The sequence below is a fragment of the Emydura macquarii genome, unplaced genomic scaffold (assembly GCF_026122565.2).
Source record: "Emydura macquarii macquarii isolate MOO-44397 ecotype Brisbane River unplaced genomic scaffold, CSIRO-AGI_Emac_v2 contig_968, whole genome shotgun sequence".
In the NCBI taxonomy this organism is placed as follows: domain Eukaryota; kingdom Metazoa; phylum Chordata; order Testudines; family Chelidae; genus Emydura; species Emydura macquarii.
The window spans coordinates 6,221,832-6,364,555 of NW_027131105.1; the positions used below are offsets into that span (position 1 = coordinate 6,221,832).

General features: G+C 44.9%; 4 protein-coding genes across 10 annotated transcripts in view; 2 read left to right on the plus strand and 2 right to left on the minus strand.

The window, feature by feature from the left end:
• Positions 1-12,381: 12,381 nt before the first annotated feature.
• On the plus strand, positions 12,382-34,012 carry CDC42EP2 (CDC42 effector protein 2). Of its 2 annotated transcripts, XM_067543980.1 has the most exons (4): positions 12,451-12,501; positions 17,152-17,216; positions 29,411-30,737; positions 30,984-34,012. In XM_067543980.1, exons 3-4 carry the CDS (start codon positions 30,037-30,039, stop codon positions 31,006-31,008), a joined length of 726 nt encoding a protein of 241 aa, XP_067400081.1. In that variant the 5' UTR covers positions 12,451-12,501; positions 17,152-17,216; positions 29,411-30,036; the 3' UTR covers positions 31,009-34,012. The 2 variants fall into 2 exon arrangements, with proteins under 2 accessions (XP_067400080.1, XP_067400081.1); XM_067543979.1 differs by lacking the exon at positions 17,152-17,216 and having other exon boundaries at positions 12,382-12,501.
• Positions 34,013-41,363: 7,351 nt separating this feature from the next.
• DPF2 (double PHD fingers 2) lies at positions 41,364-78,864 on the plus strand. Of its 5 annotated transcripts, none has more exons than XM_067543981.1 (12): positions 41,364-41,538; positions 49,733-49,893; positions 52,094-52,201; positions 53,398-53,561; positions 60,531-60,623; positions 63,040-63,118; positions 64,541-64,582; positions 69,801-69,938; positions 70,826-70,954; positions 71,745-71,857; positions 72,865-72,946; positions 75,196-78,864. In XM_067543981.1, exons 1-12 carry the CDS (start codon positions 41,507-41,509, stop codon positions 75,270-75,272), a joined length of 1,218 nt encoding a protein of 405 aa, XP_067400082.1. In that variant the 5' UTR covers positions 41,364-41,506; the 3' UTR covers positions 75,273-78,864. The 5 variants fall into 5 exon arrangements, with proteins under 5 accessions (XP_067400082.1, XP_067400083.1, XP_067400084.1 ...); XM_067543982.1 differs by having other exon boundaries at positions 72,871-72,946; XM_067543983.1 differs by lacking the exon at positions 64,541-64,582.
• Positions 78,865-85,358: 6,494 nt separating this feature from the next.
• On the minus strand, positions 85,359-89,073 carry CHRM1 (cholinergic receptor muscarinic 1). Its single transcript, XM_067544408.1, has 2 exons — positions 87,416-89,073; positions 85,359-85,751 (listed from the first exon to the last, which is right to left on the minus strand). Exon 1 carries the CDS (start codon positions 89,071-89,073, stop codon positions 87,442-87,444), a length of 1,632 nt encoding a protein of 543 aa, XP_067400509.1. The 3' UTR covers positions 85,359-85,751; positions 87,416-87,441.
• Positions 89,074-127,110: 38,037 nt separating this feature from the next.
• The window catches only part of LOC137150487 (solute carrier family 22 member 6-A-like), a 16,285-nt gene continuing 671 nt past the window's right edge, over positions 127,111-142,724 (minus strand). The window contains exons 2-10 of one of the 2 annotated variants that reach the window (XM_067544445.1): positions 140,136-140,239; positions 139,078-139,232; positions 136,138-136,306; positions 134,564-134,687; positions 132,382-132,497; positions 131,899-132,113; positions 130,884-130,992; positions 127,928-128,131; positions 127,111-127,331 (exon numbers count right to left, since the gene is read on the minus strand). In XM_067544445.1, the coding sequence (XP_067400546.1) occupies positions 127,256-127,331; positions 127,928-128,131; positions 130,884-130,992; positions 131,899-132,113; positions 132,382-132,497; positions 134,564-134,687; positions 136,138-136,306; positions 139,078-139,232; positions 140,136-140,239 (1,272 nt within the window). In that variant the 3' untranslated portion in view covers positions 127,111-127,255. Of the gene's footprint in view, positions 127,338-127,927; positions 128,132-130,883; positions 130,993-131,898; positions 132,114-132,381; positions 132,498-134,563; positions 134,688-136,137; positions 136,307-139,077; positions 139,233-140,135; positions 140,240-142,724 lie in introns of both variants that reach the window. The other variant, XM_067544444.1, reaches the window with a different exon arrangement.

The following is a 142,724-nucleotide window of genomic DNA, read 5'->3' on the forward strand; positions in this document are numbered from 1 at the left end:
GCTATGCTCCCTGACCATATTAATTTTGCTGTCCCAGGCAGTGTTTTCTGCTGATAGCGCTTAGTGATGTGCGGGTATAGAGCCATCTTAATCCTTTCTCAGAGTGTCCCAGCCCTTGGATGACAGTTGAGTCTCGTTGCCTGGAGACAGTTCAAATGCAATTGGTGGAGGAACAAACAGGCACTTGGAGAAAATTTTTCAAATTCAAACTCTGCTGGAGGAGGGAACACGGCCTGCCACAGGATCAGTGAGCAAATGGCCCACAATGGGAAACTTCCACTCCTTCCTGTTTAACTCTGGAACTAATAGATGGCAAATGCTTTATCTTCACAGTGTCTGCTTCATCTGCTTAATAGCCTCAGACTAGCGCCTCAGTGCTTTGTGCTGTCCCTGCAGCTCAGCTATTTGGGGAGATGTTTTTGTCCCTCTGAGCCAAAACTCAGGCATAACAACAACAACAAAATCTGAGGCCGATCCTCAGCTGTTGTAAATAGAGCTCCTTGAACTTCAGGGGGCTACCCTGGTTTACACCAGCTGAGGATCTAGCCCTTAGTTATATTCTGCCCCCTCTTTTTGAAAGTCCATTGTGAAAGAATCAGACTGTGGATTCCAGGACTCATGGAGACTGATTCCAGCTCTGCAGCGTGACCCTGGATGCTAGATGGCTCTACCTCTCAGTTTTCCTCCTGTAAAAAAGGGTATAATAATGATTCATCACAAAGGAGCTATTGGGAAGATAGAAAATGCCGAAAGAGCCAAGTTACTTGGGCCTGATCTTTTCAGATTTTGTACCTGTATAACTATAGTGGTATGACTTTTTTTTTTTTTTTTCTTTTAAGTGCAATAGTTATACTGCTACAACGCCTAGTATGGATACAGTTACATTGGTATAAAGGGGCTTTGTGCTGGTATAACTTATTCCCCTTTCTATATGGGAATAAAGCTATACTGCTGTAAGCACCTTTGTGCTGATATAAGTGTGGCTACACTGGGGGGGAGGGAGGTTGTACCACTTTTAATCTACTTATACAGCTAAAGTGGTCCAACTTTTGGGTGTAGACTGGGACTAAATCACTCAGCTTCAGCCCCCATAAAACAGGAATAATAATCCTTCCTTTATTTAGAATGAAGGATCTTTGGGACAGCAGCCTTCTCTTACTATGAGAATGTGCAGTGCCTTGCACAAATGGAAATAAGGCACATATTTTTAATAGTGAGGATGATTAACCATTGGGGCAGTCTACAAAAGGATGTGGTGGATTCTCCAATCTTTTGATGTCTTCAAACCAAGCCTTGGATACCTTCCTGGAAGATATGCTTTCGTCCAAGTGTTCCCAGACTGTAGTACAGGAGCTTGATGATCCATCCCTTTATTTCACAACAGTTTTTAAGAAGGTGATATGTGAACCAACAAAGTTTGGGAGCCATGGCTTAGTCAAACACAAATTATTGGGCTCAAGGTAGGTGTAACTGGATGAAATCCTCTGGACTGTGTTATTCAGAAGGTGAGACTAGATGATCTAATGGTCCTTTTTGGCTTTGAATCTATGGGTCTCTCACCTCATTTAGGGTCTCTAAGTCCTATTACAATACAAACAAGAAGTATGGAAAGTGCTTTGAATCCCTCCCATTAAACAGGTAAAATATTAATATGATTATAACTAAAACAGACTATCACTGTAGATTCAAGGATGGGTTGATCAAGCCTAGTTTGCAGAGCTGAGGGCTGGTTAGCTGCTTTAGTGATCCTAGAGGAGAAGCGCAATCAAGAAGCTTCTATAAAAATCACCATTCAGAATTCTAGAATGAGAGGGACATCAATTAGAGACGAAGAACGGACCGCCACCTCCGCCTTATCGTCCCTGCCCCCCACCTTCTGGGTCACTCAGTCATTCAAGTGGAGTTTAGATGTGGCACTAAGCAGCCAGGGCTGGTTCCCACACACTTTGAACTGAGAAATGCTTTTGTTCCTGCTGCTGCAGCCCTCACTGTTAGCTGCTACGTGGGGAGAATTCCAATAGCCCCAAATCCAATCAGGGGATGGGATTTCTGTGTGATGGGATTGAACAGCAGAGCTGGAAAAGGGGGCTGAGTTTAGGTGACCGGTTCATATACAGGAAAGGAATTATTTATGTGTATTGTGGTATTGTATTCCTCTGACCCCAGTCAAAACAACATGAGGATTTTGTTGTAAAATTGTTTGTTTGGCAAGTACGGATTTGGGGACTTTGATTCTTCTAGATCGTTGGCATAGGCGCCCTTAATTGGTAGATACCCTGTGTAAACAAAAACCTCTAGCCTGTCATCCCAGCTTGTAACCTTTACTTAGAAAACCATCTAAACCTGCACATTGTCTGTCCCAAGTAACAAGGAACCGTGGTTCTGACGTGCAATTTGTTTGGAATGTCTGGTGGGTTTGCTAAGAGGCAGTGGTGGGAGGACTGGCTGGCTTCCCTGGAGGAATGGTTTCATTATGTTTCTCCTCCTGATTTCAAGTTCTACTCCTAACCCCTTGATGTACGCTGTCCCTTGAGCAGGCTGCCTTCATGTAACTGGAGTTGGTGTTTTTTAAGGGAGGAAATGGATCTGCCACTAGCTACTGGCTTGTTGGCTGTCCTTTGGCAGCCATAGCAGCTCCAAGTGCCTGTCTGTTACTCTTTACTCCATTCACTTATCACAGAGGATTCTAGGAGAAAGTTTGCACCAGCAAGAATGTTATTTAGATGAATGTTCTGAGCATAATATTAGGCTATTATTAATACACTACACTTTTGTGGCACATTCCATCCTACAATCTCAAAGCACTTCATGCTAGCAGAAGGATGATCCCATGGTTAAGGAACTCTGGAGATCTGGCACTGCCATAGACACTATGTGTGGCCTCAGGCAAATCACTTCATCTTCCTGTGCCTCAGTTCCCTCATCTATATGCATGAAGGATTATGCTGCTTCCTTGCCTCAGGGAGCGTTGTGAGGAAGACTACTTTAATGGTGTAGTTCTCAGATGCTATGGTAGTGGGGGAACATGCAAATACCTGAATGACCAATCTGAATATTCATGAGTCAGGCCCTACAAAATTGAGATGCTTACAAAAATGAGATTTTATTTTTTAAATAATTGTTGGTTATTTTTATTTGAGCCAATACTGTGCAGTCATCACATTTCCAAGTTTTTCTCCAGCAATGAAGGCAAGAAACATACTTTTTTTGTAAATGAAAACTGAGCTTCACACACAAGCTATAAGTAATATAATAATACATAGCTCTTATCAGTAGATGGCAAAGCACTTCACAAAGGAAGTCAGTATCCTTATTCCCATTTTTACAGATGGGGAAATTGAGAAAGAGAAAAGTGAAGTAACTTGCTGAAGGTCAGCCAGTTGGCTAATGGCAGGGCTGGGAATAGAGAACAAGTTTCCTGAATTAAAGTCCAGTGCTTTAGCCACTAGGACACACTGCCTCCTCCTGAAATCAAATATCATGAAACATCATGAGTTTGTCAAAACCTGAAATACCTAGGTTAACATCAATAAATTAAGCCCTTCACAGCCTCCTTGTGAGGTTGATATTAGAACAGAAAACTTACTAAGTGCCCTTTTAAATAAATATACAGTTCAATAACACAGAAAAATTCATCAACTAGTTTGCTTTAAAAAGTAACAGGTACCCTGAAAGACACTACAGTTAAGGCAAAATGATATGGGAGGTAGTGTGACTGAGTGGCTAGGGCATTTACTAAGGAAACCTGGGTTCAATTCCTGACTCTGCTCTGTGACCTTAGACAAGTTGCTTCTCTTTGCCTCTGTTTCCTTCCTACACTTTGTCTTGTCTGTTTATACTAGATGGACACTGTCTCTTATGATAGGACCCTGATATCTGTTTGGGCATAGAAATCACAAAGAAGGAAATGTCAGAGCTTTAAAATAGGTCCAGATTAGCATTACCTGCAGCTCATGGAAAGCAAGGGCAAAAAGCAAAGCCAGGTCTATTAGACTGTGAGCTCTTGAAGGCAGGGGCTGTCTAATGCTCTGTGCAGTACCTAGCACAACGGGGCCCCATTCTCAGTTGGCCCTTAGGTACCACCATAATGAACGTGATAAATAATAATAAGGGCACAGGGGAAGGAGAGGACTGAAAATTATCAATGGAGCCAGCAGCAGTTTTGCTGTGGCCATGTCTGATCAGTCTCCTAAGTAAACGGTTTTCTGAGAGCAGCCTCGGAGAGGATTCTAGAGGCTATTTGCTGCCGCGGTTGCTGCCTGCGGTTGCTGCCAGCAGTGATTATAGCTCGTCCCCCTGTGAAGTGGGTTGGGTACTTGCAAAGCTTTTGCTAGCAGGGCTAGAAGTCCATTGCTTGGGCTGGGCTGAAAGTGCTTGGGCCGAAAGGGAGCTGGTGGCTGTTAAACTTGCGAGAAGCAGCCTCCCTTTCCTCATCACAGAGTCAGAACTCCTCTCTCCATATAAATGGGATAAAGAACCAAATGGAGGTGTTCCCTAGCTCATTTCTGTGCCACTGGGGTCATGTCTTGGCAAGAACCGGAAGGAGGCACCTAGCTTCCAGTTAACTTCTGGGAAGAAGGAGGGTCTTGTGGTCAAGGCACTTGGCTGGGCTCCAGGAGATCTGCGTTCATTTTCCTTTCGGCCACAGCCTCTGTGTGACCTCGGCCAAGTCACTGAATTCAGTGGGAGCTATGTGGCTAACTCTCAAACGTGTCTTTTAAAACCCAAGACCTACTTTCTTTCTGGGTCTTACCTCCCCATCTGTGAAATGGGGATAATAATTCTGCCTTGTCTATTTAGATTGTGAGCTCTGTGGCTTAGGGAATGTCTCTCCCTATGTTTCTGTATAGCACCTAGCAGAACAAAGCCCTGATGTCAATTGGGGCTTTTGTGCTGTCATAACATTACTTCTTCTGCACACACCAAGCTTTGTCTGTAATGCAGAGGCTTGTAAGAGTTGTCAGGCTCCATCTGCAGCATACAACAAACTATCCACTACCTAGAAAGTTGAGTCATGTTTTTACTAGAACAGCCCTATCCAACTCATTAGTAAGAAGCAAGCATTTGACTTCTGTCCTACTCCCAGGCGTGCAACCCAACACAGCTTCCTCTTCTGCTGATTCTTCATCTTTCTGCATTTATAATGAGCCCAAGTGCTGTCTCTAATCACCAAGTCTGAGTGGAAATCTAATTCCCCTCCCTTATAGGGATTCTCTTTTCTTCCCCCTTCCCCCCAATTCCCCCGAAAAGGATGGTTCCAGATTCCTTTCAATCCCAGTCATCTTTCCCTGTAAGCTTGGTCAGTGCCTGCTGCAAGGCATTACTTCACTTCCATAGATCTCTAGATGGGATGTGAGGGTGCATGATCGCTTTGGCCAAGTCTGCCGCTGGAAATCTTCCATCAGCTGCAATTTTTGGCGCACTAGTGTAGGCAAGGTAGTGGCATTTTAACCATGATGAGATTTGACCCTGCTCAGAGATAAGAGGGGTTAATCCAGCAGCATATCAGCAGGGAGGAATGACAGCCTTGCAGGCAAGGCACTGGACTTGACCTTGTTTGGAGCTTCTGAGTCTGAGTCCAAGTCTCTCATGGGGCTAGGCATTGTACAGACATAGTAGGATAATTGCTGACATGAAGAGCATGCAATCCAAATAGACAAGGCAGACAAAGAAAAGATGTTATCCCATTTTATAGATGGGGACACTGAGGCTAAATTACTTAATCAAAGTCACCCAGGGAGCTTCTGGCAGAGCTGGGCCTTGAACCCATTTCAGGGCTGTGGCCCCCAACACCCTCGTTGTGTGTTCTGCTGTTTCGTGTACTGTGCTGTATGTTTTAAGGGGCTGTGCCTTACGAATAATAAAGGGATGCAAAAAGCTGCCAGCCAGCCAAGCACACGGGAATCAGAGCCGTGAGACAACACTTGGTAATGTAAGATTTTAATTATAAAACCTCACCCCAGTGCTATGCCTCCCATTGTATTCTTTTATAGCAAACTGCTCCTTCAATGCAGTAATAATCACACACCTGGCCTGGCAGGACACAAGTGAAGTGACCTCATAGGACTCCTACCTGAACACAGTGTCAGTAGATTTTGCTGTTTAAAGCTTCCAGCACCAGATTAAAGCAATGTGGAGTCCTGGGCATTCCACAACATGTGGCCCCCATGAGAGTAGCAGGAGCTGCATTGGGGTCCCTCTCCCTCATGCTCTAGCCAGAGAGGTGTGGGGGGTGGCATGGGCCTGGAGCTCTGTGCCTTGATCCAGCCCAGCCTGAAGGTCAGATCTGATTTAATGTTTCCCATCTGGGCTCTGGAGCCCAAAATAAAAACCTGCCCCACCCACTGCAGTCAGAGGTCAGTGATGGGAGGAAATGTTTGCCTCTGCCAATGGTTTATTTGATTGTTTTCCCCCCAACAATCTGGGGCAGTGTTCTTTGTTATTCGTGTTTGTTTAAATTTCATCTGGAATGCATTTCAGAACTGAAGGAGTCAGAATTTGGCCCCTATCCAGCTGGCAGGGTTAGATAGAAAAATAGATATGTCATGAAAGAGGGTGGGTGTATCTGTGAGATACAGAGCAGGGGTTACTGGAGTTAAGGGGTCTGCATAGTGGGAGGGAGGACTCCTGTATTCCACTGATGGCTTTGAAAGAGGGTCTATTTCTCAATGGTTAGAGTAGGGGACTACACATCAAGGCTCCCGAGTTTCTACTCCTAGCTTTGGATGGGAATGATGTCTAGTGTTGGGGCTGGGTGTCCGGACTCGTGGATTCTATTCATGGTTCCAAAAGGACATGTTGGTTTAGGGCATTGATACTCAGACCTCAGTGGTTTAGGAGCCAAATTAGTGATCAACATTACCCAAAAGAGCCACAGTAATGTGAATTAATTGTTTCATTTACTAATAGTACTGTATAGTCAATCACAATGTTTTAATATCAGGTGCTGCAAAGAATTGCAGAAGACACATTGAAGAGCCACTTGTGGATCAAACGTTTCAGTCTGAGTATCACTAGTCTAGGGGATAGAGTAGCAGGCTGGGATTCAGGATGCCTGTGTTCTATTTTTGGCAATGGAAGGGGAATATGGTCTAGAGGGTAGAGCAGCACGGATGGGAGTCACGTCACCTGGGTTCTGTATCCAGCTCTGTCACTGGCTTGCGTGTATTCTTGGGGATAAGCCACTTCCTTTCTTTGTGACTCAGTTTCCCATTTTGTAACATTAGGATAAGAATATTGAAGCATTTTGATCTACCTAGATTCTCATGCCCCTATCACCATAGTATCTGAGTGATGTTTGAGAACATCAAATAGATACTTGCTAAAGCAGTACCAAGTATTATTATACATAGCCAGGCTGACATGCTATTGAGCCTTTTTCTTCCAGTGCTAATCCAGTCTGTGCCAGTGTAATTAACATCTCCTATTACTTAGCTTGTGATTTTCCTATGCACCTTGTCTGATCGTGCAGCCTTTCTCTAAACCACTTGTTTTTTATGAATCCATAAATCATGGATTTGGATGATATTCAAACAAGGATCCAGTCCCTTTCTACTACTTGGCTTACCCCTACCTTTGTGCATCCTCTTCCCTTCTGTTACTTTCCTCTGTTCAACTGCCCATCCTTCTTGATAACCTGCTACAGCTTTGCATGTTTAGCACCTCTTTACTATAGCTTTGTGTATTATTCCTAGCAGGATTGTAAATTCTTTAGGGGAGGAACTGAGTTTTTAATATGTATATGTGCAGCACCTGGCACAGTGGTGCCCTGATGCCTGACTGCAGTCTGTGGGTGCTACTGTCTTACAAAGAAATAACAACTATAGTAATAATTATGCTTTTAAAAATATTGTTACACATCCTAGAGAATGATGTGGTAGTTATAAGCAGAAACCTCAGGGAATCACAAATGTTTAACATTTGGTGAGCAAGCCCAGGTGCTGCAGGAAGTGATGGGGGTTACTAACAGGGGACGCTTTTCCCGCTGAGCCAGTGTGGACCCCAAAGACAGTGCAGTCCTAGGGTCAATGTGCTTTCATGGAATGGTATGGGTGACTCAATAAGGGGTGTTGTCTCTTCTGAATCATTGCTAAGCTCAGTGACCCCACTGCAGTGGTTGGGGGCACTGTGCTTCAAGGAGTGGCATAGAGGTGCTGTCCCCTCAGAGTCAGTACTGACGCTGGTGCTTCAGTGAGTTGCTAGGGGTTGCTGTGCTGCAGGAAGCAGGGTAGGTGACTCAGCAGGTGCCATTTGGAGTCAGTTACCCATACCTTAGCTGCTACAGTTGCTATAAAACAGATGTTCCGTGACCACATGGTAATTAAAAAACACCCTGATACGTGAAAACTCGGGACCAATCTAAATTTTAACTCAGGTAATTACAGCTCTCTAAAATTCCCCTGAAAGCCTAAATCAGACATGGCATTCTCCTTATGTCCTATCCTAAATTGATGTATGCTGTTGTACCATGTTCCTCCCCAGAGGTGAATGCATTTCCAGAATGGCAGGGTGTGTGTGTGTGTGTGTGTGTGTGTGTGTGTGTGTGTGTGTGTATTCTATTCTATTCTATTCTATTCTATTCCTCCTCCCTGTGCTTTCATTTACTCCTCTGCAGGCCTTGCTGATACACACAGACAAGCTTTCTCACTTCAGTCACAAACACTACTTATACTAAAGAAAGGGATTGTTTGCCAATTGTTCTGTTTCACAGAGCTCAGCTTTCCAGTCTCTGAGCTGATAAAATCAGACACACCCAGCTGCACATCTGTGGCAGATTATGCCTTACTTGTACTGAAGGAAGAATCTTCACCAAATAACTAGACTCTGGAACAGTTTATTTTGCACTTAAATGTGGTGCCGGGTTTAAGAGGCTAATTTTCTCCCAAGACTGAGGAATTTCAAGATGACAGATTATCAAGAAAACTGCTTTCAAAGCCGAGACAGCAGAGGGGATGTGTGCATGGACTTGGTTTAGACTATGGTGTTCTCACTTTCTAGGGTGACCAGATGTCCCAATTTTATAGGGACAATTCTGATATTTGGGGCTTTGTCTTATATAGGTGCCTATTACCCCCATCCCAATTTTTCACACTTGCTATCTGGTCACCCTATCACTTTCTAATTCCGATTACTTTGAAATTCATTATGTGTGTGTTTGTTCTCAAATTTATCACTGATCATGTGAAGTGCTGGCAAAATAAATAAGACTCTTTGACAACGTGGCTCCCGGAGCAAGCAAACTACATGGCCAGCAGTGGTGCTTAGAGACTGGTAAGAGCAGGGGACTAGGAGCCAGGACTCCTGAGTTTTATTCCCAACTCTGTTAGTGAAGTTGTGTCTACAGTGCAATTAAACACCTGTATCTGGCCTATGGAAGCTGATTTGGCTCACAGGGCTCAGATTATTATGGGGCTGTTTAATTACAGTGTAGACATTCAGGCTCAGGCTGTAGTCTGGGCTCTGGGACCCTCCGAGGGGGGAGGGTCCCGAGCTTGGTCTCCGCCTGAGCTGGAATGTCTACCTTGCATTTAAACAGTCCTGTAGCCTGAGCCCAAGGTGCCAGAGTCTGCTGACACGGGCCAGCTGTAGTTGTTTAACTGCAGAGTAGACATAGCCTGAGAGACTTGGTGAGTTATGTCAAAGCGCCTTATTTTCCCATTGGGGACAATACTTAAATACCAAGTGAAAAGCTTTAAGATCCTTGCATGACGATGCTACAGGCTGACAAAGGATCATTATTTGTCTCCAGGTTTTGCTGCAACAGACACCTTGGTCCGTGTCCCAGCAGCTATACTAAGCATGGTCTTTCCTGCAGCAGTTGGCACCTACAGTACAAGCTTTGCATTGGCATAGATACTCCTGTGGCTTTCTTGGCAGCGCTGTAAAAGTTCCTAGTTTGGATAGAGACACAGACTCATTCACAAATAAGCTCTTGGTTTACAGGCTTTTTTTAAAATGACTTGACTGGCTTGATGGGCAGTATGGGAAACGGGCAACATTTGTAACAAACGTTTAATTGAATGGAGTGGCTGATAAAAACATGGCAGAAACCTCCAAAGTGTTTTTTGCCCTGTGTGAATCTGCAGAGAGCTGTAAGAAATCCAGCAAGACATGGTACATTGGGACTGTGTGCAGTGTCTGTTTGCCAACTTTCTGATGCCTTTGTCTCTCCTGAAAAGTGTCACGTTTGCTATGGGGAAAACAAACAGCACCTTCTCCCTGGAGTGATTTGTGGTCCTGTGTAAATAAATGTGGTTTTCCGTTTTTTAGGGGTCATGTTTTCAAGGAGGGAACTAGAGGGTTAGAAACTTTTTTTTTTTTTTTTTAATGAAATGTGAGATTCTTGTGTAATCTCCTGACTTGAGAAGCTGGGCTTTAAGGAAAACATCTAATTTTGCAAGTTTTGCAATATAATTATGAGTTGGCAACTAGTGCCCACATTTTAAAAAGGAAGTTAGAAAATTGGAGAAGGTCCAGAAAAGAGACGAAAATGATTTGAGGGATTTAGAAAATTCCTGATAGTGAAAGACTTAAAGAGCTCAATCTGTTTAACTTCTATTTAAAAAAAAATAAAAAATAAAACTTGAGAGGTGGTTTGATTACAGTGTATAAGTCCCAAGAAGAGAACACCAGGTACTAACGGGCTCCTTAGTCTAGTGGAGAAAGGCAGAACAAGAACCAATAGCTGGAAGCTGAAGCCAAAAAAATCAAATGAGAAATTAGGCACAAATTTTTGACAAGGAGAGTGATTAAAGATTGGAGCAAACTCCCAAGGGAAGTGGTTGATTCCCCTCTCTTGGTGTCTGCAAATCAAGACTGGATGCCTTTGTGGAAGATGCTGTAGCCTAACACAAATTATGCTTTAACCAAAAGCAAATTATTGGGCTCAACACAGAGGTAAGTGAGTAAAATGTAATGGCCTGTGATATACAGGAGGTCAGACTTAAACTCTATGAATCTATGAAAATTTCAGTGTAGACGATACGTTACATTTTTCTTCTGTTCAAGTTATGCTCCATTTCATTAATGTCTGCTTTTCTGTAATAACCTAAAGTGTTTTTAGCAACATAGAAAGAACATTCTGCTTAAAATATGTGGAGTCAGATCCTCAGCTAGTGTATAGATCAGCCACCATTGGCTTGATTTATAATTTATATCAACTAAGGATCTGGTCCAGAGAGTTTTAATCTCACAGAGTCCCTCTTAGGCCTAGTTTTTTAATTAAATCAGTGCATCTTCTTTATGTAGATTAATCTTTTAATTTTGATGAAGATGGAGATACAATAAGAGTTTTTAATAGAAAGAAACACCTTGGCTATTTCCATATGGGGTTGGCAATGGCTCAACTGAAACACAATCTTGTGAGCAGCTTGTCCAGTGAAAACTGGCTGAGAAATTACAGAGATGTCATGCTTCAGGCACACTGATTTATATTTTTGTTTTAGATGGATGACTAATTTGCTTAGCTCTGTGCACTGGATCCCTAGAGAATCCATGCATTTTGGGACTGATCCAAAGCCCATTTAAGTAAATGGAAAGCCTCAGCAGGCACGTTGAGTCAGGTGCTTTATGTATAAACCATGCACTTTGTTCTCTGAGAATCCAAGCCCTTTACGCTGAGGCAATCTATGTATTTTGTTCACTGAGAATGCATGCATTTTGCAGTGTTGGAAAAACCAGGAGATTTGATCATGAGTCTTGTGATTTTGGTGTTTCCCCTAAAGCCACAGCTACTGGAAAGAAATCAAGAGAATGCATGAGAATCATAGAATTGTAGCACTGGAAGGGACCTAGAGAATCTCCGCTTCAATTTAGAAAGAAAAAAAGGTAAGATTCCTGCCCTCATGGCTGCAGAGAGAAGTTGGAAAACGTGAATTGAGAGTATCCTAAAGATTCAGAGCCCAGAAGGTAAATTAAAAGAAACAACAATTCATTTAAAAAATAATCTCATAATTTTTAAGACAATCTGATGATTTGAGGGTCCTGAGTCATAAATTCTGAACACCTAAGTGATTTAGGAGTGGAAATTCTATTGAATGGCAATGGGAGTGTGCTCCTAAGTCACTTAGGGGCTTTTGAAAATTCCATCTTTTATGCACAATCCATGCATTTTATACACAGGGAATCCATACTTTTATGCACATTTTAGGCACAGAGAAAATCTTTTCCCTTCATTCCCAGAGACTCCGCATTTTATGCACGATCAGTGCCCTTTTGCCCCTGGTGGAATCTAAGAGCAGAGCAGGCTGGCTGGCTGGCTGGCTTGTGCACTTGGCCTGGGGAGGAGCTTGCATGCTTTTTCTCTGGCTGGCTACATCGTAGCTTTAGCATTGGCTGCTGGGGAGCAGAGAGCAGCCCTAGCTGAATGCATTGCAGGCAGCCCATATTGGCTCAAGAAGCAGGGTGGGGAAGGAAGAACCAGCTGCTGCCTGCTGCTCACCAGACGCGGCACTAGCATTACACCCCCCCTAAGCACCCCGGATTGGATACCCCGGATTAAAGGTGAGTAGTGGGGCGGTGAAGTGGGTGGGCTGTCAGGGGTTTTTGTTGGTAGTTCCCAAAACTTTGAAGGATGTGTGTGTGACGGCAGCTGGCAGTGCCCGCTGAGGCACTGCAGCACTTTCACTCGCCACAGGGCTTGAGACTGGAGTTCTCGTCGGAACAGCCCAAGAAGCTGCGCTGCCTCAGGTTCGGTTCCCACCTCTGAGAGGAGATGGGGTCTAGTGAGTTAGAGAGGGCAGGCAGGGAGTCGGGACATTTGGGTTCTCCACTTAGCTGTGGCGGGGGAAGTGCTATGGAGAGGTTGGGAGCAGAGTAGGGCTGGGAATCAGGACTCCTGAGTTCTTTTCCCGGCTGTGGGAGGAGAGCTGGCTCTGGAGGTGAGAGCAGTGGAGGTTGGGAGTCAGGACTTCTGGGTTTTATTCATGGGTTTGCAACGATTCCCTGTATTGCGGGAGGAGGGGTGGAATATTTCTCTTTGCCTCAGTTTCCCTGGATGTAAAATTGGGATAATTTCTGCTGCCAGGGTGTGTGCATGAGGCCAAGAATGCTTGAGAGTTGCTTTGAGGTCCCAAAAAGAGGGCAAAGTATTAGCTTTCCGAGCCAGGAGGGAGGTGTTTTCCTGCAGTGCGAGTTGGTAGCTACTGCCACTTTTCTTCCTTCTCCAGGGCAGTGGGCATGGCACTGAAATGGGATCCCTCTCCTTCTGTTTCCATGGGCTCCCTCTCCTCTTTCATTCCGTCTGTTAACAACCAGGTCTGAGACTTTCCATGGTATTTGTTTTTAAGGGAGTGAAATCGGTAATCAGTAAAGCTTGTTGAGCTGGCTCCTACGTTTTACTGTTTGCAACAAGAGGGGTGGGGGAAGAAATTACTTCTCTCACATTTTAAATCAAGCTGTGGTTCTTAGTAATTGCCTTTTAACTTTAGAGCTGGACTTCAGGGTATCATTTACCCATCGTCTTCTATATAAAGCTCTGGTTGTCTCCCATGAGGATTTTTTTACACCTATGTTACATATCTACATTCAGCAACCTGCCTCTTATAATTTTAGAAACCAGCTGTGAAATGTATAACTATCTTTAGATTAACTTTGGCAAATTGAGATGCTTGAAATAGATATCATAGGGGTTCTCAAACTTTTTTTTTGCTGGGACCCCATTTGAAAATATTTCAGGCTGTGATGACCCCCCACAGAAGTGATGACTCCACTCATGCCATGCCACCCTTACCGGCATGCATGGGGGATGACCGCTTATGACCGCCCCCATAATAACCCTGCGACCCCTTGAGGGGTCACAACCCCCAGTTTGAGAACCCCTGGATGATGGGATAAAGGACTGATTCTCACTTTTAGACCTCTTGACACTGGCAGAGCAGTATAAAGGGCCTTGCTGTAAATGAGAAGCTGGCCTTATGGATCTTAAATAAGTGACGTATGGGGATGACTGGGGAACCATGCAGATATTCCATTTAGTTTCCTCCGTGTAAAGTTGTAGCAATTCCCTAGGGTCCCATCTACACTTATGTTACTGAGTGGACCCTCCCCATAAAAGAATATTGAAATTACCACCCAATCCAGGATCCTGTCTCTATCATTGCCCAGTACCAGCTGCTTCAGAGGAAGATGCAAGAAATCCTGTAGTAGGCAGTTATGGGATTATTTGACCCAAGGGGAACTTCGTTCTCACCCAGTGGTCAGAGGTTGGCTTATATTTTATTAATGATTATCACTAGTAGGTGCCCCATAAGACAGGATGTTGCTGGTTTTATGAGGACCCCTCTTCTACAGAAGTATTTATTTGTTATATTATTATTTTTGTTATTATTTGTATACCCATAGCAATTTGAGACCCTAACAGAGATTGGGGCCCTGTTGTGCATGGCTCTGTATAAACAGATATTGAGAAATGGTCCCTGCCTCAAAGTGCATCCCATGTAAACAGGACAGACAAAAGGTGGAGGTGGAAACAGGCATAGAGAAGGGAAGAGACTAACCCCTCTTTCTGCATACTCAGCCCAGCACCCTCGCCACTAGAGTGCATTAGTTTCTTCAGTGTACCTTACAGTTATAGACATGTTTTATGGGTTTCCCTCACCCAATCTGAAGTTTGGGCCTAAACTTTCTACACTCTCTTCATAGTTCCCCCCCATACCCTTGGATGATTCTCCCTCTCTAAGGAAGATGACCACTACAGTTGCCTTCATCCTCCAATTGGCCAAGGCAAGAAAGCAGGTTCAAATGCCATACGTCATTGGCATTCTGTAACGTGGCCAGCAGGAGGCGCTTGCAATAGGAATAGCTGTTACTCCCCAGGGTCATCATGAGCTTGCATTCTCTGGGCTGGCAGCTAGATAGCTGAGGTGGCTGGCACACTACATTACTGGCTACCAACTCAGTGAATGTCTTAGGAGTCCTTATTGTATATCAGTCTTTCCTCTTGCACTGTGTTAATTCTGTGCTACGTTTTGCTCTGGAGATCCTGGTGTCTGGAAGCTGTTCTCTGTCCCCATGTTTCAGCCCAGGGGGTGTTTCCTCCCTAGATCATGGTGGGTTTGGCTTTCTAAGTAGAACTAAAATATTTTCATATTTCCGACTTGCACCAAATTCCCTTCTGCCTTCTGGTCTGGGCCTTGCAAGTCCCACAGACAGGGCCCTGGAATCTTAAGTAACTTCTTAGGGATTGGCTTTGCCCCGACAGCCTGTCTGCTTTACTGTATCAATCCCTCCCCAATTCCCTGGTGGGCTAATATGGTGTCTCCTGGCATCTTTCTAATTAGTGATCTGCCACGGGAAGGGTACTTCCGGGTATTCACCTCCCTTGTGTGACTTGCACATACATTTCACTACCCAACTCTTTTGTGGGCTAGAGTTGACTAGCTTAGTGTTAAGTTCAGAACAAGCCAATGAAGTGAGGACAGACCGAACAAGAGGAGAGGGACTCCAGGGTGCAGGCTGTTAAGTTGGCAACTTGGAGGCTAAAGAGAAGCTTCTCCAATCTCCTTTTAAAAACTGTTCTGCCACAGAGCCTTGCTTTACTTTACATTGACAGGAAGAATGCTTTTGGGAGGGTGGTCTCAAAGGATTGGTTTTAGTTTTTGCGGGACGGGGGTTGTTACTGGATGATTCAGAGGATGGGGTTGTGGGGCTGTATCCACTCTACGGATAAATCTATCTTAGGTATTTTTAAAACATTCCTCTTTAAGGCAAAATTTTCCCCTCAAGCACTAAACAAATAGTTTCCTGGGTGTGGTGGGGTGAGGGAAATGGCCGTCCATGTATTCAGAGCCCTGTGTGAGGCTGGAAAGGTGAAACTTCTTTTAAGAAGGTGATCTCTGACTGATACAGCCATCTAGTGGATGTATGGGAGAACCAGATGGATTCTGTGCTAAGGAATGTCTCTTAGCATGCTTCCAAATACTCTGTGCTTATGTGCATAAGAAAACCAGCAGCACAAGACTTTTTATTCCTTAAGGGGGCAAAATGGAATGTTTTTAATCTAAGGCCTTCTTTACACTGGGATTTTAACCATTGGTGCAAGACCCTGTGTAGATCTGTATAGTGTTTTATGTGATTGTAACATGATTTCCACCAGTGCAGTTTACCCTGAGGATAAAGTGCACTGGTGTAAATAGTGTCTATGCAAGGAGTCAGTTTCCTTGTTTCCTTTCACCTTGTGTCATCATTTATAGTGGTGCAAATAATTTACTGCTCTGACTTTAGTAGCATTTTACACATACCTTGCTGCCTTCACTTTGCACTGATGTAAATGACTCCCCAAGGCGTGGGTCAGTGGAGAATCTGGCCCTAGGAGTTTGCACTGGGCTAAGATTCCAGATCCTGGTTCTGATCTTGATTATGCTAGTGCAGATCAGGAGTAGCTCCATTGAATTGGTATAACACTGGCTTTTCACCCGTGTATGTAAATTCAGAATCTGGCCCCCAAGGCCTTAGTCTCAGAAGTTAAAGGATGGAGGAGTTGATTCTCCACTGTCTGCATATCATGGAGTCATTTAACACCTGTACAGAGTGGGAGGCAAACTCTACTGCTAGCTGCCATGCTTCACCACTGTGTTACTCCAGTTCTATGTCAGTGTGATTTAACTGAAAATGGAGTCACGCTGGGATAAACCTGGAGCAATGCTGTGGCTAATCAGTCCTAGTGTGAATGAGTGGAAAGCTCTGATTTGGGTAGTGGCTTATATCCACTCTGCACAGGTATAAATGACTATTCAAAGCACAAGGTGGGAACTCGGGAGGGGGTCTGAGGTAAAATAGGTTCAGGCCTAGTGGGCAGTGCCAGGAACTGGGAGAACTGGGTTCTATTCCTGGCTTTGCCACTGGCCTGCTGCGTGACCTTGGGCGAGTCCCTTCCCCCTCTCTGTGCCTCAGTTTCCCCATCTGTAAGATGAGGATAATGATGCTGACCTCCTTTATAAAGTGTTTTTTAATCTACAGGTGAAAAATGCTATATAAGAGTTAGGGATTATTATTATAATATTATTACAGATCTGGCAAAATCTAGCTACTTGAATTACCACAAATGACTTTTTTTGTTTAATTCTCATGCTAATGAATAAGCATTCCTTCGCAGTGTTTACAATGCCAACCCTAGGGAATGTACCAAGGAATCAATCTCTCTCTATTACTCAGATTGCTCGACTGCTGAAGGCCCTAATCCTGCAATGGGATGGATGAAGAATATTGCAGATAATATTGTAAGCTTTTTGGGGCTGGACTGTCTTTGTTCTGTTTGTACAGCACCTAGCAAAATGGAGTTCTGCTCCATGACTAGGGCTCCAAAGTGCTGCCACAATATAAATAATAATCCCTAGCTCCTATATAGCACTTTTTATCAGTAGATTTCAAAGAGTTTTACAAAGGATGTCAGAATCATTATCACCACTTTACAGATGGGGAAACTAAGGCACAGAGAGAAGTGACTTGTCCAATGTCATCCACAAAACAGTGGCAGAGCCAGGAGTTGAATCCAGAATTCCTGGGTCCCAGCCCAATGCTCTGTCCACTAGGCCACATTGCCTCCCCCTTACTAAATGTTAATGAATTTTAGCCTGGCAAGACTCCTGGGAGATTGATCAAGGGAGTGTTCATCCAAGGTCATCTGTTGAATTGGTGGCTGAGCTGGGAGTAAAATCCAGGTGCCCTGACTCCCAGCTCACAGCAGTTTTGCACATTGACTTCAGTGGTGTTAACTCTTGATTTATCCTGATGTGAGATCACAACTTGACTCCCAGTGCCTTAACTGCAGGAGCATCCTTCTTACCCCGTAGGCCACAAAAGTCTTGTATTAAGACCCCTCTCTCTCCTTTATTTCTATGTCCAGTAGAATCAAGTGTCTGGATAGCTGGAATTGCACCAGAACCTGGTCCCCACCCAGTTCCAGATGGTCCATCTCATCCTCTTACTGACCTGTGATGCACATTTTCCAAGTTGAACTTTTCTCTTTATTTTTCCATCTCTCTCCTGGCATATACATGTGAATCTCATTTCATAGGTTTGGGGAGGGAACTCCTGGAGTGTGATCAAGAAGATGTGTGTTCCTGACTTGCTTTGGCATGTTCCCCTCGCTATGCCTTGGTTTCCCATCCCACCCTTCATCTGTCTTGTCTGTTTAGTTTATAAACTTTTTGGAATAGGGACTGTCTTTTACTATGGCCAGGTCTACACTAGGAAATTTTGCTAGTATAGTAACATTGGTTAGGGGTGTGATTTTTTTTTTCTTCCCCTTTCACCTCCAGCTTATTTCATTCAGGGAACTAGTGTAAACTATACCAGCAAAAGCATGCTTGCCAATATAAGCTGCAACTACATTAGGAAGGTTTGCTGGCATAACTGTAATTTGTATTGCTATCCTGGCAAATCTTTTCAAGGGTAGACTAGACCTTCATATCTGTGCAGTGCTTAGCACAATTATTTTTTATTATTTGTATTAGCGGAGTGCCTAAGAATCCCAATCCTGGTCCAGAACCCCATTGTGCTAGGTGCTGTACAAAGCCTGAGCAAAAAGATGTCCCTGCCGCAAAGAGCTTAGATTTAAGATAGAAGACAACAGATGGATACAAGCAGGTGGGGGAATACAAGGAAACGATGACACAATATTGGTGAGCACAACAGACTGACAGTGGGCTCAGCATGCCTGACTGATGTCAAGTTGTTTGTAGCCTCCCAGAAAAGGAGAGATTTGCAGAGGGATTTGAAATTGAACAGTGAGGTGGCTTTATGGATGCGTATGGGGAACTCCTCCCAAACATGAGGGGCCGCATGGGAGAAAGCACAAAGGTGCTTGTTTGAAAAAGTACCAAATTGGCAATGGAGACTGGCACCATGGATCAGTCAGAGGTGAGCATCGACAGCTCAATAGCAAATAAATGAGACACGATAAATAGGGTGGGTTGGAGATTGACTGGGAAGGGCCATGAAAGTGAACAGAAGCAGCTTATGCTTTATGCAGTGGAGGGATTCAAAGAGGGGTGAAGTGGTCAAAGGGGCAGATTAGGAAAATGAACTTTGCAACAGCATTCTTTGCAGCCATGGGGTCCTGATTCCAGCTGGGGCCTCTTGGTGCTACAGTCATAAAAATAATTAATAGTCATTTGGATGTAACCTCTGGTTTGTCTAGACTAGTAGGGTCTGATTTTCACTTACACTAAGGTCCCTTCACACCACTGATAATGTAAAGAAGCCCTAAAATGAATGCAAAAGACCCCTTTACACTGCCAGAGCCTTATTAGCGTAAATGAGAATCTGCTTGATATTGCATCATTACGTCATTGGGAGCTTTACCAACTATTTCAATAGACACAGCATCACAATACTAACCGCTCTGCCCCTTGAATAGCTGAAGTGCCATGTGCGTCAGCTCTCCCAGGGGAGGGCCTCAATCACAGAATGCCTTTGTTTTGGAGTCTGGCTGGAGGGGCATTTAGGCCATTGAATCCCAAATGGGAGGGGTTTCTATGAGCCTGTCAGAGCTGAGAGCAGGTGCTGCAAGGAACCGTTAAACTGAATCTCTAAGGCTGTGCCAGGAAGGAATCAGATACAAAAGGGAAACCGTCCCCATCAGTAACAAGCACAAACAGGGCTAGGCTGCTATTTTTACACAGAAAAGGGTGTGGTGCACATTATAGAAAGGAATATGTCATTTGCTGTGTGGGGCGGGTGGGGGTCACAGAGACACTCTGTTTTTGTTACAATAGCCACTGAAATACAGAGTTCTAATCTGATCAGATTAATGTTACTTGCAGGGTGGAATCTTCAAAGGAGTTTAAGGAAGTTAGGTGCCTAAGGATTAGTCTATGCTTAAAATTTATAGCAGCACAGCTGTACTGATGCACAGCTGTGCCACTGTAAGAGCACTTGTGTAGCCGCTTTTTGTCAACCGGACAGGGCTCTCCCGCCGACATAATAAAACCACCTAAAGGAGTGGCAGTAGCTATGTTGGTGGGAGAGTCTCTCTCGCCAACATAGCGCTGTCCACACAAGCACTTATGCCAGAAAAATTTGTTGCTCAGGAATGGTTTTTTTTTCTCACACCCAAGTGACAAAAGATTTGCCGGCATAAGTGCTAGTGTACAGAAGGCCTCAGTGTCCTTTTAAAAAAATGACTGCTAAACATTTATATGGATTTCCTGTCTGCAGCCATGTTGGGCTGCAAGTTTCCTTTCTGATGTCTGGTATAATTTATCCAGAAATATAGCTGTGACAACCACAATAGCAGTAGGAGGTGATAATATTGTGTTGCATGTTCTGTTCCCTCTCCTGCTTTTTTTGGGAGTCAGATCTCCGCAAGAAAGCAGCACTTTTGCTTAGCAAATCAAGTTCCCCAAAGTTTGTTTGTTTCTGTGGTTGCTGTTCCTTTCTCAACTAGTGTTGCTAATCTGGGCAGCATGCTGCTACATGGACTGTACTGTGCAGCGTATGGGGCAGAAAGTAAATTAGATCATTATTTGGTGACGGCAGGTTAATTTGTTGTGGGCTTATTGCGGTCACTGGACTGAGTGAGTTTTTTTGGTTACTTTTTTAGGAAGGCGATTCTCAAAAGCAGTTCTCCTCCCTCCATTCCCACTCTGCTAGAGTTTCGAAGGATCTTCGTATGTCAATCATTCCAGAGATTAGTCTTATCTAATACTAAAACTTAGCACTCAGTAGGCCTGACTCTGATTTCACTTGTGGTGCTATAAATTAGGAGTAACACCACTGAAGTCAATGAAGTTGCCCTGGTATAAAACTAATGTGAGATCAGAATCAGACCCAGTATGTAACTCCATTGACTTCAATGGAGCCACTCCTTGTTTATACCAATATAAATTAGGTCAAAATCAGGCCCCTAATGGGCCTTATTATCCAGAAGGGGAAAATGAGGCATGCTGAAATGATTTGTTCCACAGCCTGAGGCTGTGAGAAGAACTCCCGCTATCAGGGCTGGGCTTGGACAGTGCTTCCTCCAGTCCACTAGTCCAGAAAAAGAACTATGCCTAATGTGTGGACAAGAGCTGCAGCTGGTACGCATTGGCATAGCTCCATTAAAGTTAATGCAGCTATATTGATTGAGAATCTGCCCCTGTGCTTTTAAGGTATGTAAGTAAAGTCTTGGGGCAAAAACTGCACACAGATCCAACACATGTATAGCCATGCACACTGCTCCAATAGTGCTATTGCCCCTTTTGGACCAATCAACTTGTCAAAGTTTTAGGGCCCTGGGGGCGTTCCAGTTGGAAGCAGAGATTGAAGGAGTCTGAGATTTTTTTAGATGCAGTTTTGTTTATTTACAAAAGTGGACAAAGTCTCAGCTGAGTCTTTGAACACAAAAGGAATCAAAGAGCAGGAAACAGCTTCCGTTGCTCACAGCACCAAGAGCACGCTTTTCAGCCTGCATCCCAACCCAAATCCCCCAGGCTTTTTCCAGGATCAGCCACACACACTTTCAGTTCTCCTTTAGGCTCTCTCTCTCTGGGTATGTCTACACTGCAAGCACTAGGGTAGCACAACTGCAGAACTCCGGCTACACTGCTGAGGCATTTTAATGTAGATACTTGGTAGAGCCATGGAAGGAGTTTTTCCATGGCTGCAGTAAATCCATCTCCTGGAGAAGTGGTAGCGAGGTTGACAGAATTCTTCTGTGGATTTAGGGGTGTCTATGCTGGGGCTTAGATCATCTGAATAAGGTCTCTCAGGGGTGTGTGAATTTTTCATACCCCTGAGTTACATAGGTAGATTGACCTAAATTTTAGGTGTAGACCAGGCCTCTGTCTTTTCCAGTTTTTCTGTTCTGCTTCTCCCACAACCTTCCACACTCCTACCTAAAATAATACTGAGCCAAAAGCTTCTGGGTGGTTTCACACACTCCTTTTGTTTTAGGTGGAGGTTTTAATTCCACACCCAACAAGGTTCCACCCAGCCCATAACAATAACCCCACCGCCCAGCTTTGCTCCTTGTCCCACTGAGGCCTTCAATGGTGGCATCTAATAGCCCATCCCAAACAGAAAGAAAAGAAAATGTAATAAATTTAAAATGATACAAGGTTAACTATTTACACACATACAGTGTCTTTCTGTTGAGATGGTTTCACATCGCCAGCCCAAAACAATTTTATTCTCAACCAAATCCCTTGGGGGCTTTTTTCTCCCTGGATTACCTTTCAGTGTTCTCCTGAGGTTGTTTCTGTGGAATTTGCTGGCTGAGGCAGAGCTTGGCCATTTTCTTCTAATGGGGAGTTTACCTCGGTAACAACTTTTCCAGCCTCAGTTTCCACAGCTACGTTCTCAGATGCAGGGGGTAGCCAAGCTGAAGTTTTGTCCCCCTGATATCTTCTCAGATGGTCCTGATGGATAACTTTGGGCTTAATCCTGGGACCCAACTGTAACATGGACACCACTTCATTTATCTGTGTCAATACTATATAGGACCCCTCCCACAATGTATCCAGTTTAGGGCTTCTGTCCTTTCTTTGTGGATTGTGGAACCAGACCAGATCCTCTCTTCTAAAAGTTTCTCCATATGCCTTTATATCATGGAGCATTTTCATTTTGTCAGAGGCTAGCCTCAAATTTTCCCTTGCAAAGGTGTGAACTTCTTCAATTTTGAGTTGTAGGGTTTCTACTCAGTCCAAATGCTTCAAATCCCTTTGTTTCACTTCAGAAACTCCATATAAGAGGTGGTCTATAGCTCCTGGCTACACATGAGGAATGTACTCTCATTGACTGCTGTTCTATAAGGGCTTGTCTACATTTGAAATGCTACAGTGTTGCAGCTGCAGTGGGTAGCATTTCAAGTGTAGACACTACTTATACTGATGGAAGGGTTTCTTCTACTGGCATAGGCGGTAGTTAAGTTGATGGAAGAATTCTTCTGTTGACCTACTGCTGCCTATGCTGAAGGTTAGGTTGGCTTAATTACATTGCTCAGGGGATTTTTCATACCCCTGAGCAATGTATCTGGGTCAATCTAACTTTTTAGTGTAGACCAGACCTTAGCCATCAAAAGGAATGGGATATGCTGGTTCCAGTCCCTTTGGGGCTGTTTTACAAAGTTAGCCAACGGAACCCCCAAAGACCTACTGAAGCTTCCCACCATCCTATTAGATTGTAGGTGTGCTGGGTTGGTATGAGTTTTGTGGATGTCTAGAATCTCACAAACCTGCTGAAACACTTTGGATTCAGAGTTTCTCCATTGATCTGTGTGTAACTCACCCAGGACTGCAGATTTGGTGAAGAATTCATTCACTAGGACCCCTGCTACTGTCACAGCCTCTTGATTTTTTTTAAATGATTATGTAAGCCTTAGGGTATTTTGTTAAGTATCCATTAGCTAATAACTACCAGTAGGTATTGATTGTCAGCCTCTATCTGTCTTAAGCAAGGGCTCCAAGAACATCAATGGCAATGCACCCCGTTGATGTCCCCTCAAGATACTGCTGCAAAGGGGCTCTCCCAGCTTTAGGGAGGCCTTCTTCATAATGCGAATATCACATTTCTTACACTTCCTGCCTGCTTTTTACCAAACAGAACTTGTCCCTTAGTTTGTCTAAGTTTTTTGCAATCCCCAAATGTCCCGCTGTAGTAAGACAAGGAAATACACTGAAAAAGGAAGTCCTAAGGTTATCAGTACCCATCATCTTCTGGTTTTTCCCATCTCCCCTACAATATTTCATCTTTAAATTGCAAGCTTTCCCACTGTGACCAGAAAGCTTTTACTGTCAGGAGACACTACATTCTTGAGTGGATACACCTGCCAGTTGATTTTCCAATATGCACTATCCTGCTATCAGGATACTCTTGTTGGGAAGTTTTTAGGTGCATTGGGCTCCATTTCTGCTACCCTTTCCCCCAGTCTTTGTGGTAGATGAACCAACCAGGCACACAGGCACTTATGCAAGAGGAATGGAGGCACTCTCATTCCCTTGGGGCAGTGTTTGCAATTAACTTCCCAAGAAGCCTGTCTGGACAAGGCATAAGCATTACCATGCTTATGGCCAGGCCTGCCTGTGATTGCAAAATTCTAGCAATGCAGTTTCTCCTGGCAAGCTGTCCCTCAGGATTCCTGAATCTAAAAGCCATTGCAGGGAAATATGGTTTGTCCTGACCATAATCTTCCTCCCATACAAATAGTGATGAAAATGTTCTATAGATTTAACTACTGCTAGGGAGTTCCTTATAGGTGGTAAAATAGTTTTTATCAGGAGAATTTATACTTTTATTATACTGAGCTACCACCCTCTCAAGTCTTTTAGTTCTAATGTATCAGAACTGCCTCCAATCTGTAAGCACTAGCACCTCATGTCCGGTATGAAAGGGGTTTTGAATCATGGATGGGCCAAGACAGGAATGATCATAAGAGTCTTTGTCAACTCTGAAAATGCTACATCAGACTCTGCTGATCACTGAAATGGCTTCCCTTTCTCACCCAGCCTATGCAGTCGTTTTGCAGTACTGGTCCTATAAAACTCTGCACATTTGAGAGTGTCTGGGGAGTTGGCCAGCTCTGTACAGTCTCAGTGGAAATTCCCGCCTTGCTAATTATGTGCCCACAGTAGATTACCCTCTTTTTGGAACAACTCACACTTCTTGGGTTCAGTTTCAAATTGGCCACCTTCAGCTTATCAGAGCATTTGTAAATGTTTTAGTTTGGGCTCAAATGTTTAAACATGCATCAGAATATCATCTAGCTTTAACAGACAGGCTCAGAGGGCACCCCATATAATACCCTCTCCATTAGCCTCCAATATATGGCTGGTGCATTGCACAAACTGAAAGCCACCACATTAAATTGCCACAAGCCTTGTCCTGCTCTGAAAGCAGGTTTTTCCCCTCTTTTGGACCTACTTGCCAGTACCCACTTTTGACAGCATCCAGGGTGTCATCTATTCATGATCATGGATAAGAATCCTTTGAAGTGATTTCATTTAATTTTCTACAGTCCACAAAGAATCTGGTGTTGCCATCTGTTTTCTTAACCTGAACTATGTGCAAGCCCCAATGACTGGTTGAAGGCTTGATAATGCCTTCCATTCCTGTCACATTTTCTCGATGGCCTGTATTGCCTCATCTTTTAGCTACTGGTAACCAGTGAGGTGTCTGTTTAATGGATTGGTTTCCCCCAGTATCAATCTGGTATTGGACCAGTGCAGTAGAAACTAGATCTTTGTTGGATAAGGAGAACAATTCTTAATTCCTAACCAGAAAATCTCTGAGGCCTTGTCTACACTACCAAGATAAGTTGACCTATGGTAGGTCAACTTACAGCCACCACATTAATTATTAACACTATCCTCCTTGGTTTGGTGGTGTGTATCTTCACCAGGAGTGCTTCCACTGACCTAAGAGGGCAGTGTGGAAGCCTGGCTGCCCCACAGACTCCGGGGCTCCCAGCAGGTTCCCCCCTCTCCAATTCCCCATTGGGAACCGGGGGAAGCTGCCCAGGGCTTCTCCCCTCCCCATTCCCTGCCAGGAGCCAGAGGAAGCTGTCTGGAGCTTCTCGCTGGAAGCGGGATCAAGGCACCCAGACTTCTCACCCCGGTTCCCAGCTAGGAGCAGAGGGAGCCATCTAGGGCTTCTCCTGTTTAAGTGTACAGCACTATGCTGGAACAGATTCAACTCTGGGAGCTCACCTTCCCCCTTGTAGTTTTCTTGTGTAACAATATTTACCAGATATCCAGCTCACATTTTGCAACTGCAGTGCCTTTTCTCACTATTTGCTCTTTGTCAGAGACATTCAGCAAAGGAGATGGGATCAGTTCTTGCTTCAGAGCTACCAGAACTTTAGGAGCTAAGGTTCCCCTGAGAATACATATCATAGATCCTATACACTCTCAATAGCCAAACTCCCGTTATTGTTATTTAGCTGTCCAGATCTAAACAAAAACCTGGGCTGATCCTTGCATCCCCAAGCTTTTCCCCTTCAGCTCTGTCTCCTCCATTTCTCAAACTAGGAGAGAGGCTTTCACTAGACACTGTTCTGTCTTGGCCTTCCTTAAATTTATTCAAATCCTTCTTTTTGTGGCTAGTTTTGTCACAGTTCCAGCATTTAATTGAACTTTACTTTACCTTTATTTTTTTTCATTATTACCAATTTCCCTTGTACAAACAATACTTATAATTTGTTCCAACCATTCAATATCATCGTGATCTAGATTAGAATACCCTTTTTCATCATCCATATTAGACTCAGAACTGTACTTACAGGGCTCATGGTCATCTGCTTCCATCTTTCTCACTAACAGCTGCTTCCTCTTCAAGATTCAAGTTCTGTATCAAATTCCAAAGCCTCTCAGAATGACTTTGATCTCCTTTCGCTGAACTTGATCCGCAGGTCAGAGTCCAGCTGAGTATCTATAAATTGATCTATTGCCCATCTATTCTAGAAGGCCTTTGTAGTATCCAGATATGCCAGGAACACAAGTCTTTGCAGGTCCTCTGCCAGTTCAGTGGGCTTTCTTCTTTCCCTTTTCTTCTACATCTTAGCTGTGCCCTGGCTAGCTCAGGTTGATGGCTAACTCCAAACTGCATGTCAAGGACTTGTACCAGGTCTGGATAACACCATCTCTTTTCTGGAGGTAAGTTTTGCAGCACAATCAGTGCTGGGCCACCCAAGTTGGCCACTAATAACCCTCCTTTCTGTCCATCTCCCAGCCATTGATTTGAGCTAGAATGTTGAATTGAGCCAAATTTTCCTCCCAGGGAATTTCCCCCTCAAAGATAATGGGGTTCTGCATCACTGGAGCTGGCAGCTGGGCCTTCGTGGGTCACAAACAAGGTAGAAAACTGTTGTAAATGTCTGGTCTTACCAAAGTCCTCTGGCTGGCTCAATTCCTCATCCAGGCGGCTGTTTTCCATTGTGATATGTGACCTTTTGATTTCCTTTTGGAACTGAATTTTCAGCTCCTAGTCCTTGCTGCAGCTTCTCTCTCTTAGAAAGTTTCAAGCTGGTTAAAACTTGCCCGGCCTCCATCACATAATGGACGAAAACTCTGATTTGTGGCACTCAGGTTGTTGTGACCTTTATGACCGGTCTTGTCATTCTAGCCTGGGAGCTTTGTAACTGGGCTTCCCAGCCTGCCTGGACATTAGACATTATTGCTTCCACACAAATTTGACTTTTGCCTGAAAATCAACTCTCTGCCCTTTCTGGGAATCTTCCAGATGCTGCTTTAATTCCAGTTGTGAAGCCTCCAGGTCCTTTTTCAATTCTTTTTGGCCATCTTTGATTTCTGCAAGCATCGCAATCATTTGCTCCTTCTTGGTTCAACAAGAATACCAGCACACAATTTTTCTCCTTGGAGACTGGCTCCTGACCTCAATGTTACCTCTTTTTGACCTGAGCAGCTAGCAAAAGTTTCAGGGCCGTGGGGGTGTTCCACTTGGAAATAGAAATTGATGGAGTCTGGTATTTTCTTTATTGCAGTTTTGTTTATGTACAATGAAGGTACAAAGTCCTGAAAACAGAAGGAATCAAATAGTAGGAAACAGCTTCCTTTGCTCACAGCACCAAGAGCACTCTTTTCAGCCTGCTCCCCAACCCAAAAATCTCTCCCCAGGTTTCTTCCAGGGTCAACCACACACACTTCAGCTGTTCCTCTAGAGTCTAGACTCTCTCTGATTTTCTTAGGGTTTGTGTTCTGCCTTCCTCCCTACACCCCCCCCAAAAAAGAATATTCAGCCAAAAATTCTGGGATGGGTTCATACACTCCTTTTGTCTTAGGTGGAGGTTTTACCTCAATCCATAACAAAGTTCCACCCAACTCATAACAACACTAATGCTTGAAATGTTACTATGGGAAGAGCTGTCCCAAAGCTGCTTAACTCATTTGGCACAGACTGACATTTAAAACCCATCCCAACTTCCAAAAGATTCTTGAATTTTTGACAATTGAGATGTTCTGATGATCCCGCCCCCCATTACAGCAGAGTTTGCACATAACATGGCTTCCCCTCTACCTTTGGCACAAAAAAAGTGTGTGTGTGTGGGGGGGTTTAAATGTGGTTTTGTGGAGATGGACTTTTGGCCTTTAAAATAGAAGGTAAAACAAAATCCCAGAGTCCAAACAGAGCTTTCGGCTGGTTGCCTTGCATTTGTTTTTAAGTGGGTGCGAATGGAACATTGCGAACATGGTTCACTTTGGAATGTCGAGTGACTCTCTTGCAAAATTCATCATGACTTTGGATTGTCTCTAGGAGGAAGAATTGGCCTGCAGTATCTCAGCTGCTTGGCAGAGGCTCTCTCCCTACTCCCCCCCCAAGTGCTGAGTATACTGAGAAAAAAGGTCTGCTTGCTCTGAATAGCTGTGTATTTGACTGGAGTGTAAACAGACTTGTGGTCAATAGTATTTTATGTTTCTTTAGTTGTTTGCATTACAGTAGTGCCTTGAGGCCTCAAATGAGAATGGAGGCTCATTACGCAATGTGCTATACACATGTAGCAATAGGCAGTCCCTTCCTTGAAGAGCTCACCATCTTTGTCTTCAAAAAAATGTATATACATTAACTATTTAATCTGCCCAACACCAGTGTGATTTAGGGCAGTGTTATCATTCTTATTTTATAGTTTAGGGAAGCACAGAGAGGTGAAGAGATTTGTCCCAGGTCATGTAGAGAGTCAGTAGCAGAGCCAAGAATCCAGGAATTCGTGTTTCCCACTCCTGTAGCTGTATTGTATCTTTCTTTCTTTCAAGTGGTATCAGTAATTGGGTACTTGTTGTTCATCCATCTGAAAGATGGATGAAAAGACAGGAAACTTTTTAAAATGAATCCATCCAACTAAGTATTTGCACACTTCATGCTGTCTCAGATCAGTCGGTCTACGTAGTCCAATATCCTGGCCTTCCTCCATCAGATTAACAATCCATCTAGCCTGGTACTCCCACCACTTTGCTATGTCACCTCAGACCAATGACCAACCAGCGTCCAGTACCAGTTGCATCAGAGAAAAGTATAAATGCCACATGATGGGCAATTCTGCAGGAGCATACTGATCGGGGAAGGGTGGGTTTTCAGAAGCACCTATGTGGATGCTCCTAAATCACTTAGGCACTTTGGAAACTCTTACTTGACATTTCTTCCCAGCCCCACGCAGTTAGTGTTTGGTCTAAGGCATGAAGATTGGTCTGGTCTAATTTATAATTATTGATCCTTACTAGCATAACTATGGATTATATTCTTGTTCACATAAATGTCTATTTTTTCCTGATCTCTGTGACTCATTCATATACATTGACCTGTGACATCACTGTCAGTCATGGAAAAAACAGAATTAATTTGAAAAGTTATGATAATTTTAAAGGTTACTAGTGCTCCTGAAAATACACACTGAACTTCTCCAGCGTAACTAAAAATGACTGATTTTGACTAAGATTAAAAACAAACTGCTAACTTTCTTTTGTATTGATCTGTTTCATAGAGTGTTTGACTGGAAGTGTTGTAAAACCTGGATTATGAATGGCAGAGAGGGGGAATGGACGTTCATATTCCTCTGCTGTGTTGACAAGTTTCATCTTCAAGAAAATTTAGAACACAACAAACTGACTTGTGAAGCTGTGTGTTCCTAATCTCAACCTCCACTGGGAACATGTCACTTGTCCAACTTCTTAACACTTCTCCATTCAGCCTCATCAAATACGAATCAACTTGGATTTAATATGTTTTGTTGATTCCAACTTACCTGAAGATCTTAAGGTGATTTTTCTCAGGCAACAAACAGATTTGCTGATGAACTCTTAAGATACATCACAAGTGTTTGGAATGAATTACTGGGGTCATTTTGTTATTGGTGATATATCCAACAAACGTTAGAAAGAGAAACTGAGAGTGGCTGGAATTAATTTCGTGGAGCATTTTGACAGTGAGAACTTTTAGCCTATATGTTACTACTCCATTTCCAAACATCACTTTATAAAAAAGGGAGAAAACATTTAGATTATTTTAACCTGTTTTTTAGGATCCAAAAAGATACCCTCATCTGAGGGATTATTTTGATGGACTTTCCCAAGCCAGCTCTGAATAGGAAAGGCTTTAGTAATCAGCGAGATGTCCACTAAGGTGCCGATTTACCTGAAAAGAGGCAGCAGGAAGGGCAAGAAGGAAAAGCTCCGAGACATTCTTTCTTCTGATATGATCAGCCCCCCCTTGGGGGACTTCAGACACACTATTCACATAGGGAGTGGTGGGGAGAATGATATGTTTGGGGATATTTCTTTCTTGCAAGGGAAATTCCACCTTCTACCAAGGACTGAAGGTAACCTAGACTCTGACAGGGGCAGCCACTGTGCAGTGCCATTTGAGTTCTCAAGGACTGCTACTATCTCTGGTCATGAACAACCATTGTCTGAATCCCCCTCTCCCCTCTTAAAGAATGCCATCTCGCTGCCCGTCATTGGGGGTCCACAGGCTCTAATGTTGCCCTCTACCCAGGCTCCACCAAAGCCACCAAGGCTGCACCTTGATGACAAAGTTCAACCAGCTCTCCAAGGCAAAGAAGCTGTGGCAGAACTGACTTCATCCAAAGACAGCAGGACTTCTGAACCGATCCCTCACCTCTGCAGCCCCAGTGAGCTGTTTGCCATCCCTCAGAATGGGTTTGTCGAAGAGGAAAATAAAGATGAGCCCTTTATGTCCCATGCTGGTTCCCTGCTCTCCCTCCATGTGGATCTGGGGCCTTCTATCTTGGAAGATGTACTTCAGGTCATGGATAAACACCAAGCTGGGAAAGTGATACAAGATTCTGGAAGGCAAGAAATCCTGACGTGAAAACTAAAGGGACTTCTGTGGGGAAGGACTTTAAAATGTAGAGTTTTGTAGATAAGTTTTTTCCCCAATGGAATGTGGTTAACTGGGCCAGCTTGAATTAGTTAATTTTATCCTATGTGGAATCCCAATTGTGCATCTTCTAGTAATAGGGAATTAAGTTTTTAGGAATGTGTTGCTTACATTCCCCAATGCCCATCATTACCAACATTTTTTATGTTTTTCTGCAGGCCTTCAAATGCTGCTCAGTACTGAAAAATGTATGAAGCCAAGATAAGTTCAGCAGCAGCAATAAATTGCCACTTAGCAATAAGAACTCTAACTTTACTGATATGACTAGATCTGAATAAATTTTAAGGGATATGACTTTTTTTTTAAAAGGACTGTGTCATTTAAACTATTTGTAGTGAATGTGGTGTGACTGATGCTGTGGAATATCAAGAGTTTAATTCAAAAGGATCCTGGTTCAGATTGTAGGAGAGAGACTTTTACCCAGAACATTGTTAAAGCAGAGCTTGGGAGACATGCCATATTGCTGAGGTCCTTGTTAAAGGAAAAAAACTGTATACTGGAATATAATCACATATAGTAAAGGGATTTCTTATTAGCTTTGTAATCAAGATTCATGGTCCACATTAGTCATGTAACTCGCCCACAGATGTAGTACAATACAGTCAAGTTGATCCAGGCTGTTTTAAATCAGAGTGTCTTCCTACCTATATTTACTGTTTGAAAATCTGACCACTTGCTGTTTGCCAGATAACTTAAATTGTCAAATGGACTGTAAGAAATTTTTTTGGACTTTTAATTGGATTTTTTTAAAGAATCTGCCACTTTACTAGTAAAGCAACTGGGGAAAAAAATCAGTTGGGTTTGATGATGATCTTTCTTTACAAAGAAGGGAGGAGTATAAACTAGCAGGCTGTATATTTTTAGCAGACATAGGCATAACGAGATTCAATGGTTGGAAGTTGAAATCATCAAACTTGAAACTGGAAATAAGAAGAAACTTTTCAACAGCAACGATAATTGACCACTGGAACAGATTACCAAGGGATGTGGTAAATTCTCCGTGACTTGGAGTCTTCAAATTCAGATACATTGTAATTCAACCACAAATTGTTGAGCTTGATGCAGGAATTTGTGGGTGACATTTTTTGGCCTGTGTTATGCAGGATGACGATGGTCCCATCTGGCCTTAAAATTGATGGAAATCTAAATTCTGTTGGCATTAGAACTGCAGAAATAACTAAGACAGCAGATGGTTCCATTTGCTCAAATTGGCTCATATATTCAAAGCTGCCTAAAAGATTTGGACACCCAATTCCAATTAAAATTCCTTGGGTGGTTTTTAAAATCTCAGCTCTTGCTCTTATATTGTTTATTTTTTATACTTTTAGCATCTAGGTAGGAACTCCAGTCTATCTCATATGTGTGTGTCTCAGCATTAGTAGATTTTATCCTAGTAGTACCCTTGTGATGTAGGGAAGTATTATTCCCTTTTTATATCTGGAGGAACGGAGTCAAAGGATAGATCAGGGGCCAGATTTTTAAAGGTATTTTGGTTTCTTAGGCAAGGTCATACAGGATATCTAGGGATAAGCCAGAAATTGAACCTAACTCACTGGAGTCCCACTCCAGTAACCATTCTTCCACCCAGTCAAAGATCAAGGCCTCATGGTGCTAGGCACTATACAGACTTTCTAATAAAGAAGACCACTTCTGCCCTCACAATCTTACAATGTAAGTACTGGACAGGACCCACAAGTGAATGGAAGAGAGGATGAGGGAATAATAAAAGAAACAGCATGTAGCAGAGAAATAGCCTCCACTTGTCATTGACCTAACCAGTGTCAGACAAGAATGATTTGTAGGTGTCAGGCCCGAGGTAGGATATAAGGGAGACTTAAAAGACTGTTCAACTAATTGATGGCAGAATGCCTTGTTGGAACAATATGGAATAATTCAGACTTGTATAGTTTTTTGGGCTGAGATTTTAAAAACAGCCTACTTGCATTGGACACCCAAATCCCTCTGAAATTAAATAGGTAGTGGCTGCCTGACTCCCTTAAAATCCTTTCAAACTCCCACACTTGGGGTGTGAGAGAGGACATATTATAAACACCTGTTAGATCCCTTTGACTCCAGGTGTCTATTCCCATCTCTGGGAGAGGCATGTAGTTTAATGCTTAGGGCAGGAGAACTGGGAGTCAGGACTCTTCGGTTCTATTGCCAGCTCTGGGAGGAGAGTGTTGTCTTGTGCTTAGAAGCAGTGGGGACCAGGACTGTTCCCAGCTCTCCCACTGATTTACTGTGTGATCTTGGGCAAGCCACACCTCTTCCTCAGTTTCCCCATCTATCAAATAGGGATAAAAATGCCTTCCCTGCATCACACTGGTATCAAGGCTTGATGTATGTAAAGCATATAAGACCTGTCCCCCCCCTCTGCCCCCGACCTCCAGCTTAAAGGCAGTAATTAAGTACAAAACAGTATTGTTTATGAACGTTTCTGGCAGCCATCATTCACAGTTAAGATGTGTACCCTCAAGGAATTAAGGTGCACCGACCTTCTGTTCCTCCTCCCTCCCTCCCCCATCTAAATATTGTTTTTCCTACAACATATCAACGTCAGTGATTTGCTGTTTTGTACAGAGTGTATCATTTTGTTTAATCTTTTCTAGAGGGGAATAAATAATGACTCATTAAACTAACAAGCTCTCATCTTGTCACTGCACAACTGTCTCTTAGTTTTTGTTTATGCTGCCCATCTGTTTCTGTTGGGAGGCTTTACAAAGGAGACAAATGTGTATGTGATTAAGGTGCCTTATAAGGCAATGCTTTCTGAGAGAAGCAGCAATTTTGGTTTAAATAAGTGTTTTGCCAACTTTTCTTGCCTTCAGGCTGCAAAACAGATAAACTGGACCAAATTCAGCCTGGAGTATATGGGAACACTCCCATGGCAGACTCTGGATTTCATTCTGGTCTTACTCTACACCAGTTTTAATTCCAGGGGACCAGATTCTGAACTGCTGAAGTCAATGAAACTACACTGCTTTACCAGTAGAAAATCTGGCCATCTGTCTGCAGTGGAGTTATACCGTAGACAGTGGTGTAATGGAGACCAGAAGCAGGTCTTCTGTGACCAATTAAGGGGGGATAAAAGTGTCGTTTCCCCCTCTCCCCCCCAATGGCACTTAAGGGTCACCAATGAAAGATCTTGGCCCCAGGTGCTGTACAACCACCTAACAAGAAGACTGTCCCTGCCCAAAAGAGCTTGTGATCTCAGTGGATGTAAATAAGTACACAAAGTGCAGGCCATTGGGGTGTAAATTTGTCAGAAGTCTTAAGAGTTGGAATTCCATGGTACAGAAAACAAGTATAACTTACACATCCAGGGATCAGAAAGGGGTATAATTGCATTGCTTTTAGCACTGGTTTTCAGGATAGTTTATATGCCATGTCAAATCCACAGCTGGTGTAAATTGGCATGGATCCATTAAAGACAATAGAACTACACTGGCTTACACGTGTCAGGGAAGTGGTCCTATGTGTGATTTATACCACTGCTGAATTTGGCTTCCTGTTCTGCATGCAGCATACTGTTCATCCTAGCTGTATTGGTATACATATGGTGTACATCTCCCGGGTAGCTGAGCACCTCACAATCATTAATGAATGTTTATCCTCATATCCTTTGAGATAAAGAAGTATTATCCCTATTTTATAAAGGGGGAAACTGAGGTACAGAGTACATTAAGCAATTTGGCCAAGGCACATCTGTGACTGAGCCAAGAATTGAACTCAGGTTTCCTGCATCACAGTCTATGGCCCTAGCTAAGTGATTAGACCATCCTTCCTACCCTACAGCCAGAGGCAATGCATGGAGGGGGCATGTGGGGGCAGGTGCTTCCCTCCAGATTTGCTGCTTGGCTTGTACTGAGTATACTCTGTAATACAGCTGAAGCCAGCTGTCCTCATTCTGTCTCCACACTATCGGCAGGCCAGGGTTGTCTCTGCCTACATCCATCCTTCTGTTCATCTTCAGATGGCAAAACATCTCAGCAAACTGCCTACTATATCCTTACCTCTTTTGGCTACCACCAATTTCCGAGGTTACTTTGTGGCTTTAGGGTAGGCACTCACCAAAAATGCTACAGCCAGAAGAGGAAACACAAGTCTCCTATCACATGTGCAGAGTCCATCCTTCACATGTTAACCCACACCCTGGGTGTATTAGGGTATGGTCTGTGTGTCTCAGTATGGGGCCACCCCAATTGTTCGGATATCATCCTGAATACAAGTGAGTGCAAATTGTTAGTGCTTTGTGGAAGTATTTTATACCTGCTTTGCATTGGTGCAAATGACTACACAAGTTGCAGGCAATGTAACATCCTGTTTGGTATGCCTAATGTGCCTACCACCATGGTATCCAGAATCCACCTCTCCTGTTTGGATTATCCTTCTTATACAGAATATTCAATCAGGCATCACTGCAGTAATTTCTAGGCATTAGAGTATAAGTGCCAGTTAACGCTGTTGAGATTCTGAAGGAGGCAGGGGGTATGAATGCAGGCCTCTACAATTTTATCTTTGCAGTACCTTGCTTTATCCAATATCAGTCTCTGTCCATCAGTCTCTCTCTCCTCCCTCTCTCATGAGGTTAACTTTATTTTTCTAACATCCTAAATCTGTTATTCAGCTAAACAATTCCAAGAAAAATTCTGGAATGGACCATGTTTTTGAGTGCAGAGCGGATCTGCTAATGGGCAGTTCTGCTTTTCTATTGCTGCCCATAATCCTCCTGGGGGCTTTGTGTCCATGGTGACAGCACAGTGGCATTTGTTTCCATGGATTTCACCTTAGCTGGCACATCAGAGTGAATGCACAAATAGATTTCAGCCTGAAACTGAAGTGTTTGGAATCCACCTCCCCCACCACACCCCCCCAATTGCACCCTGTCCTTATCAGCTTGGAAGCATCAGCAATGTGCCCTGAGTGGTACAAAATAACCCTTACCAAGAAGGACCTACTAGCACACAAGACCAGACTCGGCATCAATCTTCCCAGCTGTCAGAATTGTCTGTCCTGTTTTAAAACTTCTTGCACAGATAATATTTAAAATTCCAAATAGCATATGACTTTTTGCAATCAGTCTTAAAAGACTATTTCCCACTGTTAATGATGAGTTAGGAATATAGGATTCATAGAATTAACGTATTAAGTCTAGTATCCAACCTCTTGTTATACTGCATCAAATCAATGATCCATCTAGTTTTAATATCTCCAACACTCCCTGCTGCATTTTATCAGACCAAGGGGCCAAATTATCCTGGTATCCCCATCTCAGGTCAGACCAGTGAGTCCATCTAGTCTGGTCTCCTTGCCTCCTTGTTACCCTGGACCAGATCACTGGTCCATCAAGTTTTGTATCCTGTTGCTAAAAGAGCCCATTAACTGATGCTTGTGAAGAAGAGAAACCTAGCCTGCCCTTTATGTAATGTAGTAGGTGTGGACTGGAAGGCATGGAATCCCTTTGAACTCTTGCTGTGATTATTTCATAAAAAAATGTTTAACCACTTTAAGATTATCCATCTGTAAAAATAATGACCAGTTTAAAGGGATCCTGCTAATAACCTAGGTAAAAAACCTGGCTTGTAATAAACAGGTATAATTGGTACTCCTCACTGTAAATGTTAATTCTTTTTAAAACCACACAGCCAGGCTCTGATCACAATTAAAAACAAGAAATGTTAGCCATGATTTGCATAAGGCCTACATTAAAACAGGACAAGTTAGAACCTGGTTTCAGTTGATTTACACCAGGAATTGTGATTAAGACACTTGCCTGGGATTCAGTAGTCTGGTTTTGATTTCTGGCTCTGGCACAAACATTCTGAGTGACCTCGGACAAGTCACATAAGGTAAACTTTTCAAAAGCCCCTATGCGATTAATTCCCATTTTAAAAAGTGGCTTCGGTGTTTTCAAAATGTTATCCAAAATTTCTCTCTTCCTCAGTTCCTCATCTATAGAATGGGGACAATGGGCCAGACCCTCCACTAGTGTAAACAGAGCTCCAACAATTCTTCTCTTCTCCCAATCTTTGTCTGTCTTATCTATTTAAATTATAAACCCATTGGAGCAGGGACAGTCTCTTACTATGTGTATGTGCAGCACCCAGCACAAAGGACCCCCGTCTCAGTTGGCGCCTCTCTATGCTATACAATACAAACAATAAAAAATAGCCACACAAGCTACCACAATTTAAAACAAGAAATGCCAGTTAGGATTCACGTGTGGCCGACATAAAAATCACTGAGCCAAATTAATTATTGGTGTAACTCTGCTGAAATCAATGGGTGAATTTATCCCAGTCTTGTGCACCTGAGGGCTCAATGGTGTTACTGAACAGCTGTTAGTCAGGTCACTTTAATGCACTACTGGAAAGTGCTCAGATACTAGTGTTGAGGGCAGTGTAAGAACTTATAGCAGTCCCTCTGGTCCAAGCTGTTAGCCAGTATTTGTGGCCTTGCAGGATTGTTTCTGTTAGGAGAAGAAATTGATGATATCAGTCAGTCAGGTATATTCTTTGGTGCAATCTAGTTTACAAAGAATATCCACAAAGATCTGTTTGCTTGAATATGGGTGAAAAATCAATGGCAGGCCCTTTCCTGGCTCATTATTTGCAATGTAATTCTGTGCACAAGGAGCTCTGTCCCTCTGCTTTCTCAGGGCCATGCTCATAACTGTTTCTCTTGCTATCTGCTATTTTTCTGCCCTAGTACACACTTAATCTGTCAAACCATCCCTTAGTCCCTGCATTTGAAATCAGGGAACCTCTCAGTCCACTTGGCTCAGCTTCAGATCAGGCCTTGCCACATGTGGCCCACTGTTCTGGGCAGTGGCTTCTACTGTTTCCATCTCTCTCACTACATAAAGAGGTTTAACTGTGCTTTCCATTTAGCCTGGAAGAAAGGTGCAGTGTTCATTCATCTACTTTAACGAGGTCTGTGATTGTCTACAGTTAAAAGACCCACTTAATGGCAGCCATTGACACCTTCCAACATAATACTATACAGAACAGAATAGTTTAGATCATGGGGACAACTTGCTTCTCACCCTTTCATAGCGGAGTTGGCCTGCTCACTCATCTTCTCATTGTCTTTAAATTCCTCCTCTTGTCAAGCTGACAGTGTTTTTAAGGGAAGCTGTATTCAGAGTAAATTTAGCCAAGCTATGACATTTTTTCTTAAGTGCTCAGTCTCAACTTGATTTTTCTCTCTGGCTTCCTGCCCATTTAAAATTTTGCAATAAGTATTGCCTTATTCCTCTCTTACAAAGCCAGTGAAAACCACTGAATAAATTTGGCCCACCTCAGAGATTTCCCACACTGCCTTCCTGACTCTTACATTTTTAAACTGTTTAGTTCAGTTTGGTTTAATTTTTAACTTGATTTATCACTTCTCAAATCAGAGAATAACCTAAATGATCGTTCCAAAGCTGCACACATACAACTTGTAATCTTAGTTTTAAGAAGTGTGGGCCATTCAGCCAGGAAACTTACTAGTTCCAAGCCGTCCAATATTATGTTTGAACATGATGGCAGAATGAAATCAAGTCCTCTTTGACTTTCTATCTTTCTGGGAGGGAGAGCAAACTGGAGGTTTGACACAGGCAAACTGAGTGAAGACTCCTGGGTTCTATTCCCAGCTCTAGAAGTGAGGGGTACAGGTTACAGCAAGAAACAGAGTTTGGACTCCTGTATTCTGTTCCTAGATCTAGAATGGAGGTTGGGCTAGTGGTTAGAGCAGAGGGACTGGGTTCTATTCCAGCTCTAGGATTGTGGCTTAAAGGTTAGAGCAAACAACAAAGTGGAGAGTTCTGAATTCTGTTTCTAATGAAGAATGAAGTGTGGTCTTCTGGTAGACCACTGAGGGATCTCCAGGATTCTAATCCTGGCTGTGCCTCTGACTCTTATGTGATCTTGAAGATAGGATACAAGCTACTTATAAGACAAATTACTAGCAATAGGACGTTAAGAGAGCTGGGAAGAGGCCAGGTGGAAGAGGGAGGTAAAAATAATATAGGGATTGTGCAGATGTAGGAAGGAAAGAAATGGGGGAATGCACTTTGTTGATTGGGCAATCCAAGTTTGCCTAGAGTTGGTACTAAAACGAAGTCTTATTCTTCTTAATATCATCCCATTCAGGCTGGACAGTGGGGAGATCTGACATCAGTACACAGGTTCCTGCAATGTTGATTTCCTTACAGATCACAGTGAAAATTAAAAAAAAAAAAAAAAAAAGGCCTTGTCTACATGGAGTACTTGCCCAGGTTACCAATGCAAAACACTGGTGTTGACAGGCAAAGCTGCTATTTTCACCATTGATGTTTACTTCGGTTTCAAGCAAACAGCAAGGGAAGAACAAAACTGGATAGGTGCACATCATGCTTAGAGTGGTTTGGCCTGGGATTTGCATAGGAACAGCTACACCCATCATTTGCCACCAAAGTTTACAGTGGGAATTTCAGTAAACATTCTTTTTTGTATCACTTGGAAGTCTGCTGGGCATGCAGTAAAACATCCTAGGGCCTAGAAAATACTTGCAAGGAATTTATATGTGGCAGGGGAAAGGGAATTATTCAAACAATTTATTTGAAAGGGCCAAATGGCTTATACAACTCCTGAATAAGAGTTTGGTGCTTTCAGATTCCTGATTAACCCTATTGTACAAAAATAATGAGCAGCCAACGTATTTCAGGAAAACAAAGAGAGTTCAATGGAAACATTTTAGCCCTCCTGGCCAGCACTGGGAAAGCTGAGAAACTCTACCTTGCCAATCTGGCACTTCAGCTAGGGGAATTATTCTAGGATTGGCAAGGGCACCCCCTTCTGAACAAAAGCTGAAATGTGCAGCGCAGACCCTTCCATTAGACTCCAACTGCTTATAATTACTGGGGACCTGGAAAGGAGAAGCATTAAACAAAGACCTAAATTGTGTTTTGGACAGGCTGCAGTGGGAAGGAACCTATGATCTGTAACGAAAGAGGGAACAAGGAAGAGCAAAAATGTTGCTGCTCTCATCTTTCTAGTGAACAAGCCAAGAAAGTGTCAGGAAGATGCTGGGTGTAGCTGAGCTGCAGAAAACACACTGCATGAACAGACTCAGAATAAAGCTATACACTTTCACCCATAGATTTTTTTTTAACCCCATACACACAGAAGGACAATTTAGATCCAGCTCTATCCACGGAGGTACTTATTCTGTTCCCACAGTACCTGAGCAGCTCACAGATCATATATTCACAACATTCCTGTGAGGTAGGAGCATTACCCCCAATTTTTTTTTTAAACAAATGCATGCAGAACAGAACCAGAGGGCAGATTAATTGACTCACCCAGGTAATCTGTGGTTGAGGTAGGAACTAAACCAGGTTTAGATTCCTAGTCTAATGCCCTAATGCATTATATGATTTGTCTTACCCTAAAAAACACACATTTGAGTACTCTCTACCGTTCCCCCACTTCTGTTTGTGTTTCCTTTAGTGTTGGGAGTACTTACCTTCCAAACACTGGCAATAAATGTTTCATAAGGTAAAATCTGAGGGTGAAAGCCTCTCGAAATGCAGGCAATCTGGCAACCCCAAATAAATTATTCTGTTTCAGTACAGCATAGCTTCATGAGAAGTCCCCCAGGCCATTAACATCCCAGGAAGAAGCAGTCCCGCTGTCTTACTCCAGCACAACAGAGGCAACTGGAGGCCGGGCACTAGCCAACAGACATCGTTGAGCAAAATAAGAGTCTTGTCCGTTGAGGGGACAATCCATCTCGTGCCTGTTCTACTGAGATTCCCCATAATGTTGATCCATGATCTAAAGCTCAACATGCTGGTTCCCACCAGACTTATGCTGTACGGATGGGGCCTGCGTGCACACGGCATTGGCAGTGCCCATGGGACACGGCAGGAAATTTGTAATATTTGGTTTTTATAATGCAAAATTTAACAACCTACCTTGCAATATCTGCCCCAGCTGCTGACCCCCCCGTGTTTACTCAGAGCAGCTGCGGGGACTTTCTTCCCCCCACACACCCCAGGCCAGGGTGCCCTACAGAGGTCTTAGTCCTGGTCCTCTCTGCCCAGGAGCGAATGCCCAATGACAGTGCCACTCACTGCCACTTACAGCAGCTGGTGCGGTGAAGGTGCCTGGCCTCTTGGGAACTGCACAGCGACAGCGACACCTTCCTGTCACTCCTCCAACCCCCCCTCCCTCCTTCCTTCGTCTTGCCTACTTTCTGGTCTTCCCCACGCACATCTTTCCCGCTATTGAACTCCTACCACGCATGCGCCCCAGCTCAGCTCTCCTAGGCGTCTGCTCCAATCCTGCCTCAGGAAGGAGGGAGTCTAGGGAGAGCAGGTGGGAGCGCGTTCTCTTTTACGCATGCGTAAAAGCGGCTCCGGCAAGGTCGGGCTGTTCTCTCTCTCTGCCGTATGCGTCTTGCGGCGTGCAAGCCTCTGCGGTAGCGCATGCGCATTGGTGACCCAGCGCAGTGGAAGGAGCGTATTTTTCTCCTGCGCGTGCGTAATTGTCGAACGGCGGAGAGGTGGGCAAGCGGTTCTTGACGCTTGCGCAACATGGGGTAGGCGGGGCGAGCCCGTCGCAGCCTCCGTGCGCTCGGCGCATGCGCATTGGACGGCCAGCAGCGGCCCGCAGCCACGGGCCTGTCGCGGCCTGGCCCAGGCGGCGGAGAGAAGATGGCGGCTGTGGTACAGAATGTGGTGAAGCTGTGAGTGGTTGTTCTCTTGCCCCTTTTTCCCGCCCAGCCCCCCGCGCGCTCAGGGGAGCAGCTCGGGAGTCGGGCCCGGCTCATGCAGGGCTCCCCCGGGAGAATCCAGGTGACCCGGACGGGGGGCGGCGCGAAGGGCTCCTACTCCAGGGCTTTTATTGTTAGGCGCAAAGTTTCTCAGCCCGGCTCCTCAGGCGGAGTGGGGACCCCGGCGCACGGCGGGCCCAAGAGTGGGCTCCCTCGGGGCCCCTGAAGGTGGGAATGGGGGGAGGAGAGCATCCTCATAGGGCCCTGTGGGGGCGGGGATCCCCCTGGCGGTCCCTGGGGGTGAGGGAGCAAAGCCCAATCCCGGGGAGGAGCAGAGACTGCCTCCCTTTTAACATCTCTGGGGGATGGAGGGAGGAGGATGGTTGTCCTCCTCAGGGCACTAGCAAAAGGAGCAGGAAGACACCCTCCCCTTAGTTCCACGGGGGAGAAAACAGCGCCATTCGTAGAGCTGGGGTGGGGAACAGGGTCCTCCACAAAGTTCAGGCTAGGATAGGGGTTGCAGCGACTCTTTCCAGGGGGATCTATATGGGAGCACACTAAGCTGCTGCTGCCCTACCCAGGTGCTGAGAGTTGGAAGGACTACCGTTCCTTTGACCTTCTAGATCAGTAGCCCGGCCCCCTCGTTTCCTAAGCCCTAGGAATAAGAGAAGGTATAAAGAAAGGGTGGCTGCCAGGCTGCACCAAGGGTGCGGGCTACAGCTTCCTAACATCACCAGGGTGTGAAAAGGACCAGCTCCCTCATATTCTTGATCAACAAGGTGTGAAGAAGCAAAAGTGCTGGTTTTTGGGTTTTTTTAAAAAAACGAGATTTGAAAAATCCTGGTGATTCAGTCCTCCAGAATGCAGGGTTTGCAATGAAAATGGGCTGGGTTCAGATGGAGGCAGAGTTTAAATTGATGAAGGTTTTGTGGTAGGTAGGATAAGGATATTCGGACTTCACAGAGGTGGTGGTTGTGTGTAATTGTGATATCATTGCTTATAACCTCTTGAGGTTAAACAACTTGCATTGGTTCTCCAGTATGTCATAATAATGGCTGTCGTGTGAGACTGTGGTCGGGAAGCATTATTTGAACTAATTGGGGTTAATTCCATGTGTATGGTATGATTTCTATGCACCTGGTTGAGTTTCTTTCCTTTGCTGTCTCTAAAGATACTTGAGAAGAGCAAACAAAAGTTCTCTGGAATTCACTAAACAGCAGGTATTCTTAAAAAATCCTTGCGAAAGAACAGTCTTAACAACAAGGGTATCATCTTCTCTTTCTGCAAATCATGTTATATGAGCCTTGGGCAGAGGGAAAGGAGGATGGTCTAGGAGTCAAGGCACTGCACTGGACCTCAGGTAACCTGGGGTGAATTCCTGGCTCAGCCATGTGTTTCTTATGTGCCCCTGGGTAGGTTACTTAATCTATTCTGTGCCTCAGTTCCCTATCTCCTACAGGAGTTGTAAGGATAGAATCCATTAATGATTGTGAGGTGCACCGGTACTACAGTGATTAGGGGCCATATAAATTTCTAGATATCTATAAAGGTACATTATAGTATTGTAGGGTAATAGCCCAAAATATCTCTCTTTTATATAGTGCTTTTCATCACTAGATCTGAAAGGACTTTACAAAGGAGGTCAGCATCATTATCCAGCATCAAACGCTACACTGTGCCACAATGTTACTACAGTGTAACTGGGTTATTACTGTAGAGCATTGTAGTAACATGCTTTTAAATAAGAGCCAAACATCCTTCTAACCCTCCCCATTCTTCTGATCTGTGAGTGACTTTTTGTACATCATTTGGTCTTAGTTTAGTCTAAAAGCAAGTGAAATATAAGTATCAAGTTATCCATTTGTCACATGAGCATGGGACTTAATTATTTTTAATAAAAAGGGCATTTGTTGGGTTTTTGCTGGAGCATAAAATGTAAATGTCTCTTAGTGGCCGGGATAATTAAAACAAGAAAATAAATAGCTACTGTTCTTAAAAGCTAATAATGGATGTCTAATTACCACTTTGTGTGTTAGCTAAAGCTGTTTTTAAAATGGATTTAATCATGGTTGGTATAGATTAGGTAAAATGAGAGACCAAGGACCTAGTGTGCTAGGCACTGTATGTAATTCCTGCCTGAATACTTTAGGATCCAAATAGATGAGACAAAGGGCGGGATAGGAAAAGAAGGGGGGAACTAGCTTGTTCAAAGTCACAGAGTTGGTCAGGTAACAAAGCCAGGAACAGAAATCAGGTCTCCTGGGTCCCAGTCCAGTTCCTTATTCAATGGACCCATACTGCTTCTCCAATAGCATTTTAATACCATTTTAGAAAACAGGTTTATAGACTTGAGGCCAGATTCCATTGTCAGTCATGCCAGAGTGAAACTTGAGTAACTCTGTCAAACTCTGCAGTGTTGTATTTACTTGTGTATAACTGAAAGCAGAATCTATTCCTGTGTCTTTTAGAAAAATGGTTTCTCTCAGTGGTTCCTGAACTCTTTCATGCCGTGACCTCCTTTTGGGCTCACCTCTGTTAGTATGACCCCCAGGGCCGATGATGCCAGTTCAGATACTTCTTTTTGGGGCTGGTGCAGATTTTTTTCATTCATGCTCCACCTCCACCCCAATGTTGGGCAGGGGGAAAGAGGAGTTGCCATTGCAGCCAAGAATGTGTGGATTGGGCATGCGTGCCCCAGCAGAGGTGGCAACTCAGGCTCCTTCCCCATCCCTCCTCTGCACCACAGCACCCTGCCAGGCTGGGGTGGTGGTTCATTTCAGCACTGCCAGTCCTTGAATTCTGCTGCCAGTGGCAGGGACCAAGCCTCTCCATAGCCAGCTCTGTGTGCCTCTGCTCCCTGCCCTGGAATGGGACCATGAACCGCCTCCCTCTGCCCTACTTAAAAGGCGACCCTGCGCCCCTGTTCCCTTGAGGCTTCCTGTGGCACTAGGAGGCACCCAGGACTAGCCAGGCTTCCTTCAGAGCCCATGCTTTCCCTCACCCTGCTACTTACCCCTCCTTGCTGGCTTGATGTTTTGTGACTGTCTCCTGCAATTACCATTTGACAAAATATCAGTATTACTTCAATAAAAAGCTAGGTTATGTATTTCAAAAGAGAAAATCCAGCCATCTGTTTGTGGAAAAGTTTTCACTCTTCCATTAAGCTGTGTGTATCTTGCCTGCAGTTTTTCCTGCTTTTGATTCCTCCTGGGCCTGATCTTTGGGCCCTCTACAGTCCAAATCATGTTAGCAGGTAAATGAGTTCCTATACTGTTTCCCACCTTTAGGAAAATTTTCCATCCTGAAAACTGCTATAATAATATTTAATGCTTATGTAGTAGTACCTTTCACCCAAGAGATTAAAAGCGTTTTACAAGGGAGGATAATTGGTGGAATTATCCCTATTTCACAGATGGGGAAAATAAGGTACAGAGCTTTTAAGTGATTGGCCTTCAAGGTCACTCTGAGTGAGTAACAGAACTGGAAATAGAGTCCAGGTGGACTGGTTTGCTTCTATAGACTACTGTAGTGGGGAAGAGACTTGTTTTGTCAATAACATCATTTACTGATCAGTTATCGAGGCAAAAAGATTCCTGCGTGCACTGATGGGGGAACTGTGCTAGCAAGCAATACAGGGTTTCATCTGTAGTATGAATATAGCTTAAGCTCCTGTCTACACTGCAAGTTCAGCTGTATAGGTGGATCTATCCAAATCTATAGCGAAGCTGGGAACATGGCTAAAGCAAATGTTCAGTTTTTTGCAACACTGTGTTGGGTGACAATGGTAATGTAACCAGGACCTCCCCCTCTCCCCCACTCAACTAAATTTTTAACACAAGTGTGACTTGTGCCACTTGCTAAGATTAGTGCTAACCTGACAGTCAGAAACTCACAGGGACAGTGACTCTCACAGTTGATTCTGTGGACCATTTTATCCTTCACATAATCTTGTTTGGCTGTCAAATCTTTCTGTGCTGTGGATAAGCAGAAAGGACCGTGAATGAACCAGAATCTTCGTTGAGCAGGTGTGGAGCCAGAGAGGTTTCATTTGCATCTGAAATGGATATGAATATGTTCTTATTTTTGGAAAGTTCTTTTTTTACAGTTAATGGGCTTGTTTCTCCTTTAGCTTACATCAGTTTTCCGCCATATAACTCCACTGACTTCAAGAGTTAATCCTGATCTTTACTGGTGTTAGATCAAAACCAGGATCAAAATGTTTAAATCTCTGATCCCCCCATTTCCAGGGCCTGCTTTTGTTCTACATTATGTCCAGCAAGATACTTTGCATGGAATGTTATGTGCAAATTCTCACGCGTTGCCTGAAAGACAAATGCTCCTATGTGTCTTAACTTGTTGTTCATCCAGTTGAACTAGCAGCTCCCTTGCCATGTGTGTAATTACTGAGTTGGGTTATGGAGCCAGCCTGAGCGCCTTTCCTTTCTGACTCACGTTCTCTGGTTTGAAGCGGTCATTTCGGCTGCTATTGGTGTGTGTGTGTGTGTGTGTGTGTGTGTGTGAGTGAGTGTAAGTGTAAGTGTAAGTGTAAAAACAAAGGGGTGTTGTGCTTAGGTATGTATTCAGTTTTTCTCTCTCTCCTTTCCTGGCGTCAGAGAAATTACTATAATTATGTCTCATTCAGTTAAGTGAGTCTTTAGTGCTGCTGTAGCAAAAAACCGAAAATTTGAAGGGGGAGAAATTTAATCCAAGGCTGGTATTCTTCCTGTCAGTTCCTGACTTCCCTCTGATGTTTTTGCTAAGCTGATTACCAAGCAGAATTGGATTTTTTTTTCTCTCTCTAGGATCTATATATTGAAACTGAGCTTCAATATAGCATAAAAATATAAAAAGACTCTAAGTAGAGGGACCATCAAATTAATGCTTTACTCAGAGGATGGGTAAGGACATGAGCATAAAATGTAGGTAGGTCACCTGAATTTTGAGTGTGAGGATGGAAATATAGCTCTTGGCATCACCCCAAAATGCTACTCCATAATTTTGTGACAAATGATACTTTTTGTTGTCTCTGTGCAACAAACTTGACCATTCAATCTTCACAGTAGCAGGAGGGGTAGAACTCAAAGCCTCTCATGCCTCAACACTTAATCTAAACGAGAATCTCTCTTAGCTCTGCAGGTCTGTGACATATTTAAGCATATCTGAATCTGTTCAGTGGTCCACATGCATTACAAATTTCTTTGTCTTTTATGACATGCCTTTCAGAGTATTCTAAAAATGCAAGGATCACTCCACTCATTAATTCAAATCTAGTACTTCTTGGTTGGATCATGGCAGCCCCACTACACAACATAGGACAGAAAGTGAAGAAGAATCCTACATCCAATTTAAACTGTACAATGTATCAGAGTTAAGATTTGCTCAAGGCCCTGGGGCATGAAAAGCATCATGGGACCTTTAATGACTGCAAGTGATTTACATTTCACCTGCTAACGGAAGGCAAGAGTTTAATTACCTTATTGATGTTTCCAGATGGTAGACAATGTTTGAAGAAAAGGAGAGATGTGAGAATATCTTCAGGGTAATGCCCCTCAAGAAATACATGCTATGTTTTTGTTTGTATAGGATACGTCAGGTTGAGACTGTCATTTTTCACGTGCTGGATGGAATCATAGAGATTCTTATTCTGTGCAGCTGTTAACACATTCTCTTCACTCAAGCATTTTATAGTAATTTTACTACCATTAGCATTACTGTCAGGACATGATACAGGACCCTTCAATAACAAGCAATGTCTTCTGATTTCTTCCTGGCTACAAAAGAATATTTTAAACTGGGGGTATACCCATTGGGGTGATATAGAGGCAAGAGGAACAAGTCCTAGAAATGAGAGATGGATAAGAATTACTAAGTGCTGACTGGTCCCTTTACTCAGTTCTAATTAGGATACCCACCTTTTTAACACTTAGAAGCCAGAAATTTGGTACAAAATTTAATTGAAACCCCAAATATAAATCAAGGTAATGATCTAGTATGAAAGAATGAATTATTTATGGAGAATTGTAGCTTAGAAACCATCTGTTTTTAGACCTCCGTGCATCCTGTGATATTTCATGAAATATTTAGGGTGAAAGACTGGCTAGTTCAGGGGGTTGGCAATTGGGTGATAGAACCTTTCAACTCTGCCATTTGACTCCAGCCTGGGTTAGCAAAACCTTACAAAAAAAAAAAAAAAAACCCCATATGATGGCTGTCTGATAGATCCCCTAGCCAATTCTCAGGGGGACAGGTATGTACATCACATTATTGGCACTGATTTGCTCCCTTGCTAGTACTCTTGGCAGAAACGCCAAGGATTGAAACAGCCATGGAGACTTGAGCAGTTGTGCTGGGCTCTGAGTTACTTCCATTGCTCATACTCTTGGTGAACAGTGCTTCAGATTCAAGAGGTGTCAACTTGGTCTTGGGTTCTCTGCTCCATGTCCCCATCTGGTTTCATCATTATGTACCTTTGACCTTTATCTCCATTCCTGTGTTTCATTTGTCCCCTGTATTCAGTCTTTCTAGGTCCCATGGCATCTCGTCTAGGGGATGGGCCTTTTATTTTGATGGGCTCTGTCCACCATTCCCGAGGATTTAAATAGGATGGTCTGGGGTTCTCTACTCAGCATCCCCCTCTAGATCCCTTGTTTTGATCCTGTGGCCTGCCTACCTGCTCATGTTCTTTCATTCTTTATACCTTGTAATCAAGCTAAGTGCTGGGCTCTGCAGCATGTCCCTCATCCGAATGGAGCCTTTTAATTAATCATGTTTATTATGGTAGTGCCTAAGGACCAATGGGCTCTGTTGTGCTAGGCACTGCAGAAACCCAGAGTGCTATTTGTGGGTACTGGGGCAAGTGGGTCTAGACCTGCCCAAAACTAAAGGCTCGCCCTCTCAACTAAGGGAGAGGAACCATTTGTGGCCTGGGCCTAGTAAGTACATGGGGCTGTGAAGGAAACAACAGGAACGGGAGTGAAGTCAAAGGTTAAAAATCTGTGAACCAGAGGGGGACATTGATCAGAGAATCCTGAACAGGCTTGCTGCTCCTCAAAGGCGTATAAGGAGATAGTGGAGCCCTCCTTTCCCTCCCCCCGGGGGGGATCTCCACCCAGAGACAACACAGAGTAGCAGACAGTTCCTGACCCGAAGAGTTTACGATCTAAATAGATCAGAGAGACGCAGGATGGGAAAAAGGGTATCTCACACAGGCAGAGGAATTGGTGCCATGTCAGCAAATAGCATGTTCCACAATTTTTGTTAGGTGAGTGATTGGTGGTGAGATCATCTAAATGAAAAGTGAAGGGATTGAGGGGAACGGGACAGGTGTGGAGTGAAGCTGAGACAAAGGGAATGGGCAGGGAAGGAGAGGGTTGGCACAAACAGCTAATCAGCACAATGTTGCTTTGGGCTCTGCCCACCCTCCTGGGATTTAAATAAACTGGTAACTTTCACCAGCATTAAAGCCACACTAGTGAGATTTAGAATGCTATGCAACTTGACAAACTAACAATACTAATATTAAATAAAATGAAAAGTAATTAAAATTGCTTTGTGATACAAATTAATGGGAAGCCTCTGTGGTTTCTGCAGAACATTGTTCAGTGTTAGCAGCTTTTTGAAAAATATGCCAAAAGCTGTAGGGGGATTGTCTGAAATCCTTTCTTTGGATGGGGTCGGGGTGTACCACACTTGGAATAATTCCAGATACCTTTCAGGAATCTGAGTTCTTGTCGGGATCTGATCTGAATGGGTCATTGGTTCGTTCCCTAATGTTAATTCTAACTAAATGTCTGATTGGGCATGTCCAGATGCTGCTGCTGATGGACTGTCAGAGGGTGCAAAATCCTGAGGTAAGGGTTTCTAAACAGTTTCCTGGGAAGTTCTGCAGTAGGGATATAAATCCCCAGGGAATAAACAATTGTGATATATTTTGCTATGTCAGTGATCCCTAGTGCTTGGCTCCAGCCATTCTGTTGTCTTCATAGTTGGCTCCAGATCTTTTCAAAGGTCTAGCTCCAACATTATATTGGTACTGCCAGTCCTTCCAGAGGGTCAGGATAGTGTTAAATGCAGGTGTTTAGATAGCGACAGGAAAGGCAAGCAGCAATAGCAGCTAGTCAGGGAATCCTAAAAATGAATGCATGCTGTCTGTTTCTTCCCCTCTCAGCCTCGGAGAGCAATACTACAAAGATGCAATGGAGCAGTGTCACAACTACAATGCCAGGCTGTGTGCTGAGAGGAGTGTCCGGCTGCCTTTCCTAGACTCTCAGACTGGAGTGGCGCAGAGCAACTGCTACATATGGATGGAGAAGCGGCACAGAGGACCAGGTGGGGCCTTTTCTGCTGTTCAACAGCATATCCTCAAACCCAGCACCAGACCTCCATTCTGCCTCATCTTACCCACTGTTGTGTAAATTGGTAGGCCAGCTCACCAGCCACTGTGTCAGTGAAGCTCCTCCCAGTGTCTCAATATTTAATTTCCTTTCCCCAGGGATGAATTAATTTTTCAAACACAGTTCAACATCAGTCAAGGCAGGCCTGGTGCCAGCACAGCAGGTATCTCTAGCCAGGTCTTTCCCTTAGCTGCTGTGGCAAGCACCCCTTCCAGGTCCTTTCCCTGACCCATGGTCTCCTTCAGTTCTTTGCCTTAAGAGAACTGTTTGTTTCTTGGCCTTTTATCTCACCAGTTGAGAGGCAGCTGACAGGTTACAGGTGAGAGTAAGCGTTTAGGTGAGGAAGGAGAAAGGAGGCTCTTTGGTTTTGGTTACTGATGAAGGAGAAGCTGTTTGCCTCAAAGCAACAGGAGTACATTTGTTTTACAGTTCTTATCGTTCCGATGTCTTGCCTTTGCGCTCATCTTCCATGATGCACAGCGCTGAAGACACATCTGTTTGTCTTGCATAAATATATGCAGCAGGCTTTCATATTCAATGTAGTCTTGTGGTTAGAGCAGGGAAATTGGTAGTCAGGACTCCTCGATTCTAGTCACAACTCTGGGAGGCAGTTGTGTCTAGTAATTATAGCAAGGTGAATGAGAATCAGGATCTCTGGGTTCCCTTGCTGGCTCTGACTAGGGAGTGTGACTTAATAAACCTTGACAACTGAAAATTGGGCCTCCTGGTTTCTGTGCCTGTCTCTGGTACTAACCTGCTATGAACTTGAGCAAACTATGCTGTGAACTGTTAATTACAGCTTCTTCAGTGTGGGCCTAGAGACTAGAACACTGGATTGGAACTTGGGAGACCTGGATTCTATTCCTGGCTCAGCCACTGGCTTGCCGGGTGACCTTAGGCAAGTCACGTCCATTTTCTGTGCCCATCTGTAAAATGGGAATAACGATACTGACCTTTTTTGTAAATGTGTGTTTGTTACTATTTTGTGCAACTCTTTGGCAATGCAAATGTTGTTTAAATCTTGAGGAATATTATGTTGGAACATTTTGTCTTAAAACCTAACTCTGTATTAGGACATCCCCTAACTTGCAAAAGGAAATGTATATGATGGCATTCATATGATGGTACTATCTGTGGACTCCAATCAAGAATCAGGGCCCCACTGTGCTATTCCCTGTATGGACAAGCTGCAAAGACAGCTCCTGCTCCAGAGAGCATGCAATCTAGGTATCACAGGACAAAACAGATGAAATGGGGTTGAGATTGATTTGGAAGGATGGGGTAAAAAATAATATGTAGATTGGAAGCTTTTTTTTGTTCTGTGTGTACAGCACCTAGCATCATGGGGTCCTAGTCCATGACCGGAGTTCCTAAATGCTACTGCAATTCCAATAATAATATGAACAAAGGTAGCAGAAATCTTAGCTTGTGTGAGCAATGCTAGACTGGTATTTTGTAGGCATCTCACAGCCTTTTTCGTTGTGCGTGGGAGGAATGTGTGGGATTATGGCTTAGAAGGTTCCCCTGACCATGGCTCTGAGAAACAGAAATTTGGCTGCAAACTTGCAGCTGCTGGTAGAAGCTTCCCCTCAGCTCTTTCATTCAGGGGTTCATCTTATCACACTGTGTCTCGTTATGCATTGGTGTAGAGTGAACCTCTCATACAATGGGGAATGGAATGCTGGCTCTTGGCAGCTAACTTTTGATTCCAGCATTTATCCCATTTTACAGAGAGGTAGTGGGATCTAGGGGACAGGGCACTAGACTGGAGTCAGGAGACCTGGGGTCTGTTCCTGTTTCTTCCACTGACCTGCTGGGTGACCATGAACAAGTTTCTTTGCCTCCCTGTGCCTCAGTTTCCCCTTTCCACTCTTCCTGTTTAGATTATAAACTGCATGATGGTAGGGACTATCTCTTGCTATTTGATTATGCCAAACACCATGGGGCCTTGATCTTGGTTGGGGCCTCTTGGTGCCACCGTAATACTAATAATTACATGGGGTCTGATCACTAGCGGGGCTGGGGCTACCCACAATCCCCATTGATTTCAGAAGGCAGTGGCTGTACTTACGGCTTTGCTGGATCAATTTGTCAGCCTGAAACCTGATATTCTCTTTTCCTTTTGTGTTTTAAAGGTTTAGCCTCTGGCCAGCTCTACTCCTACCCGGCTCGCCGTTGGCGGAAAAAACGCCGTGCTCACCCTCCTGAGGATCCGAGGCTTTCCTTCCCTTCCATCAAACCAGGTGACACTTTCCCTCCCTCTAATCTCTGCTTGCAATGCAGTTATTAGGCTCCTTCACTGAGCCATATCTCCTGAGGCTATTGCCTGCAATGTTAGGGAAGTGGTCTCGATGACCCAGGAGTTCCCTCTCAGTTCTGTGTTCATATGTTCCTCCCGCATTGATGATGTAGCATCACCCACATCACATCCACACTACGCGTAGAGCATGGTCAGAAATAACCTCTTGGCCCTGCTGAGCTCCACAAATGCCATAATTACACCAGCGGGGTAGAAATCATCCATTGTTGGCTCTGTATGGGTTGTAGCAATTGTGGCTGAGCTCTGTGTAACAAGAGCTTGAGTCGTCAACTGCTATCTTTACTCACCTGAGCTGCTGCTGTGGGCAGCTGATTGGGACCATTGCAGGAACAGAGAGGGAATGTAGGTTTGAAGAAGCTGCCTGTTGTTTTACCCCACATGAGCATATTTTCAGTGGGGATTTGGAGTAGATCAGGCTTCTGCAGCTTTACCCAGTTTTTCACCCCATGAATCTCTAGAGCAGCATGGCCTTCTCCAGATTTGGGAAGCACCAAGGTAAGATAAACATAGGAGAGATTCACTATCCTTCAGGATGTAAATTAACCACTAAACATCTGGGCTCCGGGAGGAGCAAAATGTTGTTGCAGAATTGCCTATTTTGGAGGATGTACACCTTCCTTGGGAACACCTGTTGATGGCCAATATTGCAGCGATACTAACCTAGATGGGGTCATTGGTCTGGTCCAGCGTTGTGGGATAGAGGGTGGGATACTGGGCTAGATGGATCCTTTGGTTTGATTCAGTGCAGTTAGATGGTGGAGGTACCAAAGTAAATGGTTCTGGACATGGCAGGCAGATGATGATGATACTGGACTAGAAAGACTGTAATGATATTTTCAGAGTGCCAGCGCAGTTCAAGGTCCCATCTGTGCTACAGAATCAATCATATTGCAGGACCCAGTTGCCACATTCCTGTTACCTGACATGTCTACTCTGTCCCACAGTGTAGACAGGTCCTAACTACATCTCCAAATTGTGCTCATGCCTTGGATGTGTTTTCCCACTTGCACACAATTAGCTGATTTGTTGATACAGATGCGACCTAATAGCACAGAGAACCCACTTGGCTTCTGCCTTTTTCAGCTCTTGGCTGTATAGTTTTCTTTCCCCTCTCTACAGACACTGATCAGACCTTAAAGAAAGAGGGGCTGATCTCCCAGGATGGCAGCAGCCTGGAGGCCCTCCTAAGGACTGACCCCCTGGAGAAACGTAGCCTGCCAGACCCGCGCAATGATGATGACAGCCTCAGCGAGTTCCCTGTGACTAACAGCCGTGCGCGGAAGGTACGGAAGAGAAAGGGCGTTCTCCCCTATGTTGCAAGAGGGAGCTTCATGGTAAAACACAAACGTCTTGCTGTTAAAGACAAACAAAACACCTATTTTTTCCCCTTGTTTCTCTCTTGTTGCACTCCTCTCCGGCTGCTGCTTTTAAGTTTAGGGTGTTGTGGGGTGTCCTTTGGCACAGGATGAAGGCCTGGATCTAGGGAGGGAGCCACTGAGCACACAGTTTGAGCCCATGGGGGAAACCTGTCATTGGGTGTGGGGAGCAGGCGGTAGCAGTGGGAGAGCAGGAAGCCAGGAGTGCTATGAACTGTTGGATTTGCTTTCTGGTGGTAGAAAAAGATTTAATTTTATTCAGGCCCCATTTTGGCTTGATAGAGAGGGTGCATGGGTAGGGAACTGGACTGGGACTTGGGAGACTCACTTCTATTCTTGGCTCTGCCACTAGCCTGTACTATATTAGAGCTAGCTGGTACTATTATTACTATGTATTTATTGCTGCTGTTTCCCTGACTTCACAGAGGGTGTTATAAGAGCCATGTTAACTAGTGGAAAGGTCGCTGATCTGGGACTCGGGAGGACTGACTCTGCCACTGGCTTGCTGGGCAACCATGGGCAAAGCACTCCAGTGATCTGTGCCTCAGTCTCCCCATCTGTAAAATGGGGATAGTGATACTGACCTCCTTTGTAAAGTGCTTTGAGATCTGCTGATGAAAAGCACTATAGAAGCAATAGATACTATTAATAATAATTCAGCTGTGTTATTTTGCATTGGTCCAAGGTTTTAGCTTGCAAGTCCTCAGCACTCCGTTTAAAAGAAAAATGAGGTAAGGAAGGAGCTGCAAAGGACACTGTCATGGACCATACTATGCTCTGAGTGGCCCCCACCGTCTTTTGCCTCCTAAACAACAAAGATTCAATACAGGGAAACCTGCATTGATTTTTCCTATGCTTCGGGGTGACTGCAGAGAAATACATTTCCTGGGAACATTTATGCTAATCAAGCAGATTACAAAGCACCCTCTAAAAATACCCGTTTCAGAAATTTCCATTGACACCAATTAGGGCATTTGTGTAATCTGCAGCAAGACTGAAACTGTAATTTTAAGGGATCTGCAAAAAGGGAATAAAAACTGGGCTCATGTGGTTTTTTGTGTGCCTGTATTATAATGGGGGAAAAAAGCTCTGAAAGGGCATTATTTTTTACATTAGAAATTTGGGTGCTGTGTTTGTACTTACAGGATCCTCATCATTATAGAATCAGATTTTTCCCAGTGAGCTTATTACTTAAGTAAACAGCAGTTCTGCTCCTCTTAGTTGGGTACAAATAATCCAGTTGACAGCATGGCTGCTGCCTGCTTCATTATGTTACCGGCTAATATTTTTTATAACTGATAAAGGGTATGTTAAAAAGTAATTAGGGATTTTAGTCATGTGTTGCACAGAATGAAGTAATTGGAAACCACTTTCCATTCCACTGCTGTTCTCCCTTTAATTTCTTTTGGAGCCCAGGTTGTTTTGTGTTTGTTTGCCTCAAGCAGAAGCCCTGTACTTTAGTTACCACTTTATTTCCTATCTATGGGCACATGTTCAATCTGCAACCGATTGACGCAGTCCTGAATAATGTGGCTGTGCTGCAACAGCAATTAATCCCATCCTTGTGGTAGCATGAGGATGTTCACCCAGTGCTTAAGTTGTTTCATCCTAGCAGCCTTATTTTATGGGGAGCCGTGTGTACTTGGTTTTATATTTGCAGAAAGTTGTGCAGCCAGACTTGTTAGTTTCTTTTGAAGTGAGTTTTTTGGCTTGGAGTTGGTGCACTTTGTATAAATTCTTCACCGGAAAATACTTTGTCTTGATCCAAGTTTGTGGAAACCCTTTACAAGAACAAGCCCTCACTATACCCATGTAAGGCTAGGTAAGAGGTGGCTATATTGTAGTAATAATAATACCTAGCTCTTACATAGCACTGTTTTCATGCCTGGGCTCACAACAACTCACTGCTGTGTCCTCGGTTGAGTGCAGAAGACAAAAGGCTTTTATTTGAGAATTGCCCCCTTCCGGTGGGGCATTACTTGAACTAGTCTTACTCAGCACCCCAGCCAGACTTCTCTTACAGAGTAAGAGCTTGGAGGTCTGCTCTCCCTCCCATCCAGCTCCCAACAGAACTGGGCTTCTCTCTTTTAACCCCTCCATCCAAGCCTGACACCTATTGCAGATGTAGCAGGGAGTAAGATGAGGGAGGCCTGACTGAGCCCATAGCAGCGCATTAACCGTTTCTTGGCAACATGGGGTTTGTGTGCCCCATTGGAAGCACTTGTCATCAGTAGATCACAAAACAGGGTACTTACATCCTATCCCTCACATGTAGCCATCTGAAGCGTGGAATGCAGTGGCTGTTTAGCAGCTGCACAGAAGTTTAGGGCAGGAAGCAAAGAACATTGTAACCAAATGAAACTGCAGGGGGATCAAGGGAGGCAGAATGAAATTACCCAAGTTGGGATTTAACCAGGATATCACACTTATTGTTATACAAAGTGCCATGGGATCTATAATGTCCTATAAGCAATGGGAGTTTTATTTTCCTTCTCATCTGAAAGATGGTAACTTTGTGCCTCTTTCCATTATTCTGGGGGGTTGGAGTCAGTAGCACTGACTTGGAGGAAACCTGCTGAATCACCCACACCATTCCTTGCACGCAGCACCCCCCTAGTATCTTACTGGGGCACTGAGGTCAGCACTGACTTGGAGGAGGGCCCTCTACTGAGTTGCCGACACTGCTCACTGTAGCACTTGGTTATCTGTATATCTGATCTGTCCCTCAGTGTTGTATCTATACTTTAGAGCTCGACTATTCAGATATTGGCCCTGATGATGTGATCTGATGTGCATTTGTTCACAGTGCAAGATGGCCAGCCTAAAAGAACCTTGTGGGGTCTGTCTTTCTGTTTGCCTCTGCAAAAAAGGAGGTATTGGGTTCAAACCTTCCTTCAAAGCCTGGATTGATTGATTCCACAGCTGTGGCGTGATGCTGGATTGTATATGCTGGTGCCATGCTTTGAATTACATTACATCCAAATTCCTTTTTTCCTAATCTCTGCATCATCCCTCACCTCTTCAAGAGATGAGGGTAGTAATCTGTCCCCTTGCCCAGGCTCCCACTTGCTGCATAACGTGTTGTTAACAACAACAATTGGTTTGTGTGCCCCATTGCAAGCACTTTTCATCAGTAGTACTTTACAGATGAGGTATGTACCATTATCCCCATTTTACAGGTAGGGAAACTGAGGCATAGAGCTGAAGGGACTTGCCCAAGATCACCCAGCAGATCAGAGGCAGAGCTGGGAATAGAACCCAGGTCTCCTGAGTCCTAGCCCAGTCTCTATCCACTAGGTGGCTCTGCACAGAGTCCATAGCTGCTTATTAGCAGTGGCAGCATGTGTAAGACTCCTCTGTTTATCTTGTGCAATCACTGCAATGCCATATTTAATCCTGTTGTTGTGTGAAGTTAAGATCCTGGGACTCCTAGAGCCTCCCTTTGTAAAACGTCAAATTTTATTCGCTTTTGTTAAAGATTCCCCCTCTCCCACTCCAACTGCAAACTAACTTTGGCTTCTAGGAACTTTTTCCCATAAGGAGGGTGGAACTTGCTGTGAAATATAAACGAGGCCCTTGAAGCCACAGGGGCCTCTGCTCTTCGTCATCTCCTTTTGAACTGCTGAATCTATATTAAATGCATTGGCCAACCTCCAGGAACGCCTCACATACCAGGGCCATACAAGCCTAGTAAGGATTGGAGCTGAATGGAGAAAATGTCTTCAGCATGCACTTTGTTCTTATCCTTTACCCCTTGTCAGACTAATTTTTGGGGTGGGAACTTTCCAGCTGAAAATTTTCCAGATTTACATGTGTAAAATTGCTTCAATCTCTGCCTCTGTATTTTCTTTTGCTTAATTGTCTTGAGCATTCCTTTGTGATCCAGTGAGAGGGGGTGGCTTAGTGGATTGAATATTAGGTTGGCAGTAACTGCCTTGGTTCAATACCCAATGCATTGCCATAAATGTTCCAGTCCTATAGGTCTCAGCTACTGCTGCAAATTGTGGTTATTACTATTTGATATTTTGGTTGCTGTAGGCCAACTAAAAACTTGGCCCCATTTTGCTAGGCACTGAACAAACATACAGAAAGAGACAATTCCTGCACTGAAGAGCGTACAATCTAAATAGACAAAGGGTGGAAGGGGAAACAGGTACCTAGAGGGGATCAGGCTTGTCCAAAGTCACACAGCAGGTTAGTGGAATAAGAGCTCAGGTCTCCTGATTCCAGTGCTCTATCTACTAGACCACACTGCAAAGCAACTCTGTTAAACCGATTTGCTGGAAGCCCATGTTAAAATTCCAGGTGGGTTGGCTCCATCATTCTCTGGCAGAGTTGTATACAGTTTGTGGTGTGTAGGACCTTAACTTCCAAAATCCTTTCTGGTCACAAAATATCTCATTGCTCTTTTCATAAGAGTTGAGGTTTGCCCCACCGTCTTTCGCCAAATTCCAATTCTCCCTCCTGAATACCTGATGCCCTTTCAGACAGATGCATTCTTTTTCTGTCCTAAACTGTTGAATGGTCAGTGTAAATTAGGAATAATGCCGGATGAAATTGGTGGGCTGGTGTGAAATCAGAGTCACAGAAGCCAAGGTAACTGCACTTCTGACTCATTTGTGGCCTGCCCTAAGGTACCCCCACTCAGGTCTCAACCCATTACCTATCTTGGGGCAGGAACCTGCATTCCTCTCCTTTCTTTCTGGGGATTTAGGCTACAATTTCCTCCTGAAACTCACCGTGATCACCTTAGCAAGTCAGAGTTTAGTTCAGCATTTGCTGTCCTGCTCTCTCCCAGGGACAATGACAGCGTTTACCAGTGACCAGCCATCCTTCATAAAGGAAGGATTTATTCAGAACCAAAAGCACTACAGAGAAAACACATCTTGAAAACAATAAATAGATTGTATGCATGCCTTTTACCAGGTGTTACCCATCTTCTACATGGAGACCCTGGTAGGTTTCAAGCTCCCTCAAACCTTTTGTCAGGGTTTGTTCCTCTTGGATCCATGAACTGACATGAAACTATAATCAGTGAGAACGCCCCCTCTCTATAGCAATCTGTCCATTCTGTATATGTCTCAGTTCTTGGTCTGCTGGTCCTCAGGAACCTGTCAAAACCAGTCTCTGCAGTTTCTCCCCTTGCTATGGTACTTCTGCCAACTTATTTACCTCTTCAGAACTTTGCTGTAATTATCCCTTAATGTTGTCAGTTTCTGATAGGTCATTCATGCTTAGTGATTTCCCCCTCACTCATTGCACTGCTTGTCTTGTTTCAAGAGAAAAGTTTAACCCCTTCAAAACTGGCAGGTAACAATAGAACGTGAGAGGGAAAATTGAGTCACACGTTCTTTGATAAAAAATAAATCAGAAGTTTCAAAGTTCTCCACAATCAAAATCTGTGTTCTATCACAGAGACAGCTGCAACTTAGTGTTGTGTGAAGCAGTTCCCCTCTGTGCACCATATAGGGATGAAAGATGCTAGATAAATGTATTATCATGGGAACTTCAGTGTAAACAATGTTTTGCTTTCTAGGCTTTTATAGAGTGCTCTTTATTATGGTGTCTGTATTATATATCCTTTGCATGGGACTGCTTTTTTTCTTGTATCACAGCAGCATCTGGAGGCCTCATTGGGGCCCCATCCTCCCAGGTGTTGTGCACATACTGTGTGTAGGATAATGGGAAAGATCTATATAGACAAGACAGGCAAAGCATTGGGGTGAAAGTGAAAATTATCCCCATTTTACTGGAAGGGAACTGAAGCACTATGAGATTATGGCCCCAATCCAAAAAGTGCCTAATTGAGTAATCTCATTTAATTTGTCATGTAAATAGCCTAGGAGTCCATTATGTTGGGCCCTGTACAAACGCAGAGCAAAGAAATGTCCCCTGCCCCAAAGAACTAACATCAGAATGTAAGACCAGAGAAAACAAGTGGATACCACAAATGGACCAGGGGAGCACAAGCAAATGATGCCATTATGATCAGTGATCATAGCAATCTATAGTTAGCTGCCATTACTTATACTCTGTTTGATAGCATAAAGCCAGTGGTTCTCAGCCCACGAGCTGCTTGCAGCCCAGTCAGCACACAGCTGTGGCCCATGTGACATCCTTGGGGCCATACAGATAGTATGTATGTTGTGTTGATGCAACACACATCATATGTCACTGCATATGCGGCCCACAATGGTAAATAGGTTGAGAACCACTACTTTGTGGATAGCAAAATCTGCTACACATTGCATCATCCTTACTTCATCTATCCAAGCATGCTTTAAAGGAGAGAGCACCCCTTCTCTGTCTCGTCCTCTGTTGGTGAGAATGGAGAATCTGCTCCATAGTAATTATTTCTCTTCCCTAGCAGGACCTTGTGTAGGACCTTTCCCAGCATTTGCCAGTCTGGGGTGAGCAGCATTCCCTGGCACTGCAGTTCTCCCATCACTGAGTCTGTTCTGCAATAAGCTTCTTAGCTATGATGTCTTATGTTTCCCTGTAGTAAATTCCTTCACCTTTTAAAAAAATAAATAACTACTCATCAAAGTTAGCCACAATTCCATGCTGAATTAGGGACTGAGTGACTCACCCAAGGTCTGTAGTGGATCCAGGAGCTGAAGCTAGATCTCCTGAATCCCAGCCTAGTTCTGTAACCACAAGACCACCCTTCTCTTTGGTGTGGTTGGGAGTAAAATGTACTTAAAAACCCTCCCCCTCCCATATACGTCACTTCTTCCTCTGTATGTGTGTGTGTTTGAAACAGATGTAACTTCTGGTGGACATACCTCAGCCAAGTTCTAACATCACTGTCCATTTCTTTCTTTCCCCAAACCATGCCAAGTTTTTTTTCTACAATAAACCCTGTTCCCTCTACAGCGGATCCTTGAACCTGATGACTTTCTGGATGATCTGGATGATGAAGACTATGAAGAAGATACACCAAAGCGACGAGGCAAGGGCAAAGCCAAGGTAATGCCAGCTGGAGTGAGTTATGGTACTGTGGGTTGTCCTGGTTCTGTCTCGCTATGAATTTCTATGTGCTATGTTCTATGTGCTATTGTGCTATGAATTTCTCCACAAGACTGATATACCAATGGTTGCTGTAAAGGCCTGTCACCATTAATGCTTGTGACCATGTGGTAAATCCTAGTCAATACTACCTATATCCACACCCAACACGGTTACAGAACATGTTGCTACAGTGTTAAGAAATAGGGCTGGGATTTCCAAAGGAGCCTAGGGGAACTCAGAAGAAATTCAGTGGGATTTGGGTACCTGATTCCCTTCTTTAAAAAACCCAGCCTAGTTGCCCTACGCTTCCCAAACCTCCCTTCCACTGTCACTGGTGCTAGCAATATCAGAAGCCTTGGAATAGATGGGGCCATGTGCACGTTTGCTATCATGTCTTCAGATTAGGTCTAGGTGGTACAGCAGCTAAAAAACACCTAGCGGAGTTGCACTGATGCAGGCAGGACACATTTACTACAATCGCACTGCAAACAAGTCCAGAGAGGCCTGAAGCAATTGCTCAAATGCTGCTGCAATGTTGCCTGGAAAGAATTTAATAATTCTTTTAATAATTAATTTAATAATATAACCCATAGGTTATATCTTTTGGGTGATTGCCACTGCAGGTTCACTTCTTTTTCAGTTCCATAGATTTTTAAGGCCAGAAGGAACCATCTGATCATCTAGTCTGACCGCCTGTATAGCACAAGATACTAAATTTCACCCCAGCACCCCTGCATTGGCCTCAGTGATTTCAGTTAAATAAAAGCATTTTAGTCCTCAGGGAACTAAACTGTTGTGTGCTCCAGGGGAGATGCAGGTGCCACCAATGATTGAGGTCCCTATGATGGTAGGGAATTAAGTGAGACCTGTTCAGATGATCCTGGTAGATGATGAAAACCTCATGAAGTCCCATCTGTTGTGGGGGAAGATGCCTTCCCAATGCCAGATCTGGTGATCAGTAAACACTGAACATGTGAGCAAGACACACCAGCCAGGCATCAAAGACACAGGATCCTCTGAACCACCTCAGATTGCCAGTCCATTCCAAAGGATGTCCACCAATAGCTGCTCTTAGAGGAAGATGGAGGAAAACCAAAATAGATGATTGTGCATCAGGGGAAAAAAGTTTCCTTCTTGACCCATGCAGGTGACTGGCTGAAGCCCTGAAGCACTAGAGAATAGTCATTATCATACTATCACCGTCTGTCTCGTGTGTGCAGAAAATGGGAGAAATCTCTCAAGGGATAGTTAGTCTCTGGTAGCTGGGCTAGGCCAACTAGGTAAATAACCACATCTTGGTTCACTTTCATGTGGTTTTTTGAATTTTCTGAAAAAAACTCTTATTGTTTTAATCTGAGACTCACTTTGTCTTGGTCTCCAAGGCCAGTTCTTGCCTGGAATGTGTCTTGGATGTATAAATAGGGGAGTAGTGAGTAGGAGCATGGAGGTGATTTTAACTCTGTGGATGGCATTGGTGAGATGAATACTGGGTCCGGTTCTAGTGTCTACCCTTTAAAAAGGATGTTGAAAAATGGGAGAAGGTGCAGAAAAGAGCCACAAAAATGACTTGAGAGCTGGAGAAAATGCATGGAGAGACTTAAGGCATGTCTACGCTGCAATTAAACACCTGTGGCTGGCCCATGCCAGCTGACTCAGACTTGTGGGGCTCAGGAGTTGGGCCTGTAAAATTGCAGTGTAGTTGTTCAGACTTGGGCTGGAGCCCTGGCTCTGGGACATACTCTAAAGAGGGAGGCATACCCAATATAGACATGCCCTAAAGGATCTGTTTATCTTTTCAGAAAGAAGATTTGAGAATTGACTTGATTAGGGTGTAGAAGTCCTATACAGGGAGAAAATCCCAGGTTACTAAAGGGGTCTTTAACGTAGTAGAGAAAGGCAGAACAAGAACCAATGGCTGGATGTAAAAAGCCAGACAAATTCATATTAGAAATAAGGTAAACATTTTTCACAGTGAGAGTGGTTAACCATTGAACAAACTCCCAGGGGAAGTGGTGGAATCTCCATCTCTTCTTGTCTGCAAATCCAGACCGGATACCTTTCTGGCGTTCGCCAAACCCCTGTATTGAGCCCAATAACTTGCATAACTGGTCAAAATGGTCAGACTAGATCTAATGGTTCATTTTGGCCTTAAAATCTATTAATTATTTCAGGCAAAGACCACTAAGGGGCGCCATTTGATTGACTTATTCAAGCGGATTGGTTATTTTGATAGCTGAACTACACACATTTAGGAGCCCCTTTGGCTAGGCCATTATGGACTGTTGGCTAGTTTGGTGACATAAGAATTACCAGATTCCAGAAGTAAATATCTTTGTTACAGCACTTCACTGATAGGATGTTTTCTGGTTCCCAGGGTAAAGGTGTCAGTGGTGCTCGGAAGAAGCTGGATGCGGCCATATTAGAAGATAGAGATAAACCTTATGCCTGTGATAGTGAGTATGAAAAGCGCTTGTTGTCTCCCTGTAGTCTGAGACCAAGCTGTCTCAAATGTACTTGCTTTTGGAGTAGGGGTGAAGGGAGAAGTGTTCCGGGATCCATTGGGGGTAAAATGGGATTTTTGCAGGGGTGTGATAGTCATTCAAAATGAAGGTGGATCTGAGAATATTCAGAGGACTTGTAAGTTTCCCCCTTTCTTTGTTATTCCTGGAGCTGCAGTCCCATCCAGATCTGTCATTTCTGCTGAGTGTGGAGAATTCACAGTTTGTTTTTTTCCTGGGAGAACACACTGATATTTGGCATTGGGGGCAGGTTCTCCCACTCAAGCAGAATCTTCGCTAGGCAAGGAGACCATTGCAGATGCCTGGACTGCATGAAACGGCCAGTGTCTCTGCTTGTGTTCTTGTAACACTTTAGCCTGCACCACAGGTGTGAGCGGCATTTCTGACAGCAGTGCCAACATACTGCTTTTCTGTTTGGCTGCAAGGAGCTGTCAGGGCTCCTTATTAATGTCCGGCTAGGGTCTCTGAATCTAATGGGTGAGAACTGCCTCTTGACTGTATGGGTAGTGGGGAGAATGAACACCGAGGTCTCATTCCCACTAACCGAGGGTTCCTGTCTTTGATTTCTAGGTTCAGTCTGTTTTATGGGCCTGGAAAAGCCCAACCCACTCTTCCCTATGCTATTCAATACATGACTCAGCTATCTGTTTGCTGCAGGGTTTGTGGAATCCAATTACTTTGTCCTCTCCTTCTTCTCAGACCTCATAGTTCAGCTGGAGGACAGGGATCAATTCTGTCCTACTGGAGATATAGTTGCTGCTTTGCTGATCGTTGTCCTAAAGACCTTTTGGTCCATGCTCTGGCCACGAAACATGGGTTTCATGCCACACTTGTAATATGGGAGAACTAATTTAGGTCTAACGGGATTCAATTCCAGTGATTTTAATGGCAACAGAAAGGCATGCTAGTCCTGCCAGGAATGAATACATCAAGCGCGTTTCTGGGCAAGCAAATGGGTTTTTCTGTGAGGTCCCTATTGTGCGTTACTATTCCTTTCTGATATGGTAGTAGCTGCCATGTCCCCCAAGACCATATCCATGCTGCCCCTTGCAGAGTTCTATATTGCTGTTAGTGGGAATCCCACTGGAGAAGCTCAAGCATCCCAAGGGAGCGGCTATTCCTGTGGCTCTGAACTTTAAATTGGCAAAAGAATGTAAAAAGTCCTGAATTTTTGCAGTTACTTCTCTCTCTTCTTCCTGCTCTCCTGGTAGAATTGTCACTAGTTTTTTTAAGAAAACTAAACAGAATTTTTTTCTGTTTTCTCCTTTTAAATTCACTCTGCTCTCTGTTGCTTGCCATGTGTGTGACCTATGGTGTGTTCACCTTTTTTCTCATTATTCTCTTTCTGTATTTCAGATAGTTACAAACAAAAGCATACCTTGAAACCTCCCGACCGAGGTAGTCCATTCTCTCTGTCTGCTTTTTTTATTTCCTCCTGACTTTGTTCTCCTGAAATGTTAGTTTTAAAAACTCTTTGGAGTGTGATCTCAATCCAGAGCACCAAGAAAAATTGAACCAAATCACCACCAAAATTGGCACTCCTTGGCTCTCCTGTTGTCAGAGAAGCCATGGATTGAACAGGCCATGGCAACTAAGCTTCCCCTTTCACTTTGGCCATGGTTTTCAAATGTGACTGGTAGTATTAGGTTGCCCAACCTGAGAGCCCTTATTAAAGGGGCCTAATTTGCAGAACATTACATTAAGAAGGACCTCCTGGTTCATTGAGTCTGTCCCTGTTATCTCAGGCAGCCCTATTATGTCAGCCTGGTCATAAACTTATAAAGCTCTATCATCAGACTAGTTGTTTTTTAAAGGGCAGGCCCACACACTTGCTGAAAATCAGGCCCCTTGGTGATGTCTCAAACAGGGCACCCAAAATTGCTAGTCAGTTTTGAAAATCTTCTCTCTTGCCCACAGTGTAGGGAGAAGCTTGCCCACCTGTTCCTGGTGCTATGGATGCAAAGAGGCCTTCACAGTCTTGGGATGTCAATCTGGTACTTTTTGCCAGCAGTAAATTCATATAACAAATTCAGACCCACTCTGGAATGGCCGAGGCATGACTCTTTTCCTTTTACAAATGCCAAAGTATATTGCTACTGGAATAGGCACTGTGCTTTTACTCTGTCAGAACCCGGCCATGTCAGACTCTGGATGAGAGTCAAAGGTTATCAGCTACTGTTTAGATTTTGGCTCAAATATATACTTTAAAAAAAAAAAAAAAAAGCATGATTTCTCTCCCTCTCTGATGTTGCTGACTAGGCCTCTGAAGCTTAAAGACCGACTTTATTCTAGGGGTTCTGGTTACCATGGCGGGATGCCTTTTGGGAAATGGGAATGTTATGGGACCATTAAAACTGCAGGATGTTTGAATGAATGACAGACATCATGGGGGGTGGGTGGGGTTGACCATTGTCCTGCTCAGAATTCTGAAGGGGGTGGAATGGCTTGAACCGGCCCTGTTGGCTGCTGTAGCAACACCCCCTGGCTTGGCAAGGACACCAGTGACACGTGCCCAGCTGGTAAATGATGGTGTAATAACAGTCAAATTGATTTTCCCTTATGCTGCCGTTCCGCCTCTTAGCTCGGACTTGTGGTGGCTTTTTCGACTCACTGGGCTCCTGTGCCTCCTAGCTAACATGCTACCCCCATCTTGCTTAAGCTGCACCTGCACGGCTCTGCCAAATGCTTCCCTTTTCTTTCACAGCCGGGATTAGATATTAATGCAACACCAGGTCCAAAAGGCTCCTGGACAAGCCAGTGCGTTGGCTAGGGCTCTGGAATTTGCAGGCTCTGTTAAATATTTGATGGGCAAAGTTATGGATCTGCAGTTTTCTGCAACAGTGCATACTTCAGTGACCTCATTAAACTCTTCATGTAGAGCCTGATAACCCATCATTCGTTACACAGCATCTGTAGTGAAGAGAAATCCAGTGTGTTGGTTCTCCCACCCACCCCCAATCACTTCGTCACTAATCCTCTGCTGCCTCTGTTCTCTGTGGATCAACAATGTTGTCTGGCTACAGCCAGGGCCTGAGAGTCAGGACCCCCTGGGTTCTAGTCCTACATCCAGGAGGGGTGAGTGGTGGTCTAGTGGGTTGGAATAGGAGCGGGGAGTGGGAGTCAGGCTTCCTGGGTTCTATTCCTAGCTCCAGGAGGGGAATGGGATATAGTGGTTAGAACAGAGGGGGAGTGGAAGTAAAGACTCCTGGGTTCTGCTTTAGGCTCTGCCTCTGAGTCTGCGTGATGTTGGCAAGAGTCTTAATTTCTGTTTTCTTATCTATAAAGTAGTGGATAAATATCCCCTTTAAGTGCTTTGAGGTCTTTGAATGAAATATGCTGCATAAGAACAGAAGTGTTAATTCTTATTGTAATGACTGTTGTTTAATACCTATAATATGGTATTGCCTAGACTAGAGGCCAGTCATCGAGACACTAACCATAACACTGGCTTTCCCAATGGCTGCTCAGAGTCCAACTCTGTTCCATCCAAACTAGTGTGTGCAAGATCCCTGCCGCAGCAGAAGTATCCAGAGAACAGTACTGCTGGAGGAGCTAGCCAGGCCTGGCTTGTACTTATGTTTACACAGCGCTAAGAGAGCAATAATTCCCTTTGGCAAATGGGCTCTCCAATTGCTATGTAAATTGACTGTAACTTAAAGTGGTTTTAGAGGGATTTGTCTTTTTTCCTCTCTTTGCTAGATCTGAATCTTCCGGTTAAATAACCAAGAGGCTTGGGATGTCTCTTGTCTCCATCTTTGCTTTTCCAGACAAATCTTGGCAAACCCTAATTAATCAACCCCTTTCCAAGACCCAGGTTAAGCTTCATCACTTTCCCTGTGTTCTCCCTGCCTCTCTCTTCCTCGTTATCCAGCCAGGACTCCATTCCCACCCAGTAGCAAGCTTGGATGATAGGGATTTTGAGAAAAGTTAAGTGATTTGGCTAAGTGATTTAGGAGCCTAAGACATGGCCTACACTGAAAAGTATTTCCAGCATAGCTCTGTCAGTTAGAAGTGTGACCTCTAACCAACAAGCTGTGCTTACAAAAGCCTGAGGGGAAGGTCTACACTGTTGGCAAAATTTGGCAGCAGTCGACGGGATTTACATAAGTAGCTTCCATAACTCCCGATGACTTTGTAACTTGCCTTTAGCATGCTGTCTCCACTGTGCTGCGCTGATGGAAACGTGTTCCTGTCGCTGCAGCGCTACGCATTTTGGGGAGGTGGTTTTATTAGATCGACTTCCGGATTGATTGAGCGTGTCTTCACTGTTGCTCAATTGAACCGGAAAAATCGATCTGATTTGCCGCTGTGTACATAGCCTTAGTGTAGAATAATTTATACCAGCAAAAAAACCCTAGCTTATTTCATTCGAGGACTTAGTATAAATTATACTGTCAAAGAACGCTCTCTTTTTTTGATGGTATAAGCTGCTTCTCCACTAAAGCCCATGTCTATGCTATAAGTGCTTTGCTGGTATTCTCCCCTCCCCCAGTTCTGTTTCAAGCAGGATGTAATAGAAATAATGCAGACCTGGCTCACAGTGGAGGTAGGATACTGTTCCCCTTACTGCCTGTTCGAATCCAGTCTGTCATAGTGACTGAAAACAATCCTCATCTGACTGTGGTTTGGAGGCCAGCATATGAAATTAGTTGGGTGGGTTTCAGTCCCATACACTATACTGCCAAATCGCTGCTTGGGTGGACAGTGCTACCCTAGCATGGTAAAACCAGCACGCACGCTCACACGTAGATTCCCCCTGAACAAAACAAGCTGTATTGGTAAAAGTGCAGCTTTGTCGGTTTAATTACACTAGGGACTTCTGCCAGCACAGCTCTGTTGGTCAGCTGTCTCTCCTCTTTCTGTGGCTGACTGATACAGCTATTATGCAGGAAGAAGTCCCGCATGTAGACCTGGCCTAGTGAGGGGTTGCTGGTATAGTTCTATTGATAGAGCTGCTCTGGCAAACCTTTTATAGTGGGGACGGTGCTTAAGCCCCAGTTCAAAAGTGCCTTAGGGAAGCAGAGTCTCATTGAAGCTCAATGGGATTTAGACTTCTAAGTTGTTTAGATGCTTCTGAAAATTTCACTCTCTGCCTTCCTATCTCACCTGCTTGGTGGCATCCATAAGTGGGATTTGAGGGTTCTGTCTCACTGGGTTGAGAGGGATAAAGCAAGAAGACGAAGTCAGGGATCTTTGCATGCAAGGGCAGATCCTTTACTGTGGCCCAGCTTCCAACTCCAAGGCAAATGAGAGCAGCCAAGGGGGGATGCTTTAATTTGCACTAGCTTGGAATGATCCCTGAAGAACTGTGTGCCAACGGGACATGGAAGGAACGCATCATGCTCCAGCCACGCCTGACACAAACTCATCCTAGCAAAGAGGGAAGCATAAGAGCCAGCACTGCCTACTGGGTGTTTCCCCAGCTGTGGACTTGTATGAGTTTCCCACTCTAGTGGCAGAAAGGGAGTGGATTGGAGCAGAGAACCTGTTGTGATTCTCCCCCCACCCATCAAGATGTAATTGATACAATGGGCATTGGGTGGCACAGGATGGGGGTAGACTTCTGAGCCCCCTCACTGCTAGCTCACCAGTTTGAATACAGCCTAGATTGTTGGTGACCAAAAGCCGCTACCATCTGACTGTTGAGTAATGGCCAATGCATGAACCCAGTCGGATTGGTTTCAGTCCAGTATCCAGTGGCTCCCACTTCTTAGAAGCCTTCTGTTGACACTGAGAGGCCAGTGGATATGCCATGAAGACTAACCTCTCAGTCTGCCACCACATGGAGGTGGGGAAGTCCCTCCACGGTAGGACTTGTCCTTGCTGGCTTGTGGCCAGCGAGTATGGGAAAAACTCATGCTGATGCTGCCTGCGTGGTGCCTATTCTGTGGGTTTTGGTCTCTGAGGCTGCCATTCTGGCACCGAACAGCGTCAGGGGTAAATGGTAAGAAAGGAACGTGGACTGGGGAGGTGGCTACCGACTCCAGAGGCCTCATGATGTCTATTTCCAGCCCTACAAGGGAGGTTGGTTTATCACATGGAAAACTGGCCTTTGCTCTGACCCCTGCACCCTCACCATGGCTGTGAAGCACAGCTGCCTTTTGGGGACAGCAAAGCAGGCAGGGGCAACAGAAGTACGGGGAGGGGATGAGGGAGATAGTGATTTTTGCTTTCTGGTGTCTGGGGTGCCTTCAACTGGATTCAGTGCCTCTTGATGCCAGAAACCATGCTTCCCTGGGGACACCGCCCTTAGAGGGCTCAGGCCTAAATTTCAGAGGGAGGCAGGTTTAAACCTAAGAGAAGATGAGAATTTCCTTCTGTTTCATGGCTTGGATTATTCTGGGCAAAGCTTCTCTCCCCCCCCCCCCTACTCTTCCTCCCCCCCCCCCCCCCCAATAAAGATCTGCTGGGCAAACAGGAGAGCGGCCTCCTGAAGTCATGTTGGCTGGTGTACACTGTTAACTGTTGTGTCTCAGGGAGGAGGAAGGGTTGGGAAGCGCTATATCAGGAATCTGGGGGGTGCAGGTGAAGGAAGCTAGGGGATGGAGGTGAACAGTGGTGTGTGTTGCTCAGGCACCTGCCAGGTGCTCAGACCTGTCCCCATTTTCTTTCGCAGTCTGCGGGAAGCGTTACAAGAACCGCCCTGGGCTCAGTTACCACTATGCTCACTCCCACCTGGCCGAGGAGGAGGGGGAGGATAAAGAAGATTCGCAGCCCCCAACGCCTGTCTCTCAGAGATCCGAGGAGCAGAAATGTAAGACCTTTAGCCACTGCCTTGCCCCCTGCACTTCCTGGCTCTTCTGTAGCCTTCATTAGAAATGTAGACATAAGGCTGGAGGATAGTGGTTAGGAAGCTAAGACTACGACTGGGACTTCTATGGTCTATCCCCACCTCTAGGAAAGAAGCAGGGGAGCCTAGTGAGCTAGAACAGTAGGGGCTCATAGTCAGGATTCCTGAGTTTTGTCTCTAGCTCTAGGAGCATAGTGTGACTAGTGAGTTAGAGCAGGGAACTGAGACACCTGGGATCCATTGGAACCAATGTGATCTGCTGGGGCCGGATAGTCAATAGGTGGACTGTGGGCCAAATCTTGACTAACAGACACTTTTGAACGGACCTCAACATATTTTTATTTACTTATTATCATTATTGTTGGTGGGTTTTTTTAAATTACTTTCTCTGGAGTCTGTACCTTGACTATACTTTGACCAAAAAATTTGGACCTTGACAAAAATTGACTACTTCTGAGCTAGGGGGATCTAGCAGAGTAGCTAGATTAGCCAGACCAGCTGTTGGGACTCCTGGACTCTTTTTCCACCTCTGCCCCAACTAGCTGTGTGTTAGGTGAATCACGTCCCCCCTCTGTTTCTGTTTACCTTTGCATAACATGCGTAAAAGAACAGTTACCTTTGTCACATGTAGAGTTATGAGGCTTTGTGTTTCTAAATGCTTTGAGATCCTCAAAAGGAAGGTACTGCACAAGTGGGTACATCTGCTGCAGCCTGACCTCCTCTCTACTGCATCTGGAAGCTTATGTGGGCCAAACTCCCTTCAGGAATCTCGTGGAACGTTCTCCTAGGTGCCATTGTTCACTCCAAATAACTTTTTCTCTGTTTGGTGGGGTGGGCTTTTCTCCAAACAGCCAAGAAAGGTCCGGATGGCTTGGCTTTGCCCAACAATTACTGTGACTTCTGCCTGGGAGACTCAAAAATCAATAAGAAGACTGGGCACCCGGAGGAGTTGGTGTCGTGTTCAGACTGTGGGCGATCAGGTACTTTGATTTGTAACACCCGCCGTTAAGAGGCTGGATGCAGGTGATCCAGCATAAGGTGCTGCTGCTGCTGCTTCATTTCACTGAGTTGGGGTGGCTCTCTATGCTGGCTGCCCCCTTATTTGACCCATGGGGTGGCTGCAGTGATGCATGATGGGAAGCTGCCGTGTCTCTTGCCAAGAGCAAGGAGCATGTCTGTTCTTTTATTTAAGGCCAGTGTAATTTTTTGGCTATCTGGTTTCTTTTGTCCCATCTAAGCCTGATGAAGGAGGAGCCAGGGAACTATGAGTCAGGGCTCCTAGATTCTGTTCCCAGCCCTGCAAGGGGAGAGGGAGGGATCTAATGGGTTAGAGGAGGGGGGAGGGCGGGGATTTGGGACCTCCAGGTTCTGTATTCAGCTGTAGGATGAGAATGGCTTCGATGAGAAGGAGATTAGAAGTCAGGACTCCTGGGTTCCAACTCTTGGCTCTGCCACTGACTGGCTATGTGACCGTGAGCATGTCACTTCTTCTCAGTGCCTCAGCATCCCCGTCTTTCTGTCTCTCTACCCTGCCCCCCTGTTAGCTGGAGAGCCTTCTCCTCTTCTGCTGTCTGCTCCTTCTCCATTTCCCCCTCTGGGGGCAAGAGCCATCATCACTGCAGCTGTTTCTATTTGGAAACAACCTCCATATATCTTCCTGCCTCCCTGTTTCCATTTCATGTTCCATTTCTCTTCTCTGAAATCCTGCCACTCATCCAGGCCTAACATGTCTAACATCCATGTGTGGCTTTGTTTCATCCCCCTTGGCAGGACATCCTTCTTGCCTCCAGTTCACCCCGGTTATGATGGCAGCAGTGAAGACATACCGTTGGCAGTGCATTGAGTGTAAATGCTGCAACATCTGTGGTACCTCAGAGAACGATGTGAGTACCCTTCACTGCTGGTGGGATCAACCAGGGCAGAACAGGCTTGATGCCTTGGGCATCCACAGCTGTAAATGAGGGCCTAAAGAGGACCAGCAAACCCACTGCCCCGAGCGGTACATATCTGTGCTCAGAAACGATCTCCCCAAGCATTATCTGCCTACATTTTGCCATGCTGCACAGTGAGAGCAGCCGCTCAAATGGTTTTATCAGTGACAGGATGATAATCTTTGGAATGGAGATTATTGTGGGAGTTTAAATTCTGAATGGAGACTAGCTGGGAGGTGGGACTGTGGATAATGTCCAAGGTAGACTCTCAGGGAGTGTGTGTTCTGGACTGGAGTAATGCAGCCTGTAGACTAGGCATGCCATCTAGGCATTGCCCTCTCCTCCCAGGTCAGGGGGCCTGTCCTACTCCACTTGGGCAGTATGCCTTTCTCACTGGTTCTGGTGGTTGCTTCTCCTGTTACGTAAGTATCTCTGCAGATGCAAGCAGGCTGTGTTGGTTACACATGTGGCAGCTCCCCTCTCAGAGCAATTAATCTCAGGCTCTCTGCAGACTCAAGCATACATCACTGCATCAGTTATACTCAGGTCACACTACCAGAATTTGTTTTGCAATCCCGAAGGGCAGAAACTTGAAACCTGAAATCCTGACCTTTTAACATGAATCAAAGAGCCAGGGCTCTAGTCATGTGACTACACCTTGATCCAGCCCTGCAGGAGTTACTTGGGCCTTTTTAGTTCCTGTTGCACATAGGAATCTACTACTGCTATCAGCTAATGGAGTTACTCTTGTGCTCAGGTGGTAGAGGCTTATAGTTTTAGAGTCAAACCTGGCAGGTCCAATCCTTGGTAAAGACCCTGAAGGGTCTTGCATGTCACTAAAGCACTCTCTGTTCTTTGTGGGGTGGCAGACTCATGCAGTGACTTGTAAATAGAGCCCCTTTGTGAAGCTGTGTTGAATCATCCGAATTTTCCTTTATTTTCCTCCCCCCTCTGCTTAGGACCAGCTGCTCTTCTGTGACGATTGTGATCGTGGGTATCACATGTACTGTCTAACTCCACCCATGTCAGAGCCACCCGAAGGTAAATGTAGCACTCTTTGGCCCATTCTTCATCTGTACGTTTGTCTGTCTCTTTAGAATTCTGATAACTTGTATGATTTTGGTGCTGAGTACTAGGGATTGATAGCACTGGGCTTTCTCCCAAACAGCTCTGAATCCCATATAACATCACCTACTATTCTGGGCCTGGCTTCCCTCCCTACCCAGAGCTCTTCCAAGGTCCCTCAATCCTGACCCACAGAGTCTCTGCCATTCCACCCCTGGGTTCCCCAATGTGCACAGCTTTGCCAATGCCCCTCAAACTTGACCCACAGCCTCCCTTGCTATTTCAGCTTTGAGCTCCCAAACACATGTATTCTGTTGATCCCCTATGGTCCTAACCCACTGAATCCTGTGCTGCCCCAGGACTATGTGGGAGGCGGGAGGGAAGGACTAACTTGCAGCAGTAGCCCCTCTTACTTATTTCAGTCCTGGGTGCTTCTTAAACTGACAAATGTGCTAAGTGGTGTGTGTAGGATCTTGTGGTGAAGGGAACACCTGTGCCATGTGTAGGTTTACAATGGGAGTCTACTTATTTATATTACGGGTAGGTCCTAGGACACCTAGTCATGGGAGAGAACCCATTATGCTATGTACTGTACCAATACTCCCAAGATTCCCTGAACTTTCCTTGGTTTTCTTGCAGTCAGATTCTAAGGTCAGAAGGGACCACTGTGATCATTTAGCCTGACCTCCTGTATATCACAGGCCATAGACTGAATTAGTTGATATTTGAATTAGAGCAGATCTGTTAGAAAAACATTCAATCTTGTTTTTTAAAAATATTCAGCCTGCGAGGAAGCAGGTGCAATTCCCATTGAAATTGATCAGAGATGTTTCTGCTTACATCAGAACCTGTGAAATTTTTTAGCCTGTGTCATACAGGAGGTAAGATTAGATGAGGTCTATGGACCTCCCTCCCTTAGCCTGCAATCAAAATATTCATGTACACCTTCTCCAGGGAGTGCCCTTTCCAGTAGATCCTCCTGGTACTAAATCATAACTCTCTCTGCAAACTGGGGAATGGTGGGAATGTCTTTAGGCATCCTGAGGAAGGAAGCATGGGGACAGCATCCTGCCAAGCATGGAAACATTTCTGCATTGGTAGCAAAATCAAGAGTACAGTGGCAGAGTCCATAGTTTCTACCAGCCCCACCTTTCCTTGCACAATGTGCTGATACATGGTTTCAAAGCAATCTTGTAGCAGTAGAGCAGCCAGAGTGTCTAAAGTTATCTCCGAACTAGATTCACCCATATTAATCTTAAATCACCTTTTAATTCTCTCACTTAACGTTATCTAGATGAAGGAATATCTGAAGATCTTGAGGGCTTTGATTTCTAGCATACTGGGAGCATGCAGTCCTGGATTAGTTCTGGGATATGTTCCAGGGGTAAGGGCATGAGCCTTGTGGATATAAGTGGGAACTGGGCAAGGACTATAACAGAAGAGCAATAATACACAACCTTTTCCCCCTTTGCTTCTAAAGGGGCCACTGGAGAGTAGGATGGCTTAAAGGATTTCTCCTTCATATTTATTGCCAGTTGGAAAGGGACTGAATCTCTGATCTCTGGATTGCCAGTTCACTTTCTCCTAAGTCATTTATTTGTATGACAGTAGTCCCTAGGATTCCCCAACCAAGATCTGAGTCCTGTTACGATGTGTGCACTATTGGTAATGTTATGTTAGTGTCCTGGGGGCTTATCCAAGATTGGGGTCCCTTTTACTGCATATGCATTATTAGTAATAGTATGTTAATACCTAGGGCTCTAACCAATATCCTGGAATAAGCTCTACCGGTGTAAGGCACTTTTCATAACCGTATAATTGTGTCCACACTAGGGGGTTGCATCTCTTTAGCTATACTATTTTCAAACTGATATAGTGAAGTAGTACAAACACTGTGTGGACAAACTTGTAGTGAGGCAGTCCTTGATTCAAAGTGCTTAAATTCTAAATAGACAAAGGCTGGGAGGGGAGAGAGGGGAAGAGATTTGCCCAGGGTCACATAGTAAGTCAGTGGCAGTGCCAAAAATAGACCCCACTTTGGCACCCTACATAGCATGTGCCTGTTAATCTGTTGTTCTAACATTCTCTACTGTCTAACAGCTGCTGCATTCCACCCTAGAGCTGGCCACACATTTCAGCAGCAGGCAAATCGCCCACTCACACGTATGCAGTTCATCAAGCACTCTGGGAAAGCCTAGTTACTGAGTCTTCACCTCTTCTTGCAGGGAGCTGGAGCTGTCACTTGTGTCTGGATTTGCTGAAGGAGAAAGCCTCGATATATCAGAACCAGAATTCTTCTTGATCCAGTTTTGGGTTGGAGGGCAACCAGTTGCATAACCTCCAGTCATTCATTACATACAGAGCTCTTTTACTTTTTCTTTTTTTTTTTCTTTTTTATTATGGTTTAACCTTTCCTGTGTTTCTTTGGGTTCCTTTTTGTTCAATTTCTCTCCTTCACAAAGCAGATTGGACTCTGCCTGTTGCCAGAAGATCCATCCTGGCATGGAGTTGGATCTGCTTCCCCTACTGCATCAGGTGAAGCCTTGTACGCAAAGCTCTCCCTTGGCTGTTGCTGCATTTCTGCCTCTTTCTAGGCACTGCTCCAAACATATATAGCGTGAACCAACGCTTGACCCTCACTGAAGGCAAAACCAATCACAGCGTGCAGATGAGACGCAACAAACCGGAATCTCCTCTCTGTATAGGAGGGAGAATTGCCTTATTTATCCTGGTGAAAGGTGTCTCTTGGACTCTTCAGCGCAGGAACTGCAGAAAAAAGCCCCTTAGGAGAAAAGGGGTCTTACATTCTCGCTTAAATGGCTCCTATTCCTTAATCTGCTTTGCCATTCAGCATTACTGAGTTAGCAGCCGCCTCCCATCAGCCATGTTCTTAAACAACAATCCTGTTTAAGCAAAATCAACCTGTTGGGTAAAGTGAAATGGCTCCAGACATTCTTCATGTCCCAAATCCTCCCCCTCTGCTTACCCTAATTACTGGATTTTAAGTCAACACACTTCTCCTAGTATAGACAGGAAACAGTGGTTTTCCCTGGTTGATAGTAGGGCATCAATCACTGATCACCCTCCCCTTTCACAAATTGAAAACGGTTTGACTGGTATAGGTGACAGGACCACACTGTTTTCAACACTGCCTGCTAGAGAATTGGTTCCAGCGCTGGTTGAATGGGATCCAGTTTGTGGGAGGTGATGGGAGTGGTATCCCTTGCTTGTCAATCATGGATCAATATCCCGTTGTAGAGAAGGCCTTTGATTTCCACCTGAGTCAAATCAGTGTAAATATGAAGTGACTCCATTGCCTCTTGGTTTATGCTGGCCTGACTGAAATCAGAGTCGAACCCATAGGCTCTGCAGTACCTCAGTTTGATGGTGTGTTTACACCTGCCCTATAAACTACACTCAGCATCCCATAGTTCCAGGTTCTAATGGTCACACAGGGTTTAAAATTTCACCCCAGGATATTTTGGAAAAGTTCTGCGCCTGCCTCCATCAGACTCCATTCTTGAGAGGGGAGATGGATGGTCCTTAGGATTCTTCACAGCTGCCTTAACATAGTTCAGATGTGTAAGTTGACCCTTCCCATGTACATCCCCTGAACTCAAGCATCTTAATGGAGTTTTGCCTATTATTTTTTAACCTACAAAGCCTGTGGTCCTGGCTTTTGGTGGTGGTGATAGATTTTCATATCATTAGGATAATGAAACTATGGTTGGGGCTTTCTTCCCAGACTCTTGGGTCCCATACAGGAGCTGGTTGATCGCCATCTCTGCAAGAGGCTTGAGTCCTCCAGCATGGTAGCAATGGCAGTGCCATGCCTCCTGATCGTAGGATGTTGCTTTGGGGCTAAGGATTCGGAACAAACAGAGGCCACTGATGTTTCCATGGAACAAGGTGCGGATGGATAGTCTTTTGATTCACAGATTTCTTTGCCGCTCCAGTTAATGTGCCTGTGCAAGGAAGCTGCCTGTTCCAGCTAGTCAATGGGTATTAATGCATGCCAGCAGGGACCCATCTCCCCATGCCATGGTGTGTTGTTAAAGGCTGAGCTGGCTCGTTTCGGGATCTTGCTCTGCTCGACGATGGAGGAAGAAGCCAGTTAAAGCCAGTCATTTCTTCTCCCAGCTTGCTGCTGGGTGTTCTCTCTTGGAATATAAGGATCTCCCTCTCTTCGTCCTCGCTATTTTTGTTTCCACTCTGCAGGAATCTCTTCTAATCATGTGACTCGAACCCACTGGTGACCTTTTGAAGCCCTCCTTGCATCGCTGTTTTCAATAGCATGAAAGGTGCATGGGACTATTTTTGTAGTGCAGCCCTAGTATAGAATGAAACGTCTTTGGAAGGGTGACACAAAAGGGTTCTGTTGAATAATGTGCCTGTTTTTTCTAAATCTACTTCAAACCTACCTCCAAATCCCTTTTTATGTTCTTCCTCACTCACTAGAAATGCATTAAAAAACAAAAACTTACTTCACCTGTAGAAAAGAGGCTGGATGGCTCAGGGGATGGTGAAGGGGGACTCCCTCATTCACGGTAGGTCACTGGTTGAAATCCAGCCCATGCTGATAGCAATCAGAAGCTGTTACCAACCACTGTTGATTTGGTGGCCTGTATAAAATGGGTTTGGTGGGTCTCAGTCCAGTGTTACACAAAAAATGCCAAGATCAAGGAGGCCATGGAGAATGGACATGGTGGCACAATGAGGATGCTTACCATGCTGTTCCTTATGTGGCTAAACTCAGACTGTCAGTCCAGGCCTATTCTGAGCACTAGCTTCAGATGGAAATAATTAAATAAAAGACCCCCCTCCCTACACACTTACACAACAGTGACGTCTGCATTTGGAATCCTGTATCCGCTCAGCAGGGCTGTGGTTGGAAGCCACCTGAAAAGGGAAGCATGTTGCCCATTTCATTACCATATCCACTGTTGTGAATGACTATCCAAGCTGAAGTGGCTGCGGATTCAATGCAGGGAGAGGCAGAAACCTGCTTTGCCTCTGATTCCATCCAGAGCCTCCTAATAAATGGGGCTCAGTCACTGAGCAAATCTTTCTTACTTGGGTAACGGGAGCTGCTGCCCAAATTGAAATTGGCTGTTCCCCAGCAGCTCTTGCCAGCACTGCAGGGCCCTGAGTGTCTTGTCTTGGACAAACCACAATCCCCTGCAAAGCATCACATGTGTGTCTTATCCTGCCTACCCCCCAAAAAACCCATCAAAATGGCTTGTTAAATCTCTTTATGTTGTCACTTTGGGGTCAGTTATTTTTCTTAAATTTGTTTGTCGCTCTCCTTGCAATGGAAATTCAACACTCAGGTCAGATGTGTCCCCAGATACATTGCTTTCCATAAGGAGGCTCTTTAGGGTTGGAATGGGGAATATTATATAGCTTATTTCTGTGCTTTCACTTTATAATGTTTTTCAGGGTGTGTGGCGGCAGCGGGGGTGGCGTTAGCTTGATTTCCTCTACTCTTTCCCATGCTGCTGCTTCTCCCACCTCCTTTGGTGGAGAAATGTCAAATAGTTCTGAGCAGGAAAAGCCACCTGCTGTTGGTTTAGTTTTCTTTGACCTACTTTCCCAGCTTTTCACTCTGTTCAGCAAGCTGCCTCAACCACTCCCACACACATGCACGCACGCACACACATGTTGAGAATAGTGGACTTGTGTTTTTCCATTTCAATAATTTAGTTAAATCACAGTTTCAGAAGCATAATTTGGGTTTGAGTTTTTTAATTTACAGAGTAAAAAACATGGGAATTTTTTGCCGCTGCTAAGATTCCTTTTCCCCCTTTCTCCTCACTTTAATTGGAGCCAAGGTGTGTAATTTTTTTAAGGTACTGTATTAAAAAAACATTAGTAAATAAACATTTTTACACAGATCTCTCATTTTAAATTGCCTTTTTGTTACCGATCCAGATGCTGTGAGATTAGATGCTGGGGTGCTTCTGAGTTTACTATGCAGTTCTCCGGGGAAAGTTGTTCAGGTAAAAGCGTTGTGTATTTCATCCATTTCTGTTTTCCACATCCCTCTGTTAGGCACTGATTCAGCAAGGTTCTTAAACTTGTGTCTAACTTCTAGACACGAGAGCAGTCAAAGGAAATCCCTTGCATAAATTTATAGATTTTCAAGGCCAGAAGGTACTATGAGATCATCTAGTCTGACCTGCATAGCACAAGCCAGAGAACTTTACCCAGTTACTCTTGTAGTGATCCCAGTGAATTGTGCTTGGCTAATGCATCTTCAGGAAAGGCCTCCAGTCTTGGTTTAAAGATGTTGAGATGGAGAATCCACCACTTCCTTTGGGAGTTTGTTCCAATGGATAATCACCCATGAAGGTGCTTTATTTCTAATTTCAATTTAACATAAGGCCGGAAGGAAGCATTGTGATAATCTAATCTGATCTGTATAACACAGGCCATAGAACTGCTCTGTATTAACTCCTATTTTAAATAGAGCCTGGTTTTAACTTCCAGTGTTTGATTCTCGCTATGCCTTCTTCTGCTAGATTAAAGAGCCCATTAGTACCTAGTATTTTCTCCACATAAAGGGCACTTAGACACCATAACCAGGTCACCTCTGTTCACTTTTTGATAAGCTAAACAGAATGAGCACTTTTAAGTCTCCCAGAGTAAGACATTTTTTCCATCCTTTGAATAATTTTTATGGCTGTTCTCTGCACCCTCTCCAATTTCCCGTCATACTTAGATACCTACCTTGCTGAATCTGGGCCATCGGGAGTATTAGAAAAAGTTTTCTTCGCCTTTAAAAATAACAAATAGTACTAGATTGGAGTCTGAAGCTCTAATTTGTATTGCAGTATCACATAGGAACCCTAGTTAAAGGGGCATCTTGTGCTAGGTGCTGTACAAATGCAAACAAAGAAATGGCACTTGCCCCCAAAGAGTTTACAGCCTAAATAAGGCGAAGGATTATTATTTTACACATGGGGGACCGAGGCCCAAAGAGAAGTATTTTCTGAAGGTCACACGAGTCAATGGCAGAGCTGGGACTTGAATCCATATGTCCTGATGCCAGTGCAGTATCTAAGTTCAGGTCCAGTGCTGGAGCCAGAATTGATGCAGAAGCAAGAGGCCTGGACAAGCTGTGCAAGCTTCCTGCTTTCAGTTATGCAGTGCTATTTTATAATCCATTGGTCCCAGGTCACACATGATATGGGGACATCAAAGCATCCATCTAACACCTTGAAGATTTGATAGCACTAAATCTGATACATCAATGGGATGAATTGTCATTAGGCTGGCAGATCTCTAAACATGCTTATTGTACTTCATGAAGTTCTGGTTACAGCACAATGTTATATGGATCCCAAGGAATAGTGAAAGGCTTTAAAGTGGTTCCGAACCACTCAGTACAATATGCTGTAGTTCTGCCTGTGTTGTGCCTCATACCCAGGAGAGTGTTACCAGGGAAGAGGAGTTTTTATCATGGGTGCTTCTGCAAGATGCTGATTTGTCAACCTAATTGATGGAAGTCTTCTGGGTATCTGCTGCTGTCTCTAACCACTCCAATCCTCTCCCAGAGTTAGTCATAAAATGCTGGAGTCCTGACTCCCAGTCCCCCTACTCTAACCACTAGATCCCAGAACCAGGAATAGAACCCAGGTGTACTGCCTTCCCGAGTGAGTTATGCCTCTAAGAATATTTAAATTTTTCTGGCACTGATTTCTCTCTATCCTACTCTCATTGGTAAATGTTCAACTTCATAGTACTATTAGAGGATGCTTGTGTACGTATATAATTCTTTTTTCCAGTTGTTAAAAATAGGATCATGTCACTCTTGAGGAGAGAGTGAGTGAGTGAGTGAGTGAGTGAGTGAGTGAGAGCGCAGCATGACCTTTCCCTCCAATGCTAGTTGTTTCCAGAGCTTTACATTCTTGTATCTTAATAGCTAAAACCAGCAGCTGCAGGTAAGACAGTGTCAAGTAGTCAGCCTAACGGAGATCGAAGAAGCTGTGATTTCAGTGTGATTCATATCAGGGTGGGGGGGAAGTGGATTTTATTAACTCCTTCTCTTGCCCTCCCTTGTCCCCTTTTGTTCTTTCCATCTGCTGTAATGCTTTTAGGACCAGATTTATTTCAAACCAAATCATGCATTGCAGCACTCCATCATCCCAATACTTCCCACTAAAAATATTTTGTCTGGCTTTTATGATCTGGATAGCAAGAAAGCTGTACTGGGACTCAGGATGCATGGGTTCTATACTTGGCCTTGCTGTGTGGCCTTGGGCAACTCCCTTCCCCTCTATGTTGCCGTTTAGAATAAACTCTTGGGGGCTGGTGCTGTGTCTTACTGTCTATACAGTGTCCAGCACAATGGGTGCCAATCTAGTTGGGGGACCTGTAGGCTCTATTTTATTATTATTAACCTTCCATCACCTTGAGGGCCCAACTTAGCTTGGGGGCACCATTAAGCAGTGTACTGCACAGACACATGGTGAAAGACAGTCCCTGTCCTAAAAAGCTTATAAGCGAGGGTCTGATCCAGCCAAGACTGTTGCAGATGCTTAACTTTATGCATGGTCTGCATTCTGAGCCCATGGGATTTACTCACAGTGTGTAAAGTTCACATATATCCGTCTTTGCAGGGTTGGGGCCTAAATCGGAAAGACAGACACCAAGTGGGAGAAGGAGAGGATTATTCTCCCCATTTTACATGTGCAGAGAGATTAGTCACACTGGGAGACTAGCAGAGCTAGGAACTGAACCCAGGTTTCTTGAGCTGAACAACTTTTTGTTAAAAAATGCTGTACACTCAAGAGAGAAGCTTTTTGTGAGAATGTGTCGTCTTCAATTCAACTTTCATTGGAAGAGGTTTCTTTGGTCCACGATAGACGTGTGAGACAGACCCCAGAATAATCAATAGCCCTGTCTAAATGAGGCAGAGCAGAGACCTGAAGCTTGGGTCTCCCTTATCCCAGCTCACCACCGGACTATTGACTGTTCTGGAATGGCTGGGTCCGTCTTGTGCTCTTGCTCTTTCTGAGGCTGTTTCTTCACAAAAATGCCTTTGTTTTGTCCTAGTGCAGAATGGGAAACAATTTTTAAATGTCTGAGAACCAGGAAAACAGTTTCCTTCCCTCACTTTACTTCATACCTAATGTAGTGCCACAAGCCCATTCTTCCTCAACAGGGAAACTTGCTGCCTCTTTTTTTTTTTTAATGAAATTTTCCCCCATAATATAATTAGACACAATAGGCTAGAGTCTGATGGTCAGATTCTTATCCTAGTTACACAGGAGTAAATCTGGAGTGAAGTTCCATTTAACTCAAGGGAGTTAGCCTGTTTTTACCCAGCTCCATGTGAAATCAGAATACAGCCCTCTGGTTTTTAAATGACCATTCACTATTTTAAATTAGGGCACAAATCAAATGATGGCAGTGTTCTGTTTGAGATGACTGGAACTCATCCCATACTGGAGCCATGGAGATAAGTTAGCGGGAACTCAGAGAAAAGCAATGAAAGATGATTATAGGGCTAAATATTTTCTCAGTGTCTTAACAGTGTAGAGCAGGGGAGGATTGCGGGAAAAGATTTTGTTCAAATTTGCTTGAAATGCCATCCATGTGAATCATGGGATTTTTATTATCCTTGATATATAAGCAATTGTGAATATTACTGCCGATAAAATCATTATGGAGATTCATAAAGTTCTTGGCCAAACCTTTTTTTTTTTTTTTTTTTTTTTGGATTTAAGGTGGCCATGCCATCAGTTTTGCATCTGATACCATTCTGTCTCCAGTGAGAATATATCCTGTTTTGGCTTATAGGAGTAGGCAGACTGCATTAGTTGTCCAGCATCCTGTTTGAGAGGGGCTCGTAATTTGACTCAGTGCTCTAAGTTATTTTTACAGTCATGCTCAGGGGCATCCAATAAAGATCTGTGCCCCATTGTGCTAGGTGCTATACAAACAAAATAAAACACAGTCCCTGTCCAAAAGGGTCTTTTCCAGCTCTGTGTCTTGGCCATTTTTTGCCTCAGTGCTGTTTGAAATGAGGTTAATGCCTGGGCTTTGAATCAGTCCATCTAGGTTCAATTTGCAACTCTGCCACAGACTTGAACAAATCACTAAATTTCTCCATGCCTCACTCCCCTTAGCTGCAAAATGGAGATGATAATTCTTCCTTTATTTGTTCAGGTTGTAAACTCTTCACAGCAGAGATTTTTTTATTGTGTGTATTTGCGGCTCCCAGCATGACAGGGGTGGGTCCCAATCTTAGAGGAGGTCTGGACAGTCCCTGGCCTTGCTCTAGCACAGTGGGGCCTTGATTTCAGTCAGGGCTTCTTGATGCAACTATATCTTAAACAAGCAAAAAAAAAAAAACTATTGTAAAGCAATTTTGTTTTCCTTTTTATTTTTTCAACCAAATAAATATGAAGAACATTGCCATAAAGACCAATTTAACTGAACTCTGCATAAAGAAATGTCAATATGTACAGTGCTATTATCAGGGTTTTGCAGCTTTGCCAATTCTGATGCTAAAGGGAGTTTTCCTTAAGCTCCCAGCCTCTGAAGTCATGATTATGTGAAAGAGAGAGTTTACATATATATATATATATATCTAATGAAAAGCTTGAAAGTATGACTCCGAAAGGTTCAGAAACCAGAAGGAAAATATGAATCCTTCCCTACTCCCACCCCCTGCTCCAATCTACTAGTTGGCTTAAAATCATGAGTGTTTTCTTTTAATCTTGTGATTTGGAGCCTGACTTGTGTGTTTTGTATGCTTGGGGTTGGTAGTGCTGGGTGTGTAACTCTCATAAATATGTTTGAGTCAATGCTTTATTCATATTAAACAATCAAGAGTCACCAGAATAAAGGAAGATTGAACTCATAGCACAAAGAGGAAGAGGAATGGAGGACAGCCACGCAGGAAGTCAGAGGCAATCTTCCAGAAGCATCCCTTAGATTGATATGTCTTGTCTCTGCTGCCCGCATGCATGTAGCTCCCAGGAGCAATGGTGGGAGTTAGGAATGTGGAAAACGTTTATGGTTATAGTACAGAATAATTCATTCTCCCAAGCCTGAGAGCAGCTGAGTCCTCAGGGCTCGTTGCTTTCCAAGGGGAGAATGGATCCAGAGGATCTTTTTGGGAGGGACAGGCCTGGGTAGCTCAAATATATCCATCCATGTGAAGTATAAAACTGTTGGAACTATAATGCTGCTTGAAGTCACTGAGTGGCAAAAACCATGTGTGTACAGGATGGAGCAAGGAGTAATGAGCTCCACAGCGACCGCCTGGGCCAGGAGTTTGCATGTTAGGCTGGAACTTGGGAGACCCAAGTTCAATTCCCCACTTTGTTGTGTGACTGGGAGCTCAGGCCCAGATCTTCAGAGGTATTTAGGTGCCTAATTTGCATTGATTTCAGTGCCTACATATCATTGAGGGCCTGATCTTTAGTCTCTCTCTGCCTTAGTTCCCCCTTTGTAAAATGGAATAATGTTTTCCTACCACACAGGCATCGTGGGAAGAGAAATACCTTAAAACATTGTGAGGCACCTAGCTCTTATGATAATGGTGCCTATCTAACCACCTTAGAGAGATGCTTATCCATGTCTCTCTATACTACTCCCGTAGCCTCTGGGGAAGAATTTTTCTATACCAATCCTCTTGTGCAGGAAAGGGACAGAATGGGTTATTAGTAGTGTCCTGTGTCTACGTGGTTGAATGGAGCACTTTAAGACCCTGACGGGAAAGATGGAGGTGCAACTGTGTTTATTGTCTTCCCCCTCTCCAGATGTCATCTTTCCCCATGTCACTTTCAGTTTTCATCTCTCAGTGCAATGCAATGATACTCTGCACATCCCAAGCAATGGGTCACAACATGTTTTCCAAAACTCAACCAGTGAAGCCTCACAACCCACGTTTGCCCAAGGTCACAAACTCTGAGAATGGAACCCCAAAACCCAGACACCCCTGCCTTTAACCACTAGACCCCACTCCTCTCTGAGACTGGAAATTGAATCCAGGTGTCCTTGCTCCCAGTGCCACCGTACTCTAACCAATTAGACATCCCCCAGAGCAGAATACAGGTGATCTGATTCCCAGTCTCTGTGTCTCAGAGCTGGGAAGTGGAAGAACTCAGGAGTCCTTTGCTTACCATTCTCCTCTGCTCTAACCACTAGACACCATTACCCTCCCAGAATTGGGGCTAGAATGTGGGAGTCTTCCCCCTGTACTTGCTCTAACCACTAGATGCCCTCTCTCCTCCCAGCCCAGTCTCTGACTCTAACCACTAAACACACTCCCCATGATGAGCCAGGTGCAGAACTCAGGAGTCCTGAGCATTAGGGGTGACTAGACTGCACTTGTCTCTGTAGCTCAATGAGTAGAAGGTCCAATGTCCTCTTAATCAAAGCATCAAGACTGGAAAGAACTGAAAATTCCAAGAGGTCATGTTACAACCATGAATCGCTGGTTTCTATGGCCCTGTGGCATGGATTTTAAACCAGTTTCTCAAGCACAGAGGACTAAATGCGACAGCTTTGTTCATTTTTCCCCCCTTTTGATACATCCACATTCATCAAGGTTTTAAAGAAGGTCACTAACTGACAATGAGTTCAAGATTACAATAATAAATCGTGGCATGGTGTTCTGGAACCTGCCAGCTGTATCCTCACCCAGCCCCCAAAGGCTGGGTTCATGAACATCTCGGAGTGATTCCCTTTCTGGCATCACAGCCAAGTCCTATTCTGCTGCAATGCAGTTTGCCTGAGATTCTTCATCCCAGCCCAGGGATTTAATCTAGGGGAAATGGGAAAGGAACAACATATTGAGACATTCCTGTAATACATCTGCTTGACAACCTCGACTTCCAGCGGCAACACAGTCCTCCCAGAATAGAATTCAAGAGTCCTGGCCCCTAGTACCCACTGTGGTAACCACTGTGGTAACCACTACATCCCCCCCTCTCTACCCAGAGCTGGGAATAGAACCCACAAGTCCTGACTCCCAATTTCCTTCTGCTCTCATCCACCAGATCCCAGTTGTCATAGAGCCCTTTTAGAAAAATTTTAGTCTAGTGCAATGGTTCTCACATTTTCCAGACTACTGTATCCCTTTCAGGAGTCTGATTTGTCTTGTGTACCCCAGGTTTCACCTCACTTAAAACTACTTGCTTACAAAATCAGACAAAAATGCAAAAAGTGTCACAGCACCCTACTACTGAAAAATTGCTTACTTTCTCATTTTTACTATATAATTATAAAAATATAAATTGGAATATAAATATTGTACTTACATTTCAGTGTATGCTATATGCAGCTGTATAAACAAGTCGTTGTCTGAATGAAATTTTAGTTTGCACTGACTTTGTTAATGTTTTTTATGTATCCTGTTGTAAAACTAGGCAAATATCTACCTGGGTTGATGTATCCCCTGGGTTGCACATACCTCTGGTACACATACCACTAGTCTAGTGTATTAATTGTTTTCACATGATGAGTTCCCAAGGCCAAATGCCACTCAATGGTGCCCAGGATCTACACTCTCCCACCCACCATCCTTGCTACCTCCACCAAGAATCAGTGGAGCCTCCACCTAAGTCCATGCATCACACAACAGGAGGTAGTGGAATCCTTACTCATATATTCATAGATTAGGAGGCCAGAAGGGACCATTGTGATCATCTTATCTGACTCTCTGTATAACACAGGCCATAGGATTTCCCTGAATCAATTCCTGTTTGAACTAAAACAGACTTTTTAGAAAAATATCCACTCTTGATTTAAAAATTGCATGATGGAGAATCCACTGCAGCCTTTGGTAAATTGTTCCAATATTAATTCCCCTCACTGTTAAAATATGCAGCTTATTTCTTCTCTAAATTGTCTAGCTTCACCTTTCAGTCATTGGTTCTTGTTAGATCTTTGCTGGTTTGATGCGTGCTCCATTATCAAATTTATTTTCCCCATGTAGAGAGAGAAGGTGGATGGGGTAATATCTTTTATTGCACCAACTTCTGTTGGTGAGAGAGACAAGCTTTTGAGCTTACACAGAGCTCTTCTTCCCCATGTAGATACTTATAGACTATGATCAAGTTATCCTTTAACCTTCTCTTAGATAAGCTAAATAGACTGAGCTCCTTGAATCTTCCACTATAAGGCATGTTTTTTACTAGGATCCTAATTACCTTTGTCTGCTAGACTGAAGAGGCCTCTATTATCAAATTTCTGTTTCCCATACAGGCACTTTCAGACTGATCAAGTCTACTGCAAAGTGCGTGCATGTCTGCAAAATCAGAATTTCCCCCTTCATGCTCTTTAAATGTGCTGGCCTTAACCGCAAGCAGTGACACCATACCAACACTACAGTCTCAACAATTCATGGTCTGATCCATTTTCCCCTTCCCACTTTAAAAGGTAATTTCCCCCCAGTTTGGCTCCCAACACTGGCCGTGCCTGGCTTACCATTCTGGAATTCACCCCATTCCTGCTCAGTGTGCTGGTGCCCTGTGGAAAGCCACTAAGTGCTTGGGCATCTTCTTCCACCTCTTCTTGTCCCAGCGGCACAGCAGCAGCATCTTAAATGTATTGCGAAAAGACTTATTGCACAGGGCATAGCACATGGGATTGACGGTGCTGTTGACATAGCAAAGCCAATAGCCCAGTTTCCAGAGGCTCTGGGGAACACAGTCCTGGCAGAAGGTGGACACCAGCACCATGATGTTGTAGGGTGTCCAGGTGAGGATGAAGGCCAGCAGGATAGCACTCAGTGTTCGAGCTGCTTTCTTCTCCTTGATCAGGGAGAGGGTCTTCTGCTTGGAGAGCTGTTTGTTCCTCTTCAGCAGATGGATTTTGGCAGTCAACACCCCCTTCTCCTTCAATGGCAATATCTTTTTCTTTGGCAGTTTTTTTATCATGTTGGGAGACTCTGTGACAGCAGAAGACTGAGCTAGGATCCTGCACAGTCCATTCCCTCCCGCCCATGGCCCTCCAGCGAGCTTCTCCTGGTCCCTGTTCGGCTTCTCTATTGGCAGTGGTGGCTGCGTTACAGTGCCAATCATAGGAAGCCGAATCACCACCGAGCAGACACTCTGAACCTCTAAGGGCTGCTCCTCACCCTCAGATGATGTCAAGGAGTCAGGAGAGCCGTCCTCCTCTTCCTCCTCTGTGTTGTTCCAGCTCCCGTTGCTGCTCTGTTCCACATATGGCCTCGCCTTCCTCCAACCAGGGAAGCAGCAGGCCTGTGTGGGGGCTGTTGCCCCAGCAGAAGAAACCTTGATGGGTTGCAACCGCTCAGAGCTGCTGCTGCTGCCTCCACCACCTCCTTTAGGCCCATTGTTGGGTATAGGCCTAATAACGCTCTTGCTCTCTGAGCCCTGCAGGCAAGCCAGTTCCCTGGTCCTGTTCTCGGTCTCCCGGTAGATCCTCCAGTAGAGAATGATCATGATGGTGACTGGCAGGTAGAAGGCTGCAATAGCCGTGCCAAAAGTAATGATGGGCTGGGAGAGGAACTGGAGATAACAGACTCCTGAGGGGACTGTCCGCTCCCCAACAAAGTACTGCCAGAGCAAGATGACAGGTGCCCAAAGGATGAAGGAAATGGCCCAAGCTAGGCCAATCATGATGGCCGCCCTCTTGGGTGTCCTCTTGGCTCGGTAGGTCAAGGGCCGCGTGACGGAAAAGTAGCGGTCAAAGCTGATGATTAGGAGGTTCATAACTGAAGCATTGCTGGCTACGTAGTCAAGGGCCAGCCAGAGGTCGCAGGCCACATTGCCGAGGGCCCAGTGGCCCATGACGATGTAGGTGGTGTAGAGGTTCATGGACACTGCCCCAATGATGAGGTCAGCACAGGCCAAGCTGAGTAGGAAGTAGTTGTTGACTGTCTTCAGTTCACTGTTGACTTTGAAGGAGACCATCACAAGCAGGTTGCCCACCAGCGTGACCAATGAGAGAATCCCAGTCATCAGTACAATCAACACCACCTGCCACAGAGAATGGCCCCCATATAGGGCAGGCGCAGGGCTTCCCTGGGAGCCATTAAAGGCTGGGACATCAGAATGGTTCATGGTGCTGAGGTGGGGTCTCACCTCTCCCAGAATAGTGTACTGGGATGACAGGCACATTGGGTTCCCACCACCACCCTGATCCAAAGCCCCTTCTGGCCAGGAGAGGAAAGGTGAGCCAGGGGTCTTCAATCTGAGGATGACTCCTGGAATAAAGAGACACTTGGTTGAACTGGGAGAAATTTTTTCAGACAGTTTTTTTCCTTGAAAAAAGCAGATTTGATAACGCTGAGACTTTTGACATTTTCTAAATGAAACATTTCATTTTTTCAGTTTGAAACAACTTTATATTTGGAAATTTCCTTCAATTGTTTTTTTTTTAAATTAAAAACTGATAAATGATAAATGACCCAAAACAATTTTTTTTTTTAAGTTTTTGATTTGCCGAAAATTTTTTAAAACTGTGAATTTTGGTTCAACTTGAAATGAAATTTTCCCCCATGAGCTGGGCGGTGAGGGCACTGAGCTAGAAGATCCGGGTTCAGTTCCTGGCTTGGTTGCTGTGTGACCTTGGGTAAGTCACATCCCATGCAGAAAAGTAGTTTATTTAATGGTTAGGGCACTGAGCTGGTGCTTTGGACACCTGGGTTCAGTTCCTGACTCTGCCACTGATCTTAGTCAAGTCATTTCCCCTTCCGGTGCCTGTTTCACTTCTCACCTTTGTCTATTTAGGTAGTGAGCTCTTTTGAGCAGATACCATCTCTTACTTTGTGTTTGTGCAGTGCTCAGCATGGTGGGGGCCCTGATCTTGGTCGGGGCTCCATGCAGCGCCTGGCATGACAGTGGCCCTGATCTTGGTTGGAGCCCCGATCACAGGTAGGGCTCCATGCAGCACCTGGCACGATGCGGGTCCCGATCTCGGTTGGGGTCTGGGCAGTGCCCTACACACTATCATCATACAAATAATAAAAGGGAGCCAATGGGAAGGTTGGATCTCAGGGACCCTGTATCCCCTTGCCTGGAATGGCAAAGGAGACCCACAGGATACTAACCTTGCTATCAAAATTGTTTCTTTGAAACTTCATGTCCATTCTTCAGTCCCATGATGCCGCCTTGGCAGTGGGGCACTGACACATCTAAGATGTCACATTTTGGAGATCACCTGTATCAATGAAAAGTGAAAAGTCTTCATGGCTCTGCAAGGTAACCCTCAAATAGCTACATTTAGACCATGACCCTGTTTTCATTCAAGTCAATGTCACAACTCTCATTTATTTCAATGATGCAGGTTTAGGTCCTTAACCCTATAGGGCCCCTACTATACAGCTGTTCTATGTCTAGTTAAAGGGACAAGTTCAATTTGTGCTCTAAGCAAACTTTTACGGGGGCTTGGTGTTATGGAGCTCCACAGGGGGGAGGAATCTACCCTAATCTATTAGTGCTGCAGCCTCATGCAACAACTCTGCCCTTGTTGCATCCACCCGTGTCCATGGCCCAGTCCATGTGGTTGCAGCTCTACATCCTCTGAGCTAGGTGATTTGTTGGATGTAATTCCACGCTGCCACCACCTAACTGCAATCAAAAAGCCTATTGCTAGGTACTTTTGCCTCATTTCAGTTGATAAGGGTGTGACTAGATGCTTTCACAGCAGCACAAAAGGATCCCCAACAAAGCTGGGCAGCAGTAGAATTTGAATGATAGCAAATCAAGCTGTCCTGTGCTGGCAGGAGAAAATGCCTATTGCCCTGATTACTGGCATCTAGAATTGTCACGGGCCCAGGGCAAACACAGCCCAAAATTTTCAAAAGTGACTAAAATGATTTTGAATACCTGGTTTTTTCAGTGTGTGTAGCAGGGTGGTCTACCCCTTTATGGGCCAGGGGGTTGGGGCCAGCCACTTCAATTCTAAGGCAGAGCCCCCTTAAGAACAGGTATTGGGGCTGATCAGACCCAGCTGGGAAGGAGTCAGATGAGTAGAAAAGCCAGCAAATGATTCATCTGTGAAGAGAGCTAGCAGGAGCAGGGAGGATCTGGCAAGAAGCAAGTCCCTAGTTCAAGAGCAATAAGGAGTAGGGTTACTCTCAGCTAAGTGGCTGGTAGAGTAGGAACCTGTGAAGTATATAGGCGTTTGCAGAAAACCCTAGCTGAGGGGAAAAGAGGGCTTTCTATGTTGAACTGCTTTATTCTGGGGTTTGCTAAAGGTTAGTGCAACTAATATATGGGGGCTTGAAGAAAGGCCCTGGACAGATTCTGGGTATGGTATTAATTCTGTGCTGGGGAGACAGGCCAGCTGCCTACAAATTCCAGTTTGAAAGACCATCAGCCACCTGCCCTTTGAAAAGCAGGCCCATGTGAGGTATCTGAAATTGGACCACCTCAAAAACAAACAAACAAACAAACTGGCACCTGAAATCAACTGTCACTTTGTAAAACCATCTTGGCCAAAACACCAAAAGGAAGAGAGTAAAATGAACTGTTAATGGCTGGCCACCTGAGATTCCTAGATGGAATAAAACAAAAGTCCTTGGAAAGAATCTGCTTTAACAGGATCCAGCTTTTGAAGGACACAAGTGAAATATACTTAGACCCCACTACCATGGCTTCTCTTTGTTATATGTACTCTGGTAGCACCTGGAAGCTGCAGGCAAAATCGGGGTCCTATGCAGCCACATAGCAAGAGTGCTTACATTCTGGTCAGACAGAGGAAGGGTTGTTAACCCTGTTATATAGAGGGGGAAACTGAAGCACACAGCGATGACCTGTCCAAGGTCACACCACTGAGTCTGAAGCACAGCTGGCAATTGAACCCGGACCTGAATCACAGTCCAGGCCTTAACACCACAAATCCCTTCACCCAGTGCCCATTATTTCTCTAAGAACTGCCAGTGGCTCAGGGTTTGTAGCAGCAGCGGCAGGAACAAACTACTCACCGTAGCTGATCTGTGAAGTTGTTAACTTTTATGTGAGTAATGCCCAATTCATGCTAGGAAATCGGACCAGAGCACACGCACACAGAGGTGCAGTTATGCAAGCAGTGTGAAATGCAAATGATGTAATGGAGAGACATGCCCCTCCATGCCATTGAACACCAGTGCCTCAAAATGACTACTGAATTCTTGGCACATTTAGCAACCAGGATTCCTAGGAAAGAGAGAAACCTGTTTTTTATTTTGTTTCTGGTCCTCAGTGGGTGGTGACTGAAGACGCAGCTGCGAAATAAGGAAGGAGATACAATAGCGAAAAGGTTCTCAGCTTAGCCAAGGAAACCACAGCCCAATCCTAGAGAGTAATTAAAGCAAACAGCATGTAACCCTTGAAAGGTCGGTTTGGCCAGGGGGCAATCGCAGGCATATAAATCGCTATATGTGGCATGGACCACTTGGGAGAGACAAAGAGCCACACCAGTAGGGCACTGTGCTGGGCTTTGGGAGACGGAGATTCACTTGCTAGCTTGGCTGCTGGGTGACCATGAGCGAGTCACTGCCACACTCTGTGCCTCAGTTTCCCCATCTGTGACATGGGGATAATGATATTGACCTCCTTTGTAAAATGCTTTGAGATCTAGGGATGGAAAGTGCCATGGAAGAGCTCAATATCATTTTTTATTAGCATGCATTGTGCAGTAGGGCTGGTTGAAAAGTACTAATAATTTTTCATAGGAAATTTTAAAAAATTACTTTTCCCTGTCAAAATTTTGAGGAAAAGTTGTTTGTTTGTTTCTCCCCCTACCCCTCAACTAAATATTGGAAACCAAATATTTTTGGTCTTCCTTACAAAAAGTTCATTTTTAGAAAACTAACGTTGTAATGAAAACTTTTCTGTTATCGTTTTATTGTTTGGGGGTGGGAGTGAGGCTAATTTTAATCAAACCAAAAATGTTATGAGAAAATTTGTTTTTATTCAAAAAGCAATTTTTGGTTGGGGAAAAGAAGTTGTGGACCCCCTCTATTTCACACACTTCCAGAAATAGAATTAAAGAGAAACAGACTTCCTAATACAAAAAATATTAAATATTTTCTGTTTTATTTGCAGAGTTGTAGCCATGTTGATCCCAGGATATGAAAGACAAGGTGGGTCTTGAGTGAGATAATGTCTTTTATTGAATCAAATTCCATTGGTGGAAGAGACAAGCTTTTGCGGTTTCAGGTGAAGAATTGTTCTGTGGAGCTCAAAGCTTGTCTCTTTTACAAACAAAAGTTGGTCCAGTAATAGATATTACTCACCCACCTTGTTTATGTAACATTTTTCTAGTCTTATTTAGTGTATCTAAGTTTAATAATGAATCTAGCTAATTCTCATGGTTATCCAATCTAGTTTTATCTGTTTTATCTAATTTTATAATCCTCATTTAAAAAAAATCCCTAATTTTATTTTAACCTAATCTTATTTTTGAAAATTGGACCCTCTCCACATAGTATTTTCTGTATCACAGCAGCTCCTAGTAGTGGCAACTGAGATCAGGTCCATATTGTGCTAGTTGCTGCACAGACACACAGTGAGAGACAGTCTCTGCCCTAAAGGGCTTACAATTAAGCAGATAAAGATTGGGAGGGGAAACAGAGATGTAAGGAGGGGAAGGGACTTGCCCAAGGTCGCACAGCTGGTCAGTGAAAGAGCTGGGCATAGAACTAGGGATGTAAAAATTAGTTTAATTAAAAATCTGTTTAAAGGGTCTAAAAATAGAATGTTTAAACGGTTAAACTCTGAGGGGTGGGGGAAGCTATGCTGGGCTCGGCTCCTCACTGCCAAGTGAGAGCTGCCTAACTGCGGCACTCTGCCGCGGTAGCTGGGGCAGCTCTTACTAGCAGGGAGCTGAGTCAAGCCCAGCTGCGGCTCGCCCCACTCCGTGCTTCCCTGCCAGCAAAAACTGCCCAGCTGCTCTCGCTGGCAGGGAGCCAGCCCAGCTGAGGCTGCCCCCTCCCGTGCTGGGTTCCATGCCTCCCCCTGCTTGTGGGGAGCTGAGCCTAGCTGTGACTGCGCCCCTACACTGGGCTCTGTGCTTCCCCACCAGCAAGAGGCACAGAGTCCAGCTGCAGCTGCCTCCTCCCCTCGCTGGGCTCCACGCTTCCCTGCCAGCAAGAGCTGCCCAGTTGCTCTCGCTGGTGGGGAGCCAGCCCAGCTGCGGCTAACTCACCCACCCCAGCACTGCACTCCACTTCTCCCCCACGCAACGCTTATGGGGAGCTGAGCCCAGCCCAGGTGCGACTCCCAGTTTAAATGGTAATCAGCTGTTTAAAACGTTTAAACAGCTGATTATTGTTTAAACGTTTAACCTTTTACATCCTACATAGAACCCAGGTCTACTGAATTCTAGCCCAGCCTAGCTCCAGCTGCCAGGCAGGCTGTTTCTCACTCCTATAGCTTTAGGGGCTATACAAATGCAGAACAATGAGATGGATGCTCCCTTTCTCAAAGAGCTTCCAAACCAAGTAAATCTACTATGCTGATTAACATTGTCATACGCTCTACACTGCTTCCTGTTTATGGAGCATCTTAGCTAAAGGGCTGTGGTTTTGGAAAAGATGGAGAAGGCCGTGCTGTTTCTCAAACCAAGCTTAAACAAGCAACCTATTTACTCCGGGCTGTTTCCTGAATCTCGGCAGATGCTGTTGTCTATTTTTTCTCTCTCAGTGGAATGGGATAAATAATTGAAGGGTTTGTACAAGGTATTGAGGAATCAGATGTTTCTTTTCTTCTGTGAGTCCCATTCTACCCCTGTTGCACATTCAAAACAATATGGCTTTACGGACCTGAGTCAGTTGGACTTGTTTGACTTGTGAGCTTTCTGGGTATAGTGTGCCACGCAGGCCTCATCCCTGATTGGGGCCTCTAGGCCATGCCTCAGTGCAAATAATAATGATAATTGGTATAGGTAAGGGCAAAACTGGGCTCAGTGGCAGCTGGTGCCCAAAATAAGGGCTGGGATGGCTGAAGTGGGGGCAGCAAGGGACACAAAGTTCACAAAGCCCTGCACTCAACTGGAATAACCCCACTGGAGCCTACATCCCCTGTACTATGCCTTCTCCCCATGCTATTCGCAGTGCCCCTGGCAAGTTGGCATCAACTGGTAGAGCACCTGACAGGTTTTCCGCATTTTTAGCTCCCCTAGTGGCAGCAGATGGTACTGCATCCTGCCATTGTTCTGGCACCCCCAGTGACAGCAGGCGGTACTGCACTCTGCGGTACATTAGCCACTTGACTGAGGTTACTTGAGTGTTGCCGACTCTTTGGATTTATTTTTCAAGAGATGTATGTGACTTTGGCTGGGGCTGGAACCAGTCATACCATGAAGTGAGAAGTGCCAGCCTTCTAGCGAATTTGAGTCCTCTGATTAGCTGTCTGTCTCTCTTGTCCACCTGTTGGGGCAGACTAACCAATCCGAGCTGCTGCAGGCAGAACTCTCTTCCCCTTTCCATCTGCTTCTTCCTCCTTCTCCTCATAGCAACCCATACCTTTGAGAGCTAAAGAGTCCAGCGACTCAGGACAGCTCTGCTTTTCCCTTCTCCTGTGAGCAATGGGGACAGGATGGTGATTCTGCTCCTCCCCTCTCTGCCTGCAGCACCCAGCCTGGAAAGAGGGTGGGGGAAGAGCCCCTGGAGCTGCCATCCAGCTGGGAAGGGGTAGGGAGGACCCCACTCACCCCTCGAGGCCTGTGAGGGGGAGGTGAAGAGCCTAAGGAGGAGCAGAGGTGAGGCTAATGGTGTGTGGAACTGATGGGGGGACTAAATAGGGGCTGGGGGCTCAACTGATGGATTGGGAGCAGAATTAATTGCTGGACAGGGGATGGGAAAATGATGAGGTGAAAGCTCCTGCAGTGGGGGTCAAAATGACCTTACCCCATACATTCTGGGGAGTGGGCAACACCAATTGTCCCACACACACACTGGGCATGGGCAGGGGTGTTCAAACATCAAAAAACACCAAAACCCACAGTAGAGTCTTAATAAAAATAAAAATCTATTTGCTACACTGATCTGGATTTTTCTGGGTCTGACTCATTATTTTTGATCTCTTGAGGTTGGTGATGCTGCTAGTAGCAAGGCTCTTGGTGAAGTTGAGCCCCATTAACTCTTAAGGACCAGCCAACCCTGGGTGATATTTACTCTTGTGTAGAGGGGCCAGCACAAAGCCTTTGCACCATTTAAGGTCAGAGAATCTTTGCGGGACTTTGTACAGTGGTGCGTTTCACATATTAATACGCTATGTACATTTTCTGTGCACCAAGTGGGAATAAAACAAGTTTTTAGGGTCAGATCCTCAGCTGTTTCAATTAGCATCACGCTATGAAAGCCAATGTAGTGATTTACACCAGCTGAGGCTTTACACTGATTTACACTAGCTGGGGATCTGGCCCAAATTGTACCTATGTAGGTAAAAGTTAAAATGTTTGTTTTCCCCTGAGGAGTAGACAGCTGTCTAGTGCTGTTGCTGTCAGCCCCTCCAATCAGTCCTACTGATCTAGACTGCAGTTTCCAGCCACTGGGGGGACGGGAGGGAAAGACACAACCCCCAGATGACAGATTAATCATTCATTTCCTAACCTTGTGGAGGTTTTTGTATTAGATGAGGTTTTAGCTAAATGAAATCTGGAAATGGTGACCGGGAATCCATAACTGTCTCATGCTATTTTAGTTTCTGCTTCATGCACAGCCTGGCTCCATGAAAGGATGGGGGTAGCAATAACACAGCGATCAGTGTGTTTTTCTGGGCAAGGCCTGAGTGTAGGAATCACTGGATGGAATTCTCAGGGCAGCGTTATACAGGAGGTCAGACTAGATGATCACAGTGGTCCTTTCTGACCTGAACTCTTGGGTCATCCTTATTGCATAAATGATGCAGCAGAAATAGTCCCCTCTGCCCTTAAGTTCTATGTCTCTATGGCCACCCAAAAGATTTAGCAGAAATAGGAGGAAGGGTTTGGGATCGAGTAATGAGAATGTTAGAGACCTAGAGAAATTGGTTTCAGTGTGGGAGGGGAGAAACCTATTTTCTCCAACTATTCCCCTCCTCTTTTTTCCAGGGAGAATTATTTTTAAAGTTAGTCATTCTCCTCCCACTGAAACAAAACAAAACAAAAAATTGAAAACTTTTGCTTTATGCAATGTTTTCATTTTTTAAAAATGGAAAAATTCCACCAAAATGAAAATTTATATTTTGTTTAAAAAGCCAGTTTTGTCCAAAACAAATGTTTTGATGAAAAAATTTTGACCGGCTCTATTCAGCTCATTAGTTACTGCTGTTAATTTTTATTATTTGTATTAGGAACATAGGACTGTAGGGGATCTCCTGGATCACTGAGTCCAGTCCCTGCTAGTGCAGGCAGCCCTGTCATAGAATCCCAGTCATAAGGTTGTGGGGCTCCCACTCATCTTAGTGGGAGGCCGTTCCAAAACCTCCGTCATCTATGGCATTGTGGTAGCACGTAGGAGCCTCAGTCATGGGCCATTGTGTTAGGCGCTGTATAAACACAGAACAAAAAAGATGGTCCCTGCCTCAGAGTTTACAACAGTGGTTCTCAACTTTTTTGGCTCGAGAGCCACAAATATGACTTTTACAACCCTGAAGGGCCACCAGTCTCTGCCAGCAGCCTCCATCCCCCCACTGCATCAGGGAAACTGCAGGGGAGGAGTTCAGCGAGGAGGATCTCCCATCCCCCTGGCTGCATCAGGGAAACTGTGCGCTCCACTTGGGTCCCTAGGGAATGGCTCCCTTCTGCAGCTAGGAGGACGGGAAATCAGTGCTCCTCTGGCTCCAGCACCTAGGGACCCAGGCAGAGCACTTTGCTGTACTACTTTAATCCCCAGCTGGCTATCTCAGAAATGGAAACCAGCTCCACATTGCCGGTCTTTTGGGGGTCTTGGGGAGAGAGCTGACCCCTATATTGCCCCCTCTGACTTATGGGCCTTGCTTCTGCCCTTCCCCCCAGCTCAGATTGGTCTAGACGAGGCGTACGGACTCATCTTTCATTGGGGGGGGGAGCAGTCTGGATTTTGGGGCCCCTGTGGATCATTCAGGATACTAGAGACAGCTTTAGATAACCAAAAATCAGTGGGGTGGGGGCAGCCGCCAGTCTGACCTGCCCTGGGATGGGATAGGGGGTATCTTAAGTGTTTGTTGAAGTACTGTGTCTGTGGGAAATGGGGTGGGTGGTGCATGAAACCCCATGTCCCCCCCAAATAGGGTGGGCCTGAACTGACATTATTTCCCCTGCTACAGCCAGGGGGAGGGGAGCGCTGATCTTCCATCCTCTTGGCTGCAGCAAGGAGCCTGCACCAGCAAGGCGCTCCGCATGGGAACTTAGGCAGCAGCTCCCTTATGTAGCCAGCGGGAGAGGAGCTGCAGGCCATTCTGAAAGACCGCGCAGGCCACGGGTTGGGAACCACTGGTTTACAATCTAAGTGGGTGCAGTTTGGCTGAGCAGCGGCTCCGGGTATGAATCTTGCTACACGCTAATGTCTCACTGATTCTGTCTTGTCCCGGCACCATCACTTCTCTCCCTGTCCCCACCTAAGACTGCCTACTTCTGGTTGGTATGAAAGAGAAGAATGGGGGGTTTTTCATTTTCATGTCTTTTCTCTTTTTGGTTGTTGTTGTTGTACCTGTTACAGCTCACAAGTGACTGCTGGGTCCTGACAACCCAAGCAGCAGTGATGGGAAGTGAATGGCACATGAATAATTGAAGAAGAAGGTTGGGTCTGTGTGATGCTGTGGAAGTGAAAAGCAAGATGCAAAGCCCAGAGACATCTCCTTTCCTGAGCACCAGCAACTGCCTTTCCCCTTCCCGGTTCCTATCTTGGCATCCTGTAAAGGGATCCGTATGCTTTTTCTACACACTCATGTACACATGCTCCTTTAGTTATACTGGGGTAGTTAAAGTGGCACAGGAACCCCCCAGTTAAAGTGCTAAAAGTGTAGGCAAGATCTGGGCTAATGATGCTGACATACCTGCCTTGAGATCTTCAGATTAGCGGGGGCCAGATCCTCAGCTGGCTGCCTTGAAAGTCTAAGGAGATCTTGGGCAAGTCATTTAGCCTCTCTGTGCCTCAGTTTCCTCATCTGTAAACTGGGAATAATAGCACTGCCCTGTCTCTGAGGGGTTTTGTCACAATAAAGATAGTGAGGGGCTCGGATATTGTGGTGGTGGGAGCCATATAAGTACCTCAGATCCAATTAGTATGTGCTTTTATGTGAGTGATTTAGTCCCTTTGGGTTTTGTGGGTGAAGATCCCAATTCCTCTCTTGCACAGGTCCCTGCTAGTGCCAGTTCATTGGCATATGATTTTCCTTGTGAACGTAATCCTCAGCCCCTTTTTTCACTGGCTCCCTTACTGCCCCATAATTCAAGGGATGGGGTGGATCGGGTGTGTATTTTCACAGCTAAACTGGCTCAGGGCAGCTTCTGATTGGAAGGATGCAGAGGAAACTTGGAGAAGTGTCAGAACTTTTCTCCTTTCTTCCTGGCGGGTGCCCTGCAAATCTTGTCCCTTTAAAGTGGGATGGCGTGGTGGCATGGTCGGAGAATTGAATATTGGCAGTACACATGACCTCCACTTGTTAAATCTGCCTGTGTTCAGGAGCACTTTGCTTTTAAGCCTCCCAGTAAAAATCTTGCAAAGCCTGTTGTTATTATTGCTGCCCAACAGGTTGAAATTTGGTGTGATTTTCTTTGGAAGAAAAGGAGTCCTTAGTGTAATTAATCCTGTTTATTTTCAGAAATATATACAAAGCTCCATTTCCTTGGCAGCATGTGGAACATATGCCCCACATGCAATTTCCTTCCTCAGAAATTCCCACGTGAACCCCCCTAGCCAGCACTGTGCCCAAGGAGAGGTGACCTCTATCCCCTGGCTTTCTTTAAGGCTATGGCTACACTGTAAACTATGGTTGTGATTTCCCCTGCTCGTGTATATGTACTTGTGCTAGCTCTCATCAAGGAAACAGGAGTATAAATAGCACTGTAGCGGCAAGGCTTAGCTGTGCTGAATACAGACCCGCCTGGAACTGGTGGGTTTTTGTACTTGGCACAGCTAAGTGATGCCTTCATTGCTGTTACCCATGCTGTTTTCTCTACACTCTTACTTATACTAGTGTTAACCTGCATACGTGAGTAGGGGAAATCACTCCCCTAGCTTATAGCCTAAGAGTCATATGCAACTGCTTGTCTGGGCTTAGTCAGCTAGAACTCACAAACTGGAACCAACCCTGCAACCCCTGTGCTTGAAACCTTTAGGGATTAGAGCCCATGAGCCCTGACTCCCAAGCCCTGTGTTCCAACCCTTAAGCCCCACACTCCTCTTAGGGCTGGGACTAGAACCCTGGAGTCCTGTTTTCCATCCCCCAACTCTAACCTCTGGCTCTTTCAGAACCTCTTACTGAGGTTCTGGCTGCACTTTCCCCCCTCACTTGTTGACCTTGCACATCCTATCTGTGGCCCCACGGAGTCATGAAACCTCCTTCTCAACCTCTTCCTGTTGGCCATTCACCAAACCAGGAGGAGGAAGCATGACAGGAGAGGTGGGTGGGTGCACTCTACCAATGAGGGGCCTATTTCCTGTCCCTCCTCTGATGCTGTGGGCAGAGTTCCTCAGGGTGGTGTCCATTAACTCTTTAGACACCTTTGAGGAGTGGTGGGTGTTGGCAGGGGTTCTCTGCTCAGTGCCCCCTTCTGGATCCCTGATTTTCAACCTTTGGCCTTTCACTCCCACCCTGTTTTTTCATTTGTTGTCCCTCATATTTGCTTGCTAGCTGGCTTCAGTAGCTTCTCCACCTCAGTTGAGGGGTGATATTTTAGATTTGGATGGGCCTAGACCTGCTTTTCCCAATATCTGCAATAGGTACACTCCATTCCTCTCCCAGAACTAAGGTAGAGCCCAGCAGTCCTGACTCCCAGCCCTCCCTTGGCATGGCTCCTAATCTGTTTCTCATTGTCTAGTTTGTCATGTTGCTTACCTCCCATTGTCTCTGAAAGCAGAGCCCCCACTTCATGACCAGGGCAAATTATGGCAGGGAGCAGACTGCTCCCATCGTTACCTCGAGGCCAGCAAGTGTCAATCTAATTACAGACTGGCAAGCCAGCTAGCTGGGATGCAGGAATACAAGGACGATGTGAACAAGAGTGACCCACAGTCAGGCCTCGTAGCATTGTCATCTGGAGAGCATCAGCCATATGAACAAACTCCTTTGCTACTACAGCGCTTCTCACAGCCTCATTGCTTCTAATTGACTCAAATATGCCTTTGATTGACAGTGATTATTTACTTAGCTATGTAGTTAGGTTTCGGTTTTTAATGCTGTGCTTGCTGGTGGTGTGTGCTATAGGCTGGATTTTTAGCTGCTGTAAATCAGCGTAGCTCCACCAAGGTTATGTTTACGACATTAACCCAGATCAAGGCCATGACAAGCTGGGAACTACATAGAAGGTGACTGTGAACAGGACCTGTATCTCACTGGGTGCTTCACAGACCCTGAGACCCTGCTGGGCTGGGTACTGCACAGAGCACAGTCTCAGTGAAGACCCTCTTCTGCCAGATGCTGCACAGACTCCAATCAACTCTGAGACACTGTTGTGCCGGGTGCTGCAGACAGTTTGTGCCCCAAAGAGCTCACAAACTAAACAGACAAAACATGGGAGAGGAAACAGGCACAGAGCAGAACAGGGACTTGCCCAAGTTCACATAGCAGGTCAGTGGCAGAGCTGGGAATAGAACCCAGGTGTTCTGAGTTGTATATTAGTGCCTGAGCCATTTGACCATGCTTTCTAAATATTTATTTAGAAAATACAAATTAGTTGCAAATTCTTCAGGATACAGGCTGTATCCTTAACAGTGAATGGACCTGTACAGAAAAATGACTTATTCTCTTTTAAATAGCATCATGTTTTAAATGCTACAAGCTGCATTTGATGACGTTTAGCACAGGGAGGATGTCTGGAGAGGAAATCAACCCAGAACAGCTAGGTTTTCCTTCCAGTAAAAACACCGCCACCCCCTTCATACACACAGTTTGGGAGAGAGCCTCTGCCCTGAGGTGATTACAAGCTACATGGACAATGCAGGACCCTACACGTGGGGAAACTGAGATGGTAATACATAGCTCTCATACATGGCTTTTCATCTACACATTTCAAAGCACTTCACAGTTTTACATTTTACAGACAGGGAAACTGAGGCACAGGGTGGGGACATGACTTGCCCAAAGACACCATCAGGCCAGTGGCTGAGTTGGGAATAGAATCCCCACTTCCAGCAGTTACAGAACTATACATTGAGCACCAGCCTTCCAGATGAACGTAGGTTACAAGATAACGTAGAGACAGCCCAGTGCCCCAAGGTTACAGAAGGAGTTTGTGACAGAGCTGGGACGCGAGTACAGCTCTCCAGTGGCCCAGCTTAGTCTAGCACCTGACCCACAAGCCCACCCTTCTTTCCAAAGTGCTGCATTAATAACACCCAACCAGTGCCTAACGCATGCCTAGAAAGTGGGCAACAGCTACGGTACCTGAGTGAGTTCCATATGGAGAATAATCTGCATTGTCCTCCAAAGACTAGCATAGCTTTACAGCCCTTCTCCGCTCTGTCCGCATGTCTCTTGTTTTTAATCCAATATTTGCCCGGAGGGTGGACAGGAGGGAAGCAGGTATAAATGCAGAAGCAGTTTTATAGCAGCTTATGTTATTGTCGTCGTATTTCTCGTTTGTCTGTTCGACCTTGTGTAAATATCACGTCACACGTCAAACAAACCCTCTCGCTAACCTGATGGTATGTGAGCCCTTATTTGAAAAAGGGGCTGCAGGAGCCGCTCTTACAGCTGCAGCTTGCAACAGTGATGATGTGGGGTTTGGGCTGTTGCTATAGGATGTCAGAATTGCCAAACCAGATCAGACCAGGGTGCCCGTCTGGTACCCTATCCCCCCTCTGACACTGACCAGTGCCCCAATGACAGTTTCCTTCTGACCCCCAGTTGTATTATTGCCTGAAGCTGGAAGGTGTATAGCCCTACTCATCTCTACTGCTGTAGCTCAAGGGAGATCCATTTGTATTGGCAGTCTTGAAAATCTAGGGTTCAGCTGTATGGAGCCTTATTGCTGCGTGTAAGTTGTTGTGATGGAGGGACTCGTGTTTAGGGTGCTAGTTCTGGGCTTTGGTGATCAGGGTTCAATTCCCTTCTCAGACATACACAGCTTGTGCAAGTTGCTCTTTAAAATCAATGGGAGTTAAGTGCCTAAATACCTCTGCGGGTCTGGGCCTGACTTTCCCTGTGCCTCAGTTTCCCCATTGGTAAAAAGAGGGGTGTTGTGATGCTAAATGTCTTCCAGATTGTGAGATGCTTGTGTATTAATGTAATGGAGGCTGTATAAATACCCTTCAGACATAGGACCCCACAGTGGAATTTGACCCATTTTTTCTGCACCCACTGACTGACTCTCAAACAAGCTTGAATATGGAAACCCAAATCCCAGGCTGTTTTCAGACCTGCTGGTCCAATTACATAGACTGGAAGGGACCATTCTGATCATCTAGACTGACTCTCTGCATAACCCAAGCCAGTGCTGACTGCAGGAAGCTTGTGCAGACAGCCCTACAATCTGAGTTGCAATAGACCTATTGTAGCCTATATCTGCTGCTCTATGCCTCTGCCCTTTGCTACCTGCTGCAATTCATATGCTGCAGGACCATAATTCCCTGGTGCCAGCCAGGCATACTACAGCCCTAAGAGCAGCTCCCCTTGTGGGAGCAGGTGGTACTGCATCCTGCTGTATGTAGATCACATGACATTAGAGAGGGTTGGGAATTTCTCAACAAATCATTTTTTCATCAAAAAATGCCTATTAGTTGCAACTAAAGAGGGTCCTTTTTAACAAATTTATGGACTAAAAATTGTCAAATGTTTCATTCCAACATTTTTCTAAATGAGAAATTTAGCTGGTTCAGTTGGAAACAACATTTTGTTTAGAAATTTCAGCTAGTTAGACTTAAAAACAAAACGCTTTAAAAAAGAGAAAAGGTTGAAATCCAGAGAAAACATTTCCATAAACCCAAACCCAGAAATGGTTTGGTGCTTTGGTTTGTGAATGTTTTTGAAATTTTGATCTGTGTGTCCTCCTGATTTGAGATTGGGAAAAATATTTTGAACTCTCAAATATATTAGCAGGACCAGAAAACCATTTGCCACCAACCTCTCCAGGACATAGCAGTGACATTACTGGTGTGGTTGATCTCCATTAGTCCCCTAAAACTCAGCTGCCCCTTGTCCTAATGTTTCCTACAATGGGAGGAATTCTATGGAATCTGTGCTCATCTGCCCTTCCCTACCCCCAGTCTCATGGCTAATAGCCAACACAATCTCCTCACTCCCTGAAGGTGATTTAAAGAAGAATCTCTCTAGGGATTAAAGGGAGTGAGTGCGAATGAGTGTAAGAGATGCTGGACAAAAGCTGCTTCTCATGGGTTACATGGTTAGCTTTGAACAGACTGGAAAAGTATGGAACTGTCTCATTCAGACTCTCTCATGTGTTCTGTCTGTGTGTCAATGCCTGCCGTGGGTGCTGTATGACAACACCATTGTTAGAACAGAAGGGGGTTGGGAGCCAGGATGCCTGGGATCTATCCCCCTCTCTGGGAGGGGTGTGTTGTCTAGGGGTTAGAGCCAGGTGATCCGGAGCTTAAATTACTGGGTTGCTCTACCACTGATCTGCTGTGTCACTTTGGACAAGCTACTTTGCTTCTGTGTTCCCTTACCACCCTTTGTCTGTCCTGCCTATTTAGACTTCAAGTGCTTGGGGGGCAGAGGTTGTGTTTTAAAATGTGTCTGTTCAGTTCCTAGCAGAATGATGTCCAGACAGGGTTGGTGCAGCGCCCAGCGGCAGGACGAGGGGGCCTGCTTGTGGTCGGGTTTGGTGCAGCGGTGGGACCGGAGGAGGGGCCTGATCATGGTCCGTGGTGGTGCAGTGCCCAGCAGCGGGACGGGAGGGGCCATGATCTTAGTAAGGCCCTCTAGATGCTACTGAAATACAATTTACAATCATAATGTAAATTGCTCTCAGCTAATCAGATGAAAGCTGCTAGAGGAAATTCAAAGGAATGATTAAAATCGTATTCTATCTTCTCTGCAACAAGCACCTTTATTTGAGCTGTGCTGGGACAGGAGGGTTAGAAATAATGCAAGGTTGTGTTTTACGGGTGTATTTTTAACTGTGAGCCTGGGTGATATGAAATCAGTTAACTCTTCAGATGACTCCATGAACCTGTGTTACCTGCTTTTGCAGTTTGTTTTTTAGAACAGTTTCCCCAGCACTTTTACACAGCCTTTGCTGGTATTTTGTGCTTGACACATGAGCCGACTAACTCAAGGCAAAACAGCCCTTTTCTGGGATAATGAAGGGAGGAGAAAATGCCTTTTGTTCCGGGCAGGAAATGGAAGTGTCATGTTTACAATTGACGCAGTTAAAAAAAAATAGCGAGAGTGGGATTTTTTCTAATCATTGTGGATTAGTGGGGATGGCACTGGATTGGGAGTCAGCTTTCTTGGGTTCTGTTCCCATCTCTGAGTGGGAAGTGGGTGCTGGTGGGGGTGAGCAGGGGCTGGCAGTCTGCGTCTAGAGTCAGGAATTTATTAGGTTACTGCTTTCACCAAACACAAGTGAGTAGCTCAATACAGGGGTAACTGGATGAACTTCTCTAGCCTATGCTATATAGGAGGTCAGATGAAATGATCTAATGGTCCCTTCTGGCCCTAAAATCTAAAATCAATGACTCCTGGGTTCTATTGCCAGCTCTGGAAAGAGGGTCTAGTGGTTGGATCATGGCTGTGCTGTGATTCAGGACTCCTAGGTTGAATTGCCAGCTCTGGAAGGAGAGTGGGTTTAATGAACTAGACAGTGGGAGTCTTTGCTCCTGGCTCTGTCACCAGCTTTCTGTGTGACCTCAAGCAAAGTACTTCACCAGTCTGTTTCTCAGTTTCCCCATCTTTCAAATGCATCTGTTGTCTGTTTAGATTTTAAGCTCTTTAGCCCAGCACAGTGGAGTCCTGGCCTACAGAGAAGAAAAGAGCATGAGGCACCTGAACTGCAATTCCCATGAGGCACTGTGGCAACATTATTTTGTTTTTATTTTTCTCTAAAGACTTGAAATTGAGGGGGAAAATAAAATAGTTTTTTTTTCCAGCCAGCTTTACCCAGGCTGGAGAATCACTCAATGCTCCGAATCTAAACACGTGTGGCTTAAGTAGAGTGTATCTTTTAGAAAGACATCCTTTGATTTAAAACCTTCCAGGGATGGAGAATTTATTTCATTTTCTAGGAATCTGCTTCCATCATTAATCATCTTCCTTGTTTAAAATGTGCTTCTTATTGACAGTTGGAATGCTGCTGACTTCAGCTTCCAGCTGTTGGGTCTTGCAACACCTCAGTCTGCTGGATTCAAAGCATTATTTTTATTACTATCCCTTAGTAATCATACTTATGTGGAGCCACCTCAAATCAATCAGACCCCTAAGCAGTTACTGGGGCTGTCAATTCCTGCTCTAGCTGAAAAGCACACAGCACTTGCTCATGCCATGGAGGTTTCAAGCCCCTTTATGTCTTGCTTTGACATCAAGGATAGTATTCTGTCAAAAGGTACAGTCAATAGGCTAAGGCTTCCCTTCCACCACCCGTTAGTCTGCTTGTTGCAGAAATCTTTGCAGAAGAGGACATTGTTTTTCAGGTAGAAGAGCTGTTTTGTGGTTAAGCTGTTGGACCAGGACTCAGAATAACTTGGTTCAGTTTCAAGCAGTGCCACAAATCCCTGTGTGACTATGGACAAGTCACTTCGTTGTTCTATGCCTCAGTTTCCCTATTTGTAAAATAGGGATAATAATCTGTCCTTTGTATGTTTGACAGAGAGCTTTTTGGAGCAGGGACTATCTCTCACTATTTGTCTTTGCAGGGCCTGCCCGTTGAGGCCCTGATCTCAGTCGGGATCTGTGCAGTGCCAGGCACAATGGGAGTCCCAGTCTTGGTTGGGGTCTGTGCAGCACCAGGCACAGTGATGTCTTGATCTCAGCTGGGGCCTCTATGCTACAACTGCAATTCAAATTAGCAATAGGGTATGGAACTGTCTAATGTGGCTACATGGGACTATCAGAAGGGACTACAGATTTTATGTTTGCCCTGTGGCCTGAAGCCCTAGTGAGTAGGGAACTCGCTGTTGATGCCTGTTGGCAAACAAGGAGAAGAGCATCCCATAGGTGTCTGAGAATGCCAGATGGACAGGGGCTCATAGTGGAGGGAGCTCTCTGCTGGCATCTGTGGGAGGAAGGGGAAACTATTGAATGGGCCAGTCCTCATTTGCATTTCAGTTATTGGATAGTTTGGGGCATTTTGGTAAAATTCTGGTTAAGTTTTGAGCCTGAGGGTGATGAAATGTCCAGATCCTGTTTGGGAAATGAAAGGACAAGAGAACTGCATGAGCTGTGCTTAGGACAAGGGGTCACCATGACCACAAGCACAATCCGGTGCAGTTGGCTGAGAGACCCTGCGTACTTATAGAGAAAAGGAAAATAGATTTTTGCTTTGTGCTGTCAGTGCTTTTCTAGCAGAAAGAATTTTGTTAAGGGTCCTGTAGGTGACTGAGTTGTTTTTGAAGGCTTGGTGTGAAACTGGGGCAGTGAATGGTGCTAAGGCAACTTGGGCTGAAGCTAGAGAGAGCAGCAATTTAAGTGAGGGTCACTGTGTCTCTCTACCTGGTACCCATTCTCTATCATTTCAGTTGGGGAAGGCAACAGAGCCCCCTGAGCAACCCAGGTAGCCCTTCACTTGGCGGCTGGAGATGAACCTGCCTGAAATTGGGCTCTATAAACTCTGGATAACAAACTGTAAGTGGGGAGGAAGGAAGTGCCTAGTGGTAGAATGGGCTGTCTCATTAGCCACTCACAACTGTGAGAAGGAGGACGGAGGTTCAGACTAGTGCTAAGACACCTAGGGGGTGGGGTGGAGGGAAGTGGAGTCTTACCTCTTAGATATAGATGATTTATTAATAGCTGGCTTTCCCAAGTTTGTTCTTTGTCTCCTATTAAAGATCTTTTTGCTTTAAACCCCTGCACTCAGCGCTTGCTTGGAGGAAGTATTGTCTATCAAGGGTGCTCAGGGGAGTTGATTTAACTTACCCAGATTTCTGGGTAGAGGTTTGAGACAGTGTTTAAGTTTTGAGACAAGACCCTTAAAAATGAAACTTGGATCCTTTTGCTGCCAATGAGACCTGGCAGAAGGGCTACATTTAAGTGCCTCAAATATCTGCCTGTGTAACATATCTCCAAGCACCTTCGTTTTCATAGATGCTGCTGTAAGCCATTGACCAGTGTGGTACATACTCCCACTGTTCCCATTGACTTGCGCAGTGAATTGTAGCTGCTCAGCACCCCTGCAAATCAGGCAAAAGGAATCTCATGTTGGGCACCTAGAAATCAAATCGTCATTAGAGGCCCCCATTGTGCAGGTGCTGCACAGACCTAGGTCAAGGTGAAGACCTTGTTCTGGCAGATACTGAACAGACACCAACCAACTTTGGGACCCTGTTGTGCCAGATGCTGCACAAATACATAATGGCAGACAGACTGTGCCCCAAAGAGCTCACAATCCAAACAGACAAAGGGTGGGAGGGGAAACAGACACAGAGCAAGACAGGAACTTGCCCAAGGTCACACACAAGGTCAGTGGCAGAGCTGGGAATTAAACCCAAGTGTCCTGAGTTGCATATTAATGCCTGAATCATTTGACCATGCAGCTTATTCATTTAGAAAACACAAAGTCAGTTGTAAATTCTGCAGGGCACGGGCTGTGTCCTTAAACAGTGATGGATCTGTACAGGAAAATGACTTATTCTTTTGTAAATAGTAAATGTTTTAAACACTACAAGCCATATTTGATGTCGTTTAGCACCGGGAGGATGTCTGGAGAGGAAATCAACCCAGAACAGCTAGGTTTTCCTTCCAGTAAAAACACCGCCACCCCCTTCATACACACAGTTTGGGAGAGAGCCTCTGCCCTGAGGTGATTACAAGCTACATGGACACCGCAGGACCCTACACGTGGGGAAACTGAGTTGATAATACTTAGCTCTCAAACATTGCTTTTCATCTACACATTTAAAGGAATTCACAGTTTTACATTTTACAGACAGGGAAACTGAGGCACAGGGTGGGGACATGACTTGCCCAAAGACACCATCAGGCCAGTGGCTGAGTTGGGAATAGAATCCCCACTTCCAGCAGTTACAGAACTATACATTGAGCACCAGCCTTCCAGATGAACGTAGGTTACAAGATAACGTAGAGACAGCCCAGTGCCCCAAGGTTACAGAAGGAGTTTGTGACAGAGCTGGGACGTGAGTACAGCTCTCCAGTGGCCCAGCTTAGTCTAGCACCTTACCCACAAGCCCACCCTTCTTTCCAAAGTGTTGCATTAATAACACCCAACCAGTGCCTAACGCATGCCTAGAAAGTGGGCAACAGCTACGGTACCTGAGTGAGTTCCATATGGAGAATAATCTGCATTGTCCTTCTCAAAAGACTAGCATAGCTTTACAGCCCTTCTCCGCTCTGTCCCCATGTAGTTTTGGTTCTCTCTTGTTTTTAATCCAATATTTGCCCGGAGGGTGGACAGGAGGGAAGCAGGTATAAATGCAGAAGCAGTTTTGCAGCAGCTTATGTTATTGTCGTCGTATTTCTCGTTTGTCTGTTCGACCTTGTGTAAATATCACGTCACACGTCAAACAAACCTTCCTGCTAACCTGATGGTATGTGAGCCCTTATTTGAAAAAGGGGCTGCAGGAGCCGCTCTTACAGCTGCAGCTTGCAACAGTGATGATGTGGGGTTTGGGGCTGTTGCTATAGGATGTCAGAATTGCCAAACCAGATCAGACCAGGGTGCCCATCTGGTACCCTATCCCCCCTCTGGCATCGGCCAGTACCCCAGTGACAGTTTCCCTCTGACCCCAAGTTGTATTATTGCCTGAAACTGGAAGGTGTATAGCCCTACTCATCTCTACTGCTGTAGCTCAAGTGAGATCCGTTTGTATTGGCAGTCTTGAAAGTCTAGGGTTCAGCTGCAGATGTATGGAGCCTTATTGCAGCATGTAAGTTGTTGGTCCCTCCTTCATCACAACAACAGCTAGGGTGTTAGCTCTGGGCTTTGGCAGCCAGAGTTTAATTCCCCTTCTCAGACACAGAAAGCTTGGGGAAGTTGCTGTTTGAAATCAGTGGGAGTTAGGATCCTAAATACCTTTTAGGATCCGGAACTTAGTCTTCCTATGCCTCACTGGTAAAAAAGAGGGGTGTTGTTAAGTGAAGTGTGTTCCAGATTGCAAGGTGCTTGGATATTAATATAACGAGGCCATATAAGCACTTTATAGAGATAGGGCCCCACAATGGAATTTGAATTCCTTCCTTCTGCACCCACAGACTGACTCTGATACCAGAATTGAATCAGTAGACCCAAATTCCAAGCTGTTTTCAGACCTGATCTTCCAGTTTCATAGACTGGAAGGGACCATTCTCATCATGTAGTCTGACTTTCTGCATAACTCATGCCAGCAGTGGTTGGTACCCAAATGGTGTATGGGGGCTGGAGGGAGCACGTGCAGACAGCCCTACAATCTTACAAATGATAACCTGCATCTCCTGCTCTATGCCTCTGCTACCTGCAGCCCATGTGCTGCAGGACTAGAACTCCCCTGCTGCCAGCCAGGTGTAATACAGCCGGAAGAGCAGCTTTCCTTTGTGGGAGCAGGTGGTACTGCATCCTGCTGTATGTAGCCCACAAGAGCTGGTCGGGAATTTCTTGGACCTTTTTTGCTTCCAGCAGCACTTAGCGGAAGGGCTGCATTTTAATGCCTCCGATAGCTGCATGTGTATCTTGGCATATCTCTGAGGGTCTTAATTTTTATAGGTGCTGATGTAACCCACTGGTCAGAGTGTGTTATGTGCCTCCACAATTCCTATTGACTTGCACAGTGAATTGTTGCTGCTCAGCACCTCTGCAAATCAGGCAAAGGGAGTCTCAGTTTGGGCACCCAGAAACGGAATCATCATTAGAGATCTCCATTGTGCTGGGTGCTGCACAGACACATATGCTGGCATCTTCCAATCAGCTTGGGGCTGGTTTTCCAAATGGCTCAGCACGCAGCAGCTCCCCACAATGACATTTCCTATGCCCTGATTTTCAAAATAGCTCAGTGCTCAAACATATTTAGGTGCATAGATGAGAGTGAGGCTTTTTGGGAAACCTGTCACAGATGGTGGGTACTGTGCCCTTCTGAAAATTCCAGCCAGAATGTGAGCAGTTCTGTCCTGGGAGAGCAGGACTTGCTGGCCACGCCCTTGATCTCTCCCCCTAAGCTGGGGGCTAGGAGCCCAAAAACCCTAACCCCATGAAGTCTCCCTGCTCTGGTGGATTTGAAGCTACCAGGGTGGCATAAAGGGGCCTTATTGCAACTGGGGATTGGAGCCACAGATCCATGGCAGAGCCTGTGCATTTTGCACTTCGCAGTGCCTAATGCCAACTCCTCTGTTTTTGCATTGGCCAGGAGAGTTCACTTATTAGGGTTCTGTTCTTCGGCAGAAAATATTTATATTAGCTTTGATAAATGGAAGTGCTGGAGTCTGGTTGTCATCAGCAAGGCTGACTGGGGCTGAAATGGGCTCTGTGCAGCACACACATAATTAAAGGCATCACCAGCTAAAAGGGTCAGTGGAAGGTTGCATGCATTTGTCCTAGCAGCTGAGACAGGAAGAACCAAATGAGACTGGGCCACATCCTGCCCCCAAGGTTTATCTTAGGACCTGGTCATGCAAACATCTGCCATCACTTTAGCACCTACGCTGCTCACAATGTATTGTCAGGACCTCCTAGTACTAGGTGCTGTACAAACACAGAACAACCTTTAATATGTTTATCCTCGCAACACCCCCTTGAGATGGGGCAGTGATATTATCCCTGTGTTACATATGGGAAAACAGAGGCAAAGAGCAACTAAAGCCAAGATCCTCAAAGGTCTTTAGGCCCCATTGATTTCAATTCTATTCATTATGTGACCTGCCCAAGGTAGCACATGGAGTCTGTGGCAGAGCAGGCATTTGCTCCCTGTCTCCCAAGTCCTAGGCTTGTTTGTGTCTTAACCTCTGCTCCATTCTCCCCCATGTGCCTGTGAGTCCAATAGGGACTACTTGTGCTGAATGCTAAGCTTATTTGGGGTCAGGGCTTTTGCCTGCAATTGTTGTAATTTACTCTTTGGGATAAATCTTTACTTCTTACTCCAGGCCTAGGGTGGAGTGGGCTGGTAGTTTGCTGCTCTGACTACTAGACTATCTCTCCCCTCCTAAAGCTGGTGCTAGAACCTGGGAGTGCCAGCTCCCACCTGCTGTAACCCACTAGACCCCTCTCCCCTCCCACTGCTGGGATTAGAACCCAGCTGTCCTGATTTACAGCCTCCCTCGCCCCCAACCACTAGGCTACACTTCTTCCTGGAGTCCAGAATAGAACCCTGGAGTTTGTGACCCTCCCCCTCTTCCTATTGTTCAAACCACTAGACTACAGCTCCCCCAGATAGGCACAGGCTGGGGATAGAGCAGTCAGGAAGGCTCCTTCTGTGTGCAGCTTTTTAAATGAAGCTGTTAACACGGATCTTTAACACTAGTATAGACTAGGCTGGGTGAGATTTCTTCACCTGAACTTTTACTGCAAAAATGCAGATTCGGTGGCTCAGAAACATGGTGTGAATTTGTGTCAATTTCACTGAATTGTTTCAGTTAGAAAAAACTTAAAAAACAAATATTAGAAAAAATCACTTTGACATTTTTTAATTTAAACACTTCAGTTTTTGTTTTAATTTAATTTAAAAAAATGTAAATGGAAAAAGTGGCTTAAAATCAAAATAAAATGTTTCCTTTTTAGGTTGAACAAAATGTTTTGTTTGAACCGAATCTTAACTTTTTGATTTGCTGAAATTTTCAAAAAATTTCATTTTTGATTGAACCAAAATGTGTTTTTCTATTTTATTTTTTTTTTAAATTGCTAATAAATTTAAAAAAACCATTATTTGCCCAGCTCCAGTCTACACTAGAGTTTGACCTATTGCTGTTGCACTGCTTTGAATCCCTTGCATAGACAGGATTTGCACCAGCAAACTGCACCAGTGCAAATTAGATTTATACCAGTGCACTAATGCAGATACTCCGGAGGTCAAAATCCCAGCGCCTGATTCTCCAAAGTCATCCACCTTGTCCACCAATTTGCACTAGTGTGAAAGAAGCAAGAAACACAACCACATTAGACTAGTATTGGCTGATTCTCTTGGCAAGGCCCCTTCACTAGAGCTGTGTGAATAATAGATTTCCTGTTTTGCTGGCAATTTTGGAAAAAAACAATCATTTCGGGTTTACCCAAAACCAACATTTTTCACAATTTTTTGCAAATCAAAAAGTTGAAGAAAAAGTTCATTTTGGTTCAAAGGAAACATGGTGATGGACCCAAAATTAAATGTTTTGTTTTGATTTTGAAGGTTTTTTTTTTTAAATTGTGTATATAGTTAAAGGAATTTCAAAATGAAAAGTCATTTAGAATAAAAAAATCAAAATGTCTTGACTTTGGAATTTTTTCCATTTGTTTCTTCCAGCCAAAAAATTTGGTGAAACTGACATGAAATCACAAAATGATTCAGTTTCACCGTACCTGCATTTTTGTGTGTGTGTGTGGGGGGGAGTTTTAGTAAAAAAATGTCATCCAGCTCCACTCTCTACACCATTCTGGCAGCATAAAGGCACTTAAAATGTAATTTGCACCCACTGAAAGGCGCCTTGATGCTTGTGTAAAGAGATGCTAGTGTAGATGAGAATCAGGCTCATAATGGTTTGCATCCACATTGTGCAGTTCATTGAAAATATGTGCCAAACCGATGTTGCAAATTCTCTGATATGATCGGACGTGTGGAAGATAAGTTCTCTCTCTTTGTCTCTTGCTGCATGGTGTTGGCCATTCAGAAGCTCCAGTGCAAGAGCAATCAGAAACTGTGCCACACTTTTGCAAATCAGTCCAGATTGCCTGCCCCCCTGGGACTCCTGAAACTTCTGAGATGTTGGAAGGACCTCTCCTTTCTTGAGGCACAATAGTTCCATTTCTATGAGATCAAAACAGCCTCTCATGCAGCTTTGAAGGCCAGCCCCACCCTTACTTATGGTTGTGTTGTTATAACATCAAAGTTCTGTTTAACTTTTGTGCATTAGCTCTGTGTAGATGCTTTATCCCCTGTGTGGGGAAATTAATGGATGATATAAAGGGGCTGGTTATTGTTGGGAAAGAATAAAAAGAGCCTGCACCTGCTGATGAAGGAGCCTGTAATGAAATCCGGAAATATTTTGAGGAGGATCAAAGCAAGGGGGATATCAGCCAGAGTGGGGATTTGAAACAATCTTCTGCAGCACTGACTTTGCTAAAGGAGGCCATGTGGGTTAATGGATAAATTACTGCATTGTATCTGGAATGCCTGGGTTCTATTCCCCCATCTAACTATGGCCAAGTCACTTCTGCTCCTGCCCCTTGTGTGTTTCCATCTAAAGCTCTTCTGAGGCTGCTTTGTTCTATGTGTCTGTGCAGCACTGAACTGAGATCAGGGCCCCACTGTGTTAGGACTGCAACATACGTAGTGAGGCGGTCCCCACCCCAGTGAGCTGACGATCCTACAAGTGGTGGAGGGGAAACGTAGGCACAGAAAAATGACTTGCCTGAGATCACATAGACGGAAATGAGGCAGAGAGAAATTAAATAACTTACTCAAGGTCTGTGCCGGATCTCCTGATTCCTCGGCCAGTGCGTTCATCACAAGGCATCCCTGTCATCACTGCATGGCACCTTGACTGCTCATTTGCACTGATGCACACAGCAGGGGTGGAGGGCCCCACTGTATGCATTGGGTAGCACTTTGCACTAGTGCAACTGACAACACAAAGAGGGCATTACAATGGGGAAAATTCTAAAATGTAGCAGTGATGTGATGAGTGCAGTAGCTGGTGGTGACAGTAGTATGCCAGTGGGAGCAACAGATCTATGTGAAGGGGTAGGTGACTTCCAATCAGGAAATAAGTATATAATGAGGAAAGGCCATGGGTGGGGCTTTCTAGGGGATCGTAGGAAAGCACTGAAAGTCCAGACACCTTGGATTGTTGCATTGCAGCTCTAGCCTGCATCCACACTTCAGATAGATCGAGGTAGCGACACTTGACTCTGCACTGTATCCCCAGCCATCCCATGTTACCCCCATCGCACGTGGGTGATGGGGTTTTGTGTGTGAATGGTATGGAGTTAATGGAAACCCTCAAGCTATAGCTTGTGTTGAAGATAAGCCCAGAGTCTGTAGGCATTTTGTGAAATCTGCTCTCTGATGCCTCAGGATGTCTCAAATTGCTCCTCTAAGATCTGCTTTGATTTGGGCTTGCAGCATGCCAGCCTGGGCACTGCGTGGTACTGAAGGTAGTTTGCAGCCTGCTGTTGGAAGCACAGATGGCTCCCAGGAATCCGTCAGTGCGTGTTCTTTATCAAGGAGTGTTTATGGAATAAAAGCTCCCAGTGACATATTCTTCTCCTGCCTGTGCTTTGCCTCGCCTCTCCCTATGGCACATTCTGTAGCAAAGAGATCTTTCTATTTTTGGGTTTCTCGCCTAGGAGAACTAATGCGTCCGCAAGAATCAGGGTACTGCATAGATTCCTAGATTTTAAGGCCAGAAGGGGCCATGTAATGCAGGCTGGAGAACCATAGTTACAGGGGAATAAAAATAGAAGCCTATTTCTATGCTCGGTGGCAGTGGAGCAATGTGGCTTAATGGGTAAGGATACTGGACTTAGGAGTTGGCTCACCTAGGTTATAGTCCTGATGCTGAGCTGCTTTGTGACATTGAGACATAGGTCTGGAAGGGACCCTGAGTTCAATCCCCTGCTATCCTTGGCCAAGTCATGTAGTCTGTCTGTGCCCCAGCTTTCCCATCTGTACAATGGGGATAATAGCACTATTCTGCATCATGGGAGTGTTGGGAGAATAAATGCCTTTAAAAGGTTATGAGATGTCAGATGCTATGGTGACAGAATCCATACAACTATCTTAGACAGACAGTAGGGATGATTCTTGCATTGTTTGGTGTTTTTATTAAATCCTCTGCACCTGGAATCACATGATTACATGAGAATCTCTACTTTCATTTAAAAAGAAATTAGTTTCCAGCCTTGGTTGTGGTGGACAAAGGACTCAACTGAGGTCAATAGTGCCCCTGAGATCAGAGCTGCATGGTGCAAAGCATGTGTGCATGCACACAGTGAGAGGCAGTCCCTGCCCCCACCAGCTTGCAATAGACAAACAAAGCCAGGATTATTTATCCCCATTTTACGCATGAGGAAACAGGGGCACAGGGTGGTTAGAGTGACTTGTCCAAGGTCATACAAGGAGTCAGTGGTAGAGATGGAATTTGAATCCAGAGCTCCATAATCCCAAACCAGTGTTGTAACCACAAAATTATCCTTCCTCTGTGTTAACCTCACTTTTCAGATTGGGGAAAATGGGTCCAAAAGTAGATCTGGGTGAAATTTGTCATCCAAAATATTTTCATTTTAAAAATGCAGATTCAGCAACAGTGAAACATTCCACACATTTGTGTCATTTTTGCCAAATTGTCAGAAAAAAACAAACACAAAATTCCGAGAAAGTTGAAACATTCTGATTTTTTTATTCAAAATGCATTTTTTTGAAATTTCCTTCCATTTTATTTTTAAAAGAAGTTAAAAAGTGCTTGAAATCAGAATGTTTCATTTGAGCTGAAACTATTTTTTAAAAACTTCTCGATTCTCTGAAAACTTTGAAAAAATTATTTTTCAGGTTGACCCAATCCATTTTTTTCAGAACTGCCAATGAACCAAAAAATCAGTTATTTGATTTGATTATTCTAATTAATCAGAGGTTATGGAAGCAGTTATTGGGATGGATGCTTTGGAAACACTTAAACTCATTAGGGTGAGATTTTCAAAGACTCCAAGCAGATTTGGATATTCAATTCCCAATTAATGACTCTGCCTATCTCATCCATGTTCTTTTTAACGTTACTTGTTCTGCACAATGCGCACTTAGTCGGTGGAACTCATTGGCACAAAAAGCTGTTGAAGCCAAGAGTCAAATAAAGGACTGGAGATTTAAATGGACAATAAAGATCTACTGAGTCTCCTTCATGCTGGAAGGATTAGAGTCAGAAGAAAAACATGCTGCTTTTCTACAGAGCTGATCTACCAGCAAATGATTTATGGCCAATATATGTCACTCACTGGAGTGCATGTGATTTATCAGACTTATGGCTTAATCCCTAAGAAAAGATTTGCTTCCAGACAGCGTTAAAATGATCCATGCACATGTTCTCTTGGACTGCGTTACCCAGATGTACACTGGAAACTCATTAGACCAGACCCACTGATATCAACGAAATCTGACTAATACCATCTAAAGATTGGCCCCATGGGATTTGAGAGTCCTTTGAAGATTATGGTCTGGTCCAGTGGCTAGGGTGCTAGCCGAGAATGCAGAACAGCTGCATTCACATCCCTGATTTGCCACAGTTTTCTGTGTGATCTTATGCAAGTCACTTAGGATAGGATTCACAATCACAATGGGGACTAGTGTTGAGCGTTGCAGCGCTTAACTCTTAGGCTCAAAACTCTATCCTTTAGAGATTTATGTGCTTAAATCTGGGATAGAGGGAGGCACTTAGTTCTGCTTGGGATTCACAGCAGTGAAGGCTCACCTGGACTAAGGTGCCTAAGGCCTTTCTCACAAAAAAGAGACAGCAGTAGCCTTCCCTCTCCTTTTAACTCACTGTTTAAAGCACTCAGCTAAGAGGTGGGAGACAGGGGTTCTAAACCCTACTCTGCTTGATGGGGAGCAAGGACTTGAACCCACAACTCCTAACAAGTGCCCTGGCCAGGACTATGAGTCTCTAGTCTCTCCTGGTGAAGCTGTTCCACTTTGTATAAAATGGTTAAATAGTCGTTGGCGCAGGGACTTAAACTTGGGCCTCTCACATCTTAGGTAAGTGAGTGCCATGATCCCTGAGCTCTAGCACCAATTTCTCTTGCTCTGTGGCTCAATGGCTGTGTATGACTGTAGGTACCTTAGCTCAATGGCTTAGCCTTGGGTCCCTCTTTCTGTTGCTTTTCCCACATCAGTGCCTCCTTGGTCAGCTGAATGGGCAAACCATGGCACCTGCTTCTCAGTGCCTGCCCTGGAGCTAGTGGCACAAATGGAATTTTGAGGAAGGCTGTAATATATAAATCTGTAACCAGAGGAATCTGGAGTGGGGCAGGGCGATACTACCTCTGGAGAAACAGTTGGTGAGAGCATTTCTAGAAGGGCAGGCCTGATTCACCATTAGTGTGAACTTTTGCAGCGGTACAAACTGGATGTGCAGCATTTCTGATCTTTTCTAATTCTGATGTGCTTTCTCCTCCCCTGACACTCCCATTCTAACACAAGCTTCGTCTGTGAGGAAGGATGGAGCAATGGTTAACGCCCTGCCTAAGGCCCTGAGTACACTGTGTTCCTGTCTGTGCTCCAGACTTGCTGTGCGACAATGGTTAATTCACTTACTCTCTCTGTGAAATGGGGCCTGTTATAATATGAATCCAGTGTAATGCTTTTGCAATTTGGTCACAGTTTTGACAAGTACAAATCTCGCTAAATACAATTGCTGCTGCTAATGATTCTGAGTCAAGTGATGACTTGTTTACACATGAACAGATTCTGATCTAACGTTGGTGTAAATGTGGAGTGGCTGCACTGAATTCAATGGAGTTGTTCCAGATTTAGCTTGGAGTCACTGAGACCTGAATCTGGCCCTATTCCTGGGTTGTACCAAGCCACAATAGCTTGCTCACCTACATGCTGACATCATCTGGATTTAAGTGGAGGGTAGTTCTCTTTGGCTCAGTTCTTGCAAGGTGCCTGCTGCCCTCAACCCCTCATTGACGCCACAGGCAGCTGGTGAGATCAGATGCTTTCTGCTGATCTCAGTGATTTGATTGCAACGTGGACAGAAAACTGCAGCCCGAAGATCCAAATTTAGCAACATACCAATGTGTTAAATTCTAGCTCCCTTGGCTACTCTGGATTGTTAGTTATTAAGCATCCGAGATTTGGCGTGTTCATGCCCCATGAGAGGCCATTATGGTGTATTTTTAGGTCAAGATTTCAGGTAGTTGTTCCTTTAGAGAAAGGCAACTCGGTGCTGTTTTTATTTTTAACTGCTTGGTATCCAAGAGTCATGAGGCCAAGATTCCCCTAGGCCTGGTAAACATGTAAGCTTTGTACTGATATAATTACAGCTGGTAGGGGGATGTGAGTTCTTACCTATATATAATTGTAACTATAACACTGTGTGTCTGGGTGGGTCACTTTCAGAGGGAATCAAACCTACTCTTTCTGGTTCTTATAGCATGAACGTCCACTGCCTGAGCTGACAGACCCAGGTCTGTTAACTAGAGTTGCAGCATCCTCACTGAGTATCTGTGGTGCCCCACTGAGCAGATGTAGGTTATGACCAATAGTGTGGCCACAGTGGTATGGGCATAAAGGTGCCTATATCTCAAAGCAGGCCAGTCTCATTATCTCCTTTTTACAGATGGGGAAACTGAGGAACAGAGAGAGGAAAGTGACTTGCCTCAGTTCCCTAAGAGGCCAGTGGCATAGGCAGGAACTGAATCCAGGTCTCCTGAGTTCAAGTCTAGAGCCCTATCCATTAGGCTACACTTTCTCCTACTGTAGGGGTATATTTATTTTACTATAACTGTGTCCATACTGGGGGTCTTTATATAGCTTTAGAGATATAGGCATAGTGAAAGCAGTACAGCTTGAGTGTGTAGACAAAGCTATAGGCTATTACCAGTAGTGATACTTATTTGGAACTCATAGCTGCTGTAAAGTGGTGTAGCTCTCCTGGCTTCAACAGTGCTGATTTACACCTGCTGTGCTTCTGGCCCCCTTAATCTCAGGGAAGGTGGGCCAATATCATTGGCCAGAATTTTGCAGGGCGGCAAACTGAGGCACAGACAGATTAAGGCCAGAATTCTCTTAAGTGCTCAGAATTCCTTTAGGTACCAGACTGGCTGCATAGCTCGTGGAAGAACCCAGCTGCAAGTCACACAAGAAGAGCTGAAAATCTGGGCCCTTGTTTTGGAAAACCTGGCTGCAGTCATGGGTCAACAAAGCTCCAGGTAGTTTGCCCAATGTCAGTGGCAGAGCCAGATAGATCACTGCCTGCGTAGCTTAACACGTAAGTCACACTGCATCCTAAAGAGAGGGGAACCTCCTTGCACAGGCCGATTATGTCCCTTGGAGCACTGCTCAGGTCTTGCTTGCAGCCAGTGCACTGGGCTTCATATCCCAGTTAGTCGCAGCCAGTTTGGCTGGACATCACAGCCAGTTTTAAGAGGGGTTTAAAGTGCCAGAAAAGGGACAGGGCCCCCTGTTATTGGCATGTTTGCCTAGTGCAAAGGAGTCCTGACAACTCTACGGCTGATTTAACTGATTAGCCAAACCTTTACTTGCTGGAAGGTCAAAACTTTTCCACGGGATTTGCTGTGGTTCTTTAAAATACGCCTGTTTAGCATCACCTACTGCTAATATCCAGTGTTGGCTGAGTGCTGTGATTTCTGTCCCCTTTATGTATTGAGGTGCCTAGGCCCAGATCCTCAAATGGGAAAGTGAGGCACAGAGTGGGCCCAAGATCACCTGGCTTGCCAGTGGTAGAGACAGGAATAGTACCCAGGTTTCCTTAGTCCCAGTCTAGTACAGTACTCTGTCTAGACCACAGTGCCTCACTCCTCTACCATTTTACAAGCACGGAAACTGAGGCACAGAGCGATCAAGTGACTTGCCTAGTGTTACACATGGAGTTTCTGGCGGAGCCAGGAACTGAATTTGTCTCTTGAGACTAATCTAGTGCCTTAGCCACAAGACCATTCTCCTTCCATGGAGAAATTATCTGCCTTTTTTTTTAAATGAATCAATTCAATGTTGAAACAGAGCAGTGTGGCCTTGTAGATACATCACTAGAATGGGTCTCAGGAGACCTGGATTCAGTTCCTAGCTCTATCACTGATCTGACTTTTTGGGCAAGTCACTTCCCTCCTGTGCCTCAACTTCCCCATCTGTAAAATGGGGAACATGGTACTGCCCTCCTTTGGAAAGTGCTTTGAGACCTGAAGATGAAAAGATCTAGGTGTTATTAAATTGCTGGAGGGACTGACTTATGAAAAAAGGTTCAGAAAACTAAACATGTCCAGCTGGGTTGAGAGCTCACTAATAGCATAACAGGATCAAAGGAAGGATGACCCGGTGGTTAAGGTGTTAGTGTTGGCTGCCAGAGATGTGGGTTGATTCCTTGCTCTGATAGAGATTCCTTGTGTGATTCTGGCCAAGTTACTAGGCCCAGAATATTAAAGGTGTTTGATTGCTAGTTTTGAGTTAGTTTGGTTCCTAAATACCTTTGAGCATCTGGGCCTTAACCTTTCTGTGCCTCAGTTTGCCAATCTATCAAATGGGGCTAATAGCACTTTACAGAAGTGCTGTGAGTCTAAATACACTGAAGATTATAAGGCACTCAGATACTTTGTGGCTGTGTCTTGTCTACGAGGCTACTGACTAATGTCCGAGTTAGGTCACGGTGGACACTTGGGAGAGCTGGGTTCTAATCCTGCCTCTGCTATTGATGTACTGGGTAAATCACTTCCCCACTGACTAGTTAGATTGCTTGCTTGGTATAGTGGTTTCTTATAGCTGTTTGTACAGTGGAGACTGGGCTAATGATAGTGGTTCTGAAGGGGATAAAATGAAGTATGGAGGCTATTTAGACTGGGTGTTTGTGGTGTGAAACCCGCCTACATTGGCACTTGTCTTCAGCACCTGCACCACAGATCAGCAAAACACTTGTCACCTGCTTTCCTCAAAACACATGAGTAATCCCAGCCCTGTTCAGCAAAGTACTTAAGTCCCATTGAACTCCCAGGGACTTCAGTGCTTTGCTCAATAGAGAGAAAGTTAAACAAGTGCTGGGCCTAATTAAGGACCAGTTTAGAGCATTCCGACCCCATGCTCGCACAGCAAACCTAGCTCCAGGGTTGCTGTGCACGTGATCCTTGGCTTCTCTGGGCATCAGTTTGGCAGGGTGTTGAGGAAACCCCATTCTATCCCCTCTGCCCAGGGGATGGTTGGCAGGAAATTCTGCAAATTGTCCTAGCACCTGAACAGGAGATGATTTAGCCCTGCATTAGTATGTACTGGGGACAATGGATGGAGAGTTCTAGGGTCAGTAACAGGAAAGAGAGTCTCACCACTACATCTGTCTGTTTGTCCATCTCCATACATGCCCAACTATCTCTCCATTCTCATCCACACTCATTATCTTTCTGTCTGTCTGTCTCCATACACATCCTCTGTCTCTCTATCCTGCTCTTAGATAGATGCCCTCAAGCCCCAAATCTTCCCTGTGTTTTCTTTTCCCATCTCCTGATGCTGCGAGTTTGATCCTTTCATAAACTGTTATGAAAAGTGGCAGCTTTCTCTCCTATCTCTCCCCGCCTCCCGTCGTATCCTGCTATTTCACAGCAGTGGATTATACACAGCTGTTTTCAGACCGCTTCCATTAGTAATATTTGTAACACTGTATTTGTCGGGCTAAGTGCCTTAAAAGATTATTCCGCCAGAGCTTGCAATCTTAGGGCTTTCAAAGCAAAAATCTCTATAAGTGAAAAAGATTTGTAAGCAACAGGTTAATACCTCAAAAGGGATGACTTTATAGCACCTTAATATAACCCAGGATTTAACTGCTGCATCTTTTGCAGGCAAATTATTTTCTATTTTCCTCTTGACATGGAAGTATTAGGAGTAGGTTTCTGAGTAGACAATATTGGTTTTTTAATTGAATTTATTATTATTTATATTAAAGACACCACCCAACTGAGAGCAGGGCACTGCATAAACACAATAAAAGATGATGTTGTTTTGAAGAGTGAATTCTGAAGAGACGGGACAGACAAAGAAAGGGTAATGTCGATAATAGACATTCAGCGTAAGAGCTTCATAGATTTGACCTGACTGAACTTTAGAATAAAGCCTTTAAATATGCTTAGCATTAAAAAAGCATTAACCGGCTTCGATCTCCCACTGCCGTGTCTCATTGAGGTTAATTTATTAGTTCTTGTAAGACCTATTAGAATCATCTTCCTTTTTTTCCTCCTTGTGATTTAGTTTCATTATACACTACAGTTATTTTACCTCTCTCTGCTTTTGTGGCTGGTATTTGCTATTGCTTTTTCTTGTGCTAAGTAACAAAGTGTAGCCTCTATTTTTCAGAATTGTTTCTGATAGAATATCAAAGAGCCAGAGCCAAATTTTGCTCTTCCTTACCCAAGTGACTCCCATGGCTTCAGTGATGTTATTCCAGGTATAGAGCAAAATTTTGCATTAGCAGTCCAAGAAATGGAGGCAATGTGGTCTAGTGGGTAGGGCACTGGACTGGGCATCAGGGGAGCTGAGTTTTAATCCTCGCTCTGTTGCAAACCTGTTGGGTGACCTTAGGAACCCCTTCTGCTCTCTGTGCCTCAGTTTCCCTTTCCATTCTTTGACTGTCTTTCTTCATTAGATAAGATCTTCAGGTCACAGATTAACTCTTTCTGTATGTCTCTCCAGTGCCTGGCACAATGGGGGCCTGATCTTGGTCGGAGTCTGTGCAGTGCCTGACACAATGGGGCTCTGATCTCGGTCAGTGGCCGGCACAACAAGGCCCTGATTTCCGTCAGGGTTTGTGCAGTGCTCAGCACAATGGGGGCTCTAATTTTGATTGGGGTCTGTGCAGCGCCTGGCACAATGGGGGCCCTGATTTCAGTCCGGATCTATGTAGCGGCTGGCACATTGGGAGTGCTAATCTTGGTTGGGGTCCATGCAGGATTTGGTACAATGGAGAATCTCAGCTAAGGGCTCTCAGCTAAGGGCTCTATAAATTACAGTAATTATAAATAATATCATTTTGTGAAACACAAGTTACACTCGCTCATATTTTAAAAACAGCAGAGGGAATGAGAAAAATGAGTGTGGGTGTATCTGATGACAGGTGGTTAATGTTACTGTCTGAGAGAAATGGGGAAAACAGACTCTTGCAATTAGCTGTAAAGTTTGCTCTTTAAACTCTGCTCTGGCACTGGGTTCTATGTATTTGTCATCTGCAAACATTGGAAGGAAAAATGTAAGCCGTGTACAATGGATTCATCTAAATCTACTCCTAGGTGGAGAGCTTTAAAATAGACTAAAGATTTTGGTTCATTTCTTCAACTGTAAAACTTCTAACAAGCTTTATAATGCCTTGTTACAGTACATTAATGTAAAGCACATGTAAAGGGGGGGGAGAGAAAAACCAGGAGTACAGGGCCCCTGCTCAAATCCATTAGACTCCCTTTCTCTCCCAGAGCTGGGAAAAGAACCCAGGAGTCCTGACTCCCTGTCTGTTTCTGTGACCACTAGAATACATTTCCTTACAACACCTGGAGTAGAAACTATAAGTCCTGATCCCTCACTCTGATCACCTGGACCATGCTCCCTCCCAGACCAGGACTGAACTAAAGAGTCCTGACTCCCGGCTCGCCCCACTCTGCTCTGACCACTAGCCATCCAAAGTTGGGACTCGAATCCAGGAGTCCTGACTCCTTTCCCCCTCCTCTAACCACTAGATTCGATTCAACTCCCAGAACCAGAAACAGATTCCCAGGAGCTCCGACACCTATCTTTGCACAGCAATAATAATTAATGATGTTATCATGTACAGATCCAGGTGATAGTAACATGCATTTTGTCAGATGCCATCCCCTGCCCATTTACTGCGATGTGTTAGAAAGAGGCTTAGGCTTTAAATGCGAGATGTTGCATCAGTTTCCTGGCCAGTCTTGAAAAGCACAATTTCGTCTTCCTATCAACCCACTGCCGGATGGCGTGTGTTCCTCCTCCCCGCATCTTTCACCAAAAAAAGCAAGGGCCAGATCCTCAGCCGGTACAAATCAGCTTAGCTCCATCGAAATCAATGGTGCGACGCTGATTTCTGCGAGCAGAGGATCTCCCCCTAAAGCTAGGATATAACCACAACACTGACAGTGCAAGGATCAGCTGCTGAACCATTCCATCGCAGGCTGCTTTCCTCCAGATTTCTGCTTGCCTGGAAAAGTTATCCACAAAAATAAAATTGACCCATCCTTTTGGCTTCTGACACCTCCCACATGAGCTAAATTTTCTTCTGCACACAAGCATCAGCACACCCTAGTTCTCCACCTTCCTGCAATGGCTTCAACTCACTTGCAAGCTTGTCTTTTACAGCCCTTTCCTGCCTGCAATCAGTAGGTCAAAAGAGGAATGAAAATGTAGCATCTTCCGAACAATTAAAATGCAATAGAGGCTCACTTACGTGGGTTGTGTCCTATCTCGATTCAACCCTTCTGAGCAGCACCAGAACTGGGAGCTTAGATCTACCTCTGTGTTTCTGAGCTCTTGTCCTGAGCACTTGCTTTGAACTGGCAAATCTCTCCCAGTGCTTGGTGATTATGGCGTAGTTTGCAAGGGTTAAATTCACAAACTCTTAATAAAGGCATCTCCACCACTCCCTCTGCTGGATATGATGCTCAGAGCTACTGACTGTCTCAGAATGTGCCTGGATGTTTAGTGTTTGCAGTTGGTTTATGTATGTAGTTGCCAATATGAATGTGATTATTCATACAGCATAGACTGCGTTAGCCACGCTAATATCTTTGCAAGTGATTGTGGTTGAAGGGACCAGGTGATGAGTGCATATTTGTTTATACAGTAGTGCAGTCTTGAGGGTAGAGCACAAGTTAGGAGGACCTAGGTTCTGTTCCTGCCTCTGCCGACTGACACTGATCTGCTGTGTGGCCTTGGGCAAGTCATTTTGCCTCTGGCTCACCTTTTGTCTTTTCTATTCAGACTAAACTAATTGAGGCAGAGAATGAACGTGCAGCACCCAGTACAATGGTCTGGTGTGGGGCCTCTAGATACTACTATACTACTACTAGTGATAATGCACACCCCCATAATGGGCCATGATCTCAATGGGGGTCTTCCATTCTCCCACTGCTCTAATTGTTCAACCTCAGTCTCTTCACAGAGTGAGGATTAGAACTGTAGCTCCATTGGAGTCAATGGGGCCAGATCCCCAGCTGATGTAAATCAGCCTTAGCTCCACTGGAATCAGTGGAGCAGATCCCCAGTTGTGTAAATTGACATCCCTCCATTGATGACAATAGGGCCAGATTCCCAGCTGGCGTAAAGGGGTATCACTTCACTGAAATCAATGGAGCTATGCCCCTTTACACCAGCCGAGGATATGATCTGGACTTTCTTTCCCATCTGGGATGGGATCTATGTTGAAGCTCATGTTAGAACTAAAAGAATGAACCCTTCAGCAGATACAGAGCCATAATGGGACTCATCCATTGGAGATGCAGTGATATAGTAGGCAGGAGATGAATGAGTCATCCCAGACCACCTCCTTAACAGGAGTCTGCGTTTATTAGGCAGCATGAGTGTTCTGTTTGCGCCCCATGGAAACAGCCGTGATGGTAATTGAAGTTGTTTAAACATTTCCTCTGACCCAAGGGCTCCGGTATTCAGGTATGTGAAAAATGGCCATGGGCCTCTGTACAATGGGAACTGAATGAAACACATTCCATCCACAGCCATTAGATTTATCGAGTGAGTTTTCCATAAAACACAGCTGCTTATGAGATCCGTGTTGGGAACTAACTTACTGTCAGATGTCAGGAGGTCAAGTGCTAATCAGCTGTGGTGGAGAAGGAGGGAGCCTTCTAACAATGCTGACCTGTGTGTTTGTTGTGAGAGTGTGTGTGAACATGAGTGTGTGAGCAGGAGTGTGAGAACATATGAATGTGCGAGAGTGAGCATGTGTGGCGTTATGTGTATGAGAGTGGTGTGTGTGTGTGTGTGTGAATGGAACTGGGTGGATGCATGAATGTAAGTGTGAACAGGAGCATGAGTCAGTGTGTGTGTGTGAGAGAGAGAGAGACTTCCAAGATTGAGGAATCTGCCATTTATTTTTTATGACTCTCCTGCGCTGTCTCTCTGCAGCACAGAACAGACCCAGGCCCTGTGAGTGCACTGCTGATACAGAAATGTGGGTACCATTCTGAGCAGAGGACTTCCTAACCCAAGGGGCCTGCTCTCGTATCTCACCATCAGTCTTCCTGCAGCATGGCCGGCCCCACCGTCTGCAGAAGAATCTTTTCTTTTTGCTCTTCGCTCTTTAGGTCTCTGGCCCTTGAATTAAAAAAAAAACAAAAACACAAATAAGTATTGAGCCCAATCCTCAACTGATGTAAATTGGCCTAGAGCCATTGTCTTCAATGGAGCTATGTCCGATTTTCACCAGCTGAAGATCTGGCTCATTGACTCCAGTGGAGTGACACCTATTTACACCACCTGGGAATCTGGTCCCATTCACTTCAGTGGCACTACAGCCAATTTACACCAGCTGGGGATGTGGATGCATTGACTCCAGTGGAGCTCTGGCTTATTTAGAGACCCTAACTGAGATCAGGACTCCATTGGGCCGGGTGCAGCACAGACACATAGTAGGAGACATTCCCTGCCCTAAAGATCTTATGAGCTAAAAAGAAAGAATAGATAAAGAGTGGGAAGGGAAACAAAAGCATGACAGGAGTGAAACCCAGTCTCCTGACTCCCAGTCCTGCACCCTATCCACTAGCCTGCGCCACTGTCCAGGTGGGAGGTATCAGTTACATTGGGTCTATTGCAGTTGCTTCCATTTATACATGAGAGAAGGCTCAGACTAACTGCTGTAAGAAAGGACTCAGCACACAATCAAAATGAAGTGAAAGTGGACTAACCCTCTCTCCACTTCTTCTATGGTATCAGGCAATGGCACATTGAGGGTCTCTGGCAGGAATATAGCAGCGATGCCTGAGATTATAGGAGCTGTCCCATATATAATTGGTGGGAGGTATGGGAAATATTCTCCCGTCACTCTCACCACCGGAGCTACTATGCCTCCCACACGAGCCATGGTGCTTCCGAGCCCCATGCCGGTCTGTCTGCAAGTGTAGAAAACAACCTTTAAAAAAGAAATTGTAAAATCATGAACATATCAGACTGATCCTGGAAAAGATCAGATTCAATCTGCCCATGGATTTTTTTTCTCCCCTTGATCTGCTCAAAAATAGCCTTTGATCAGAATTGGTTTTCCTTATTTCTACAGCCAGTTAGCAGGGTCCCTTCAACAGGAAATGTGGTTTCTGCAAAATTGAATTTTTCGGGGGAGGGAGGGAAGTAAATTTTTGCCAAATTTTTAAAATTTTCTGTCGGGGGGGGGGGCGGGGGAGAGGGAGGGATTGAAACTAAATGTTTTGGGTTGACTTTAATCTTTGTGGCTGTCCCCAAACTAAGGTCAGGGCTAATTGTGAAAGGAGGGCTGGTACTGTACTGGTACAGGATTATAGTCTGTAAGTACCTAGATGGGGAGAAGTTATCTCCTGGTAGAGGGTCCTTTGATGCATCAGAAAAAGACAGTGAGAGATCCAAGGGTTGGGAGTTGAAGCTAGAGCAGTTCAAACTGGAAATAAGGTGCACATTTTTAACTGGGAGAAATTTTTGAAAATTGGATTTAGGTAACTTGGGAAATGTTACCTCAGGCTTGAAAATAGAACTGGGGGGAAATTTTCCAATGGAACAGTTTTCCATTGGGAAATGTTGATTCAACAAAATTCCTGGGAACATACTTGATTTTGTCAAAATTTTCAGTGAAAAATAATTGAAACATTTCAGTGAGGTCAAAGGGCTTTGTTGTTTTTCTTTTTGCCCTGCTGTGGCCTTGGAAGCTAGAGGATGAGAACAGAAGAAGCCTTAAATTTGGGATGGGAAGGCTGAAGATCAATTGGTTCATCTATTTCCATGCTCTGCCAATGGAAGGAAAGAAACCTTCTCCCTGCCCAGTTGCATTCTTTATCTATTCAGATATATAGAGAGAACAGGGCTTGGAAATACTGAACTGACTTTATCAAAACATTTCAATAGGCACTTACTGGTATGATAATTGATTTATCACTTTGACTATTATATTAATCAATAAGATGAAATTCAATAAAGACAAGTGCAAAGTACTACTGTCATGGGGCTTGCCTTCCCTATAGTGCCCCATGCTGCTTGAGTGTGGTGCTGCAAGCACTCCTTGCCTCAGTTTTCTCCTCCTCCTGGCTTTTCTGTCTCTCCTCTGGTTCCCGTGGCTCAGCCCTCTGGCTGGCTCACTCTGAGTTCAATCATTCCTTGGGGTAACAAAAGTCCAAACACAATCAAAAGTTCTTTCTCCCCACCTGGGCTCCCCTGCAGCCCACCCTTCAGGCTCAGTTCCCAGTCTTTCTGAGTTACACTTCAGTCTCTGTCTTTGGCTGTGGGACCAAGCCCTGACTCAGAGGCTCCTTCCCTGGAGAGCTTCATGGTCTCCTTCAGACCCTTGTTCAGGTCCTTCTGCAGAGTCCTTCCCAACTCTGTGGGTTCACTCTCAGATTGAGTTTTCTCAGTCCTTTTTAAAGAAATCTGATCAGTACCAGTTTAGGCAGGGGGTTATCTAATCTGGCACAGGTGTGTCTGAGCTCAATTACCCTTAAAGGGCCAGGCAACCTGTGACAACTGTACTTAGGAAGGAAAAATCAAAAGCACAAATACAAAATGGTGAATGGCTAGGTGGTTGTACTGCTGAAGAGGATCTGAGGTTATAGTGGCTCACACATTGAATATGAGTCAACAGTGTAATCCTGTTGTGAAAAAGGCAAATGTGATTCTGGGATGTATTAACAGGAATGTCATATGTAAGACACAGGAGGCAATTATTTCACTCTACTTGGCACTGGTGAGGCCTCAGCTGGAGTATTGTGTCTTGGAGAGAGTCCAGAGGAGAGCACCAAAAATGATCAGAGGTTTAGAAAATCTGACCTATGAGGAAAGGTGGATAGAACTGGGCATGTTTAGTTTACAGAAGACTGGAGGCGGGGGTGGGAGGGAGATGACACACCTTCAAATATGTAAATGGTTGTTATAAAGAGAATGGTGATCAATTGTTCTCCACATCCTCCAAGGTTAGGACAAGAAGGATTTGGTTTAGTTTGCAGCAGGGAAATTCAGATTGGGTATTAGGAAAAACTTTCAAACTCTAGGATAGGAACAGATTACTAAGGGAGGTTGTGGAATTCCTGTTCTTCATGTTTTTTTATAAGAACAGTTAGACAAACATCTGTCATGGGGCAGTCTAGGTATACTTAATTCTGCCTTAGCATGGGTAGATGGAGTAGATGACCTCTTGAGGTCCCTCCCAGCTCTATATTTCTATGATTCGATGGTTTATATAATGATATAATAGTTGAAATGATAAATCAGTTATTGTTTGGATAAGTCCTTATTGAAACATTTCATAGAGTTTAAGGCCTGAAGGAACCAGTAGATCTTCTAGTCTGATCTCCAGTATAACATGAGCTGTTAAATTTCACCCAGTTACCCCATGTTGAGCCGAATAACCTGGGTTTCAATAAGGTTGTTTGGCTATTTCTGAAATGAAATTCTTTGGAATTTTAATTTAGCAAGAAATTTTGAAATTTTCAACTTTTCAGTCCAATTTGGGGTAGATTGGAAGGCAATTTTGAAATGTTGGAACTTCCTTTGGAACAGAAATTCAGAGCTCTGGTTCCAGCTTTGCTGAGGAGCCCTGTCGTTCCAAGCTCTGACCCGTTGACTTGAGTAATGTGTTGGGTGGAATTTCATTTAGTGCAGCAATAGATGAGCTGCTGCAGTAGGTACCTGATGACTGTAGGGTACAGTTCGCCAGTGTAGAGATACAAACAGTTAAAGGAAGAGGCTAAGCATCCTTTCCCAAGCACTGCCAGGGATGTACGTAAGGTCTTCAGCTCTTGGGGTGTGGGAGAGAGAAGGACATAAAAGGATGAGAGTTAATGATCAGTGCTGGTAGCAGTCACGAGTGGGGATCAGTTGCTGCAACAATTCTGGCTAAGGCTGGCCCCTCAGTGCCTATATACAACATACATCCGAGACACAGCAAGAGTAGTAATATGATCTATAAAAGAGATGTCTACATTAGGGATTGTCAGAAATTTTCTGTTGAAACTGGTTTTTGACAGAAAATTGGGGTTTCAACTAAACGAAGTTTTCACAAAACATGTCTGCCTGCCGTGGACAATTTCAATTTTTTTGTCAAAAAAAAAAAAAAAGTACACCTGAAAGTTCAAATATTTTTATGCTATTGTAGTGCTCCATGGGAGTTGTAGCTCAGTTCCTCTTGTTCCTATTCTCCTCTGTGGGCCCAACACCCTAACTGGACAACATCTCCCATGATAGTCCTGTTCTGCTCCCAAGGGGATCATTCCCTCCGCCACTTCAAGTGGACATGGGGTCATAGGTCGGGGTTGGGCTGTGGGGGTCGAGGTTGGGTCATTCAGGGATGAGGATTATTGGGGGAGCACAGCTGTGGTGAGGGGTATGGAGTAGGTATTAGCTATGGGGCAAGGCCATGGAGAAGGCTTTGGCTGTGCGGGTGGGGTTCAGCCAAAGATACAGACCATGGGGTGGGATTGGATTGTGGGAGTGGGGCAGAGGTCAGGGGAGGCCCTGGAGTGGGGCATTGGGCCAGGGCAGACCCCTGGGGGTGTGGCCATAGGTGAGAGTGGTGGTTATGAGGGCAGTGGCCAGGGGGAGATCACCTTGGGATTGGGGTGGCCCCTGTCATGGTGTGACTAGGGTCCCAGGTAACCTTAATTCAGCCCTGCCCTCCCCTGCCTGCTGCACCCTGAATGCCCACCTCGTGGCACAAATATGTTGGCCAGGATCGCCAGCCCTGCCAGGATGACAGAAGCTGCCTGGGTGAAGCGCCGCCCGATAAAGCTCATCCCGATGGCAGCACCCAACTTGGCCGGGATGTCGATGGAGCCAAAAGCCACCTGGATGAGATAAATGTTGAAGCCGAAGTGCTGCAGGTCCATGGCCAAGCCATAGAAGGCAAAGCTGGTGGCAAACCTGTGAATGGTCATTGGAGGGGGGGTGTAAATATACAGTGGGGCCAGATTTATTCCTGGTGTAACTAACTCCAATGGGGAAAAGGACAGAGGATCTTGACTGGCCATATGTCTTTACCTCCAATGAATCATGGTGGGGCATTGGGGTCAGCACTGATTCTGAGGCAAAGGTGCCCCCTACTGAGTCCCCCACCCTCACCCTAGAGCACAGCACCCCATAGTGCTGTACTGGGGCATCGGGGTTAGAAAGAAAACTAGAGCACACCTACCAGACGCTAGAGATACAGCAGGATATCCTGCGTACTGTGGGGGTGCGGACCAAGCTGTACAAGGTGTAGGAAGATTGTGCCAAGGCCATTTCCTTCTGCATGTTGGATTTCAAGACCTGGGGGGGAGAGTGAAGGAAAAATAATTCTGGTGTATTATGCTGCTGCACCTTCCTTATTGTGCTCAGCACATTTGATACGCTCCATTGGAGAAAATGGGCCCCGATTCCCAGCTGATATAGACTAGCTGTTGCTCCATTGAAGTCAATTGACAATGAAGCTGAGGATCTGGCCTGTAGGGTGTAGCAGAAATATGGGGGTGGGGAGGCAGGGATGGGTAAGGCAAGGGATTAGAGCCCTGTAGAAATTCCCATGAGAGGAAAGGATTGGAAATGTTTACCCCAGCAAGGAGTCACATAAGAAGGGACCTGATAAAGGGCTACAAAATAATGGACAAGATAGAGAATAGGCTGCCAGAGTTTGAGATAAGGCGAGAAGTCCTGAATGCCAGTGTCTACCTCTAACCAGTAGGTCTCACTCCCCTCCCAATGTTAGGCATGGAACCCAGGAATCCTGATTCCCAGCCTCTTCCAGCTGTAACCACTAGACCCCGCTCTTCTCCCAGAGCCTGGAATGGGACTCTTTGCTAGCTACTGTCAGAAACAGGAAACTGGGTTACACAGATCACTGGTCTAATCCAGTCAGGCAATTCCCGTGAAGATAACTCCATGAGGCCCAGGAGCTGTTTTAAAAGGTTTTCACCATTCCATTTAGAGGAAACAAAAGCAGACCAGGAATGTGGTTAAGCGCAGCACAGACTAAAACATACAACCAATCCTGCATCCCCCTCTAGTGACCATCTGAGAGCTATTGCTTGGCTACAGGAGCTGCCACAAATGTTCCTAACGCAGATTTAAGAGAAAAGCAGAACACAGACATTTTCTTGATTTTTTTTTTAAATATGTTTATCCAGTTACATGTGAACATGAATTAAATAGATATAGATAGAGGGGTCTGTATGGAGATAGATGGGATCACTTCATCCACCACTGAAATGCTCTGGGTTGGAAGACAGAAGTTGTTTAACAGCTCATAATATTGGTACTCAACTTTAGGGCAGAAGATGAAGATAATTTGACTTCAGTGAGTTTTCCTGGGGCATTAGTCCTTGGAGAATATGGTCCAAAGTGTTAAAGGTGAAGTTTCCCCTTGTGCTGTAGCGGAGACATCACTGAAGTCCCTCTTTTCACCCTTACTGAATAGTGAGGGCAGCTTTATCCCTGGGGTAACTAACTCCATTGGGAAAAGGCCCTGGGACCTTAACATGTTTTCACTTCCAGTGGACCATGGTGGAGCATTGGGGTCAGCACTGACTGTGAGGGGACAGCGCCTCCTACTGGGCCCCCCATCCCACTCCCTGCAACACAGTGTTCCCTAGCACTGCACTGGGGCATCAGGGTTAGCATGGAGAGAGTGCCCCCTAAGCAGCCCCCACCTCTTAAGCCATTGTGTTAATGTAGTAGAACTGTTAGTATTGAAACACACTGCAATTTGTTGTGAAATACAAGGAGTATAGTTTGTATCCAAGTGCAGTTTTGTGTCCCTGCGGTTAATCATTGTCCCAGAATGCCACAGAATCATGCAGGGATTCTGCTTATCTTTGATAAACAAGCAGTTGAGATCATGAAAGTGCAGGAATTATTAATTTTAGTTCAGTTCAATGGCGTGGGAGTCAGGATTCTTATTAGCGCTAAGGCCTCACAGTCTTATCTTTCTGTCCAGCTCAATAAGTTTACTTTTACTGAAACTGCTTCTCTCTGCAGGTCAGAATCATGGGACTTTACAGGGACTGTTAATGACAAAGATATGACTTTCAGTATAAAGTGGCTTTAAATTGAAATATTTCAGTTGGGAATGCTGCTGTGGTGCCTTATGGGAGTTGTAATTCAGGTGTCTCATGCTTCCATTCTCTTCTACAGGCCAGGTTCCCTGGTTTGACCGCATCTCCCATGATGCACCATCTTGGGGAGATGAGGTGGTGCGTCATGGAGATCCGGAGCCCTGGTGCATCATGCGTTCAGAGGGCCAGCTGAAAACCTACACATCACTTAAACCCCTATAGCACATAAACTGAGATTATCTGTGGTTTCCTTTGATGGTGCAACAATTCCATCCATCTCTTTACCTCTGTATCCAGTTTGTCTCCTTCTTCTTTCTTTCTATTTATTTGAGCAACTTTCTTAAGCACCTGCACTGCTCGGTCCGGTTTGCCTGACAGAACCAGCCATCGAGCGGACTCTGCAAACCACCTGCAAAATGAGCAGCAATATCAGGAAACAATGGAGTGCTTCCTTCTTTCCAGTTGGGTTCTCTTCATAGGAATTTGCATCTCACGGGAATTAGGGACACTCAGCCCTCGGTAGAGCTAGGAGCTTGTGGGGCAGATTCTGAGATGAAGTTACACTGTTGCAAACACAGAGGAACTCCATCAATTTGTGGTTACTATTTCCATTTCAGTAGGACCTATAGCTCCCAGCTGAGTTTGGGCCCCTACAGTACTATCTCTTGTACATATACATTTTCTATGCTGAAAGGTACAAATGACTGCATTGGATCCAAAGACAATCACAGATCTTGGTAAAGCCAGTGGATGTGCCGAGCACATTCTTTCAGGATCAGTCAAGCTCCTTCATGTAGTAAAGACAGTTGCAAACAATGGGGGGCCCAAGGCTGCATGGCAGATCACAGCTAAATCAGATGGGAATACAGACTGAAGTTGGGGCTTCTTTCAGCTTAGCCCAAGGTGTATAGAACTGCCTGGTTATGCTCCCTGCAGCCCCCATGCTTGAGCATTGTGTCTAAGACCTGGTCTACACTACAGAGTTAGGTCGACGGAAGGCAGTTTACATCAACTTAACTCTAAAAGCGTCTACACTAAAATGTAGCTTCCACCGATGTAAGTCATCCACTACAGCCACTTAATAACTGCACCTTTATGAGAGGCGTAGCGCTTAGAGTGACACAGTGTCAGTATAGACACAATTACTTGCATCACCTGTTGGCCGTCAGCCCCATGTAGGGTTCACAGCTCAAGCCTCCCTGCCTCAGGGTGGAAAGCTCCAGCTGTCAGTGCCCCAGAGTGCCCCACACAGGTAAGCGCTCCTGGTGAGGATGTGCACCAACAACAGAAGGAGCATAACGTGGATGTGAAATATCAATTTAATTACTACAGTGGCTGGAGCACAGGACTTATGAGGAGAGGCTAAGGAAACTGGGCTTGTTTAGTCTGCAAAAGAGAAGAATGAGGGGGGATTTGATAGCAGCCTTTAACTACCTGAAAGGGGGTTCCAGGGAGGATGGAGCTAGGCTGTTCTTGGTGGCGGCAGATGACAGAACAAGGAGCAACGATCTCAAGTTACAGGGGGGGAGGTCTAGGTTGGACATTAGGAAAAAGTTTTTCACTAGGAGGGTGGTGAAGCACTGGAATGGGTTACCTAGGGAGGTGGTGGAATCTCCATCTTTAGAGGTTTTTAAGCTGAGGTTTGACAAAGCCCTGACTGGGATGATATAGCTGAGGTTAGTCCTGCTTTGAGCAGGGGGTTGGACTAGATGACCTCCGGAGGTCCCTTCCAACTCTATGATTCTATGATTCTACATCAACTTGACTTAAGTCAATTTAATTTTGTAGTGTAGACCTGCCCTAAGAGTGAGATCAGAATCCAGCCCTGTGAACCTACCCACAAGCAGCAATGCACTTACCAGGAGTAGAGAAAGAAGATGAAGAAGGGCATTGATGCAGTGAATTGTAACCAGCGCCAGTCTGGGAGGGCATATGCCAAGCCAGGAAGAATGATTTGCCCAATGGTAGCGCAGTATCCCACCACTGTGCCGGCTATGGTCCGTACTTTGGTTGGCACCCACTCAACGACTGGAAAGGAAGGCACCCAAGCCAGAGGGGTTAATGCTAGAGTTGGCAAAATTTTTTGGACGTGTAGTTTATTTACTGAAAAATACAGTTTCAGGTGGAGCAAAACTATTTAGAAATTTGGTCTGAGTTCAGAGAATAGCTTTTCTGCGTCCTCACACCAAAAGATATTTTTCTGAAAATGTCAAAATGTTTTGTTTCAACTTTTTGTTTTGAAACAATGTTTTATTTAGAAATTTAGCTGAATTTATTTTTAAAACCTCCTAAAATATGTAATAAACACCCAAAAATGCCCAAAATAAAAAACCAAAAAAACTCCATCTCGCCAAAATTTTTGTTTTGGATTGAGCACAACATTTCATTTGATTCAAAATTAATTTTTGTTTTTCATTTTGGTGAGGAAAAACTTCTGCTTTGGGTCGATCTTGAAACAATTAAAAAAATGTTTTTGATTCAGCCACTGAACCAACCAATCAATTATTCCACAACTCTAGTTAATATGCTGCCTAAGCGAACAGGTTGTGGAGCATGTGGGAATGTTTCCATGGACATGGATTCACATCTCAGTTGTGCCAGCTAGTGTGAGGGCCTTTGCTGTCCTTTGGGGTTAAAAATTATGCTGAATGCTGAATGAGAGGCAGTGTGGGCCAGTGATTACGGTACTAGACTGGTATTCAAGACATTGGTGTTCCATTCCTGGATCTGCCATGGAATTTCTCCAGGAACTTTGGCAAGACACTTTGTTTGTTTCCTCTGTTCCTTATTTGTATTTTTGTAGCACGTAGGAATCGTGCACTGGAACCCTGGTGTGCTAGGCGCTGTATAGACACAGAACAAACAGATGGTCGCTTCCCCAAAGAGCTTAAAATATAAGACAAGAGACAACAGTTGGATGCAGAAAGACAGGTGGGGGAATGCCAAGGAACAATGAGACAGTGCTGGTCAGCACACTAGGCAGTGGTCCTAGTACACTACCCTTTGTCTTTGACTCCACTTTCCCACCCTTTGTGTATTTTAAACCATAAACTCTTCAAGACTGGGACTGTCGCTCACTGTATAAATGGGCCATGGCCAGCACAGTCGAGGCCCCTATCTCAATTGGGGGTCTGTCAGCACCCAGCACAATGGGGGGCTCATTCTTGGGGTCTGTTCAGTGCTGGCACAATGGGGGCCCCAGTTTCAGTCAGAATCTCTAGGTGCTACCATGACAATTACTATTCTAGCACTATTAATAGCATTAGAAAGAAGTGACTGGAACCCTCACTCATAATTTCAAATCAACCTTTTTGTTTAATGTGTCCTTAATTGCAAAGTATTATTATTGTAATCCAGTGATGCTACAAAGCTGGGCTCCCTCTGAGACACCCTCCTGGGTCGTGCTGAATATAAGCAGAAGTGATGCATGCAAAACACAGGGATAAATATTTGTGTTCTGGGGCCAGATCAAAACCAACAAGATCAGGAAAGCAGCATCCAAAAATGAAAACCAGACATTGGAAGAAAGGGGAGACTGCAAACCATTGCTGGGAGTCCTGTATAACAATGCACAGTTAGCCTGCATAACTCACTGTCCTAAGATTACCTTGAGGCTGAGATCTTAGCAGCATTCAAAAGAGGAATCAGACGTTGGTCTGGAAAACAAGAACATAGAGAATCCCAATAGAAAAGAAGTAGGTTACTTAGGGGCAGGGACCATCTTTTTGTTCTGTGTTTGTGCAGCACCTAGCACAGAGAGGTCCTGGTCCATGACTGGGGCTCCTAGGTGCTACTGCAATATAAATAATAATAACAAGGGTCGCTACACAATTATAATGTGATCGGGTTCAAGCAAGTATAGAAAACACAGTGATAAAAATATCAGCCCCTAATCTGCATTGCCATTGATAACTCAGGTGCTAAAAGAACAGTAGGGGGTTGTTAAACCATTCACACTGCATATTGGGCTCGTGTCTTGCCTGCTGGCCAGGCTGGGCCATGAAAACTGGGACAGCAGCACTGCAGCTCTCCCAGTTAATGAAGGTTGCTGGGAGGTTGAGGGATAGGTTGGTCAGGCAGTAGATGGGGACTCAAGTAAGCTGGGTTCAGTTCCTGGGTCTGGCACAGATCTCTGTGTCATGTTGCGCAAATCAAACCCTCTGTGTCTCAGCCTATAAAATGGGGACAATAATTCTTTCTTCATCTATTATAAGCTCTTTGGGACAGGGACTGTCTCATTATGTGCAAATGTAACCTAGAGCTGTGTGCATAGGTCTGTATAGCTTGAGCTAAAGAACTCGTTAGCTTGGAGGTTCCCTGGGTCAGTTCCCAGCCCCAAGCCATTACGATGGTGGCTGTCAGTTAAACAGGACTCTGGGGCTGGAATAGAGCTGTATCCTCTGGGCAGCAGACACAAAGGAGGATGTAGATGTCCAGTGCCTAGCACAATGGAGAACAGATCTCGGTTAGAGCTGCTAGATGCAACTGTAATATTAATAATGCCCACACTGTAATGGACCCTTGGCTGATTTTAGTTAGTGCCTCTGGGTGCTACTGTAATACGACTAGTAACCTGTCCAGTGTAATATGGCCCTGATCTTTGTAAGGGCCTGTAGGAGCTACCATACTATTACTAACTACATACACACTATATTGGGGCATCTAGGTGCTACTGTAATACCAGGAATAATGTGCACACTGAGTTGGGGTCTCTGAGGGGCTGCCATAATGCAAGTAGTTCTAACAAGGGCTAATTTGTCCAGGTTAAAAACAAGGAGCAGTGGAAGAAGATCCCTTACCCAGTGACATACAGTTGAGGATGACCCCAGAGAGGGCCATCCCGACCAGGAAGCGGAAGATGCAGTATGCAGTGAAATTGGGTGAGAAGGCAGTGCAGGTGCCCGTGACAGCCATCTGCAGGTAAGACCAGCTCAGGAGAGCCTTCCGCCCAAACCTGTGGCACAGGAAGGCATGTTAATAGCTGTGCTGGGGAAAGAGGTGTCAAGGGGTTTGGTGGCTGATGGAATCCTTTATATGCAGAGCCGCAGAGTCCTTTGTGTAGATGGGGACAGTTCCGATGAGACCACACTTGGCAATCTGCATTCCGTCATGTGCACGTGGATACCAGATTATCTAATCTAATCTCTATGTCTGTTCTTACATAGCCTATAAGGTGCTCAGGGGAGAGCAAGCACAAATGACCAGGGTCTGGAGGGACTGACGCTCAAGGCAGGGCTATAAGAGTTAAACACGACTAAGCAATGACTACAAGCAGATGTGGATCAGCATCTCAAGTGTACGGGAAGGGTAAACCTCAAGCACTGAAAGACGTCGCTTACTAAGGGCTAGATACTGCAGCACTGAATTCAATGGGATTTGTGCCTTTGACTTCAACAGACATGCAATCAGGCAGGGAGAGGGAATGCAGCTAGAAGGAAGAGGATGAACGTGAGCAAAGGAAAATGTAGCAACTGCCAGGCCATGAGCCAGATTCTCAGCTGGTATAGATGGGCCTCATCCAATGTTCATTGAGGACAATGGAAAAATTCTCATTGACTCCAGTGGAGTGACACTGATTTACACCAGCTGGGGATCTGGCCCCACTGACTCCAGGGGAGTGATGCTGATTTACACCAGGCGGGCATCTGGCCACACAAGGCTATTAGACCGTGGGATTATTCCACCCACCTCCCCATGGGTAAACCTTATCTCTGAAGTCAAAATTAAAACATCCCGTTCACTGCCTGGACTTTTGCCCCTAACCCCAGCAGATACCATTCACCCCAAAGCTCTTGCTTTCTCTGCCACTGCAACTGCTCTCAGAGGGGGGAGAAGGAAGAGCCTTGCAAAGACCCACCTGTCTGCTAAGCTTCCAAACACGAGTGCCCCCACCAGCACCCCAGCCATGTAGATTGATTGAGCCATCTGCCCGAGCGTCCGCAGGTTACACACCAGGTCCCACTGCAGGGGCGGGAGGAAAAGGGGTCAGACGTTGTCATGCAAGCCCTCATGCCCACACAAGGAGAAAATAGTCAATGCTATGGGTGGGGGAGGATTTAATCTAGCAGACAAAGGTATAATGGAGAGCTGGGGTGACAGGTCATTAGGGGCTAAGAGAAGTTATCCCCAGCAGTTATGTAAAGACTGTATTATGCAGCTGATGGACTTTAGGGTGCAGTACTGCCTGCTGCCAGTGGGAGGTGGACTGTCTCAGGCTGCAGTTCCATCTGGCTGCTGCTGGGGGGCTGCAGATAGCAAAGGGAGGAGGCATAGAGCAAGGCAGGCAGGCTCCAGTGGGGCCGTGAGGGCTTCTGCCGCTGCTCCTGTAGCCACTCCAATTGCTTTGGGCACCAGAAGCCCTTGATGCAGAGGCAAGGTGGCCTAGTGGTAATGCACTGGCCTGGGACTCAGAAGAGCTGAATTCTGGTCTAGGCTTTGCTGCTGACCTGATGCGTGACTTTGGGCAAGTCGTTTCCCCTCCCACCCATTGTCTGTTTAGATTCTAGGCTGTTCAGTGCAGAGACTGTCTCTCATTGTGTATCTGTGCAGTGCCTGGCACAATGGGGGCTCCAGTCTCAGTCCGGGTCTATGCAGTGCCTGGCACAATGGGGGCATGTGTCTTAGTTGGGGCCTCTAGGCCCTACTGATATTTTAATAATAATAATAATAATTTTATTGGCACCAGGTTTTGGCCATTTGCATTTGGTAAATATGGTGATATTTAAAATAAAATGAATCCCTGTTTTGTATTTATATTTTTTTTAAAGTGCAAGTAAATATTTAAATAATCAACAATCTGAGAATTGTCAAGGTCAGGGAACTTTCTCTGTGTGCAGTCCTGCAGCTCAGCATTGGTTAAACAAGCAAACAGTATTTTGCTGTGTCAGTGGATTTGTTAACAGGGTGGCTGACAGCTTGTATGAGGTCACGTGAGTGATATAACTAATGGTGGATAGTTAAATAAACGAGCATCTCGGTGTTGGGTAGCTACTATTGTGCAGCTGCATGCTGTGGTCTAGTGGTGAGAGCAGAGCACTGAGGTTCAGGACTCCTGGGTTTGATTCTGGGATTATGTGTATTGATGAAAACATGGACTGGGCATAACGGCTTCCTGGGTTCTAGTCCCAGCTCTGAGAGGGGAGTGGGGGTATAGTAGTTTAGAGTGGGGGGCTGGGAGTCAGGATTGCTGGGTTCTATCCAAAGCAATGGGAGGAGAGTGGGGTCTAGTGGTTAAAGCAGAGTCTGGCATCAGGTTTCCTGGGTTCTGTTCCTGGCACTTGGAAGGAAAGTGGTCTAGTGCTTGGAGCAGTAAAAATGGGCTTCCTGGGTTCTGTGACAGCTTGTGTGAGGTTAGAGGAGCAGGATTGGAAGCCTAGGACTCCTGTGTTCTGTAGCCAGCTCTATTGCTGACACAGCCATGACCTTGGGCAACTCACTTCACTGACCTGTGCCTCAGTTTCCCCAGCTGTAAAATGGGGATAATGGTACTGCTTAGCTCACAGCAATGGATGCAAGTTTGTAAAACTCTGAATCATGGGAAGGGCTGAATGTTGTTATATCCAACTATGGCCACCTCTTACCATCTGGCAAACAGTTACCAGAATCCCTTTTGACAATCTGAATGTTCCTTCCCAGTACAAATGTCAGTAAATAATGGGAGCAGCAGGCATGGAGACCTAGAGTGTGTCATCATATAAGGCTGCCTTTCATTATTATTTTCTGTTTTAGTAGCAGTCACAAGTTCCAGTGACATGCGCACACAGTAAAAAACAGCCCCTGCCCTGAAGAGTTCACATTCCAAATAGACATAGGTGGCAGAAACGAAGAATTATCCATGTTTTACAGATATGGGAATGTGAGGGACAGAGAGATGAAGAGATGGCTGTGTGCAGACCTAGTCACCCCATCTAATAAAAGATATTGCAGAACTAAAAGGGGTTCACTGAAGGACAACAAGAATGACCAAGGGCCTGGGAAACTCTCCTGTGGAGGGATTGGGATCATTTACCTTAGAAAGGAGATGAATAAGAGGGGACAGGATAAAAGTCTATAAAATAATGACTGGGAGAGAGGAGGCAGCTCAGAAGCATCTGTTCTCCCTGTCTCATAACACGGGAACAAGGGGACATTCAATGAAATTAAAAGATGGACGTTCAAAACCAATAAGAGGAAATACACTTTTTCACATGATGTGGGATTAGCCTGTGGAACTCACTGCCACAGAAAGTAATTGAGGGGAAGAAGTTAACAAGATTGAAAGGAGGATTGGACATTTATATGGATATCAAAAACATCCAGAGTAATCATAATTAACAACAACAGGGAGGGATATTAAATCTGATGCTTCAGGGCCTGAGCTGATCTCTAACTATCAGGATGAGACCTATGTGTGGAACAAGTTATCCCACATGGGGCTGCTGCAGGATTCCTACACCTGCCTTTGAAG

Excerpts from the sequence above, each read along its gene's own strand:
- CDC42EP2 (XM_067543979.1), top strand. The coding sequence starts at position 30,037 with ATGTCCACTAAGGTGCCGATTTACCTGAAAAGAGGCAGCAGGAAGGGC. Across the intron at positions 30,738-30,983 it reads GTGATACAAGATTCTGGAAG|GCCTTCAAATGCTGCTCAGT; the intron begins GCAAGAAATCCT and ends GTTTTTCTGCAG.
- DPF2 (XM_067543981.1), top strand. The coding sequence starts at position 41,507 with ATGGCGGCTGTGGTACAGAATGTGGTGAAGCT. Across the intron at positions 49,894-52,093 it reads GAAGCGGCACAGAGGACCAG|GTTTAGCCTCTGGCCAGCTC; the intron begins GTGGGGCCTTTT and ends TGTGTTTTAAAG. Across the intron at positions 71,858-72,864 it reads GTGGTACCTCAGAGAACGAT|GACCAGCTGCTCTTCTGTGA; the intron begins GTGAGTACCCTT and ends CCCTCTGCTTAG.
- CHRM1 (XM_067544408.1), bottom strand. The coding sequence starts at position 89,073 with ATGTGCCTGTCATCCCAGTACACTATTCTGGGAGAGGTGAGACCCCAC.